This window comes from Camarhynchus parvulus, chromosome 4 (assembly GCF_901933205.1).
Source record: "Camarhynchus parvulus chromosome 4, STF_HiC, whole genome shotgun sequence".
Classification (NCBI taxonomy): domain Eukaryota; kingdom Metazoa; phylum Chordata; class Aves; order Passeriformes; family Thraupidae; genus Camarhynchus; species Camarhynchus parvulus.
Window position 1 is genome coordinate 64495143 of NC_044574.1, and position 129728 is coordinate 64624870.

At 42.0% G+C, this 129728-nt stretch overlaps 5 protein-coding genes across 7 annotated transcripts; 1 reads left to right on the forward strand and 4 right to left on the reverse strand.

The window, feature by feature from the left end:
• Positions 1 to 8384: 8384 nt before the first annotated feature.
• ANXA5 (annexin A5) lies at positions 8385 to 28324 on the reverse strand. Its single transcript, XM_030948273.1, has 13 exons — positions 28151 to 28324; positions 28024 to 28066; positions 21383 to 21467; positions 20267 to 20361; positions 19780 to 19893; positions 17123 to 17213; positions 16104 to 16183; positions 15623 to 15679; positions 13101 to 13194; positions 12634 to 12729; positions 12126 to 12184; positions 9979 to 10101; positions 8385 to 8917 (listed from the first exon to the last, which is right to left on the reverse strand). Exons 2-13 carry the CDS (start codon positions 28030 to 28032, stop codon positions 8855 to 8857), a joined length of 966 nt encoding a protein of 321 aa, XP_030804133.1. The 5' UTR covers positions 28033 to 28066; positions 28151 to 28324; the 3' UTR covers positions 8385 to 8854.
• A 22088-nt stretch (positions 28325 to 50412) lies between these two features.
• Positions 50413 to 55209, forward strand: EXOSC9 (exosome component 9). 2 transcript variants are annotated; one of them, XM_030947852.1, is made up of 12 exons: positions 50413 to 50515; positions 50665 to 50759; positions 51354 to 51473; positions 51560 to 51662; positions 52065 to 52202; positions 52323 to 52405; positions 52564 to 52696; positions 53158 to 53246; positions 53414 to 53560; positions 53868 to 54058; positions 54358 to 54436; positions 54953 to 55209. In XM_030947852.1, the coding sequence occupies exons 1-12, from the start codon at positions 50450 to 50452 to the stop codon at positions 55032 to 55034; spliced, it is 1326 nt and encodes a 441-aa protein (XP_030803712.1). In that variant the 5' UTR covers positions 50413 to 50449; the 3' UTR covers positions 55035 to 55209. The 2 variants fall into 2 exon arrangements, with proteins under 2 accessions (XP_030803712.1, XP_030803713.1); XM_030947853.1 differs by having other exon boundaries at positions 53877 to 54058; positions 54953 to 55203.
• Positions 55210 to 57274: 2065 nt separating this feature from the next.
• Positions 57275 to 62953, reverse strand: CCNA2 (cyclin A2). Its single transcript, XM_030947854.1, has 8 exons — positions 62731 to 62953; positions 62406 to 62640; positions 61464 to 61579; positions 60908 to 61131; positions 60179 to 60383; positions 59291 to 59404; positions 58880 to 59013; positions 57275 to 58473 (listed from the first exon to the last, which is right to left on the reverse strand). Exons 1-8 carry the CDS (start codon positions 62869 to 62871, stop codon positions 58422 to 58424), a joined length of 1221 nt encoding a protein of 406 aa, XP_030803714.1. The 5' UTR covers positions 62872 to 62953; the 3' UTR covers positions 57275 to 58421.
• An 893-nt stretch (positions 62954 to 63846) lies between these two features.
• On the reverse strand, positions 63847 to 80114 carry BBS7 (Bardet-Biedl syndrome 7). 2 transcript variants are annotated; one of them, XM_030947415.1, is made up of 19 exons: positions 79999 to 80114; positions 79773 to 79838; positions 78494 to 78556; positions 77457 to 77632; positions 76739 to 76916; positions 75992 to 76064; positions 74954 to 75070; positions 74018 to 74148; positions 73359 to 73443; positions 71868 to 71970; positions 71103 to 71295; positions 70069 to 70143; positions 68936 to 69001; positions 67893 to 68032; positions 66765 to 66929; positions 66579 to 66688; positions 66368 to 66471; positions 64814 to 64937; positions 63847 to 64506 (listed from the first exon to the last, which is right to left on the reverse strand). In XM_030947415.1, exons 1-19 carry the CDS (start codon positions 80032 to 80034, stop codon positions 64373 to 64375), a joined length of 2139 nt encoding a protein of 712 aa, XP_030803275.1. In that variant the 5' UTR covers positions 80035 to 80114; the 3' UTR covers positions 63847 to 64372. The 2 variants fall into 2 exon arrangements, with proteins under 2 accessions (XP_030803275.1, XP_030803274.1); XM_030947414.1 differs by having other exon boundaries at positions 76730 to 76916.
• Positions 80115 to 80570: 456 nt separating this feature from the next.
• Positions 80571 to 113577, reverse strand: TRPC3 (transient receptor potential cation channel subfamily C member 3). Its single transcript, XM_030947620.1, has 12 exons — positions 112996 to 113577; positions 104260 to 105031; positions 96115 to 96300; positions 91457 to 91621; positions 89188 to 89404; positions 87898 to 88131; positions 86537 to 86801; positions 85832 to 86027; positions 84546 to 84755; positions 83956 to 84039; positions 83384 to 83459; positions 80571 to 81128 (listed from the first exon to the last, which is right to left on the reverse strand). Exons 1-12 carry the CDS (start codon positions 113217 to 113219, stop codon positions 80986 to 80988), a joined length of 2772 nt encoding a protein of 923 aa, XP_030803480.1. The 5' UTR covers positions 113220 to 113577; the 3' UTR covers positions 80571 to 80985.
• Between the last annotated feature and the right edge of the window lie 16151 nt (positions 113578 to 129728).

Here is a 129728-nt window from a genome sequence, read left to right on the forward strand (position 1 = left end):
TTTTATAGACAAAACCCCATAATCTTGCAAGAAATTTTAGGGGAAAGAAGAATGCAGCTAAGCACATTCACAAGTCTTTTTATGGACAACGGCCAATTTTGAATTTGCAGAAAAGGTTTAGACTTTACCAGAGAAGCAAAGAACAAAACTTCTGACCAGCAAAGCAGCAAGGTCACTTCTTTTCCAACTTGCCTCTTGGACCTCTGCTGTGAAAGCCTGTTACACCTGTACTCAGAGAATGCTAAGATTACAGCTCCCACAGAAAAAACATCCAGACCTGTCCAAATGGAAAAAAATGTGACAATAACAGACAGACTGTAGAAGTTGTCAATCCATTGAAAATGCACTCAGCCATGGAGTCCTCAGAGCCCCTCTGGCAGAGCTCTAACCAAAGGTCAAACTTTAATCCCATTTCTTTAATGCATGTTGCAGCCTGACTGCTATTTCCAACATGGGACCCTGTAAAAAGCACCTTAAAGCCCAAACTGCATCCACATCTTCCAATAGAGCTCTTGTGTGCTTCAACCCACAAGGACAAGACACTGTAAGAACAGGTTTTGTAAAAGCTTCTGCACTGTTGCAATCAACACATGCAGGCTTCTCAATAATTTTGGGTAACTGATACAAACTCATGCACCCCCTTCCTGGGTCACTGGCCCAAGACACTCAGGCAGGAGCCCCTTCCTGCCTCTTGCTTGCCAGGGCCACAGGACTGCCAGGGAAGTATCAGCCACTGTATTGGAATGGAATCTTTGGAAAGATTGGTTTCCCACCACCCACCAGGAACAGAGATGACCTTCAGAACATCTACCAAGAGATATCAGGGCAGTCCCAGTCTGCAGATCCTTGTTGCTGAAACAGATCTGTTGAAGAGATCATGTCATACAGCAAAGCCCACTGCTCCAGGGAGCAGGTTCTGTACAGCAGCACAAAATTTTATTGAGCAGAACACTGCAGCTGGAGGGCAATCACTGTCAGAAGCAACAGGGGACTTTCAGTCCAGTAGAGAAAGATTGGGCTCTACAACGTAATCATGCCTCTGTCCTTTCTAACCACTAACTATTTCAGACTGAAAACAAACTGTATGTTCAAAACTGTGGCTATAAAGTGAAAGAAATCAGACTTCAATGTGGTCAAGTATCAATTTGACGGTATTACACCAATCTGCTTCAATGACAGCTTTAAGTGTTGCCAATACCATGAAAGATACCCTAAAGCAAATCCAGCCAATGCTGAAATAAGACATTTTTGTCTACACAAGTCTCACATCTATGAGTTTCATGTTCTCATTTTAAAAATAACAAGTCCCTTGCCTCAGGATGCTTGGAAAGCTTTGTGCTATTGACTATTCGACCTTTCCCTTGCTGTTACTGGGGAGGCTGAGTTGACCAGCTTGAGGAAGGGACTTCAAAACCCAACTGTTAATTGTCAGGCCTTCAAAAGTAAATTTGTCCTGAGCAAGCAGTGTGTGCAGAAAGAAGGGAATGCAGCTGGAATGGGACAGCAGCAGTTTCTAGCATGTGTGGACAAACATAAGTGGCTGTTCCCACTGGCAGTTATTAACAGAACTTAGTCTGTTCATTTATAGATGGGGTGGTTGCTACAAGGCCAGGTTCAGTGTCCTGCACTGAGAGCTGTGGGAACCCTAAAATATAAAACAAGAAGAAAGAGACAGACCTGCTTCTGTTGGTGTCAGATCCTTGCTGTCCATCAGTCTGGCATTGCTGCAGGCATACACAACCTGGAGAGCAGTGAGGTGGGATACCTCTCCTCCTCCACTGTTTCCGAGACTAGGAAATGGCCGAAGTCTGCTTAAAACAAAACTCCTTGGGCACACAGCCTCACAAACCACTGCAAATATTTACCAGAAAGTTCTTGTTCACCTCCACACACAACACATATCCTGTGCAAATGAATAAAATTAGAGGGAATTAGGGAGGGACAGATGCATGTCCAAAGCTTTCTTTAATTTGCATTGACTTTTGTTTTGTTTTTCCAAAATGTTTAGGTGAGTCTTCAACCAAAGCAGGTTGAAAAACACTGCCTCATCTTCTCTCCCTAAGGCAGGACCAGCCACATCTACAACGCTCCTGACAGACTGTTCTCCACTGAAAAGTTTCAGCTCATCTTGCCTGAGGTCAAACTCGTCAAGGTCAGTCCCAAGAGGCCATTAATTAACAACCTCCTGATTAAATTGGCATTTTCTTGTGTAGAGAAAGTCTTACAAGAAGAGTTAGCAGTTTTAACCTGTGACTCAGCAGGCAGCCATGGGGAAGACAAACAACCCTGCTAGCCAGGGAGGTAAGGAGGGGAAATAAACTAGCACCCAGGCAGGGGATGGGCAATTTAATCCAGTGACTGGCTGCCAGCAGTGACAGTCACGAATCCATCACCAACAGGGCTCCCAGCTGCCTCCCAGGAAAAGCAGCAGGGAACAGGGGAGCTACACTCTGCATCTGGTTTAAAACTTACCCATGGACCTCTACATGAACTTGTCTTGTTAGCTTCTAAGAGCAATTTATAGCCATGGTGTCCTCAGTGCCACGTAACAGCGAGTTCTGCAACTTAATCATGACACAACACTTCTCTCATTTTGTTTCTAAACTTCCTACCTGGCAATATTGCTGGGGTCCCCGGTGTCACAGACATCTCTTTATGAAAAGCCTTTTCTTTAGGATTTTTCTTTTTAAGAAGCTGAGGCCTCAGAAACAGAATGTAAACAATAGTTATCTGCTGCTGTGAAATGCAACAGCTCATCCGTGATTGGTCTCCTGTAGGTGTTTAGATGTGGTGACCAGTCACGGCAGAGCTGGCTCCCGCTCTCTGCCGGAGCCAGCTGCCTTTGTTATTCATTCTTTTCTACTCTTAGCTTAGCCTTCTGATGAAACCTTTCCTTCTATTTCTTTTTAGTATAGTTATAATGTAATATATATATATCATAAAATAATAAATCAAGCCTTCTGAACATGGAGTCAACATTCTCATCTCTTCCCTCACCCAAGAACCCTTGTGACCACTGTCACACCCTGGTTCTTCTAGTCTGAGGACAGTAAATAATGACTCCTCTTCTCCTAGTCACTCATCAGTTTGCAGTCTTCTCTCATCCTTCCTTCCCACCAGTCCTTTTCAGACTCTAGGCAATGTATACAGTGTATAGGTCACCATACCATCAAGGCTCTACCTGCACGTGGACTGAAGCAAAGTGTGACAAGTGATCTTTTGTTTAAATTCAGTGCTCACTCAAGCCATGCCTGCTTGGATCTTCATCTGCAACACAAGAGCCTGGTAAGACAGATGAAACAAAGAAGGAGGCTCTAAACCAATACCCATGACGATACATCAGTGTGAAGTGAAGGTGACACAGTAGGTGCTGAGCCAAGGCAAAACACAACATAAACAGGTTAAATAATTAGGCAATCATTTTGACTGGCTTTTGTTTCCTCTAGCCAGGGGATGCCTTTGACAGATCACAGTGTATTTTTACTCAATGTAAATGGCATTAAGAGGTGATTGCTCTGTTATGCCCTGAAGGTTAACAGATGCTTTATACCCAGCTGCATGGGAGAACCACTGTGTATGCTCCTCATGAAGCAGCAAGTCAGATTACCTGCAGATGACGGCCTCTATAAAATGTTTTAACATGTGAGCATAAAGCAGAAAGGAAAAGGGGAGGGGGTATAGGGGGAAAAACCCCAGCCTCATTCTTCCCTTCCCAGGTTGTGTGAACCATGCCTGTACCATTGCTAAGGGAAATTTTGGCTGTGTCCATTAAGGAACAACCTCACAGACCATTTCAAGTGAGGTCCACATGTAGGACTGCCCATGCTGCAAGCAGAGCAGTGGATATGATCAAGTTCAAGCAGTGACAAAACACTGCCTTACTAAATTTATTTGTTAGGAGCAGTGGCTGGCCATGGTGTAAAATCAGTTCTCTTGCTAAGCTGCCACTGCTCAAAGTCCTCAAAAAGGAATGGGTCTTCTTTTTTCTTATTTTATCACTGATATTCACTTCGTGGTGCCAGCACAGTCAGAATCTATAAACTCAATTTCCTCCAGTTATCCTTACCACCAGAAGATTGTTTTCTGAAAGTAAACATAAAATGGCAGAAGGGTGAGCAGAGATAAATAGGTAAAGTAGTTAATGAAGCTATAGAGGCATCCACAGAGTAACTTCTCTGATTTAATATTTCTGCATACAAAAACAAAGCAATCAGTGTGAAAGCACAGAACGTGTGATGAATACTTGGCAACTGATACAGAGCAAGACTTCTAATGACATTTTCACTGGATTTCAGAGATACTACCTTGCCTCATTATATGCAATCTGTAGCCTTCTCCTATTAAAGGAGGCTTTGAGAACAGGTAGGGTAAGAGAAAAGCACATGTACTGCCAAGCGTGTGGAAATAATCACCCACACAATTTGGCTTTTCTCTCTATTTCCTTTCTTGTAGTTCCCTCAATGTCATGACACATTTCATAGACGTGGGTAAGAATGACAAGACTTGGACCTTTTGTTATACAATTCTGCTACCTGTTGAAATAAAGGCTAGAATTAGCCAAAAAGTTAAAGCTATCAGATTATTCTGCAGATGAAATTCTATTCACATGTGCTCTAGGATCCAGGAAGATTTATGATCCCATTTCCTACAGATACCAGTGTATGAATACTTTGGCCATTTTGTCTTGTGGTAGCAGACCAGATTAGTTTGTGTCTTAAAACATGCTTCCCTTCTCCTGCTCCAAGAGTTTTTCATGACATCCTACAAATGCCACCTCTGTTATGACAACTGTTTGAAAGTAAAAACAAAAGACCCAAAAACCCAAAACATCATCTTTCCTATCCTTTCCACCCCACAAGTTTTTCCTGCTAATTACACTGTTACTTCCTCAAATATCAGATCCTGCACAGCCTTCCAATTTCTTTGCAGAATGCAGGGCACTTATGCTGGTGCTTGAATGATATGAAATAACACCCTAGGCTTACTAACACCCAGCAGTAATTCAGGTAGTGCAGGTTAGAAATCCCTGTGAATCAAATAATACTGCACAGGAAAATGTGTTCACTAAATTCCCAATTGTAAATGTGTGAGTTGAACAAAAACATTTTCTCATTTCCCATAATTGGGGAGTTAGAGTGGATATTGTCTATGCTCAGACTGTAGCAGGCAAATGCTTAACATAAATAATGTCATGTGTATAAACACAGCTTCTATTTCCAATGAAGTATTTTGTTCACTGCTCTCTCATTTCATAGTGGACACAAGATTACATTAAAAGATTCTGAAAACGTTACAAAAAATTTAATTTTCTGACTCATGCTTTACGTAAAGGAAACCAGATAAAGCAACCTGAAAAAGGCACAAAAAGCAAAACAAAAAAAAAAAAAAAAAAAAAAAAACCACCAAAAAAAATCAGTAAGCCACTGAAGAGAGAATGAGAGAATTTGAGCACCACTACAGCCTGAATGAGATTAGCCGGAACAACAGCACCATCCCCTGCCCACACGGCAAATGGCACAGGCCTGGGGAAAATGACACTCCTGTCCCATTTGGGAAATAGGAATTCAACTCACTCCACCAACACCCACAGCAACTGGAGCTGTGACCAGAGGCACTAAGAGCTGAAACAAGGCTTTCCACTTAACTCTGTTTGCTGATTATAGCAACACTTCTTGAAGGCACAGCTAGAAAAAACCTTGTGTGGTTCATGTGCAGCCACTCCATGGGGTTTCAGTGTTTCTGCAGATGCTTTGCTGGGACAGGAACAAAATAAGCACATGCCAAAAGCTTTGCTAAGACAAAGAGGTGAAACCTTTTCATTTCCATGTCAGAAGTGCCATGTCAGGATGAATTACAGACAGTGGGCAGGTGAATTTCCTACCAAGTGCTGTTTAGGCATATTCCATGTACCTACTCCAGGTAAAACATCAAGTGGCATTTCCAGAGGACACCAGAAATACCCCAAACACCACCAAAGCTATGACCCACCACTCCTCATTGTAATGACTCACCAGTTCTCTGACTTCCAGATGAATTCTACACTAAATCAAAAAGAAGAGTTTTTGCTCAGGCTTTTCATGCATAACATTGCCTTGTTCATAAATTACTGCTTTCAGCACATATTTGAGAAACTGGATGCCCACAGCAATTCCAGCTGTCAGGGAGCTGAAGTAGGATAAAGAAACAATATGAATAGCACTTATGAACCTAAACCAAGCAAAATCATAACTTGATTATGCAAGAATAAGAAAACTGAGGGAAAAGAAATCAAGTAAAGAATCTCATAAGCGCCTTTCCCCCCCCTACACTGTTCAATAATGCAAAGACAAACATATTGTGATGAAAGCAAATAAAGAATATCATACTTCTGACAGTAAAATTGGAGCCCCTTAACACTATCCTGTGGGGGGAAGAGAAACAAAGCAGGAAGGGACAGTAGGTCTTCAGGGAAAACCAACAATATTGTACTTACTGAAGTTTGACTTTGCAAAGCGATTGATAGGATTTCTCAACACTTCTGAATTGTGGCAAAATGAACACAACACAAATTTTCATGACTCAAAATGAGAAGATGGAGAGAAAAAGGCAAACACACCAATGATCAACTATTGCCACAGAGAAAGTAATGAATTCATTGGCAGCTGTAATTGAACGCTCTCTCAGGAATGCACTGTACTGAAGATCCCAAATCTTGTATTCCTAGAGGGATGCTACACAGTAAGTACTACAAATATTACAATTCAATTAACTTCTTTATGTGTTAATTAGACTTCTTAGAGTAAGAAATGTTCTCAGACTTCGTTTTCTCTGTTTAATTTCTTCAAAAGGGAAATTCAAATGCTTTTGTCCACTTGCATCTTAAAACTTTCTGCAGATGACTGATACCATACTGACCCCTAACAACTCCAGGTCAGAGTCACTACTTAAAAATTCTGCCTGTAATTTACCCCATTCCATTTATATCATAAGCATCAGGTTTTTGACAAGGGTCAGACTCTGCCGGAATAGCTTCACATGTGAACCAAAAATCTACCAAAGAACTGAAAACAGATCATGAAGATCAGATGGTGCTTTCCTAAGAATTCTAAAGAAATTGAAGGAAGCTGAAAAATTACATATAGTCTAATCTCTAAAGGAGTAGAAAGCAGTGCCTTAAAGATTTTTGTACATGATTTTGCCTCGGGAAATTTTAATTCATTAAATAAAAGGACAAAAACCATAACTACCAAAAACCCCCAAAACCTCCTGCTATCCATCCCAAGGTATTTCCAGGCCAGTGGTCATGTCAAGCTGGCAGTGTGTGCAGCTGGCTATGTCACTCCAGGATAAGGAGCTGTCAATTAACAATCCTTGCTAACACATTTGTAAAGGTTCCACAAAAAGCAAAACTGAGAAACACTGACAATTCATTTCAGCAAAAAGAAAGTAAACAACATCTGAACATATCAATATATCTGAAGATAATTTTTTCTTCTGCATATTTTACACTGAAAACAAAGCACTTAGTAGCAAGAGATCATGACAGTACTAATTCAGAATTACAATGCAGAAAATTTAAACTTTACATTTATTCAACATTAAGGTTTTAAAGTTCTTAATAACCTGTAAAGACTCAGTTTCAGAAGAATTATTAAAAAGTGCAGTTTCTGCAGCTGGTGTGACTGATTGATAAGCCAAGTTTAGTGCCATGGTGTTCAGACCTTATCAAGGCATGAAAGAGAAGCCTCTTTATTCTCCTTCACACACATCAATTTGATTTTCAGATCCAGTCATAAATGGTGAACCAAAGCAGAGAATTCAAGGCAGCCCACAAAACGGGCTGGTGCTTCTCTCACCCTGCACTCTGCTCCCTGATAACCTGAGGGGAGGGATGCTGCAGCCATCCTCCTTTCTCACAAGACCCCTGCCATCTCTGCCCAGTGCAGAACCTTGTTATGCCAAACTGATAAATCAGAAGTACAAACTCCTCTGTCAAAGTAATAATTGACAAAGAGCTTTCTTATCTGAAGAACAGATCCCATCTCTTCCTCACCTGCTTCCATCCCAGACATCTTTGACCAGTCCTAGAGTGCAGCACATCTGCTCTGCATTGGCCCTGCACAGCAAATCTCCTTCCTTTTCCGCCCCAGCTTTAGAGGAGAAGAAAAACACAAAGCAGCACAAATGCCCAAGCAAGGACAAATATTTTGGTTTTCCAACTGTACTGAACAATGGCATCACCACAGCACCCATATCCTAGGCTAGACATGAGGATGGAGAGCTGCAAAGATACCACAAAACATCAATAATGGGAGGAAATATATACCAAAAGTCTGAGGCAGTGAAATCATATCAAAGGGAAAATGTATCAAAGACTTTAGATTAAAAACCACATACAACTGTGATGAGAGGGGAAAAATTTATTGGTCCTTTAGATTTCCAATGATTGCTTGTAATATGTTCAGCAAATTCATTCCAATATTACATACAAAGGATTTCCTTGCTTGCCATGTTAGAATTAGCTTAACACTCAATGGACATGTAAGGAATAAAAAGCAAAAAGGATCATCTTGAATTTATTGTGAAATACATGATTAATTTTCCTATTTCAGCAAAACACCTGTAAAGAACTGGGTTCTGTGCTCAGCACCCACCTTCCACAAAGGTGACTCTCACAGATCACAGAAGGCACTTGAAATTCCTGGAAGTTGGGACATGGGGAAGAGAAGGGATAGCAATGCGCTCCTTTTTACTAAGTGCAATCCTAGTATAAATTCAAGCAGCCACAAAGCATTTAGATACAAAACCTCAGGCAGACATGCTAATGAAGGGCTGCAAAGCTGGAGGACAAGGAGAGCTGTGCGTCCCCCACCCGTCAGTCGTCGTCTCCGCCGCAGAGGAGCAGCAGCGCTTTCCTGTAGTCCCCAGACGTGTCTTTCTGTCAAGGCAGCACAGCAGCACCATGAGTCACCAGAGCAGCTGCCAAGTAGGGCCCCAGCCTGTGATACACTCATCCCACCCACAGGAAATCTACAGGGATGACTCTCTGCTCAGGAACGACGCACGGAAATGCTCTGCCTCTTACATGACATGAGAGCTATATTTACACAGACAGGCTGCCAGAGACAAAAAAGTCTCCAAAAGCTTTACTAGAAAACAGAGCTGCCTGTTGCACATTTGACACATTTGTCTGCAGGGGAAAGTCCAAAGGAGAAGCCCAAAGCAGCACCAAAAGTAACACATGGGCAAAGTGCACCTGCCACTGCCTAGAAAGGCACCAGCTCTGCTCCCTGTAATCAATGAGAACATCTGATATGAAATCCGTATGGGCCTGGTAGGCAGTGCCAAAAAACCTCCACCCAGGCTAGTTAAGGGAGCATAATGTCAGGAATGACAACAGAAAAATCATAAAAAAGCAGGACTTTCAGTATAAAACAAGAGGAGAAAAATAAAAGTCTTTTGGCTTAACTTTGCAGCAACAGCTGGCTCTGGTTTTCTTGCTGGCTCCTTCCCTTCCTGTTCCTTCCCATCCACTCAAAGGAAATTATGACTCAGAGTGGTTCCACAGTGAAACCCTTTTGACTTGGAAATGTTGCCAAGGGTTCCACATCACAACCCAAGATGTAAACTTCAACCTCACGGTAATTCAGACTCCCAACCCAAGAGTTTTCTCTGGAGCCAGCACCCCCTCTGAAGCACTGCACAATAAGGAACTCAGACAAGAACAAGGAAATTATGCAGTAGCTAAATATGGTGTATGAGTAATTGCAATTTCAGAAAACCACATCATCTGCCCTAGTGAACACTGGAAGGAAACGTTTTTCCATAGAAAGTGTCCACTTCTTCAACAATGCCATGTCAAAACTGCAGAGGAACTCAATCTCAGAGTCCAGGTCACCCAGCTCTACCCACACCCATCCTGTGCCAAGAAAAAGCACAGTGCAAACAGTGACATCTCTATCACCCCTGCATTCCCTGAGAACAGAACAGTAATTTTACCTGAATCATCTGATACAAGGACTTTGCAAAATTCTTTCTGAATTCTTGTCTAATATCCAGCAGATCAACTTCACTTCTTGAAACCATGACTCTGATCAGGGTGTCATCATCAGTGCCAGCCCCCTAAAGGGAAAAGACCAAATAACTTTCAAATATGAGTCTGTTCTGGACAGATGCTGCAACAAAGCATGAAATACAAACAAGTATTGTACAACATGAAAGCAACAAGTGGCATCTCAAACCACTCCTGCATTATGGTTCAGCTCCAAAACAGAGAATATTTGGGACAGCATCATAAGACATTCACACTGAAATGTGGGGAACAGAGAAGCTCTGATCCCTGGACCTCTATCAAGTGCCAGATGCTCAGGCCTCTTATTTCATGTTTCATCTCAGGCTTCAGCTGTGAATACCCACATAAACGTAAAAGAACCCAGTTCCAAGCTCACGCAGTAGTACAGCTGCTCACCACAACCAGAACCACGTGTAAATCCCCCTGCAGTGCACCCTGAGGCTGCAGAACTGCACTCGCTTCTGGAACTGGGCACTCAGTCCCAGTGGTGACCAGGACAAAGCAACATCATACAGCAGGACAAAGGCAGAGCAACTCATCCCACCAACTCTCCAGCTGCTCATTATGGGGGCACAGCTTCACAAACCTTTTCCAACCACACAAACATGCCCCACTCTCTTTGTCATGCTCAGTGCTTGAAACATTTCACCTTCCTGTGCAGACCAAGGCCCTGACCCTCTGCTCAGACAAGGCAGACTCCACACAAGCTGAAGCCGTACAAACTTTGATGTGCTGACCTGCGGATGCACTTCAAGGAAGGACTTGGCAGAGCCCCCACGGTCATCTTCAGCCTAACGTCCAGGGCCACTCAGTCCTTCTGGGTGCAATATTCCTGGATTACACCTAAAAATGCCCTGAAGCTGCTCAAAAGTTATGCCATGAGTCCGGTGGTTTCTGAGGAATAAAAGCCAAGCTCTGCCTTACCTAATCATGAAAGCCAGCTCTGCCCAGTGCAGAACCTTGTTATGCCAAACTGATAAATTAGAAGTAAAAACTCCTCTGTCAAAGTAATAATTGACAAAAAGCTTTCTTATCTGAAATGTTGAATGATTTTTTATTTCTATTCAAAAAAAAAAACTCGGGGGATCTCACCAGCACACATTAGTCAGGCTCCACACAACAGAAGTGTATAAGAATCTAAAGCCTACAGGAAAATTGCAGTCTTTAAAAAATAAAAATAATTAAGAGCCAAGTAATCCTCCTCAGACAGCTCATCCTACGGATGCAATACTTTCTATTTTTCACCTGAACCTAATTCTACATTGGTACCCACAGAAGCAGGAAAGGACTTTAAAAAATTAAGCTATCATTTTGTGTCTCATCACTAACTCTCAAGCTCTCACCGCATCTTCTGACAAATCTACTTCAGGGCTCTCTAGCAGGGGCAAGGGAGGAATTCCTCATGGAAGCTGATAACTTGCCTGGAAACAATAGAGTACCTGCCTCTGGTTTAATTAATATTACCCATTGGGAGGTAAAAATTACAGCTTTCCCTGCTTATCTCCTCCCATCCAAGAGAAGGTGAAGACAAGAGAAACATGGATGCACTGCTAATGCAATTCCCACATGTGATCTTTTGCAGCTGTTTAAGTCTTTCCTTCTCTCTGCTGAGTTTCTTTTGCTTCTCCAAATAGGATGGATAGTAACCAAAATGTGTTCCAAAGCTACCCAATGCCCTAAAGTCTGTAAACACTCGCATCCAAATCAAAGAGTACTAATTTGCACAATCTACAATTCTTTCCTTCCTCAGTACATCCACCACCTAAAGACACTGGCATTTAATCAGCTGGGAAGTGCCCAGTGGATATTGCCAGACGTTTTCCAGTGTAGCAACAGCAAACCAAAAAACAGCTGATGAGACTAAAAGGTCTGTGGTCTGAGAAATCCATAATGAACTCCAAGGAAACCATGAATTATTTGTATCTTCTCCCAGCCCGGCACTCCCTGAACCTTCTGCAGATAGTTAGTGATACTGTCAGCATTAACAGTGGCAGAAGAAATTAAGAACAAGCTAAAGGGAGAGGAATTGTAGCTGGAGGAGATGGAAAGTAACCTAGGGAAAACATTTACATACCTTCATGGAATAATACAGGGTCTCAGCAAAATAGGCAGGCACACTTCGGATGCATTTCACTGGATAAGACAAATGATTTAATTATTGACTGCTATTAAATACAGGGCAATCTCTGATTGCCAAGACAAGGTGTTTGTCACTGGGTTACTCTCTCCAGTAGTGTCACCTGGTCTCTCCCTCTGTAACAACTCTTTGGGTTCTGAGATTTAGGACAAACATTTATTTCTGGTAACAGAGAGACTTTACTGGTCAAACTCTCCAACACTGTCCTAGATAAGCTGCCAGGAATGCAGGTGAAGGCAGAGCTGTGTCTCAGCTCTGGCAGAGGTGCACATGACCAAAGAGAATGCAGTTCACCACCTCTTCTCCAGACATAAAAATAGATCCCAGGTGATTATGTTCCTAAAGGAACCCTGTTTTCCCACCAGCCTCTGTGACACCTGCAATTTCAGGAGGCCTGGGAGTAAGCAAAGGCAGCCTAGGGCTAGACAGGCTAGGACTCAATTACCCACTGCCAGGAGCAGCTTCTCCAGATCACCAGAGGTCTCCCGGTCAATGGTCTCCTCAATCTGGAAGCCGGAAATGGTCATGTACTTGTCAAACACTGCAAAACAAAGTGTGCTCAGTCAGGGAACAGCCAACATTCCTGCCCGTGCCCCCCAGCTCAGGACAATGCCACCTGTGTGTGAATCTACAGTTCAGGTGCTATTGGCCGCTCACTGTCTTGTTCTGAGCACCAATTTCCCATCAGATGCCCCCTGTACAACCCCTCCCTGCACCTGGAAGGAACAGCTCCACGCATTATTCCCAAAGGCCTAAACACATTGGTAAAAGACTTCTGGATGGGCAAGGAGCAGGGAAAAAGGTATTGTCCCTCTATTATCAGCTCAAAGTAAGCACCTCAATATGGGCTGAGCTTTTCCAGGCTGGATTTCAGGTAGAGGCTCTCAGCCCATCATTAACCACACTACCTACCCCTCCTCAAGTGGGAAACGCTGCGGGTTCCCAAGATAGTGATGAACTTTTCTTCATCTGTTCCCCACTTCAGCTCCCCAGCTCTGAACAAAACCTGTTACGAATTCAAGAGATCAAAGCATCAGCATTTGTTTTGTGTCCACACCTCCTGTTGAAAAGCTCTATTTGGCTCACTCTGAGGAGCATTAAATTTACTAACAAGCCATAGCTGGAAGGAAAATAATGAAATGAAATTGCCAAGTACTGAATTAATCTTAGAAAGAAATGAAAAAAACAAATTGACTGTGAAGGCATTTCCATGAGTAATGCAGCTTCAGGCCCTGAAACTGACTCTGCATAGTCCTCTTCACAAGGACTGAAGTTTGCTGAAACTGTGATAACACAGCAGATAAAATCTATTCACAGTACTGCCTTTTCTGCCCTTTTTTCCCTTCCCTTTTTCAAACAGAGTAGCAAAAATTTGTTACATGATTGGCTTCAACAGCAAAACCACACCAACTTGGCCCAGGAGGAAGTTTTCCAAGAAGGAGGGGAAGATGGATCTAGAACTTTAAGAGGATTCTCCAGCTGATAAATTCTTAGCTGTTTGAAACCAGATTTTAGTCATGGTTTTAGCACACTCGTGGCTTTTCAGGCAAGTCTGTATTTGATGCAGACAAAGACCTGGGTGCATTTTCAGCACCAGGAAAGTAAAGAACTTGAAAAATTTGGAATGAGCAAGAGCCAGGAGAAAACAAGAAAGGAAAAGAAATTTGGAAAATGAAACAAGTTCTTTTCCCCGACAGTTGGAAAACTTTGCCTTTTTCCAAACTCTGTGCTAAGCACTCTAAGGAGAAAGTATACATTGTAGTATATGTGATCTTTTTAATATTAATGGTACAGAATGAAAAAAAGATGGAGAGGAAAAAGCTCTCAAGGCACTCACTGCCAGGATATTTATTACAAATAACATATGCTAAGCCCTCCAAATGAATACCAGCCCTCTCCATCCAGTAGCAAATGAGAAGTCCCAGTACAGCATTTAGAAAAATACCAGCAAAAGATTGATTTAGAGATACTACAATTTGCAAATAGAACTTTATGCCAGCTTTAAGTTTGTACCTGCCTTGCCACTGGGCAATACACAAAATGTACCTCAACTGTATAGCTCTAAAGAAGTGATGTTCACAAAAGCTTTTCCAAAAAGACAGACTTTCTCCTTCAGGCATTCTCAGAAAAGTCTCACAATTGCTTTGAATTAACATTTAGTTATCATAAACAAAAAATTTAAACATCACCACTGAGCAAAAAGTTAGCCTTTTAATGTATCAAGTCCCTTCCAGAATATATGACTGATGAAAAACATTGGGAAGCCAAAAATACTCCTACATTTGCACAGTCATGTACCTCAGTTCTGACCATCTGTATCTGGCAATAGCAATTAGAAAATGACTGAATCTGTTCCAGCTGTGTTGGGTGGTGAATGGAAAAGTCCATTGACTCAAGGTCCCAGCCCAAGTTAAATGTATGCAGCAAACCACAGAGACTGTTTGGAAAACCAGGACCTTCTCAAGAGCTGGGTTTTAGTGCCTCCTAAATTTAGCTGCTCATTTAAACCCAATTTAAGGGGCCAAAGGCTCTATCTGCCTACCAGGGCCAGTGCTTCATATGTTTCCTCAATTACATAGGCCCAGCTAAAAGCAAGACTGAAAATTTCATGGAACAGTCTAGTTCACGATTCAAACGTTTGCCCCTCTAATTTTCCAGCTATAATTGTCTCAGGAAATTAACTCTGACAGCAGAACAACAATGCTTTCTGCATTTAAGTGACAAAGGATAGGCCCATACCAGTAAAATATATTTTGCCAATCTGTCTCTCCATCTTGCCGTGCTTTCAGGAGAATGTTTTATTGATCTAATATTCTGTGTTTACTGTGTCACCTTGAAACAATCTCTGTATTTCTTTCATCTCAACAATTTATGAGAGGAATATGTCTCATGCAGAGTTGTCTGAAATAACTGAGAAGAAACATGTCTTGAATGAGTTGTAATCAAATTGCTGAAATATTGACCATCACTCCAACAAAGCAAATGGCACCAGCTAGAGACAGGCAAGGATATGGATTAACTGCTGGCATTCCTTTCCATCCAGAGCACAGGGGTAGGGAGCAGTCATGGACAGGGATTCAATTCAGAGAGAAGTCCAAGTCAGATATGAAGGAATGAACTGTTAACATCTGAGTTTTCCAGCAGTGGGTCCCTCAGCATCACCAAGCCTCAGCCTCTCTTCCAATTATCTACTCACTGTTTTATTCAGGCCTCTCATTAAGTAATAAGCAAAACTGAAGTGTGAAAGTGCAAAAAATTTTGATCCTAGTATTTCAGGTTTTGACACTACTTTTGTCCAGAACATACAAAAGCACATGAAAACATATAAGAAAAACATAGAGAACCTTAACTATCACTTTCACATTTGAATTCCAGCTGTTTGCCATCTCTGTGAGATAACTCAAAATACCCCAAGCCCTACGTCAGTCACCCACCTGAGCATCCTGCTCAACAAGAGCCTCATCAACTCCAACATCAGGATCTCTGTTCCCCTAAACAGAAATTCAGAAGTTGTTAAACTGAAGAATTAGCAGATAAGTCAAAAAGCATTTACCTGTTACATTGAGCCTGTAAGTTACTGTGACAAGTCACACCCTAATGCATCTTCTCCAAAACCACCTTGATTTTCCCTTTTGCTTGCAAGTGTCTGTATGAAATAAGGGTCCTCTTCCCCTTTTGCCTTCCAAACCCCATGCAGCAGCACCTGCTACACCCATGGGCATCACAGAAGTGTTTTGCTTCAGTGATATGGAAATGACTCAGAAGAGAGCCCAAGGCTGACCCTGCACATCAGAGCAAGTGCCTGAGTTCCAGAGCCAGTCCTGCCTAGCCCAGGCCCATCCAGAACCCAGCTTAGCAAGCAGCAAGTGCTAAGTGCACCCAGCAGTGAAAGCCAGCCCACAACAGGACACCAACCTGCAGCAGCACCACCAGCAACCTCTGGAAATGGCCTGAGGTTTCCCCTGTGATCTTATCCTCCAGGTCAGCCTCATACTCTGCAAAAGAGCAACATCCACTCACCACCTTGCAGGCTCCCTGGCTGTTCTCAGGGGAGAGCAAGGAAAGGCAAAAAGTCCACTTGACTCACAATTTGTAAAATCATCTATCAGAAACATCTTTAACATTCAGGACATTCTGCTTTCACTTACATAACACTACTCCAAAAATGGAAAATAGAGCACCTCACACCTCATGTCAGAAACAGATTACTCACAATATTTTCAAGTACAAGGTGACATGCATGGATTCAGCTCCTTAAGGAGCTAAAGAGGATACAGACATGGAGTCATGCCAAATCATGGCAGTCTCACTGTACAAAAATCATAAGCCCAGAAAAGTTTGCCACTAATAAATTTTGCCCCTAGAGACTGTGTTTGGGCTCAAAATTTGTTAAAACATGAAAATTTCTTGTGTGGAAGCAATCTGCACAGAGCTATAAGGAATCTGTTGAATTAAACATTGCCCTGAAAAACAAGCCCACAATCACAGGGTAAAAGCATCTACTCCTGTGGACAGCCAAAGGCTACACCTGCTTTAGCATAAGTGCACTTGAACACAACATAGAGCAAAAGGCAAAAAAAAAAAACAACCTACACTTCGGGTTTTTATGTGTTCAGTTTTCTTGTTTCCAATTACTGAAAATTACCTTACAGTTCAAGGGATGAAAATAATGGGTGGAGGAAATAAATGCTTTTGAAAGAATTCTAACTATAAAGCACAAAGCACCACAACCTGCAGTCATAACCCTGAAATAAACTATTTCAATTTACAATTCAAATTCTAGTTCCTTTCAATACGAAATTTTGCAACAGAGCAGAAAGAATTCCCTCGTATTGGACACATCCATCAGTTCAGAGATAGACCTTATTTGAAAGATGATCTAAAATCATATTAAAGGAACTGAACAGAGACCCTTATTTTATACAGAAAATTACCTTGCTGATAAACCTGTTTAATATTCTGCACTTCTGCAGGTGTTCTGGAGGCAAGAATTTCAGTCAACACTTTCTCATTGGTTCCTGCTCCCTGCAGGGGTACAAGTATGAGTCAGTTGATGGAATAACAAAAGGAAAACAAGAAATCCCTTTGACAATCAAAACCAAGCATAAACTTGTATATTTGGATCAAATAAACAAAAATATTTCTTCTTTCTGATATACTGTGGGTGTTTTGAAGGTAATTTCTCCCAGTTTTGTCTTGATTGTTTTCCAAACCAACCCAACAATCTATAAAACCCCAGCGCTGCAGGACTCAGAAGGGCCCTTCCACACCCAAGCACAGCCAGGTGTGCCTCATGTCACAGCTGAAACAGCCACAATAGAGCGTCACCATAGAGTATCAGAAGGCTTCAGCCCACACAGAGTAACACCACACCACTCCAGAAGGCTGCAAGCATCTGTCCTTCTTGTTCTTCAGCCCAACTTTTTATCCCCCCCATGTTGATGCACTGCACCTGTGTGCCCTCTGTTCCCTTTGGTAGTTGGGCAGTGCCCCTGGGCACTCCATGGCTCATTGCTGTCAATGCTGCTCACAGCTGCAGCCCCACTCCCAATCACCACAAACTCTGTGCCTACACCTCAGTTCCTTGTTATTACAATCAATGACATCAAGAGAAGTGAATGGAGTAAGTTTGCATCTTAGCTGTAATTCATACAGTGTCTGTCACCTGCCAGGACACAGATAAGCACAGAGCCACCCTGCACAGATCTGCAGCCTGCTGTGAACTGTACTGTTAAACAAACCCCTTCTTCCACTGCAAACACTTTACAACAGAATTGCTAACCCAGATAGTTCCAGCAATTCTGCAGTTCTTAATGACAGCAGAAACAACAGCCACTCTTTCATTTTTACAAGGATAGAACTTACAGAAGCCAGGCCAATATCTTGTTTCCACAAGTCTAATCCTTTGTTTGCAAGAACAATCCACTGCTCTTTACACATACAAAGGAGTCATTTCACAAAAGCAACACTGAAATGCAATACTGACCATTTTTTGCTTTAACATGTTATTTACAACCTTTCCTGTAAGGAAAACACTGAATACTAAACACATACAAACATATGCAACTGCACACAAAGCTATCCAGAATACAAACCTGCCAGGTTTCAGGCAATCATTTCCAAAATGCAGATTGTTTCATGAACATGCCTACTCAACAAGGGAGGCAGGCACAGTTAAACTCACTCAATCCAAGCAGCAGCAGTGAAAACAGTGAAAATGGATGGGACAGCCTTCAGCACAGAGCTAGTGCTCTTAGCTGAGTTACCTTGCAGTGAAGTCCCTGCCATCACACCTGCTTTACTGCTACCCCCCTTGGCTGAGCTGCAGCCAGTACTGACATCCTTTCCTGTGCAAACACATGCCCTAGAATTCCATGGTCCTGGGTTTAATCTTTTTAAGTGACAAGAACAAAACCACTCCTGTTTCACTATCTCTACTTTCCCTCCTACACCCATCTGTTCTGTCATTTCCCTGTCAGTCTTTGACTCCTAAATCAATAAGAGGAGCTTGGGGATACAATTTTTCATTAATCAACAAGGCCTTTATCAGTTTCTCTGTCAGGTACCACCATCCCTTCCCCCAGTGTACATAAAGGCATTACAGAAAACCTCCAGGAATGAAGTTTCTGTTGCCTGAGGGACTATTTGCTGGGACACAGGTGCATGAGCATTTGCTTGCACAGTTGACTAAAGCCTACATATTAACCAGCTGCTCATCCAGGATCTTGGGAGTTTGCATGGAAATGTCATTCCACAAAGCACTACCTCACACTAGAGTCAAGTTCAGTGTCCTCTATTTTGATCAATACTGTAAATAGTCCAGGGACATCCAATTCCTGAAATTCCACAGATGTGACAGAGACAGAAAAAAAAAAGCACACAGAAGAGACATTGAAATTTCTACACATCCACATGATAAATTGTTTGTTTACCTGGCCTGCCCAGAAAGGCACTAAATGCAATCACTAAAGAGAAAATTTAGGGGGGTACACTGACAGGCTCATCAGTTATTCCCTCTGTGTTACTGAAGGCAGTTTTTTAGAGGTCATTCAATACTACAGACAATACCTGCTCATAATTTTGGTGGACACCAGTTTACACAAGCTCATCAATTTTGGACTTGCACTGCAATCCATCAGGGGTAACACACTCTGTAGCTTAAATAGCAGTCAAGAAGAAACAAAGAGCACCATATTTCTGTTAAATGTTCTGGACTAATTTTCGTACAGCTGCATAGTTATAAAACCTCAGCTGCTCACATCAGAAAAATCCAGAGCCCTCTGAACTTCAGCACTGCACTTGAACAGCAAAAAGATTATCAAAGCAACTGCACATGTACTCATTGTTTTTAAACCAGAAGGAACAACTCTTATGCTGTGTAGATTTCTAAACTGCCTCTGAGTTATTAGGATGAAAAAAACACCTAGGCAAAACCATGGCACTCACATCAGTCAGCATAACTTGGCTAATTATTTTTTTAAGCCTACTTCTATTAGCACTCCCTTTAGCAACCAAAGTTCATTCAAAAAAAAAAATATCGACCAAAAGCACCAATCATTTCATGTAACACAGGAATTCTCTCTCCTCTTACCTTGATGGCATGCTTCAGCGCATGAGCATCAAAAATATATGCTGGTCTCATCAGAGAGACCATCAAGGTTTCAAACTTGCCAGTAAGTTCTGATTTCAGGTCATCCACAAGATCCTAGGGCAGAACAAACAGTGCTGTGATGAACAAGGACTAAGCATTTTAAAAGGATGCACATGAGTCTGCAAGCTGAAAGGCTCTGGGGACAGCAAAAAAGACAAGAGAGGGGCACCTCTCTTTTTCTTATAATTGGTACCTCAGCTGAAGCAAATAAGGCAGGAGAAAAGGATGAACAGGCATTTGGAAAACCTGAAACACACTGTCTTTCTTTTTAGGATGAGGCAGGGTGGAGGACAGAGGGAGGCAAAAGCAAAAGTAGATATTCTTGCAAGGAATGTTTTACAAGGAATGTGGTGAATACGCCTCATATTTTAAAGTAATCATTGTTAACCAGAACCAGCTCATTTCCAGAGGTATTTCTTCTTCTTACCCTGCCAAATAAGGTTTTAAAGGCAGAAGCTATTTCTTGACGCTGAGCATTGTTTCTGGTGGTGAGGATCGTCAGCACAGTTTCTTCATCAGTCCCTGAAGGTAGAAAGAACAACAAGCTACAAACACACTGAAAAACCAACTGCAGTGGCACAAACTCAAAAGGCAGTGAAAGATGCTTGGACAACAAAAGCCTACTGGCCAACAGCAGAATCATTCAAATAACAAATGTCACCGTACCCCAAGCTGAGCCATCAAGTTTGGTGCAAAAACATGACTGGAGGACTAAACATGTTGTTTGTTCTCCATCAGTGCTCCGATCCAGACTCTGCTCCAAGCACCAGCTATAACATTTAGTCAGTCAGTGCTCCACAGAAAGGTCTTGCCTTTGGGCTCACCAACAAACTGCCAACTTGCAGCAAAACTCAGTCCAGCAAACCCAAACACCTCAGAGGGCAGCAGTGTGGAGCTATTATCCATTCTATACACAAAGCTTGCAAGATAGGCCCTCCCAGCCCTACTGAGTTTGCCTGTAGGCTGAGGTGTATCACATATCCCTCCTGCCCCTCCTTCTGCTTCCTTCCACTTCAGAGAAAGCAGCAAATCAGGGTTTGTTCTCCCAGGAAATTTTGGGGCAGAAAGCTCCAGTGCGGGTTTACAGACCACTTCTTAGTCTGCATTCACGCTGTGTGCTCGCATTCCTTGCCCCAGTAACTGCACTGTGCTCACACAATTCCAGGGCCAGGAGTCTGCTGTGGATTTTCCATGCAGAGCTCCTACCATGCAGCTGTAATTCTCCACAGCTGTCCTTGTAAAGCCAGAGCTACTGCTCTGTAAAACTTCAGTGTACCCAGTAGCATGTGGAACATCCATTTCTTAATGGGGAATGTGCAAACCCCTTCCCTTTTCCCTCATGCTAACCCAAAAATAAACATCCTTGAGAGCTGCGCAGTCACAACCAGGACACGCCCAGACCAGTGCAGTCCTGGGGCTGTCATTCCATGGCCTGTAAACACATGTCCTACCCTCATCTGCTGAGACAAAAAAATAGATCAGAAAGGAGGTTTGCAAAGGAGGAAGAGCCTTTTCTTTCTTGTAAAATAAAAATTATCCTTACCCAATCCCTTCATGGCCTTACGAAGGGCTTCTGCATCAGCTCTGGCATCAAAAGGAGCAAAGGCTGTCACGGTGCCTCTCGTGTACTGGAGGGGAAAAAGGGGTCGGGGGAGAGGGAAAAAGCCATGAAATGGAATTTTGCATCTTTCAGTTCATACATGAGCTCCGGTTAAATCTGAATTCACAATCCAAAAGCTGATTGTCTTTTTCTTGCAATTGTCTGGCTAAAGAGCAGTCTGGGGGTGTTTGAACACTGGTCACTCCAGAGGCACTACTATGGCTTCCCTTAGCAGTGCAGCTAAATTTGGGTATATTTACATACCAATTCTGCAAACTACTGCTATCTCCAATACTGGAACCTGAGTGCTGGGAACCGAATAAGGATTTATCATTTGCTAAAGCAATTTTAAAAATTAATGCCACAAATCATGTATGCTAGGCAAATGGCACAAAGACACATATGGAAATAAGAACTTCTCAAGGAAAACCCTATTGTAACTCTCAAGCCAATTTTTTCTACCACCCTGCAACCCACTGAATTCTACAATGGCTTTCAATATTTCATCATGGTGCTTTTGACATGAGCAATTTCTTAAAAAGTGATTCAGCTACATTAGTTTACAGCAAAACAAAAAGACCATTTCTCATCATAGTGCTTTTGACATAAGCAACTTCTTAAAAAGTGATTCAGCTACATTAGTTTATAACTAAAAAAAACCAGTTCAAACATAAGGGTAAGAGATCAGTTTGTCCAAACACAAAAACAATTCCACTAGGTCTCCATGGAACATGGCTCTTGAGGGAATTTCTCTTTGGATTAAACACCAAAGGACATTCATCATCTCTGTGGAAAAGTTTTGCCTTTATTTAAAGAGGATAGCTCAAGAACCTACATATGTTTAGCACAATAGTTAATTAACTATGGAAGTGGCCAAAAGGGGAAACAGCTGAGTTTGGGGAACAGGAAGGCGTTTCCAACAGCTGAAGAGGGGAAATTTCCTGTAAGCACTGGCATAAAAACACAGCAATCAGAACAGGCAGGGCATTTTTCCACTCCCAAGAAAGAGCAGAATAGCAAGTGCCAAGACACCTACTGAGATTGGCACCGGATTACTCCAGAGGCAGCACAGCCATCTGGCCTTCCCTGGAGTTAGGAATTTCAGCCACTCAGGTCTCCAGTCAATGCACTCATCAGAGACAGGTCAGCCAGAAGGGCAGGGAGAAAAGAGCAGTAACCAGAAACTGCCCCAGGGCTCCCTCCTGCTCCTGCCAGCAGAGACTCCCCAGGCTCCCAGTGCAGCAGCAGCAGCCAGGAGTCAGGTTCACGTCTCACACTCTGACAGATCAGAACAAAAGCGTCACAGTGCTAAATGGCAACAACAAATTTCTTTGTGGGACACGGTTTCCAATAGCCAGGAGAGCTCAGAGGTGTGACAATCCCACTGGAACACTCTGCTTGTCCCATTATAAGCCATTTTTTCAGGTAGTACTTTCAATGTATTTATCATCTTCCTAGCTAATTCCAAAGACTACCATGAAAACAATCTCAAGGATTTAGGACTCACTTTTATGCACTGAGTTTAATTTGGTAAAATAGATAAAGACTGAAAAGTCTTTCCTTCCTCCTCCCTTACTACCACTCCAGCCAGAGTGGTATTTTATTTTTGTTCCATATCATCTCAACATAATGAATATTACACAAGTACTGCATTTCTCCTTTGGAAATGACCAATGTCAACAAATCTCAGAGGAAGCAGATATTGATCTTTTGCTTATCTTGTTATAAAAAAGTGGAATTCCCCTCCACAATTCTTAAAGTCTTGTGACAACAGCCCAACCTTCCTATGTGGCTGTTATAGACAAAGTATGTGTGAACACTAAATGCCAGATGAAATCTCTCTGCACAGCCCTTCTCATTTTTGTTAACCGACAGGAATCCTTCAAAACTCTTTTCCAAAGCACTGCACAGAAAGCCTGAACATGCACTAAGCTTGATGACCAGTTCCTGAAAATCTCCTGGTGCAGCTGAAACCTAAAAGACTTTTCCTGATGCCTGAGCACTGTTTGCATTCCAGGCATTCCCCTGTGGCACACAGCACTCAGTGGATTTTGGCTCCCCACCTGCTCCAACCACCCTCCACCAGAACCTGAGTCACACCTGCCTTGAGGAGCCACATGCAGGCAGATGTGACACTGCCAACAGTTGGCCCAGTACTAGGAAAGGGTGAAGCTATCCCTAACTTCACATAGGAGCCCAACTCAACCTAGTGCTTTCCAGAGCACTGCAGCGTGGCCTGACAACTGGGGTACAGCAGAGATTACTCAGGCACGCTGTGTTCAACAACCACAACCCATCTAAAACACTCCACTACTCACAAGTGCCCTTTTAGTTACTCCAGTTCAGATTTCTCATTTGTGAAATCAATGGACAAGAGCAGAAAGCTGTGCAGCAGCGATTCAGTCCATGGAGGGAAGAGCTGTGTCCCCCTCCCCAAACAGGGCACATTTTGGCCACATAGAGAGGGCAGCACCTCTTCTGAACCACCACTACAGCCTGACCCAAACTTGCTGTCACAGCAAATCTGAAAAGGAGCTATGAACCAGACAAACTTCATTATTTATTTACTTCTATGAAAAGATATCTTTAGTATCACTAGAAACATTCCTTGTTGTTTAAGTAAGCAGATACACAGTAACACTACAGCCTCATAGGTCCTTTTTTCTTTGGATAGCAAGCTCCCCACCCAGTAGCACCCAAAGCACATGAATGAAAAAGACAAACAGTCTTTGATATAAATCCTTTTGTAATCTGGAGTTATCCTTTACTCAATCACCACACCTTACACCAGGCAGTAAAATAAAAAGATAAGCACAACACAAAAAACCTCAACACAAAATGTATCACAAGATTATAACACCCCAAACCTACACACATTCTTTTCTGTCTACACTCCCCAATACAGTGATTGTTGTTAAGGAGTCATGTGCACTGCAAGTAGAATTTGTGATTACACACTAGAAATAAACAGCAGCTTTCATTTTCTCCAGACACTTTCCAATGAGACCAATGAAGCTCCTAGAAACACAAAATTAGCATGAAAAGGCAGAGGGGAAAAAAATTAAAAGACTACAAAGCAGCAGATAATACTGCTTTAAAATTTATGCCCCTCCAAATGAGGAAATTCACATTGTCTGGTATTTCTGTCTGATTCTATGCTAGCAAAGGTTTCCATGAGAGGATAAAACCTCAGGTGAAATGTTTCTAACCAGCACCTCGAAGAGAATGTCTCCCAAGAGACAATTTGGCATCACAAACTAATAGTGCCACATATCCTGGCAACAGTAACAAGAGCCACTTAACGAGGTTCCTTTTCATTTTCCTCACCAAGACACAAAATCTTTCCCACCCACAAGCCCCTGTGTTTAGCCACTGTTAAACGCAGAGCATTGATATCAGCAAACAACAGACCATACTTGAACTGACTGAGACTCATTCCCCACTACCATGGCTCTGTACCACCTACAGCACCTTCTTCTCAATCAGAGTTCCACAGATGAAGAGCCATCCTCTTTCTCTGCAGCAACAGAAGCAGTCTCTCAAACATCTGCTGCTGGAGAAGCTGGTATTTAGTGTAAAGAAGGTGCTGTGAGACTTGTTGTTTTTTTCTTTTTTTAAGCATCCATTTGTTTACAAGATGGCACAGGAAAACTGTGGAGTGGTAATACTGGAAATGGAGAATATTTAGCAGCAAAGAGAGAAGGTATGCTATTTCCAGCAGACTGAGGACAGCCCAGAAGGTCATGTGCTTGAAAAATGATAGACTGCTGTAAGACGGATGTCTTACACAAGACCCATCTTGCAGATAAACACAACACAGTGTTCACTGCTGACCTGAAAGCCTTCAGAGCCATTGAAGTCCACACAGAGATGCCAGTTCAAACTGTGGTCCAAAACCAACATGACACAAGAAATATGCCATTACTTCCTGACATTTTAAGGGCAGTACAGTGCAAATGGCATTGTGAGTGGATGGATACAGGCACAGAGCTTATGCAAATGTAAAACTAAAAAGACATGTCTGCAAAACACCTCTCCAAGTTTAACAGTGCTTCAGACTGTCTCCTTAAACAGGAGGAGTAAGCTCAGGTCAGCAGACTACTCACATCTGCCCCACTAAATTTAAACTCTTGAGAAAAAACAATTACACAATGTCTGTGGTGAACTCTGAGTCAGTACACCACAGAGATATCAAAGATAGGGAGGAGGGATGGAAAAAAAAAGGAAGAGAGGGGGTGGGAGAGAAGGAGAAGACCAAGCAGCAGCCAAGTAGGAACCAACAGCGAGAAATTTGAGAAACCCATCCCCAAGAGTAACCTCAACAGAGCCAGAGGGGCTGCTCAGAGCCCAGTTCTGAAAGCGTGTTTGTACTTGGGAATGTGAGACAGTCTTCTAGAGCACTGTGGAGCTGGCAATAGTATCCCTGTGCTCCGAGCCACACGTGCACATTGGCAGAACAGGAACTCCAGATATAGTGCAGAGCGGCCACACCTTCAGCAGCAGCAAGCGATCCTTTCCTGGCCGTTTAAAAACAGCCATACTAAATACTCTCAAAGTCTTATTCAGGAAAAAAAATAGGAGTAGAAGACCAAAACAGACCAGTCCACAGCACCTGCTGCTTTCTTTCCAGATTTCTGAGCCAGCAAGCACAGGGCAGCAGCTCAGCCTGTTCACTGAGGAGGAGGAGGAAATGGTGCCCTGTGCATTGCTGCAGTAACAAAGACCACTGCACACACAGCTGGGAGAGAAAGGGCAGCTTGTCAGGGCAGCAGTGCTCCCTTCAAAGAAAAGAGATAAACACAGGCAGACAGACACCAGCCTGTGCAGCACATGCTGTAGTTTTCCTACAAAATGAATGAACCTTTCTCTTCTGGACAGTGAACCAAGTTCCCCAGGCCTTTGGGTAAAGAAAAAAAAAAGGCCTCACAGAAGTGGGCAAGGACAGGTATTTCAGTGACCAAGACTTCAAATATAACTTACCTTCTTCAAAGGTTTTATTCTTCAGGGATGTACCTAGGCTAAACTGAACTCCAGTACACTGTGCTTGTGCAGCCTTTGTGAATGCTGCAGCTTTAGCTGTACACAAGGAGTTTCTGTCAATTGACAGTCAGCATTTCATAGGCATTTTCACTCTTACCTCCATTTCATAATGCAACATATAGAACAGGCAGCTGTCATGAGAAGTAGAGCTTCTTCAACTTGGCTTTTTTATTTTCATAAAATGAGTTACAGGCTACAATGCTTTAACACTCCCAGTCTTTTGTGACTGCACAGGCAAAGAATACTGCTTACGTGGAAAGCAGCCCTCTGAATGTGGAAACTGGAGAACAAGGCCTCCCTAATAAAAGCCCTCATTGTTCCAATCTACCAACATTCACCACAGATAAAAAGCCATCCCCCAAGTGTCACCTTAGGCAGTAGAAAATTTACTACCTGAAGCCAAGAGTAACTGGCTTGCACTAGTGAAGAATGAAATATTCCTGTTAAGAAGATGAATTAAAGTTTGTCTCTGTGGGACAGAATATTGTCAATTTCCATGCTTTTACTAAAAGGAAGTTACCCTTAAGCCTATAAGCAATGCTACACACACTGTAATAAAAGGCTTATTGTCCAAGCATATCCCTCCGGCCAGGTATCCTGCATTGGCATGGGTAAGGGCTCCTGTTCTCCTAACATGCATCCTACAATCCAGGCCTGATGTATGGAGAAAGAAAAACCCCTTCTTTGTCACTCAAAAGAAAACACCCCCAAAAAACCACAACTTAAAGAATTTAGAAAACCACTATTAAAAACTTTCTTTGAAAGAAGTTCTCTTTCTTTCTTTTATAACTAAATCCAGACATAATATAAGTAAATATTCACAAGGGTATTAAAACTAGTAATCACTCCACTCATTAAGTGCAATTATTCCGACCTTTGTGAAAGCCCTAACAGACCTTGATTGCTTTCACTTTCCACAGCAGTACAAACCCCATAAAGCCATTACAAACCCCTACAAATAAGCCATTAAACTCCTATTTTACTTTTCAGAGTGTATGCATTTGGTGCAATTATAGAAACAAACGCTGGAGTCCACCCCATTTTCCACACCTTCATCCAGGCTCAAACCACAGCAGCCAAAAGACTGCAAAAGAAAGTCCCCCCCCAAAATGAAGAACTGCACAATAGCTCCAAGGCTCCCAGAAAAACTCATGTTAGCTGTGGGATAACTGGGAATACAAATACCGAGCCCCCACTAGGCACTACCACAGTGATATTTTTTTCCTTCTTCCTTTCAGTGGAAGGAGCCTCCACCCATGTACAGTATAAACACAGGGTACCGAAAACTTGGCCAAATTAGTGGAAACTGGTGGAGAAAAAAAAGAAAGAAAAGAAAAAAGTTGTGCCTGACGTGTCCCTCACATGATCCCCGTTCCCCTCCCGTCCGCGTCCGCCCGGGCTTGTGGATGGGCTGGTTTAGGGGAGTCCGAAAAGAAATCGGTGAGGAGTGAAAGTAAGGAGAGGGATAATACGAGGATGTCCCCGGGAGCGGCCGGGCACGGGCTGTCAAGGCCGTGTCCTCCCGGAGCCGCCGCCTTCCTCACCTTCGCCATCTCTGGGATCCTCCGGCTGGGGCCGAGTCCGAGTCTGCAAAGAGAGATGCGACAGTGAGGGACAGCGAGGAGGAGAAAGCGACAGCGCCCGCCCGCCTCGGCTGCCCGCGCCCCTCACCTCGCGCCGCGCCGCCCTGAGCCACCGGGAGCACCGAGCGAGGCAGGAGCGAAGAGGGAGGAGGTCCCGTTGCGGCCCCGCAGCTCTTGCCTCACCCGGGGGCCGGGCCAGCCCCACCCGGGGCGGGCAGCGAGCCTCGGCCGCCTCCCGGCGCTGCTGGCAGGCCGGGCACCGCCGGCCACGTCCCGGCTTTCCCCTCCCTCCCTGCCGTGCCCTGGGAAGGGTGGCATGAGTGCTTTGTTTCTTAGCGATCGTGAACCTTTTAAAAGAAAAATTACATCTGCCGATAGACAGCCTCCAAAAGGTGCTCAAGCACCCTCCGGATGCAGTATGTATAAAATCGGTTCCCATGCATCTGAAGGGGATCCTGTCCCAGCACTAAAGGGCAAGTCTGAACTGAATTCGGTAAAAAGCAGACACTCCATCAGCTGACCTAGCCTGGCTTCCAAGCAAGCCAGGTTAGCACAACAAGCACAGTGTTGAACAGAATGTTAAGGCTGTAGTTCAGAAATCGCAAGGATTTCAGGTGTTGACAATTTTTTCCTTCATGTCTTCCAGCACGACCATTTCCCCAGCCCAGGAATAGGGAAGATACATCCAGTTTAGGAGGGCAAGGAGGATGCAGTCTGCAGGGCTACTGAAAGAGCTGCTCCATCTAAGCTGCAGACAGACTCACTGCCTCACCACACAGCCTCGAGTCAGAAGAAGGAAAAGTGACTGCAATGCAAATGGAATTCACTGTCTCTGCCAAAATAAAACATGAATATAATCCCGCTGCGTGAGCGTTTTAACATGTAACAGTCACTTCTGTCCGAAAGTAAGCTGCATTTACCTCACAAACAGGAAGAGAAACACAGATCATGATGTAAATTTAAATATTTTGTCCAGCATTTTTTGTTGCCCCAGGAGTGCACATACAGTTCAGCAAAAACATGGGATCCACCCATCTGGCTTCCTCTGCAGGACCAAGGAACAAACTGTTTGCTAAAATGCCCTGATTTACTTTTTAAACTGTGATTTCAATTGAATCCATTGAAGTGGCATTCCACACATGCCCCAAGATGCATGAAGGGAATTGAGAGCTGCTCAGAGCATGCATGTGGAAATTGGATTAGATGTAGAATCACAATATTAAAGAAAACATTGTAGATTGTTTTAAAAAAGGGCAGTTGATACTCAAATTGGTTGCTTTTTATTTAAGCACAACCTTGTTAGACATCCACCCCTTTCTGCAAAATTAAGTCTTTTTCTCCTTACACATCATACCCAGAGGAGACGCAGGCCACACTGGATCATGCTTACAGCTGTACCATCCATAGTGTGCAGACATACAGAAATGCAGTGGGAAATAAATCCACTCTGTTTAACACACTCCAAAATTCTGTCCATCAGAATGAGGCACATGAACACTGCAGTAAAGGCTCCTTGAGTGCCACATGGAAGTCAAACCTCATTAGTGAATCAGATGTGATAAAGAAAAAATTATTGGGTGAGGCAGAAATTTGAAAAAAGCTGTATCAGTATCACGTGAACAACTAATGAGACTGTAGGAACTAATAAATCTGTAATCATCATTACTGTGAAATATGTTAATAGAATCTCTACTACAGTAAATACCACACGAAGGTCAGTAAGTTACTTTCCTTGACACAAAAATATCTACTAAACTTCACAAATAAAACAGATCCTCGCATAACTTGGAAAAATGTGTCTGTTTGTCTGACAAATTAGTTAGCAGTTAGCATGGGACCACCTGGAATGCATCTGCTCTATCTCTCTCTCCTTGCTGCAGCAAGCCCATCCCAGCTACCAGTGCCACAATCCAAGGTTTGAATCCTTGGCTCCCTGAAATGCTGGGCATAGTTTAATGCAGGCACAGTGACACACAATTCCTGCTGTCCTAAAAAATCTGTTCCAAGTGTGTCATGTGTATAATAGCACATTAAGAGGCAAGGGTGGGAGAGCTTGGCTTTTTACCTTTCAATTTAGGAGAATGGATTTTTCTGGATTATAGGATTTTTGTATGCTATGCCTCATTTGGTATACTTACTACTTTACAGCAACTCTCAGACTTGAAGAAATGATCCAACATACGTACTGAATTCCATTTTGCCCTTTAATCTTTGTGTTGGGGGCTGTGGATTTGAAATCAAATTAACACATGCCTTTTATTCTGCAGTAAAGGTCTCTGTGTACACTTTGCTTCTCATTTCCAGTGGCAGAAGTCTATTCCATTCAAAAGCAAAATATTCCATTCAAAATCTATTCCAATCAAAATCAAAATACCATCAACCAGCTCACTATTCTGTTCTTTGTGAACAAACATGAGGTAACATTCAGTCAATGGGAGGCTCCCATTGGATTTCTAATCAGTGAATAACAAGGAAAAGAATCTTGGGAGTGAGAACACAGAATATTTTTCTGCTCTGGAAAGGGTCTGTAATGCATGATCCAAGATGAATTGCAATGGTAGGAAAAGGTTAAAGAGAAAAGATGGATCTTCTTGCCAACGGACACTGGAAGTAAAACTCACTCCAGTCAATCTAAAATGTTATCAATGTGTGTTTAAGCAAGGGAATATTTACATAACTTCATTAAGCAAAGAGGCCTAGGGGAGCGGGGGGAAATGTTAGAGTAAAACCATGGGAAAGATTCACCAGGCCATTTGGAAAGAGCTGATGTTTGAAAAGAAAATAAATCTGATTATCACAGAATTCCAGCCTTCGCATCAATTTGAACACAAAAGGAAAAGGTAGGAATAGGTCTATGAGCAAATCCAGGATGAACCTGAGGACATGAACATGTGCCTGGAGAGAAATGCACTGACTGCATTTCAGCAGAAACAATTCAAGTTAGGCTAAAACAGTTGGAGATGGTGACTCACAAGCACAAGCTGCAGGACCTTCATGGCCACCCTGGGCAGGTATTTCACCTGACAGCAGCTCTAACAGTCAATAGTGCCCACCTACAAGTCACAAAGAAGCCTTCTAGATACAGTATAACTCTTGTTCTCATTTTTTAAAATTAAGACAAATTTTCACAGAAGTTAAAAAACCACATGAGGTCATAGCAGTCTTTTCACCTTCCAAGCCACTCCCCGCTCTTTGCATCTGCAATCACCAGTAAAATCATACCAGGATGTAACAGTCTGCTTCCCAGGGCTGCTGCTGGCACAGTGCACTTCCAATTCTTCCTTAACACAGAGCTGCAAACACCTGGAACAAAAACCAGCAGTAAAATATCAAAAAAAGAGTGGCATTGCCTTAATGGTATATTTAGCTCTGGCACACATTGAGACTTTGCAAGCAGGGCCCTGTCAGCTCCCAGTCTATTTCAAGGCACAAGACTTGTCCACAGAGAGTGGCATCCTGGGGTCGTAGCTGCACAGGAAGGCGAGAGGGCATGCAGGATTCATCAGATATGTGAAATAATTAATTTGATATGGGGTTTCTAATAAGGGGCTTGAAAATGTTTTCAGAGTCTAGTTGCAGCGCTAAAACACATCTGTGTGTTTTTCTGGAAACAATGGAAAAATCCAGGGGGAAGAAAAGTTAGCACAAATGCAGTTCATTTCAGAAGCACAGCCCCTTGAAGTTGTTTTAAGCAGTTTGTAAACAATAAATAAATAGGAAGATGGATGGTTTGCTGTATCAAGGCAGTCTCCCAGCAGGTCCTCATCTCATGCCCAAAAGCATTGTGCCTCATTTTGCTACCAATGCTATTCCTGAGCTGCTATGTGACCCTACATAACTACCTTTAAATGCATCACAGAAGAGAATAAAGGAGCAAGGCCCTCCTTAAGGCAGAGTTTGCTCTGCTACGTATCCAGAAGCTGCTAAAAATGGAAAGGTCTTTCAATTTATCAAAAACAGTTGGAGCACACGAATCACATTAAAGCACTTCTCACACAGGATAGAAAGGCCAAGGCCTGTTATTGTCCTAGTTAAAATATTTCCTCCTAAAAATGAAGTCCCATTGCAAAATATTTTAAAAGCCTATTGTAGAGGAACTGAAGGGCAATAGGCTTACCAAGGGAGATTTCAGGCTTTGGAAACTCCACGAAGCAAACCATTTCCTTATGGAATTATAAATGAAGATCAACCCTTAATGCTTTTCCACACTTTAATGTCTCTATGGAAGTGAAAGAGTCCAAAATCCTTGATGAACCACTGTCAGAAGGAAAGGTGAGGCTGGGAAAAAATAGGGCAGTTTCAAGTTCATTATTTGATTAAGACTGACAGAGAGGAATCTGTTTTGTTCCAGACTTGGTGCCAGAGGATAGAAATTTCCTAATGCCCCCTTTTCCCTGAGCTCCTACTCGAGGACAGCTCAGCACAAATGGAGAGAGCTTTGTGCTGCACTCCAGCACCTCATGCGTGGAAGGTGTGAGGCAAACACTAAGCAGTAACACCATTAAAATAAGGGACAAGAGGAGAGTTTTACTGGTTTACAGGCAGGGGAAAAAACTTCAAAGTTTAACACTGACAGAAAGTTTATAAAATTCACTCCTTGCTGCATGTGCTGGCATCAGGGGGCTGCTGAAGGACAGGCTAAGAGTACAAAGTACAAGATTTTCTTGTTTTTTAAAGCACTTTGAGAGTTGCTTTGGAGACTAAATGTTTTTATATTCCAGCAAAGAAAACTTCCTGTAAGTGATTCATTACTTCTAATCCATGAGCCATTACAGAGCAGCACTCTGACAGATTCCTGATTTCTCTGGGGACACCAGTACAATGTGAAGAGGTTAATGGGAGGTACAGGCATTCAAACCAATTACAGCAGCAGGCAGCTGAATTTCTCTTACTGGAAAACAATGTTATTTTCATTTACTCAGAGGAGGTGCACGTTTCTTTGAAATTGTCTTTAGAGTAAGACACATCACAAGGTTGCCATCAATACAATAATCTCAATTCAAGCAAAGACATATCACTTCAGCCAGATTCTAGTCCTTGATGCTACTCTTGGTTACTAGGACAGCTCTACAGCACTGTACTAAGGCATTGATTTCCAGGCTAATTCTTCCTGAGGAACACAGTTTACATCCCTCATCACTCGTGATAAGGATTCCTCCTCTGGGGAAAGGAGGGAGAAAAGGAGCCAAGTGCTCAGGATGTATTCCTGCATTTCCAGTTGTTCCAAGCTACAGCTTATCACGAGCAGATCACTTGGGCTTTGTGCTCTACACTTCCACACAGAAATGGTGTATGAGGACACAACTCATCTATAATAGCAAACACTTGTCTTGTCCCCCATGCAGGAACTTTGGGATAGCACTAAGTAACCATCCAGAGCAACCAATTCAAGTTCAGAAAGGTATTTCCCTTAACAATTAAGGCCATTAGTTCTACTTAGGAGAGAGGAGCTGAGAGAAAAATAATTGAGTTCTGTTAGCGTAATGGAAATTCAAAAAATCTGAGGCACAAAAATAAAAACCACCCATGAGTGGTTGTTTCCCTCTCTGTGGAGAAGAGAAATAAGTTTAGCTGAAATGAACTGGCCTAAAGTCACTAAACAAGTGTGGGGTTTGCATTTACTGTTCCCTAAAACACTTCTAAGTGAGGTCTTGTAACGAGACCTCTTTCTCACCAGGGGGACTCCCATTAGAAGCAACACAAGAGTCCTGGGATACAGGAACAGCATTATCTTCATTTTCAAATGGAGAATAAAGGCAAGCTGAGGCTCAGTGGTGTCCCCAAGGTCACTGCTGGGGACTGATAACTGAGCCCAGGTTTCAAGTCACAAGCTACTGACTTTGCTCTGCTTTGTTCTTTCTCTCTCTACTTGCCAAAGGCCCTCAGTGTCACTGAGAACTGCCTCTTTGATTTACCTATTGACTCATGAAGAAGAAAAGAATCCATAAATTATTCTGAAGGTGCCAGGATAAGAAGCACCCTCCCACCTCCATGTGGCTGTTCTCACCTGACACAGCAAAAGCCTTGGCTCCCATAAGGAAGAGCAGAAGTAGGCCCACAGATTTCTGCTTTGATTATGAGAGGAAGTAAGCCTGGAGACAAAACCAAAGCCTACATCAACTTCTTTTCTTTTCAGCCTTTCATTAAGTTTCTAAAACATGCTGATCTCAACCTTCCAAGTGGCTCTTCACCAAAACCCTAACAGTCTGATTTCATTTCAAACTGCGTGGAGCCCACATCAAACCCAAATAACCCAACAGTTTTATCAGGAGGCATTTGTGTCCCACAGAGCTTTAATGATTTGTTTGGAACTTAATTTCATTCTGTCTATAACTTTCCATATAATCCTCAACACTTTGTCTTTAGTACTCAAAAACACAAGAAATATTTTTAGCACTTAGCTCAAGACTTCTAAAGCCACTTTCCTGGTTTCTACAATACATTTTGATACCTGAACTAAGACAAACCTGCCTAAATTGCCAGCACATAAGTAAAGTGCATTTTAGTTGTTCAATGCCAACACACACCCAGACACAAACACTCTAGAGTAAAATGCTCCGTTGCTTAATTTTTAAACTTTAAAAGGCAAGTAGGCCACTCAAAGGTTTATGCATGAACAACGCCATTTAAACATGGAGCTTTGGGCATAACCATGGATAGGACAAAATTCCATAAACCTTCTCCTCCTCACTGTCATACACAATCAAACAGAAACACAATATTCTGAGTTGGAAGGGAGCCACCAAGATCAAGGCTGAAGGCCTGTCACTGTATAAACCCCAACCTTCACCTCAGGAAAAATATTAAAAGACAATTTAAAATAGCATTTCTTAGCATTCTACTAATCCCACCCTGATAATTGCCAGGCACAATTCCTCCATGGATTACTGATCCTACTGTTAAAAATAGGACACTATCAGTAGTTTCAATTTCTCACCTCCATTATATTTTTAAAGAGTTGGGTGTATGACAGAATATTTTACTCTCCCTAAACTAGCTGTTTGCCTGGGAATAAACTACAAGTTTAGGAGAAATGTCCGCAGTATAATTCCTCTAAAAAACCTCAGTGACTCTGCAACTCCTTTTTTGGTGGAGTTTTTGCTATTTTAATTTTATTTTAATTCATATTTTCAAGGTTGAAACAATTAATATAGCACACCAACAATTCCCAGTGTCAATGACAGCAGAGCTGTAGGTAAACCAGAGCCAGGTTAAGGTCCAGAAACACAGGAACAAATAACATCCTGATGCAAACTGCAGCTCTGTTTACTGAAAGGTGTTCCCCCTCCCATCCCCAGCAATAACTTTCCAATAATAGTCATTATTCAGGTATTCACAAAGGAAAACTTGGTTGTCTTGATTCTATTGATAGCATTTCTAATGCTAATTTTTTTCAGATTAAAGGATGAACTCAAAGTCAGGGGCTGCAAGTCTTTTCAAGATCCACTCAGGCTCCTATGAAACCTCAAGCCTCCTTTTCCAGAAGTGACATGGTTAAAACAGTAATTATTCTTAATAAAAGTGCCTTGATGCAAATCTCTACTCAAGAATTAGTAGAAAGCACTAAACCCTAAACTATAGATTGGAATTGGTTTTGATGTGTTCATGTAACTCCTGCCACATATCCTGACCCCTCACCAGACCAAGAACCAGAGTGATTTTTCGGCATTCAGATGCTACAGGATAATCCCATTTGCAAGGGGAACCACAGATGCCTGATGTTAAATGTCATTCCCTGCCTTCTCCTCTGTCCTGAGCTCCTCATTTTGTTGTATCTATTTTCAGTCAGTGGTTTGGCTGACTTCTCATGAGCTGCCTGCAACACCACCTGCTTGACCACACCCCAGGTAACCAAAACCCTAAAAAGGAAATTGCTATTCCATTCCAGGTCTGGAGGCCATTGATCAAAAAAGGAAATGCCCAGATCCAAGAGTGGAGTTAAGAAGGAAAGAGATGTCATAACTGAGGCAGTCAAACCATTTTCCCAGAATGAGAAGAGAGAAGTATCCAGACCTTGTTATCCCCTGGTATGGGTGAAACTGAGGTTAGGCAACGTGAAAGTTTTGTCACACAAATTTTCCAACACAGCAAATCTCGTTCCTCTCTAACTGCACAGCTCCTAACTCTGGACTGGTAAGAGGGAAGAAAAGGGGAGAAATTCCTGCCCTGATCCCTCCAACACCTCTAAAGCCCTTAGGCACAACAGTGCAGGACTTGCAGAATTAGGCAGTGAGCTGCAGGGAAAGGTGGTGCAATCCCATCTGTGCCATGGCACCTGGCAAACCAGCACATTGCAACTTTGCATCCAAACTAGCAAGCAGGAGCAGATGCATTTTATTCTTTTAATGGCTAACCTATCTCCTTCCGGGTGTGCTATTATTTGCTGAAGACAGCTGTGGACATAAATTTCCTTTTTGCCTTCAGCCAAAATAAATAAATATTTATGGCTAATTAGGACTTGCCTCTCAGGGTTGGGAGGTGCACCTGACTGAACAGGAGGCGATAGGTCCTAGGAACAGGGAGCAGCTGCTGTGCCTCTAACCAGAGGGAGAAACCAGGAAACACCAACTTCTCAGCAACCCCAGCCTCCATCCGCACCAGGATCTATATTCCAGTGTAGTAGGGATACATACAATTGCTTTAAGCAGCTTAATACCAACTGACCACAAGTTACTCTCCTGAACACAGTGGCAGAGGAGGATGGATGCCTGCTTATTGTCAGGCTCCCTGTTTCAGTCACTGTAGGAACTTCATTTAAATCACCCTAAACCACGCTCAGTAGCAAGTTTTTCAAAAATAGGCATGGTAATAGTCAAAGGGGAAGGGAAGACATGAATAACGCAAACGCTGACTCGCTGAAATCCCTCCCTATATATCCCATAGTCCCAGGGATTTTGAAGGAGGGCTGAACCTCACAGAAAGCGCGCCATCTCGTGGCACTCCTCGGGAACGCGGCACTAGCGGGGAAAAGAGGAAGGGTTTTTTTACCCACACAGCCTAATATTTGATCCCAGAATATTTCTGCTTACTAAGCATTCCCAGCTGCTCTAGGCAGGTCCCCCACCAGCTCTGCTTTCGGTAGTATCAAACTGAGCAGGTTTCTGTAAGCCAAATTTTCCATAGGAATAGATAATCTCATGCCAAGAGTTTGTCTTTAACACAGGAAAATTCTGCTGACCTCAAAATGAATCCAATACAGATATTGTAAGATCAATAGGGGAAAAAATAAAACACCCTGGTTTGGGTTTTTAAATTTTTTTGTCATCAAGCCTTATTAAGACTTTGCATTTAATTTGGGGTTATATGTTACGCATTGAGGAAATGGTTAATGCCCAAAAGACTGCAAACTAACCCAACAGTTGTGATGAACAAAAGAGAAAACAGTAAACCCCCTTGATTAGTCAGCTTACTTCAGTGGAGACTGCAACCAAAATCATCACGATTCACAAAAGCATTTCGTGCCTTCCTCTGTACTAGAACTGAATAGCATTTCAGCACTTTCCAGTGTTCAAATAATTCCCCTCAAAGGAAAACTGAAAGGGGAAAGATTTTACAACAGTGAGATATCTCTGCAGTCAAGGCAGACTTTGGCCAAGCAAACAATTTTTTTTAAAATTTGATATTCATAAATGACATCAAGCAAAGAGCTTTCAAATAGTAAATGAGAAATCCAGCCGTGTCTTGACTATGCTCAAAGGACCAGACTAAAGTGGAGGAACAAGATTAAAAAAACCTTCACTTTTTAATTTCATTTCTGTTTAAATAAATATTGCACAGTTCCATGACTATGCATTTCCTTTAAAAGTTAAATTATTTCTACAGAAACTCCCAGGTGATACTTGGTTTCTCAGAGCTGCAGGCTAAGACAAGCAGACAAAGGAGTTTGTTACAGGTCACACAGCTCTGCCCTGTCACAAGCATTTGCTGATTCTTGAGGTCTTTTATTCCTAAAGTGTTATCAAACGTTTGTGTTTTCCATGGAACCTGTTGTTACTTACAGAACTGGTGGCAGAAACAAGAGGTTGAAAAAGAAATTCGTTTGGGGGCTTAGGGCCACATGTAAAGGCCACCAAGCTGCTATCACAGGGTGGAAGGGACCTTTGTGGGGTCATTAAATAAGTTTCCTCACTGCACTCCCAGTAACCAGCCACCCACAGGGCAAAACAAGCTATTTTTCCTAAAGCAGGTTCACCTGCCTTCCATACCACAGCAGGACCAGGGGGAAAGCGCTCTTTTCCCTGAGCTGAAGGGCAAATTGCAAGCTTTCTTAGCTGGGATTATAACACACTCTCTAGCAGTCTTCTGGCTTTCTGACCTGCATTAAAGTGGCAGGTAACAGTGCACGTAGGAGCAGCTCTGAATCCATTTGTATTCAGCTCCAGGAACCGAAACATTTGGCTTCAGCCACCAAGGGCCTTGAGGCAGGTGGGTCACTGCCCACACTCAGGTTTTGAGAGGCAAACTCAGGTGATCCCCACCAGAGGCTTGCACTGTATCCCTGCTCAGAACCCTTCATGCTTCTGTTTCCCCACCTGAGGAATTAGGGTAACCAGCAGCCAGGAGAGGATGAGCAGTGCACACACAGGCCAGGGGCACACATTTCCCTCCCAGTTTTTTTGAGCCATGGATAAGGTGATTGAATTCAGGCAGGTTTGAATGAGGTATGTGAACACAGGGCTGGGGCAGAGCAGCAATGAGCCTCTTTTCCTCCATGCTTACTCTTTGCACAACAACATATTGTGGACCTCTAATTCCTCTGCTAAACATCCATCATTTTCTGACAGCTGATGAATCTCCAGGAGTTTATATGTGAATCAGGGCAACAGACATAGACAAGTCCATTAAAGTAGACTTCACTAAAGCAGAATTATAAAATGTATAGACTTCTACTTCAACCAAACTGTGTAATTTAACAAAGAAATTGTTTACATAACTTCAATTACTGGCACTCTTAACAAAATTATTTCATCAGGGGCTTATGAAAAGACCAAGAAGATATACTGTCTAATTTCCATAACTTTAAAGTAAAGGAGGGCACATCAACCCAACACATGGTACCCCTCTGTCTAGGAAAAGGGTGCTAAGCTGTGTTCACAGGACGGACAGAAAAACCTCTATGCAGACACCAAAACTGCTATGGAACTGCTGGGGAGATTTGGCAAAGCAGGAGAGGCCTCATCATCACCTGCTTTGTAAGACCTCACTGTTTTCCTGGGAACTGGTTGGCTGAAGAAGACAAAAAAGCCTCGCATACACATTTTCCTTCATCCTCTAAGGAGGGCCACGCCCTGCTCTTTCCTACACAATAACTCAAGCACAGTGAAATACATAAACATGTCACCTACTGTTCCTGGATCTCCTCTGCCCTGGGCCCCTCCATCCTCACCGGTTTCTCTTGACAGACAGACAGACAGACAGACACCCACCAAGCTGCTCCAGAAGGCACCACTATTGCCCAGGCAGCAGCCAAGACCTGGGACAGCACTTCCCAGCCCTCCTCTCTCTCCAGAAGACCCAACAGGTGCCTGTCCCAGTGCTTTTAACCTCTCTGTGTCCACCCTCAGCTGCAAGTAATCCAGCCTGATTCCCCCCCCATTGGCCACACCTGTGTTTTGTTCTGCTCCTCCTCCACCTCTCGCCAATCCTCACTCCCCCATGGTTTCCACCTCCTGCCAATCCTCACTCCCCCATGGCTCCCTGGGCCATCGGAATCTCCCAGGGCTCACACACGCAGCCCTAGGCTGTCCCAAGGAGTCAGCGACACTGTCATGACCTGAAGTTCCCAGAGTTTTTGGGAGGCTTTTCTCATTTTCAGGACGGGAATATCAAGGTTTCATGCCACGTCTGATGTTACCTGGCGTTCACGTTGTGTAGAAAGGACTGGTTTGAATACATCAATCAACCCAAAGGAAGAGAAAAGAACGGAGGGAAAGTATACACCAGTGATCCTTTCTCCAAGCAGAGCAGTTAAACTTGTCTGCAGCTATCAATCAAAGCTCCAGCAAAACCTGTTCTACCAAAGACAGGTGATCTTTTGCGAAAGACCAGATTCCTCTGAAAACTTCATTACCATGCGTGAAGACAGAGAGTTGCCTCTTGACAGGCTCCTTAATGCGGCATAAATTTTAATAAGCCAGCACACAGCACGTCCCAGGTGTTAAATAGGTGTGAGCGTGCCCTGGTGAGCGCAGCAGACTCACAGTGAACTGAGCTTTTAAAGATATTAAATCTCGAAAAAGCAGAAGAGCCATTTGCTAACACAGAGATTAAGTAAAGCCTTGTGCACAAAGGCTAGAATGAAAATTAATTTGTTTTTCTCTATCAACTGCTTTCTTCAGCAAGCAGAGACTTGTCTCTTAACCATTTTTGCAGAGTGCCACTTCTGTCAACACAGATCCATAAAAAGTACAAAATTAAATTTAAAAAAACCCCACCCATAAAGACAGAAATAATAAACTAAGCAGACTGAGGATGTGCATTTTATCCCTAATTATTAAAAAAATTATCCAGGAATAATGCCATTGCTATTGACAAGCTCTGTTCTGAAGATGCTCATTTTTTTTGAATCAAAAATAGGATATGCCTTTTCAGAGAGAAGTCACCTGAAGCACATGCTGCTGAGTTTCACTGAAAGCCACACTGAAAACATGTAACATTTGGATTTGTCAGGCTTTCCATAAATTTCCTCCAATAATTATATAGATTTCTCACAGAACTGATTAACATTTCCATTTTTGTAACTACATGAAACAATATATTCCCCATTCTCTAAAACTTGCAGTCATTACTAGGTGGTAAAATATCAAAGTAACAGTAGTAACAGTAGTAATAGTAGTAGTAGTAGTAGTAGTAGTAGTAGTAGTAGTAGTAGTAGTAGTAATAATAATAATAATAATAATAATAATAATAATAATAATAATAATAATAATAATTTCTTTTGTAAGTCCAAATAAGATGGACCATCACATTCTGTATTGAAAGTTTTGTCAGCTCAGATGTGCCCATACACCTGAACAGAAAACCTGCTTTGGCTGAAGTCCCCCCAAGGCACTTCAAAACAGATCTTAAATGACTGTCAGAATTCTGACAGCCCTTCACAGAGGTGGATTTTCAAAGTGGAATTTGAGAGATGTAACAACGTTTGAAGGGAAGCAACACAGTAGAGAGTTTCTCAGGGATGCCAAAAAAGTAAAGATACTGAGGAGGTCTTGCACAGCTGTGGCTGTGAGTGGAGCTATGCCACTACCTGTCACTGTGAAAATACACCAGATTAATCATCAGAAAAAGAAACAGATTGCTGTGTTTGCTTTAGAGTATTTGTAAATACCCAAATCAGGACATTTCTGGCATAATTCTTCAGGCCTCACTGGGAACTGTTCTGGTCCAATGAACCTTTGTGTCTTTTAATCTACAGATGAGAAAAGAGGTGACAACATAGTGCCTCTTCATAAGAGCACAGCATTATTCCGCCTAGTGACAGGCTAATTTTCAAGGGGCAAACATCGAGCTTGGTGTGTCTTCCCTGGGAGATGATTTCCTGAGTTAACACACCTTGTTGTCAAGTACTTTCTCCTCCCTGTAGTGTTAGTACTCCCCATCTGTACTCTCTTGTGCCCTGTTACAGATCCTGTTAAATAAATTATCTTCTTCCTCAGAGTTTGTATCTTTCAAATACTTGCAGATGATTTGGTTACCCTATAGCTGCCAGCCAACAAAAGCATACATGTTTAACTCTTTCCTTATGGATTCCCCAAGGGCTTTTCACGGCTCTTATCTGACCTCCCTCTGGTGTTGCCAGCAATGGCCCAGTAATGAGGTGTCCCAATACCTCGGTGCTGAAAGAAGGGAAACCTTGCCCCCTCCCAGGACAGGATACCTGTGCCTGTGCACTTCAGCAACACGCAGGGCTCAGGAGTCATTTCCTACTAACGATTCAATCCTGTGTTTCTCTCACCCTGCAGCTTGTTTACATCTTCCCTCGATGATTCATCGGGCTAATCTTTTAGAGCCTTTGGCTTACTTCTGCCTCTCATCCCTGATTGAACAAATGGGTGCACACCTTCTGTTGAGAGGTTGGACACTGGGAATTTAGAAACTTCCTAGAAGATCTCTGCATCTTTGCACAAGGGGCAGCCTGCCCTCCTTCCTGAGCAAAAGGATCAATCAAAGATTGGCAGCATCAATCTTTGGGAAAACAAATCACCTATAACACCAGCACTGAAGAGCTGTATAACCATCCACCTTCCACCAGCAGAGGGGAAAGTGCTGCCTCCACAGCTGTGCCCTAAAACACACATCAAGAAATGGAAAATCGTTTGAATGGAGCAGATGTTTGATGCCACTTGGGTGTGTGATGCCAAACAACTCCCCTGCTTGTCCTTCCAATTTACGCTGCAGATGACAGCACTGGAACATGGAGCTTACTTAAAAGGAGCACTCATCTTGTGAATTTGAGGTATTTATTGCTGCACTGCAGGTATATGTGAAATGACAACATTTGAGATGCAGTACTAGTACCAAAACAAGACAAAGCAAATAGATTATAATCCTCTGACCTGCAGATGTTTCACTGCATAGCCCCCATAAACTTTTCTCCTGCACTGTTGGTGTAAAATGCTTATATGTCAGAAAAATCATGTACTACTTTTCATTTTCCAGAGAAAGGTAACTGTGCCCTGTCAGTCATGCTTGTAAAGAGTCATTACAAAAATCAGATTCTCTCTGCTCCATGCAATACAATAAGTATGAAGGGCTTCTGCAACACAAGTTATTAGAAGTGCCCCAACGTTTTAAAACCATTGCCAAGGTTTTAAACACTTCACTTATCTGTGAAGTCACATTCTGAAGGTAATCTCCTGGTGCTCATGCAGAATATGTGTTGCAGTTTTATGGCTACTCATATTAATTGAGTAAAACCATTAGTCACCTTCTTTCTAATCACTGATGGGAGGCCAAAATCATTCCCACCATTTTCACAGAGGAAAAACAAGAAAACCATAGAGATATGAGGCTGATGAGTCACTGGCAAGGAAACTTACACTGGATTGTTCTCTCATCATTTTCCCATAACTGAAAAACCAGCCAAGAGTGGAGAAGGGCAGCTGGGGCACCAGGCACTAGGAGGGGCTACAGACAGCAAATCCTCATGGCCCAAGGAGCGTGAGGCAGCATGGCATCAGCTCCAGGACTAGTACCCCAAACAGAGTGTCCTATGTCTTGCAAAGCCCCTGCCAAGCAGGACTGCACGTTGGGACAGTCTGCGTAAGAGATGATGGATCTGTAATGATGCAAGTAAAAGATCTGTTCTAAATCCCAGAGTGTGCAACAGTTTAAAAAGCTTGAAATAAAAAGCCATAGTGAGCCAGCTGGAAGAAGGGCCAGAGCAATGCCAACACCCTCTGGAGGAGGGCCTCTCCAACTTGATTGTAACTACCACTGCACCATTAGCAGACTTCCCCCATGCCAAGTCACTCAGCAGTGAGCAGGAGAAGAGAGCTCAGATCACTGCAGCAAGGGCTGGAGAGATGGAATATCCTATGTTCCCTCCAACAGCGTCCTCGTGCTCGCAGCATGCTGCCTTGTAACAGAGCATGCACAGCAGGAGTGAAGCAGGCAGATCGTGCACTGAGAGGCACTTGTTGAATTAGCAGCAACCTGCCCCGTAAAAATACACCCCACAGCAATGCTGGAGACCTGGCTGCCTGCAGCCACACCGCCCCAACAGCTGCCATCTAAATGTGGCTTAAAGAAGAACCCCTAAACCCCACACTTCTAAACAAGAACATCAGCTCTATAGCACTAAAATAATTTCTTTTTGCCAAGCTCACTGCACAGCTGATAGCACCTATTCTTAGCTTCTCCACAGGTCCTTCCTGTAGGGACAAACCGGTGTCTGTCCATCTTTTGCCATGGTGCAGAGACTCACCAGAGTGAGCACAGGTCAGTACTCATGTTCGCTTAAGCTCACGCTCTGAAAGACACCCTGGTTCCAGAGTGATATGAAAAAACCATGCTGTGAAAGGTCTGCAGCCAAAGGTCTGCACAAATTTCCTAAAGGCCCAGCAGCCGAGTTTCTTCACTGTCGGTGCCACCCCTGATGCCCTGCACAGGATGGGGGCAGACAGCAGGAGGTGGCTGCTCAGCCACAGGACATCGACACCAGCCCCAGGTATTACCTGGGGAACAGCAGCTGCTGTGCTGGGGCCAGAGTGGTCCCTGAGGGACATCAGAGATGGGGTAGGGTCAGCCATGGGGTGTTGTCAGGTCTGCTCCCACTCTACAGAGTAAAGCTTGGCATTTTAGCTATATGATGGAATAGCTCCTGTGGAGTAAAAGGAGGAAAACTGAATTAGATGTGGTTGAAGCTGGGGGCGGGGGGGGGCAGAAGTTTTTTCAAAAGGTGCCTCCCGCACTGGAAAATGCTACATTAAAAATTCTCTAATTGTGTCAAATTAGGATCTCTGTATGCCAAAGGAAAGCCAACATAACCTCCTCCGCAAAGAGAGCCTGAGGGGAGTTTTATAATACTTTCTTAGAGAGTAAAAGCTGCAGGGTGGGCGCACCTTCAGATTTCCCCTGAATTTTACATGGCAAACGTAGCTACTCTAGAGAGAGCGCGGGCTCAGAGGGCGGTCGAGGACAGGGGATGCTGCATCGGCGGAGCAGCACTCAGTCCGTGCCTTCCCGGGGGACGCGGAGAGGCGGAGGCGGCCCCGGGGGCGGCCCCCAACCCTCCCTGCGTGTCGCGGACTCACCTGGGGGCGGCCCGAGGCGGCGGCGGCGGGCGGCTCCCAGCTCCCGGCTCCCGGCGCTCAGCCCAGGGTTGCCGGGGTGGCGGGAGGCGGCGCGGGGCTGCTCCCGCCGAGCCCCGCAGCTGCCGGAGGAGCAGGCACAGCAGGAGCAGCAGCAGCAGCAGCAGCAGCAAGAACAGCGCCAGGTAGAGGAGCAGGTTGAGCTCCCACTCCATGCCGCCCGCGGCGCGGCTCGGCTCGGCTCCCCGCGGACCGCTCGGTGCCGGTGCCGGTGCCGGCGGCCGAGCCTCCTCCCCTGCGGCAGGAGAGGGGCACCGGGCGGAGGGGCCGCGGAGCCCGTCCTGCCTTCACCCCCCGCCTCTGCGGCCCCTCCCGCCGGGGCAGCCCCGGCGGCAAGGGGGCACCGGGACAGGGGCGGTGGGCGCAGGGGGCACCGCGGCTGCACCGCGCTGGCGCTCTGAGCCTGGCGCGTGTTGTCCCTGCTCCTGGGGCACAGGTCCCCTGTCACACAAACGATGCTCCGAGGCCACCTGTCACCGGCAGGAGAAGCTCCTGGGGTGGCTCACTTCCAGTCGGAGCCTCCCGTCCAGACTGAAATGCCCACATGTGCACCCATCCTCGCTGCCTCCCCAGCCCGTGTCACCGTACACCGGCACAGGCCAAACAGCTCCGAACGCCAGCGGCACCAGAAAATGTCTCTCCCCTTGAAGACATTTGAGAACCCTGCCCGTGGCTTGAAGCAAAAACACGAGTTTTGGCCACTTGACTCAGATTTTGGTGAACGATACAATTGTGATGGACCCACCATGAGTTCTGCTTTTCATGGTTCCATCTGTCCACCTCCCTGCATGATTTGTCTTGGCTCAAGTCATATTCCCAAAGCTTCCAAGGATTTATAAGCCAGGGAAGTGAAATTTCAGAGGGAACATTAGCATGGCTGCATATACTGCAAATTTTGTGAGGGCCTGAGGAAGTGTATTGTTTTCTGAAGAAATATGTATTAAAAAAAAGCTCATAAATTCTACTTCACCAAGCCTCCCAAATTCTTAAAATAAGTATAGCATCACGCCAAGTCTGAGCTAAGGAGATAAATATGTATTGAGTGTTTATGATTTTACACCAAATCTTCTATTCTTGTTGGACCTGTGAATAATATTTCACAATAGAGCTCAATATAAAAATTTGAAGCAATTTGGGAAAATGATAATTGACTTTTTCTTGAAGTAACAAAACATCATTCTGACAACTTCATCCATACCGTAGAAAACATTACCTGGTGGAAAAAGGCAAGACCAGCATCCATCATTCTCTAGTGCTCATCCTGGCCCTCTGTGATCTCTGACACAACAACTGGACACTTTCCCATTTTGCTTGTATTACTGTGAGGAATTCAACTACTCACAACAGTTTTCCTGTAAGCATTTCTGGGTAGGGAATGAAGAATTGGGATCTTTGGAAAATATGGAGAGATTGACATATGTGGCACAAGAGAATACTTCATGTGAGACAGCCTGCTCTTGTGCATGAGACCCTGGTGAGTGGCTGTTCTACACAACAGGAGGCACTTCTCAACCACACTTCTATCTTTTAACAACACCTGCATTCTAAGATACAACTGTAAATGTGAAATTTCTTTTAAAATCAGCCAAATCAACAAAAAGATGCATCCTCTGTTTTAAAAGGAGCATTTTAGTATCAAGATTTTAAGAGAGGCTGTCCATGCAGAACAACAAAACCACTTGATTGAGAAAGATTATGACTTCCAGCATTTCAAGGCAGTCAAAATTAATTTCTGGTCTGTAACAGATACTTGGAAGCTGAATAAGCCAGAGAAATAATTGAAAAAAAAAAAGCCATTTTGATTTAATGGTTTAACTTGATTATCTGATTATCCCCAATGTTATTAAATGTGCTGTCATCTCTTAGGGATCAGATGGAACTCATAAGCTTGTCAGTACTCTGGATTTCCTCTGTATTGTAGGACTATCATTATGTGGTACCAGGAAACATTTTCTGACACCTTTCCAACAGGAAAGAAAACCCAAACTAGATTCCAAATAGATATTCACTTAATTTTCACACTCCTGAGCTCTTGCATCAAGCCAGACTTTAACCGACCTCTCAAGTAATATTTAAGATTAGGATATGAGAAAGTGCTTCTTTTCAGGCAACAATTTTGTTCTATTTTTGCCTGTTCCCTGTTCCCCATGAAATGAAATTACAGTTTCTACTTTAACACAGACACCTATTGGTTCTTAAGAGAATTTGAAGATGCTTCAAAAAGGTTTGAAAATTTTAAACCACACTAAAATCTGAACTCAGACATTTGTTTTGTATATTCAGAGCCTTCAACTCAAGCTGTAACAATTCTGGCTTAGCATGACACTTAACTCAGCAACTGGTTTCACTTGAATCCATAGAAATCATGGAAACAGTTTGCCTGGAGACAGGGAAATTGCAGGCTGTGGAGACAAAAAAAGGAGAGGTGTAACTTCTTTTCCTCTGACTTTGTTGCTTGCCTGGCATCTAGCCTTGGAAACACTTCCCACTTTCCCCAAGGGATTGCTGAGGGCTGGGAACCAGAGTTCATTCAATGCAGCACTGCCTACAGGATCAGAATTTCTGGCAGGACCCTTTGGAGCAAAAAAATTATTTCATGAGAGCAGTAAACCCCAAGAGGTGATGTGAAGGTTAAAGTACAGGTGGAAACAGCAAGAATATTTTGGGGTTTACCCTGAAATCTAGCCTATGGAAGATGATCAAGCAAGAGACATCCAGCAAGCAGATGAAGATATTATTACAAATTTGCCTTAAGCTGGTGTTTGGATGATTTTCTGGCAGTTCTAGATCCCTTTCTTTTTTTTTGGTGGTTTTTTTTTGTGTGTGTGTTTTTTGTTTTGTTTTGCTTTTTGGGTTTGGGGGTTTTTTGTTTGTTTGTCTGTTTGTTTGGGTTTTTTTGGGTTTTTTGTGTGGTTTTTTGGTTGGTTGGTTGGTTTCTGTTTTGTTTTGTTTTTTAAATAAAAATTATTTGAGCATATATACCAGGCAACTTCTTTGCTCAATTTTAGCCTTGGAAGCTGTGACACATTCCCTCTAATACGTAAGGGACAAAGGTGCTTATCTGTGCTTCAGATAAAGAGCTTGTTTGAGTGCTTCCCTGGATCCTGGCCAGAATATCCCATTCCTCGTCTGAGCAGGAGGTACTGCTCATGCCTCACTTCTGCCAGCAGCACTGCTTGCAAGGACTGCCCATCCTCCCACCCCCCCCCCCCCGGCCCGCAACTGTTCATCATAAAAACAAATTATAAATTACATTAGAATATCTAGGCAGAGCCTTTCTTCCCAAATAACCTTATCAGCTGGAATAATGCATACATCATGTCATGCATGGATGTGTAAATGAGCAGGACTGGCAGCCAAGCAGCAAAGGCACATTGCCGTTAAGGCTGCCATGGAAAGAGACGGTCAATTTCATATTTATTTTGATTAGGCCATAAAAATTGCTGGCAGCTTGCTGTCAAGAAGCAAAGATTCTGATGCAGTTGGGTTTTCTTCTCCAGTCCTCAAATGAGATTTTCCCTCCAGGCTAGGTTCAGTAAGATAATCCAATTCAAGCATTTCAGCCCACAGAGCATTCAGCTCAAAGGAAGAAACGCTTCCATGTGGGCACAGTAGATCATCAGGATCTTCTTTCTAAAAATTCCTGCTTTAGCCTAAGTACCTGTGATTTATTTGCTTATTTATTCACTCTGCAGAGTGCGACACTCACCGCTGCTGAACACCCAGAGTATTTCCATTATTTCATTACCACTGTAGCCCTGCCCTTCACTGTTCAGAAACACAGAAATTTCTCAGCTTCTATTTCATTAACCATTTATACTGACCTTATTTTCTGTTTACCCTCCTCCTACAGATTTCCAATGCTGTGATTTTACACCTCCTTAATTTGTCCATTAAATCCTTCACTCTTCTTAGCACATGTGCAAGCACCAAAGCTGTAAAGCAGCCTCTGTGTGAAGAAGACAGGCATGGATTAAAGGGGACACAGCTGATTTCCAGCCCCAATACACGACTTATTTCCCCTGGAATTATTTTCAGCTCCCCCTGAAGATCACCATCATCAGCACCTTCTCTGTTTTGAAATGGGTGATTTGCCACCAGCCTGATGGATCGAGGCACCTAACAGTTCACTGAGAGAGCAGGAACAGGAATTTTTCTGACTCCACTTCAAGCAGAAATCTCAACATATGCAGAAATTAACATCTTTTTGTAATTGACGAGGAGTAACATCGTTTGGACGACTCCCACAAACAATAAAAACCCTTCTGAATTTACTCTTAGGAAACTTGAAGAGTAACAGAATTTAACCCCAAGCCTTCACTAATGAATATTGTCACCAAATTCACACAACGAAAAAGTAAAATCAGACAGAATTTCCACATAAAGATTGCCAGTAAAACTCCAAGGGCTATTTGCTTATTTTTGTCCTTGGAGAAGGAATGTCTTTCTATAATGTCATTGATATTGTCTTACACTTAATATTTGGGACAATATTTATCCTAAACTGAAAGTACAAAACCAGCATGGGAAAATCAGGCAGCACTTGTCCTCACCAACACAAACTTGTGAGTTTCAGAAACACAACTTACATTTAAGTTTGTACTAGAACTGTAGTGTGTTAACAGGGTTTGAAAAGAGGCGTAACTGAGATATTTCAACACTTTTGTGTGTAAAACGCCAATGTCTGCGGTTTAATGTTGGTGGGAAGATAATAGGTATTCTCGTTTTAGCTCAAACTAAGCATAAAAGCCACTTGTAAAGGCCTTTTTACTTACGGGCAACATTTCAGAACAGCAGGGAGGGATGTTCCTCTGGCAGCCTGGATGTCTGGGCTGCATTTTTGCCTGCAGCACTGACCGCCGTGTTCCCGACACCGGCCCGGCTGTTTCCCGAGGGCTGCAGGGCATCCGCACCTTGCGGGCTGGGCACCACAATGGTGTTAACCACTCCGAATGTCTGGCATGCATGTTTTGCGTTTTTTTTTTTTTTCTAAATTCCAGATGTTTTTCCCGACGACCGGCACTCCGGCGTCAGCTCACGCTGCCTCTGTCTCTCATGTGCCGCCTCACGGCTGAGGCACGCACCCTGTACTGCTGCGGCTTCTCCTCGGGTGCTGTATGCAATTTTAGGCACCAAAATGGAAACAATATGGAAAAGACATGGAGCTGTTGGAGAGCAGGAGGATGCTGAGGGGCCTGGAGGAGAAGCCGTGTGAGGGGCGGCTGAGGGCACTTGGTCCGTCCAGCTGGCAGAGACTGAGGGGAGACCTCGGCATCCTCGGGACGGGGAGCGGAGGGGCAGATGCCGATTTTTGCACCCTGATGACCAGGGACAGGACTAGAGGAAACAGCATGAAGCCGGGTCGGGGCAGGTTTAGCTTGGAGAGCAGGGAAAGTTTTTCCAAGCAGAGCACGATCGCGCCCCGCTGCGGGATTCTCAGGGCCGTGCCCTCCCCGAGGGACGCGCGCAGGGGCAGGAGCGCGGCGCGTGCGGGCTGGGCACGCGCGGCGCGCGGCGATGACGCGCGCGCTCCCCTTCCTTTCCCCCCCCAACCCCGTCACCCTCACGGCGCGGCCATGAAGGCGACGCCGCTCTCCAACTGCGAGCGGCGCTTCCTGCTGCGCGCCATCCAGGAGAAGAAGGTGCGGCGCCGGCACCCCCCTCGCTGCCCCTTTCCCCATCCCTTCCCCGCTGCTCGGCTGTCCCCGGGATCCGCCCCCGCGCGGTGCCGTCGCATGCCGGGCACGGCGCGCTGACCTCTCCATGTGTGTGTGTCCGTGTATTCCCGCAGCGCCTGGACGGGCGGCAATGCTACGACTACCGGAACATCCGCGTCTCCTTCGGCGCCGACCGCGGCTGCTGCATCGTGGAGCTGGGCAGGACCAGGTGGGCGCGGGGGCTCGGCCCCGGCTTAGATAGAGCCTGTGGTTCCCAGAGAGCCCAGTAAACAGATTTTAACCTTTCAATGTTGTAGTATTTGAAGGGTAGGAGCAAAGAGGAGAAGATGGAAATTAAGTAAGTGGGAAAGGGATGGTGTTTCCGTGATGATTGTAGTTACAGCTAATTTATAAAATGCAAAATTGTTCCCGTTTCCCTATATCTCGCATTTTGCATTCTTCCCCAAACCAAACGACCCTTTTTTGCCTGTGTAAAAATGAAATATAAGCACTTGATGCATATGAATATGCACAATATGAATTATTGTATTATGAATATATGCACAATATTTCATTACATTTTCTCATGTGTTCGAGTCAATTTTTAGTCTTAAAAGACAGGAGTATGTTCTAGTTCTTAACATTTGGTTCTTTCAGTTGTTGACTAAAGTTTAAATATGTATGACAGGCATTGAACAAGAAACTGTCAGGAGTGAGAATTACAAACTAAAACCCTAACCACGTGCTTTTTTCCCAAGTATGTGTTTTGTTTCTAGATTTTCCCCGGTACACTCTGTGACTTGGTGCTTTATTTGCTTGGCAGGGTTCTTGCCCAGGTCTCGTGCGAACTCGTTCCCCCTAAGCCCAGTCGGCCCACGGAAGGTGTGCTCTTCTTTAACCTGGAGCTCTCACCCATGGCTGCACCTGGGCTGGAGCCTGGCAGGTAATGAATGTCTTAAGAGGACTAAACAGGGATGGCATAAAAGCCACTGTAATCGTGCTGAGTTTGGGTTAATTTTGTTCCAACAGGCAATCCGAGTTACTGGTGTCACTGAACAGACTGCTGGAGCGATGCCTCAGAGATTCCAAGTGCATTGAGACTGAATCTCTCTGCGTTGTTGCTGGTGAAAAGGTAGGAAAACTTCATTTCTGGTCGGTTTAAACTAAAAGATACGTGTAGTCCAATTTTAAGTTGGTCTCTGTCTTGTGTTGGATAGTAGAAGTACTGATTTTAGGTTAATGTAAAGATCCTCTTGTCTGATTTGAGAGGTATTTTTACTTTGCCTGTCTGCATAGGCTTTCTGAAGTAGCTGAGACCCAACAGAATGATGTTTAAATTGTGCTGAAGTGCTGCATACTTTGTCATAATTAAATCTGGGTATCTTCAAATATACCAAGATCTTTCATCTTCTTAATCAAAGACCTAAGGAAAATATACTGGTTCTTTTTCTGGTTCAAAAAAATGAACTAGTTTAAAAAAAACCCAAACTTCTGTAGAATCCAGCAGTTTGGGTTTTTTTTGTATTTTTGTCAGGTTTGGCAAATTCGGCTGGACATGCACCTGTTAAACCATGATGGCAACATCACTGATGCTGCCAGCATAGCAGGGATTGTAGCTCTGTGCCATTTTCGCAGGCCAGATGTGTCTGTGCAAGGAGAGGAAGTAACTGTGGTAAGTTCTTTTTGTTTATTGGGTTGTTTTTTTTTTTTTTAATTTCCTGAAATTTCTTTGTCACTTTAAAATCAAACAAGTTTCATAAATAACTGTGTTCTGGGCCAATTCCTTTCAAAGTACACTCCTGAGGAACGTGATCCTGTCCCCTTGAGTATCCACCACATGCCCATTTGTGTCAGTTTTGCCTTCTTCCATCAAGGGTAAGATTTTGAGGTCTTATGTACCCATATAAGGGGTATAAACTTTGTATACCCATAGTTATTAATATGCAAACCAGCTCCTTTGTTTAATTGTGTTTAAGGGTAGTAAGATACCTTGAATTCCTACTGTTGCCTCATATTTCAAACCTTGATTCTAGGACCTATTTGTTGGTGGATCCAACTGAACGTGAGGAGCGGGTGATGGATGGGCTCCTGGTAATTGCCATGAATAAACACCATGAAATTTGTACCATCCAGTCCAGTGGAGTGGTCATGCTGCTGCCAGATCAGGTAAACCTTTGCTCTGATGGGTCTTTCTGTGGTGTACAGACTGCTTCCTGTGCTGCAGTCTTGATGTGGAAATATCCATGACATTTGGAAGCTGAGAAGTCAATTAACTGTCTGATTTTATTGGAAAAGATGATGTATTTTTTGTCTTAGTGGAAGAACGTAGTACTGTGTACCATGCTGCAGAAGGGATGTAGAAAATGTATAGTTTTTGGTCAGATATGCATCTTTTTATTTTCCCTGAGATTTGGCTGAAAAAAAGCCCTGCAAATTATTCCCAGTTGCACTCTGAAGCTGTTAACTTTTTGCATAAGTCTCAGTCAGTCCAGTCCCTCATGCTGAGGTGCCATATTGTGTTTGTAATTCCTGTGATTTAAATGTCTGTGATGCTTATGATGCTCTGTAGTTTCAGTTAAAAACCTCTTGATTTCCTGGTTGTAAGCTGCTTTTTGTATGTGTAACAGATTCTGAGGTGCAGTAAAATAACAGCTGTTAAGGTCGCAGAAATAACAGAACTGATTCAGAAAGCCTTGGAAAATGACCAGAAAGCCAGGTGAGTGTTTTGGGAAGGGCTGGAAATGGGGATTTTCAGATTGTGGTTTCAGCAGCAAATTGTCTTCACTTGTATTTGCTTTGAATAGCAAGCATTTGTATATTTGAACTTGAAAAGAGAAGCAGTTTTTGGTTATCCTGAAATAATGTCTGTTGCTGAATGACCAGGAAAGAAGGCGGGAAGTTCGGCTTTGCAGAATCCATCCCCAACCAAAGGATCACTACCTTCAAAATGGAGAGTGCTGCTGTGGACACCAACGACGTGGAAGAACAGGCTGGAGAAATCATTGCTAAAGCTGACCCTCCCTCAGAAGTGTATCTTTTCCAGGGTATTACCCAGGGGAAAACCAGGCTAAACACACATCTAAGATTCCTCATAGCTTAGGTAGCCATATAACCTTGAGAGGAAACATCATCCTCATCATCATCATCCTGGTCTTGGTTCAGTCTGATTTTAATTCCTTGCCTAAAGTGCAAAGCTGAGGTCAGAGCTGTGATTATTATTACAGTGACTGGAGAAGTGGCGCTCTGACCTCCCCTTTAGGGCTGTTCTCCCCAGCTTTGCTCTCAGAATATAAAGAAATTTACCAGCCAACACCAAGGTTTTTCTTAACTCCTGCAGTTTTGCCAGTCCAGTAGTGCACACTCCTGGCACAGCCCAAATTGGGGAAGGAATAGAGAGCTCCTGGGGAGACCTTGAAGAATCTGAGAAGGAAGAAGCAGCAGAAGAGGAAGGTGAAAGTGAGGCAGCTGCTTTTGAATGTGAGAAGGTGGAGACTGAGGATACAAGTACACTGAAGGAAACTAAGAGTGGTAAGTATTTGTTTTCTTAATATCAGATCTTATTATATCACTTTATTAACAGTTCATAATTAAAATGTGAAAGGTCTGTAGGAAGAAAGAACCATTGTAGCCACTTTACACATTTGCTAATTCCACTTGACCCAGTCAGTTATTTTCAAAACTTGATTTCTGTAGTATGGGGAGGGCTCCAAATGAATCAGTAGCCCCTCTGGATGTTTTTTTAAAAATGCTGTGGTTATTATTTACAGGAGTTGTTTGTACAAAACTGACCAGCAGTCTGGGGTTTGTGGGGTTTGTGTGTTTTTTAGATGAACCCATTGTTCTGTCTGACAGCGAGGAGGAAGAAGTTGTCATTCTGGAACCACAGGAACTACCAAGGAAAACAAGGTAACCAGCAAGTGGAATTAGGAGGGGGAAAGAGTTTGTAGGAAGTATTACCAGGAAGGACAGAATTTTGGCAAGGCCAAGAAAGGTTTCAATGGATAAAAGGGAATACAGATATAGCTGAGAGCAAGGAAGTTTAAATCTAGGCTAAATCTCTTTTGTCCTGGGAGGCCAGAGTCTGGCTGGCCTGCAGCTGTCTGAGATGGTTTTGGCTATTTGACTCATTTTAGTCCTTCCAGAGGGAGTGAGCACATACAAGTGGATCTCAGTCAGAGGCTCCTTAGAGCTGCTGCAGACATTCTATGTGCTGCACTAGAGCTGATGTTGAGTTTTACCTCCAAGAAGTGAGATTTGCTGCTGTATCCATGGAAACCCTTGTTGTTAGTGCACTTTCAAAAGATTAACTTACACCTTGGCCCCAGGCGTGGTGGGGAGTTGCCAAGTTATGGATAATCAGCCTGTGTTATTTTGAAAAACTATTCAGTATGTTTCTCTGATACAACTGTTGTTTGCTGACAGAACACAGACCAGCATCAAACAAGAAAATCCAAGTAAGAAAGCATTTAACAAAAGGAGAAGAAAGAAGAGAACTTCTCGTTAAAGCCATCATCCCTCCTGCAGGAAGGATGTATAATATGGATTTTAGTGTATTATTACTGAGCTTATTTTTGTAGATAATTTTATTTCCTCCCCTCCCAATATCTGGTTTTGCTTTTATGTATATGTTAAACCATTGTACACAGATTTAAATAAAAAAATGGTGCCTGTAACTGAAATCCTAGGTTTGGCATCCAGCTGCAGCAAAAACTCCCCTAGTTCAGCTTTCTTCACAGGGGAAAATCAATGTGCTGTGATTAAAACCTTCTTGCCCCCACTACTGCAAATCTTACCTTGTACTCAGACCACTTCGTATGAAAATCAGCAGAAATGCATGGACTTAAGAAACTAGCACAGAACTTCAGCAGTGGAGTTTCTTTAAAAGTTTAATTAAATATTACATGCAACAGACAGGAATGCTTCTTGAACTATAGGCGAAGAGTTATGCTCTCAGTTTAGGATCAGGCAAAACAAAGAGACAAGGAGGATTGCAAAATACCTGATCTGGGCACATTGTTTGCAAACAAGTGACCCTGGAAACATACACATATTTACAGAGTGAAGCAGGGCTATTTTACAGGTGACCTCAGCATTACATGAGCTGTGAACAGGAGAAAAGTTACTGTTGCAGACTTTACATTCCCCAAATCAGGTTAAGAAATTAATGTAAAAAAAAACCCCAAACCATATGTATATAACATTGCTCCCAGCCAGGCAAAGCTTGAATCAAGTTGTGCTCTTTCAGGAAGGGACCAACACACAAAACTTCTTTTCTCCAGGCGCTAAACCAGTGCATTTTCTTAGTGTCAGCTCTTCCAACCCAAAGTCACTGTCCTGAGTACAAAAATGGGTGAAGATGCAGTTCCTTCTTAGTTCTGTAGTACCACAAGACTGTAAACTTCTTCAGAAAAAAGAACAGTATTTTTTGCACTGCTGTTTCTCCCTTCTTCACACATAGCATCCCTATATTCCTTAGAGCCTTGAGTTGGAATGGATAAGTTAACCTGGATAGGCTTAACAGTAGTACAGTACAACCTGGGATATTTTGTTCAAGGCTTAGAAGCAAAAGCTGGAATTGTCCCATATTAACTTTGGAAAATGAGAAGGTGGGAAAAGATAGCACTTAATAGCAGAAGCAAGAGCTGCCCTGAGGAAGGAGGAACATTATCATGCTGGGCAGAGATGCCAGCCCCTGACTGGAGATTTTTTGTTAGGCTGCAGAGGAAGTCGGGTTGATAATGGTGAAGATAAAGCTCAGGGAGCATGGAAGAATTTTCCTCCATGCTACGGGAACAAATTCCATTGAAACTTGAGCACAGCTCTTTGATCAAGCACTAAATTAATACTAAAACCCACTCAAGTCTTTTCACCTAAAGTACTGCTACTTGCTCCTTTTCTGGAGAAAATACTTCATAAGCCTCCTTTAAATTACCCCTCCAATGTTGATATTTCTCAGTGGTCTTGGAATACACCACAGAATGGAAGGGGAAGGCAGAACCCAGTTTCCCAGGAAGAGCATTGTGGCCTGGAACCTTCAAGTAATTGCTACCAGTCAGCGTTGCCAGTTGCCTTTCCAAGGTCACAAACAGTGAAAAACACATTCCTCCCTATGCAAACTCCCTCTCCTGCAAGGTTAAAGTGTTTCCAACCCCAAGCACCAGACATGATACACTGCATAGGCTGTCCCAAATTCATTTTAGCATTTCAGTAGCAGCCCAGTGAAATTAATCCAAACAAAGGCTGTTGGCCAATGAAATGTGGTTCTTCATTAAGCATTAGAACATGCATAAAAGTCCAAGTGCATCCTAAGAAGATCAGATTGGCCATAAAGGCCACTCCTGCTGCTTATTTCGACCAGAATTTTGATCATCATTGGTTTTGTAGTTGAGGTGGTTCAGGGAAGGCTCAGTCAGGAGCACAAGGGTGGGGACAGAGTAGTAACTTTGTAGCTGCTGAGATGACACAAGGAGTTGTTCTCATTAACCACAGCTGCTCAGCCTGACAGATGACAATTTGAAAAAAGTTAGTTCAAATAGCCCACGCCCAAACAGCTGTTGGACATCTGTGAGGAGGAGTTTATACTGCTGGGTGCCCAGATAACCAGAGACAGCAGCGACTCCAAATTGAAGAGGCACAGGTTTCACAGGGCAGCCCTTGCCAAAATGCTTTAGAAATGAATGCCAGTTTAAGATGACAACACTACCCCTCAGTGATTTTAAGCTATTGGCAAGACCACTAACATCAGATACAAAAACTGTTTATTAGCCAACCTGGAAATGGCTCAATTCAGCCCACTTCCGTGCACTCGCTGCTTTACATGCCAACAGCAGCAGTACAGGGCAGCATCACTCCATTTACACAGGCTGAAGGTAAACATCCACTTGATCTAATGCTGATTGAATGCCAGTTTGCTTATGTAACAGTTCCAGAACTAAGGAAAAGCATGGCACGTTTTTGCTGTGTGCCAGAGAGGAGCTCCTCCCAAGCGTGAGGGGTGTACGGAATTCCTGCTGCTCTGCACACAGCCCATCCATGTCAGAAGACATTCCTTGCTCTTGAGGCCACAGAGCAGCAGTTCACCCACTGCAGTTTAACCCCTCCACCACCCCTAAAGAGGTACAAGGCAAGCAGACTGAGGACTAATTTTCTCAGTAGGCATCAATGGACTTTTGGGACAGCCAACACATCAGTGGGAACTCCATGGGTTTAGATTAGTATCAGTTTTACACTTGGATCAGAAGATACTGACAGCAAAACCATTTTCTGCGTAGTGGAAGCATGAGGTATGAACTGGTGCAGAGGTTTTAACTGTGCAGTCCCTGCAGCAGAGCATTCAGCCTTTCCCCTGATGAAGATCTGGCACTACATTATACAGCAACTGGGGCACATCCTAAAGAGCCTCATGAATCGGTTCCAGCAAGGAGCTCTCCTGGTGGCCAGAGAGTTTCTTCCAGTTTTGTAGCCATTAAGGCAATGTTTTGGATCTATGCTAAATCTCAGTTTAAACTAGACAGAATAAAAATGCTACTGATACTCTGTGGAGACCAAATCTTTCTTAGTCAGAAGGAGAAAAAGCCCTACTATAATAATGCACTGCTAGTATTAACATTTAGTCTATAATTAGATAAGCAGTCTCAGACTTCACGTGGCCTGCATGGTTAATTCTGTGCCCGAAGAGAACATTTTGATAAAAACACAGCTAAAACTCTTAACAAGATTGCATGTACAAAAGATTTACATTAAAACCACATGAAACTAAACTTCATAATTGAAGTCATCAAAGCCTGTATTCATATTCTGAGTGATCATATCTAGAATCCTGAATCATGTTTAAAACTGTACATCATTTCCTGGTAATATACATCTCTTAAAAAGATCAGTCTCTTGATTACTACAATAAGTTTAGTGTGTCTGGTGGGTCAATGAGCGATACTCCATGGTACCTAGAGAGGGAACAAAAGAGGCACGATGTCATCTTGCTCAAGAGCTCTTTGCCACAAAGAGCAGCATAACTGCAGCAAAGCACATTTCCTACAAGGCAGGCAGGAAACATTCTGGGGCTTGTTGGCTGCCATGCCCCACACACAGATTTTTAGGAGCATTAGGTATCACCAACTGTAGCAATGTCAAGAAAATTCCTCCAGTTTCTACCTGACAATTCAGGCAGCAACAGAAAGTATTGCCCGACAAACCACCATGTAAAAACCCCAGGGAGTTTTGTCACCCTCTCACTGAAGAGATGAATTGAATCTGCCTGAAGACTCAAAAGATATATATCCCACACCCACACCCTGCCAGGCAGTTACATGCTTGGACAAATCAGACATTAACACCTCCACAGATACTCACTTGGTACTCTTGTACTTTTCCCTTATGGACTGTTGTGTGTGCTGGGCTGCTTTGAGGTAGGTGTTGTGTAGGTCTATGAGGCAAGGCTTGATGTCTTCAAGGGTGTAGCCAGTTACTTTGCACAGGGATTCAGGCTGAGGGGAAAAAAGAAAGGCTGAGGGACATTTGAATGTTGCTGTTCACTTATGCTGACCACCAGTGGTGGAGTTTTTAGCTTTCTGTTGAACTATATTTACCTCACCCATCCCATTTTTCAAATGCCACAGGGAGCAATCCTTAATCAAGAATTAAGAGCCCAGGAGCACAGAGGGGCTGCAATTCCTGGAGCCCAGGCCCAGCACTCAGAACTGTGTACAAATACACTGAGCATACACAGAGGCCTGTGAAGGCTCACGCTGGAATGCTACGTACCCAGCTTTGTCCAGTGAGTGTGTAATCTGCCAGATGAAACGCTGCAGCAGCAATAACTGATGGCAAGTATTTCAGGTAAGGATCAGCATCAATTAGACTCAGCTCTCCCAGGTACTGCAAGAGAAATGAAAAAGGGAATCATGTCCTTCCAAAAGTTAACAGTTGCTCTAGAACCCTAACTTGAGCTTCCAATCCTGCCATCAGCTGGAAGGACACCTTTTATCAGTTTCCACTTACTTTCTCTTTAAGCATCTCCTGCTAGCTACTGCCAAACAGCATTCCTAATACATGCTTTCCCAGCACATTTTATATTTACAAACATACAAGAACTAGAGGGAAGAGTGTAGTCAGGTCTGACCTTCGCACAGTGAGACAAAGGCTTGTGTTTAGGACCTCTGGTACCTACCACAGAGCTAGGATTTACTATAACTTCAGCTGAAAGGTTATCTGTGCTCTTCTCTAGAAATCAGTCTCTGGATTTAGAGCTTGCTGCTGGTTGAGGAGAAAACCAAACCAAAAGCCCTTTTTTGCCAAAGTGTGTTAGTGGTCTTGCCAAAGCGTGTGGGTAGGTGTGGCAGCAGTAAATAAGAGAGAGGGAAACATCTATCTAGCAGTGCAACAAGCCCCAGTTTCAAGTTCATTAATCTCTGCCTGCTCTGAATAAGGGTGCATGCTTGAGCCAGGCCAAGTGCCAGCCTCTGATAAGAATTGGAGTATCCCAAACAGAAAGTGGCAATAGGAGTGTTAGTTCCCAGCAGTGGGGCACCACTTCTGGAGGAGCACAATTCATAGGGTGTACATAAGTTATACATATATACATACATGTGCAATAAGTATCTGCAATAAAACTCTCTAATTACATGAGCTGAGCTAGGAATTCCTACTTACCATTGACAGGCTCTCCACTTTAGCATCTGTCTGCTGGTGTAGGAAGTACTGGGTGAGGAACTGGTTGATTGTTGGAGCCGCCAAGTCAAATGACAAAACCTTCAGAATTAAGTGCTCCATCCTTAGGACCTGTTTCTTGGTGTAGGTGTCATCTGTGATGTAGACAAACTCGGCTACTTCAGGAGGGTAGATCTCTTCAAACTTTCTGCCAGGAGAAACATTTATAAGTAAATAATTGAGTACTAGAAAACCACCAGCATTCAATGAAATGCTCATTTAAATTCTGGCTTGGCAAGGAGCTGAGCACTGGTGCCAAACAAGTTTGCTGCAGTTAGTTCAGTAGCTCTTAAATCACCAGGATTTGAAATTAGAGAGTTACAACAGCGTGATAATTCAGGACTAAGGAATTTAGTACTTGCAGTCACTGAAACTCCAGAATAACCCACTAAATTAGCAACTGGGGCAAGCACAACTTGCTTTTCACATGCCTTAAGCATATTCCCTCAAATATTGTTTTAGATGCCAGCTGCTGCACCTGGAAATAACGGATTCTCACTTTAGGGGCAAACTTCAAAGATAACTGCCAAGCTTTCAGGTGGATAACTCTTGATTTTTATCCTACTGTGAAGCCTTCCCAAGTCAGTCCTGCTCTAGGCAACAGAACAGCCACAAGACTTTCATCTGTATGAAACCAGCAGGTGGAACTTGAAATGAAGCAATTTCACTTACGATGCGAGCAGCATAGCTGCAGTACCCACAAGCTGAAGTTTTCCTCTCAAAACAGACATGGAAGAAAGAAACCTATCAATGTAATTTACAGCTAAGTGCAGGGTTTCATTCTGTAATTTGTATTCTTCTCCAACTTCCACCAGCCAGTCCACGAGAATAGCCCGCATGTTGTTTGTGATATCAGGTTGCTTCTTCATGTAACCTATTTTGGGCTTGCACTTCACCTGTAGGTTTAGATGACAGATAGAGTTGAGGCTGGACCATGTGCTGGTAGGGAAGCAACTGTTTAAACTCCACTTATCACAAGTTTAACAAATCAGAAGTAAACACTGGTGAGTTTAGGATCAGTAAGTTCTATTTCTGTAATCTCACTTTCCAGCTTGTGTGTGGCACAATAAACTTTATCACAGTAAACCAGTCCCGTGCTCTTATTTCTCCCTTTCTAGCAAGCTCTAATTTAGTCACTGTCTTGGTAACTCATGTTCAGATACATTTCTCCACCCCAAACTCTTCCCCCGTGGGCTGTATGCAAATAAGAAAAGGGACAGCAGCTCACCTCCATTTCCCTCAGGTATGAATGGATTTCACTGATATAGTCTGGCACATTATTAACGTTTGGTGCTTTCTCTTCTGTTTCTGAGGTTATTGAAATATCCATAATACTTGGAGAATCTAAGCAGAGGATAACAGGCATGTTAAAATGGGCACCATCACATCATTTCCTCACAGCACAGGGAACCTTGTGCAGGCTCACTCAGCTGGACTGGGAGTTGGGGAGGCTCTACAGAAGTGACATGTTGGGGCAACAGGGAAGTTTTCCCTTCCCCTTTCTCCTCTTCCCGCTAAGAATAAAGAGATGGAAAACTCTCTTGCAATTATGTAGTGCTCAGTGCACCCTGTGTTACCTTGTAACATAGATGTGGATCCTGCAAGGTTAGATTGTGGTTTAAAACAGGGCAGGGGCGACAGAGCTTTTTGTAGCCTGCCGAAGTGGATCACAGAAAAACCAGCCCCCAGATATTCAGACATGTGCTACAGAAGATGGATCTGGCAGTTCCCATTTTTCACATACTGGCAAGAGCTCAAAACACTTGCACCACTAACTGGCAGAAAAACCTTTTACGTCTTGAGATCTGCCTGGGTAAAGTCCCCTTCTAACTCTGTAATGGTAGCAAAGGGCGAGGCTTTATGGGTTGATCTTTTCTGTAATACGGCTTCTCCCATGAGGTACTGATAGTTAAAGTTATAAATTAAAAAACGGCCTAAACCAGCAGGGGATAAGAGCACATCGGCTCAGCTGCATGGAAGAGCTGTTGCACCCTGGTAGCAGGCTCAAAGGAACCAAACCAGCCCGCGTCCCAGGCCACAGCCCTGCAGCTGGCTCTGGGAGCCCTTCCCAGGGCGAGCTCCTCCTCGTTCCCCGGGGGCAGGCAGGGCCCTGAGGGGGAGCAGGTGGGTCGCGGCCTGCACGGCGCCCCGGGGCCGGGCTCTCACGTACCAAAGCTCAGCTCCATGGCGTTGCCCAGGGGAGCCAGGGGCCGCCGCTCGCCCAGGGCACACACGGCCGCACGCAGCCCCAGCGCCGCCTCCTCCTTCTGCCCCGCCGGGACGCCCCGCTGCCGCCGCGGCTCCCGCTCCCCATCGGGCTCGTCCACATGGATGGAGAAGGGCTGGTGTTGGTGCTGCTGCAGCCCCGCCGCCGCTCCATGGCCCTCGCAGCCGCCCCGCGCCGCCTGTGGGGAGAGCGGCCGTCAGCGCCGGGCCCTGACAGCTCCCGCCGCTGCCCCTTCCACACCGCCCCACTCCCGCCGCTCCCCCCTCACCTGCAGCGGGATCCCGGCGCGCTGCTGCGCCCCCCGCAGCAGCCCCAGCGCCACGCGGGTGCCGGCGGCGGGCGGCGGCGCCGCGGCTTTGCCGGCCGCCGGCGGGGGCACGTTCTCCTGGTTCTCCTGCTCCGCCAGCATGGCCGCAGCAGGAGCCGGGGGCAGCGCGGCGGAGGGGACGGCGGGGCCGGAGCGGCGGGGCCGGGGACGGGCGCGCCTGGAGCCGCCCGCGCCGTTCAAGTAGCCCGCGACTCTTGAACCGCCCAATGGGCGAGCGAGGCGTCACGGCCGCGCCGGATGGGGCGGGCAGAGGGACGGACAGACAGACACGAGCGGACGCGGAGGGCGGGGAGCGCACGGGGAGGGAGCGCGGCTGCCGGGGACGGCAGGCCCCGCGCCCGCCCAAGGGAGAGACAGAAGAGCCTCGGGCGTTCCCGCCGGGAAACGTGTGTGGGAAGCGAGCTGCAGCTGGGCTCCTGAACGGGGCCCGGGAGATGGGGGGGGGTTTGGCCGGGTTAGAGGGAGACCTCATCGCTCTCTCCAGCTCTCTCAAATGAGGGGGAAATGAGGTGCCCGCAGCGAGGGGACAGGAAACGGCCTCAGGATGAGACCATACTCATCTTTCGATTATCAAAGAATCGCAGACCACAAAGGTACTTGTGTTCCAACCATCCTGCTCTGGGCAGGGACACCTTTCCTTAGATCAGGCTGCTCATCCAACCTGGCCTTGAACACTTCCAGGGATGGGGTATCCATAGGTGCCCCAGGCAATCTGTGCCAGAGCCTCCCCATCCTCAAATGAGACAATTAGGAAAAAAATTATCACTGTTACGGGGAGTCACCATCCCTGAAGGTGTTTAAGAGGTGTCAGCATATGGGGTTGGGGGATGTGGTTTAGGGGTTACAGTGCTAATGACAAGTTAATGGTTGGACTTGATGATCTCAAAGGCGTCTTCGACCCTTGGTGATTCTGTGTCACTTCAATGGAGTTGATCTTTTTTACTTGCAAACAGATCTCTGTCTCCACTGGCTGCTTCATCTCTTCTAATTTTAAATAAAACCAAGTGAGAAAGTAGGTGGAGTTTTGAAATGAAGCACAGGGAGGCTGGAGAAGCACTGAGGAAGTTTAATGCCATCCATTCCTAAACAAATGTGGCTTTAAATGGAGCTGTCATCAGTCAAAATTCAGAGTTCTTCCCCCCTCTGTACACACCAGCTACATCAAGTCTGGTGAGATTCTCACGCCACATTCTCAACACAACAAGAAAAACTAAGTTCAGTACTGCTTAAATACACAGATTTCTTCCAAATCCATCCAAGTTTCTGGAAACCAGTTTCTTCATCCATTCTTGCAGCTGGGGAACAGGCTACTCCAGGTTGTCTTAAACAGCAGTGAAAACATTTTTGCCAAAAGGATATTTGGTATTTACATCTGCTCTTGAGCTCTTAACACTGTACATAAAACCTCTGCATACAGCTAACATACACAACAGTTGATATGAAGTTTCCTACTGTATCCAATATGGTAATAAATATGAATAAAACCTAAGATCTGACAGTACAACAAAAGAGTAAAAGTGTTTTTGACTGGATACCGAAATGCCTTGGTTAAACCCAGAAAAATTACTCTGCTTTTTCCTTGTCAGGCAGCATCAAAAAAAGCAATCAATCCATCTTGATCACAGCCATCCAGAACTTCCAGAAGTAGAGGAACTTTGGTTTTCACATTGGTGCCTTTAAATTTAAATTTATCTATGAAGAGATCTGTGATCATACCTGTAAAGGTAAAATTCCAGGAATTATTTTCAGTAGGAGGTATCTCTACTTTTAACTCATTATTATGTACCAAATATTCCAGTTGTTAGAAGAGTTTTTAAAGTTCACATTTTAAACAATGGTTTAATTGTAAACAAATCCAAGCCACTTAACTTTTATACATTCTTAAGTGTCATCCTGAATTTGAACACAATCTTTAACCATGTCCATAAAGACAAGAATCATCTAAATATAAGCAGCTATGTATTTTTCAGCCATGTCTCTGGATGATAAGCCCCATTTAAATAAAGCTGAATTGTCAACAAACCATAAAGTCTCTCAAGATGTGCAGGTTGTCTCTTGTACTCCTCCAGCAGCTGATCTGCCTCTTCCAAAATGCTGCGGTATTTTGGGAGCAGGAAGTCCACGTTACCTTCATGAACTTGTAATTCCTCAAAGACAGTTTAAAATGGTAAGAGCTAACAGCAGGTAAGTATCATAAGAGCACTAAGTCAGAAGAAATGAAGCTCAGGTATGTCAGAAGGAAGTACTTCAAAGGGAAGACAATCCCCTTCTAAACTAGCAAGTGTTATGGTCAGAGTGCCTCATTTTCTAGTCTCCTAATGAAATGCCTGATGGCACTTCATAGACTGGAGTCTCAAAATCCTGCGTATTTCAGCTTCCAGCTCTGAGCCAGAACAGAATCACACCATGCAGACTCAAGCCTTGACCATACCTTCATTTTTAGAATAAGTGAATTCCTAAAATTTGTAGCACTCAGTGAAGTCTGAAGGTATACGTAAACTCTGAAAGTATCACTCAATTTCTGACAGCAAAAAGTTTTGAATGCCTCTTCTAAAAAGCCTCAGTCTATCAGCAGACCAATTTGGGATGGTTGATAGTACAGATCTTTTTATCCTCCAGAGAAAGGCACTTCTCTTCTAGACAAGAGGTAATGATGTTGTGCACTGAGAGTCTGCTGGGATAACAGCTTTCAATCATTAGATTGTTATACTGCCTGTCAATAAGCTACCAACCAAAAAATGAGTGATAAAAAATTTGTCGAAGATTTGCTGTCTAAAACAAGCAAGATGCACAACACCATTATTATTGCACAAAGACAATGTGCATTAAGAATTCTCCATTGTTTAAATCCCTGATTTGCCAAAAAATATTGTTTAAATCCCAAACCAAGCCCAAGTAAAACCCTTTCAGTGATAATAAAGATTCACACTGTTCTCACTGGTAGCCAGATTTCTGCTATCTGAAGAGCTCTGACAAGTATCTGAGTCCCCCAAAAGGACAGAAGAGAACTGGCTGAATATTTTCACCTCCCCTCCCTTTAAATAATAAATACCAACTCGATGATAGTGAGCTTTTGACAGGACAATCCTGGTTGTTGGGAAAAAAGTCTAAGAACTGAGATGAGCTGCCTAACTGGTATCTCCCAAAGGCTACTGAGGAAGGTATTAAGCAAAAGATTCAAAAGCAGATGATTTAGAAATTATGAGACACTGGGATGAAGTTCCAAAGCAAAGAAGTTGCATCTGGCCTGGGTGACCTAAAAAACTATAAATGCTAATGGGAAAAGAGACAGAAGGAGCTGGAAACTAACAGCAGGCTAGCACAGAACATTAGATGATAAAGCTGGCTGCCCTCCTACCATCCAATTTAAGCATCTACAATAAACCCACATGTTATTCACTAGTTATATAGCAAAAAAGAGAATTTTCATTGAAGAAATTTCTCTCCTAGACACTTCAAATACATGCTTTAATTTAATTTAAGACCCCACATGACACACACCTGACTTGAGCCATGGTTTAGTATCTGACAGCATAACCCCCCATAAAGATCAAACCCCAGGAGTTCAGATACTTACTCTCAAAGCATCTATTAAGTGCACCTTCTTGGCCAGCAGCTGCTGATACTCTAATTTAGGGTGGATCAACTTTAATGTGTGCCTCACAGATTCTTCATTTACATCTAGCAGGGAGTAAAAAAGAACCCCAACAGGCAAATGAGTACTACATATTCCATTTATGGGAATAACACACCAACTGAAGGACAACAAAATAGAGAAGAATTTTTACCATATGATATGTTGAGATTAATCTTCCTTTTAGTAGCCTCTTTGGACAGCACATCTTTGAGGATGGATATTGTAGAGATGTTGTCAGATTTAAAATATCCCTCACCTTTTCTATAAAAGAAGAACAGTTTAAAATATATAAACTTGAACACACATGCATGCATTAGGTTTAGTAATTCTATTTTACCTGTAGGTACTTTCAAGCTGTGTTCCCAGGAAAGTGTTCTGAAAATAAAAGGTGATGTACTCTCCAGCAGGAGTCTTTTCAGGCACCTCAGGCAAGCAAAACACAACCCAGGAGTGAATTTCAGCAAAACTGAACTGGCCTTTGAGCATCAGTGTATTCATGGGCCTGTGACATTGTCAAATTAAAAGAGAAAAAGGACAGTTAATAGTTAAGAAGGAGGGACACTGTTCATATAAAAAAAGTTCAGTTCCATGTGGTGGTTTCCTTTTAATCAGCACCCTAGAAAATCAGGTCTCTCCCTAAGTACAGATACATATTGCAGATTACAGCTGTTTTTCTATACTTCAAAATGCAAAGCCACATGCACATTCAAGTTTTACCTCCCACTAGGCACGTCAGATCTAGGAAAAAAAAAACAAGTTGAAGTTTTTGATGTCCCACTGCAGGTTGTTAAACCTGAAATTTAGGACAAAGGTAAATAACTGACAAGAGCAAGTATGACTAAGACAGAGCCTCAAGAGCCTCCCATGCTGTAAACCCCAGATGTAGCATTTTTATCAAGAACAAGGCATAGTGGAGCTCATTTGCACACTGAAGCCTTTGGTAGCCTCCCTTCAGTTCTTCACTTTTGGTTTGAACAAGCAGAACCTTGGAGGCAATACGAGATGTTACTAAGGTGGGCAAAAATCCATCCAAAATTGTGTAAAATACAAAACTCCTATAACAGAGAGATAAAGGTAAAAAAGTCTTGGATCAGTTTTGGGGCCAAGTTAGCTGTGAGAAAAAAAATGAGAGGAAAAGGGTGGAGCAGAGAATGAGGCTGAAACTGAAAAGACACAGTTACCTACAGAGGAAAGCTTCCATTCTACCACACCCTCAGCTCTACTAACACATGGGGCTGAACTGTAACCCAGGGCAGTAAAATGAAAAATAGCCCCAAAACAAGAGTGGCAAGGAACCCATTCAATCCATTATTTCTATTAGGAAATCCATGAAATGGAACTACAGGCTCAAAAGTGTAGGTTAGGGCTTAGAAATTCCATACTTAAGTTTACTGAGCAAATGTTTCAGCTGCCTTGTGTCATTTTTTCCAAGGGAAAAAAGGTATTGATTTTCCTTTGCACATACCTGTCCTGGTCAATAGAATGAGTTCTCTGGTGAAGTGAGAGTGGTTTAATTTGATATTGAAGAACTTGACAGGTTTTTGGTTGGATTCTTGGAGTTACATACGCTTGAAGTGTCCCGTACTGTCCTTCAATCGAGCGAACCTGCAGAGAGGAAAGAACCCACAGAGAATAAGGAAAGGGAAGAGATAATTTTACCACTGTTTGGAAATTTAGTGAATATTCTAAGTATGTTAAAGAAAGCCCCTAGTATTTCAGGAATATTTATAGTACTATATTTACTTGATAGTGCCACTATAAATAAAGCAGATGAGTTTAAAACTAAATGGAACATAGTCCAGTGAAGTGCTGCTGTATTAGATAAATATTAATAAAGTAACACCCTCTAACTCATTTTCTGATCAGTTAAAATAAAAAGCCTCAAAAATTATGAGATTTACGTAAACATGTATCAGATTAGAAGGCTGCAGTAAAAAAGAGAAAACCTCATGCCTGTGGGCATGCTGAGGATTTTCCTAATCAGGATTTCCTTCACTATTTCCTGTGGTGGTTGCCATAAAATGTATGAATTTGGTGGATCCTTAAAAATAAATTCCAAAACACCCACGTGCCTTTAAGTATAATAAGCATGGGATGATAGGATTTGCTTCCTCTCCAAAATACAAATTGAGCCTCTATTCTCTTGTTAGTTCCCAATGTAACTTCCTTCAAACACTTCAGAGAATAAACAGTGCCAGAGCTTTCTTTCCCACACCTCCCTCAGCTTTAAGTTCCACACATTGCCTTCAGAATCCTGTGTTTTCCCAATCTGTGGTGTCCCCACTGCTTTCATCTTAGGGACACTCAAAAAGATCCCAGGCTCTCCTCTGACATATTTTTAGAAGCCCTTAGAAATCCTAAAGACAAATAAAAAGGAACACAAGCCCCAGGTTAGAAGGTCTCAGGAAAAAAACAGCAGTAGAAATTGAACTGATCAGCATGGAGAACTCTTCATTCCAAAGCAGGATTAACCATTGATTTTATGGAACATATTTTTGAGCATTTTACCTTAAGTTCAAGTCTTGTAGTATTTGCTTGGCATCTGTAAGTTGCAAGAAGAAAGTTGCTATTTGGCTGAAACAAGGAAAAAAAAAACTAAACAGGAAAATAATACAAAATATGTCTGTAGATTCACAAAATTTCTACTGGTCTTTAACTGTAGCTATGTTACAGTGAAGTTTTTGCTATGCATGCACAGCTATTTACAAGTGTTGAATACAAAAAAGCAATCCTTGGTTCCCCTGAATGTTCCAATTAGTTTTAATTGTGGTAGAGTTAAAAAAATAAAATCTCTCTGTAAGGAAAAGTCAACCAAAGCCTCTTACACTCTTTAATATCTCTACAAAGATTACACAGATACCTACTTTTCATCTGAAAAATGCATGTCAGCCCACCCCACTCATCTGCAAAATTAATTCAACATTCAAAAGCTAAAGCAGGATCAGTAAGAAAATACACCCCAAAAAGCACTAAGTTAATCATCACAAATGGCACAAAACCTAAAATAAAAAGCTGATTTCTGGGAGCTCCAGGGCAGAACAATGATGTGCAAATTCAGTTCTTAAAACTAAAATAAAAGACTGTTAGAAGGGAGAAGACTTTACAGAAGATTTTAATAAATCCTAAGGTGGTTTCAGGATTTTCTCCCCGGCCTCAGTGTCAATAGTAATTCTGTAACTATTTAAGTCTGTAGTTATTACATATAAAAAAACGCATGCAAACATTTGACTCCCCACACAGCAGAACTGTCACATTCTAAAGATAATTTTTAGGAATTAACTAAGAAATGTAACACTCTTCACCTAAATTACTTGGAAGTAAATGTACCTGAGTCTATGAAATCCAGAGAAGAGAGCAATACTGAATGTCTCTCTCACAATCCTTCCCAGGAACAAAAAAAAACAAAAACAGAGAGCAGATATTTTTGCATATTTAGGTTTGCCTTACATCAGGACCTGCCTTTAGCTCCTAATTCTGCACTCTCTCTAAAGAAGCTGTGCTCTCCACAATTACCAGATGAGCAGTTAACTGAATGTATTTTAAATCAGAGATATATACATCCAAGTTCTATTTTTGCTACACAATATTAAGAGTTTCCATCATGCCATCTCTCCAGACATCCCCTCTTCAGTTTCACTCACCTCAGAATCACAGCTGCTAAAACTAACAACGGCAGAATTTTTATCCACATCCAGCAAGTCCAGTGGGACATCACTCTGCAGAACACAGGAGGAAGGAAAAAGCAAGAGCTTACATTGCTGAGTAGCTCCAATTGCATTTATCCTCTGACTGTCATCAAGCTTTGTAAGGAGAGAGAGGCAAGGAGATTGCTTCATCTCAGAGGCAAAAGCCTAACAGACATGCAGCTTACTAGTTAATCCTGGACTAGCATGATGATCTTGCTCTTATTCCCTGAACTCCTGGGGGGCTGGTTTACTACAACCTCAGTGTAAAATCTGTAACTGTCTTTCAGACATGAAAGGTTGATTAAACAATTTCTTTATGTCTCATTTAGCTATGGAAACATCTGATACTGTGACAAATTAGCTGTAGCTTAGCACTGCTCTGTAACATCCTTAATAAAAACAGGATTTTTATTAAGAAGTGAAAAATAAATTCCTACAATACTTCTTTCTCGTTTGTTATAGAAAAATCACCTCATAAATTCCTCCTTGTCACATTTTTCTCCTCATGCACTTCCCAAAATAGGTAATTCAGTACTGCTACTCTTTTTGACTACCAAAGATGGCATTAATCTCAGCTGATACAGTAGGAGGAATAATTAATTAAGGTGGCTGTAATGAGCAGGACTATTTCTCCCCAGCTGCACACAAATTAGACACTGTTCCACACTGGAAGTGAACAGGTGGCCCATAACATTCTGAAATTAATTTTCCACTACAGAGGGCACTTAACTGGCAAGTGAGGATGTGCATCCCATTTAACTGGTGTTTAAATTAGGACATGCAAAAGCAAACACAAAGTTACAAAGAAATCTTCTGTTACAGCAGCCACTTTGGTCTATTTTGGTAATGTAAAGCTGCTCTGCTCAATATGAATTTGTTGTATTTGCTCCCTAACAAGCATGTCCTTAAGATGCTGTAACTTGGCTTTCTGAACTAGGAGTGTTTTATTTATGCATCAAGAAATCCACCAAGAACAAAGCCCCACTGACCTGCACCAGGACATTATCTATGGCTGTCTGCACCTCCAAGATGAGGCTGTAGCTGGCATCATCCTTGTTCAGTGTGAACTTGTCGTTGACACTGAAGGGAGGCACTGAGGAAACTGCAGTGCTGGAGTGAGAGGACTGCTGGTATTTCTCCCGTTCCTGAAGTACTTTTATCTGCAATTGTTCCAACTCATTCCTAAAAAAGGGAAACCACTCATAATGTCTTCAAAAAAGGCAACTATAGAGCTACACGAGAAATTAAATAGTTTAAACTTGCAAGGCAATCATGTTTATCTCCTGGTCTCAATTTTTCAGCCAGAAGTGACTGATGGCTCCCCTTAGATGTACTTAGGAAAGATAAAATATAAACTCTATAACATGGACATGTGGATTTTACATGTTCCTTGCCAAAAGAGGTTTCTGAGACACAGGAAAGGACAAACTTTTTCCTTCAAGAGTACAATGCATTTTGAATAATATGGTAGTGACTTCTTTCCTGCCATCATTTAGAAGCTATAGAGCAGCAAGGAAGAAAGGAATTTTATCTTGCTGATACTGAGGCAGAAAGCATTAAGACATCATCATGTGAAGGCAAGATAGAAAAAGACTGTGAAATGAGGCTGCTATTCATTTCTACTTTGAAAAGGTTGGATTCTACTTCTAGATATATTAGTGATAAAGAAAATCCAGTAAGATAGGAAGAAGAGATGACATTTCAGCTTTTAACATTTCCTTTCTTCCATTTAAATTTCTTTCTAGGACAATTACCTTAAGGATGAAATCTTGTTCTGCATTTCTTGACTTAATTTAAGTTCTTCACCTGATCCACCTTCTCTATGGACAGGTTCTGTAGTCAGTCCTGTCAGCCAGCCTAAACCAATATATGAAGTTTATATTCCTTATAAACTAAAAAGAAAATTCTACACTCAGCTATTTTACGTGTGGAGTGATGTTTGTTCCACACACTGGGCTAGAGAGACTTGAGCCCAATTTAATCCTTTTTTGTAGGATTAATCCTAGACACTGAGCACCATTTTTATGGGTTTCATGCTTAAATTAGACAACATCATTTTTTTTTTCATTAAGTACTTTGAGCAATAAATTCCTCTTTAACAGTTTTTAGCTGAGCAGTTGGATTTTTTCTCACAAAACCTTGAATTACTGGCAGTACTAAAACAAAAGTTGTGCAATGTGATTATAGCAAACTGAATGTTGCTCAGTGGGCTTAGAGGTTGGATGCTGCTGCTTGAAAAAGGTTCTACTTTTGCTTACTAAGTTACATTTATTTCTAAAGGCAAATACTAATTGATTATATTCTGATACCTCAGGCATGATATGCAGAGATGAATGGGTGCTTACAGCTCTGGCTCTCTGGCAAAATCAGGCTAGTGCACATCCTACCAGAATTCACCTTTAAAAGCCCACAGGGGAACATGGCTTTCACTTTTTTCCTTCCTTCTATGATCCAGGATCTTTACAACATTCCCACTAAAAGAAGCCACAAAGGACTTAGGGTGCAACAGTACCAAGTACTGCCAATCATACCAAAACAATTCATGTGAGGTCAGGTGCAAGGGTCTTTTGATCACTCAAAAATGTTTAAAAGAGGTACTTGGAACACCATTATTTCTCAGTAACTGACTGAGGATTGTATCTTGCCAAATGACATGATTTTCATTACAAGTTTCAATAGGTTAACTTTTAGCACTAAAGGGATAGAATTAGCAATATTTTAGCTCCCAGCAGCTGACATATGCAGCATGTTTATCATGGCCTATGTCACACACAGGCCAATAGCTCAAGGCCCACAGAGGAGCTGCTGGGATGCCTCACACAGGGGAGCTTTATTTCCTACTAAAATCAAAATCAACCCCATTTAAAGCACTGTGAAGCTGAAAAGAAATGAAATTACATAAAAGATAGAAAAATAAAATAAAAACATGCTTCTGTATCAACATTTTTCATATATATTAAAAATCATAAATAATTCCTTCAGACATATTCATTAATTCATCACATTAAGGCAGCAGTTTACACCAAAATATAGTCAGTCCATGCGTTACACAAGATGAATATATTAAGATATAAAATCCCCACAGTTTAAGTGTAGGAAAAGTTTTTAAAGTGTTAATATTAAATCAGAAGAAATCTTTTCAACACAAAATTTTAAGAGATGTGAGTTGCACTAACAATATAACCTGCTCCATTTTATCACCTCACCACACATGGCATTTATTGTGTCAATGATACAAAGCTTACCTGAGTATGTTGCTGCTAAAATTTCATCATAGCCATCTTTTCCCACACAGCCACCCTGGATTGCTGAAATGCTCTCTGACAAAGCCTTCAAATAAACACATTCAAGCAGAGGGAAATATCACTGCACTCATTTCAGAAGCTTTTAGAAGATTCTACTCCACATAGCAAACATATTGACAAGTTGAATGCATAACGCTGATAGTAATTTTCCAGCAGAAATTAGCAATCTGACTGAATTGAAATGATCCCTCTGGATCCAATTACTATTTTAAACAATTGATAACCAAAGTAATTATGCTCAGTGAAGCCCTGGCAGCTTCCATTTATTAACCTGTAAATCACAGACTATACACAAGACTCTTGGGTTTTTCACTCAGAGAGCAACTCTGGATTAGGTTTCACCCAGCAGTCAACTAAGCCAAAACTTAAACACACTCTACATTATTTTGATTTCTGCTCAAATCACAACTTCATTTTCTGATTCTTACATGTTACCATACTGATTTCAAGGTCATATTGTCAATGTTACAAACCTCTTAAATTAAAACCAAACCACACATTTTAGCAGTAACAATCCTCTAAGTTTTGAAAGACAGATTTTAACTTTTAATTAATGGTTTGGTTTTTTTTCCAGCACAGTATGAAGAATGAGGGCTTACATAATCATGTCGAAGGACAGGATCATCAGCACTCTCAAAGTTATAAATCTCTATCATTCCATCATCTCGTCCAACAAGTAGTTCCTTAACTCCATCTCCCAGAATGTCAAAACTATCAATGCACAGAATACCTAATGAAGAAAACAAAGGCATTTGCTTCATCTTTATTAGTTTCTGATACAATAATACACAGGCCACACTCAGTTACACAGAAAGAGAGTCCTGGCCAGCTTTTAATGAGATTTCTGGTTGAGTCCTCAAAGCTGAAGTCCCTCCCCTCTGCTTCAGACTCAAGGTTATCTTTTTTGGCTCCATATTTCACAGAAAGACTAAGGATATACTAAGAAGCATTTTAAGAAAATAATGTGGTGATAACTATTATAATGAAATAAAAATGTATTTATACATTCCACTCCTGATCTTGTCCTTTACAAAGCAGTAGGGGCTAACAGATGTTCCAGAAGCAGCACACCAAGGCTAAAACTGGGAAAGTTTTGATCAGTTATTGTGGAGACACATTCCACCTTCAGACAAAACCCTTTATTATGACTCTTTAGAGACCTTAAAACCACTGAACATCTGGTAAGTTTGGGAGGTGTATTTGCCAAATATACATGCACTTAGAAAAATTACAAACATCTCAATCAATTGTATTTGAATCAACACTGTTTTACAAACACCACTTTAAAAATAGTGTAAAAATAAAAGTTTGCTAGAATACTGGAAATGATATGAACACAAAATCCAAAGCAAGACAATCCGAATCAAATTATTTGTCAGGAAATCAGAAGAATAAAGAGACCTTAGTCATATTAATATCACATAATCACAGTATATCTCCAGAGTTATCTATCAATTTCCTGATTACCCTACCCTTAACAAAGCCTCAGGTATGCTGGAAAGCTAAAGAGTGAGAAATTGAGACACATCACATACCTCCTCTCTTCTTTTCATTTCCAATTTCCCACCTTGGTATTGCCCTGGTACCAGTCATCTGGGTGACACCCAATTTCCCATCAGAAGTCCCATACACAATTTCTTCCCCAGAATCACCTGAACACAGAAACTGAATTTAGAATTGATAAAATCAGGCACACCAACTTCAAAATGTTGTGTGGTTACACTCTGCAGCCCATGGGAAAAGAAAACACTGAATTAGGGATGTGCAATGGAACTGTCACCTTCAAACCTGAAAACAAATCCATGAAAACTGCACCCATCCTGGTCATTTCCTTGTGTTGTCACTATTCTGTGCTTGGCTGCACCCCTGCACTTGAGTTCTGCCTAAAAACCAGTCAGAATTTACTACTATATATTTCAGCAAAGTTAGGCTGAAGTATAAAGGCCATTCAATGGACTTTACAGAAGAAAAACAGAGAAATCCTTTAACAACACACACCAGCAGTGAATGTTGTGCCAAAAATTCAGCAATTAAGAACTACTGCTCCAAACCAGCTCTGGATGTCTGTCACACAATCTAACTGAAACTAAATTAAGCACCAGATTAACACTCTAAAGAGATTTCTATGAGGTTAGAGCAGATTAGCAGGAAGGATGATCAAAACTATTTTAAGTTTGAACCTTCCAGACTCAGTTTATGTTAGCTCCACTCAATATTCTCATCCATCCATGTATTCCAGTTATGGAAATCCATGTGGAAGGGAAACACAAACCCCAAATCTGAACATGGCCCCAAAAGTCCAGTTTGTTTTTACACAGTGAGACTCCTCAGACCTCACTAGTGTTGTAAGACGCCTTCAATTAAATGTGAATATAATTTAGAACTGTCTATAACAGTCATATCTCTATGTTTATTTATATGTAAAAAAATTACCTTGCATAGTCACTTTTCTGCTGCATTTTTAACATCAGCTTAAAAATCAAGATAAAATAACTAACAAAGACAAGCTACAAAATCTTAAAAATACAGTAAAGTAGTATTATTAATTATGTGTATATTCAAAGTCTTGTTACCCCCATTTCCATTGCTCAGAGCAAGAACAGTAGGTGGTCCAGGAAGTTCTACTTCATACAGCAAATTAGACCCCTGAAGACAAAGAAAACAATCTTCAATTAATTAGTTAAAAAAATCCCCCAAAACAAGAAAAAAGGAACAATTCCAAAACACCAGCAACATACCAAACCAATGTCCCACAACGACAAAATTATTATGGATCATACTAAAAGGTAAGATTCAGTTATTCAAACTCCTATGAGAAAACCATTTCTAAGCCTAAAACAGGGTGAAGTCTGTAGAAATAAAACATTGGACTCTTGAAATGTTATTATCATTAAAAATTATCCAGGAAGTCATCTGGCAATTTAATTTGTTAAACAGCTTAGTATCACTCAAGACTTGTCACAACAGTAACTGATGAGAGCAAGAATTCCCAAAGGGATAAAGACTTCACGAAATTAAATGTGTATATGAGCACTTTTAGTTACAAGGGACCAATTTGTCATCAACTTCCACCTATGAATTCCAAAGCCTGTTCATAGTGGTTTCATTAATCCTCATTGTTTACAAGCTTATGATGAAGATTGTCCTTTAAAAAACCAGCGGAAAGGGAATGCACCAGCAGCAACACTCCCAAGTAAGGCACAATACACTGATCCTTATGATGTTTAAGCCATGCTAATATCTATTCCCTTAATAATTAGTCTAATTCCATAGTATCCATACATAAAACATTAAGAAGGAGACATTTGAACCTGTAACACCCTGAGCACTCTGTCCTGGCATGCAAGCACTGGTGTGATGCAGTTCACTTTGTCTACAGGAAGGCAGAGAACATCATTGATTTTATCTCCTGAGAGGAAGTAGTGCTGGTCCTTGCAGTCACAGTAATGGTTATAGATGTAGCTTGCACAGAGGAAGAGATCTGCTCCTGAAATGTGCCTGAGGAGAAGAAAACAATTCCTGTAGCATCTTGCTGCAGCAAGGGTCCTTTATGCTTTTATGCCTTACTGTGCTCGCAGCTCCAAGGTATTATGGGGCCCTGCAAGCTGTTCCAGCTTTTTGAGTTCCTCATAAATACTAAAACCATGTGGTTTCTACAGCTCTCACATTTCTACTCTGTCTTCAGGTAAATCACTAAGAATATCTTTATAGAAATTTGATTATTATATTTTTTTATGCTCATTTGTCTATGGCAGCATCTTACAACACCATCCCAAAGAGATTTTGCTCCAGGAGCTCTGTGGACAGGACACACTGTGCCAATAATCCCAGCTCTGCTCACACAGAGTGTGAGCCTCCAGACCACTCCCAATTCCCCCCACACTTCCAAGATATTCCAAATTCCTCCTACAGGTCACAGCACAAGCTGAAGCTGGACTGACACTTAATGTCACCTACACAATATGCTTAAAATTATTGCATAAAATCATAAACTAACAATCTGCTACAGCTCTCAAAAATGCAAAGTATCATACATACATAGCTTGGATGCTTTCAGTAAGGTTAGTTTCAAAGGAAAGAAACTGCTTCCCTCTTTTTGTGAAACCTCTAACTTCAGATCCTATAGCCACAAAAATTTTCTCTTGTGGTGTATTAAGAGCTCCTCCCAGCTCCAGCCTGGAGATCTTTTGTCCTGGTAGTGTCTTGAACACTGGCTGCCAACAGAAAAACAATTTTCATCAATCACAAGATCATATTCCTGGTAATCTTTTAACACAAAGGATAAGAAATTTACTTTCCAATTTCTGGCAAAACTAAGATGCAATGGGTTGTACACAGACAAAAATAATCTCTATATTTGTCTCAGAATCACAGAGTAACCAAGCATTTTATGAGTAAATAAATACAAAAAAAGCTTTAAAACATAATAAATTATGACTTCATTATTTCACTGTTATTAATTCATCCATAGTAAAAATTCAGCACTGCTGTCAGCTGTTTTATTTGTGGTTTGTTTTTTATTTTAAAGAACAACACACACACTCTCCCTCCCTCTCACATGTTACATTCTTATTCCAGAAGTCTACATTGATTTATTTGTATTGCTATAGAACACTTATGAGCTAACCATCAACTACTGCTATAGAATACTTATAAGCTAACCATCAACTTTCTGGAGAAGAAAACCCATGAAACAAAATAATTTTTTATTGTCCTGGGCACAAAAAGCAATTAGCTTGTCCAAATCTCTAAGGTGATTTAATTAATCTCTGCAGATTTTTGTCCTGTTGCAATAACTGTGTATGTGCCCAGGCTTAAGCCCAACTTAACTGAAGTGCAAAATATGTGGAAATTACTTTTTTTCCACATTACTTTTTGACTATAAGTGTGGAGAATCCTGTGCTTGACCAGGCTTGAGATCAGCATGCCCTCACCAAGCCAGGCATCAGTCCACAGCTCTACCTAGACACCTTCCACTGACACCTTATTTGCCACATGAATAAATAACTGTCTTTCAAAGTTCACTGGGAAGAACATCCCAAAACCAAAATTTTAAATGGAACATCTCCACTTACCACAGCTTCGCCCTTTTTTATGCCAAAGCACGTAACGACCCCATCCTGATCTCCAACAACCACCTTCAAAAGTATAATCCATTGTTATTTTTTGTTACGCACACAACTGTGGTTTTACATAATACCGTTCCTGTATTCATAGAATCACAGAATGGTTTGGGTTGGAAGGGACCTTAAAGATCCCTTGCTGTGGACAGAGACACCTTCCACTATCCCAGGTTGCTCAAGTCCCATCCAACCTGACCTTGAACTCTTCCAGGGATGGGGCAGCCACAGTTTCTCTGGGTAACCTGTGCCAGAACCTCACCACACTCACAAGGAACGATTTTTCCCTAATATTTAATCTAAATCTACTCTCTTATCAGTTTGAAGCCATTCACCCTTGTCTGGTCACTACATGCTGTTGTAAATAGTCCCTCTATTATAAAATTAACTGTATTTTCATATATTTAGGGACTCAAAATTCTAGACTATTTAATTACATACTTTAAAGTATACTTTAAAGATCTATATAAAATGCTAGAAATATGATGTTGAACAGCAGTTCAAGTACAGGCATTTACAATCCTTTTCCTGCTTCTACTTGTAAACATCAGCAACCTTGAGGAGAAGACGTATTTGGGAGAAGTTGTGTTTCACACTAAGACTTTATTACTGAGGGAAAAAAATGCAGCTATTTATGTTGAGTTTCCCTAACAAGGTTTCCTTATTAAATTAAGAAATATTTAAAAATAAACATTTTATAGAATCATCAAGGTTAGAAAAGACCTTTAAGATCATCAAGTTCAACCATCAAGCTGTCATTATTACTGTAACCCCTAAACCATGGCACCCACTCAGTGCCAGATCCACACACCTCTTAAACATCTCAAGGAATGGTGACTCCACCAGCTCCCTGGACAGCCTATTCCAGTGCTTGACCATCCTAACAGTAATGTTATTACTTCAGGTAATATATCAGGTATAACAGCAATGTTATTACCTCTCAGCTTCAGGCCATTTCCTCTAGTAAAACTAAAATAGAGAAACATGGAAGAACTCCCTTGTGATTTCAGCAATGTTGCGAACTACAGAAATTCCTTCCCGGCTCTAAAGTTTTCCAACCACAAATTTAGGGTTTTTTTCTATTTTTCTCCAAAAAAAGGTTTTCCAAACCCCCAAAACGGGGTTGGCACAGTCTTTCCCTATGACGTCCTATATCTAATGAAACTCTGGAGATGATTAACGCCAGGATGAGGCAGAGAACAGGAGAGGCAGCGAAGCTCCAGGCGCTCGGTACCTTCTGCGTGGCCTTTTTCCCGGAGGCGGGCAGCAGCCTCATCGTCTTCTGCGCCGTGACTCCCACCTGTGGATACAAGAGACGCTGCAGAGAGGGCCCCGGAGCGCCGGGACGCGCCTCGGGCCGCTCGCAGGCCCCGCCGCACGGCGGCCTCTCGGCCCCGGGCGGGCCGTGCCGCTTCGCTCGCCCCCGTGCCGGGGCACTGCCGGGGGGATGCCGTGCCCACCTGCAGGTAATCCACGCGTGCCAGGCTCGGCTCCATCGCTCCGCGGGACGCGCGTCCCTCCCGCGGGCACGGCGCGCCCGCCGCCCGTCACCGCGGCAACCTCCGCGCGGGGCCCGCCTCCCATTGGCTGGGCGGGCGGACGGGGGCGGGGACTCAGCCAGACGGACGGTGCGATTGGCTGGAAGGCGCCGGGGCGGGGCGAGGGGCGGGCAGAGCCAGGAGCGCCCCGGGGCGGCTCCCGCGGGAACGGCCCCGAGGGGGATCCCGGGCTCGGTGCCGAACCGTGCGGGAGGAAGGGTTTGTTTAACAACGAAGCCAAAAACACCTGCCCTGCACGGGGTCTGAGTTTAAAAAACATAAATCCTTACTCTCCTTAGGGTAAATACACTGAATTAAGGAAGGGTCGGCGCGGGTACGTGAATACACAGACATGTTAAACAGCGTTGCTGCCATCACATTCCCACTTACCTGGTTCTCGGCAATTCCTTGTGGTCATAACCATGAGTTCTGGGCTTACACGCGTTACTAGCACCACTAATAAACAACAAAGATTTCAAGTAATTCTCCACTCATCTCTAGTTGGTTTATTGCAGTATGAAAAATCCTATTTTGTACCTGGACACTGCAAGGAACAGAGTATTACGCTGTATCTGTTAATTTTTTGTCTTGCAAATTTAGTGCAAAGAATTCTCCATATGTAATCATAAACCTGTTAAAATATCAGCAATCGATACCATGATACCTTTTTAATGCATAAATGCAAAAAAAATTGTTATGATAGTTCTTGCTTTTAGACAGTTAAAATGAAGAGAGCAATCTTTTTGTGGTGAGTTAATAAAAGTTCCTAAGACTAAATTCCAGAGAAGCTGTACATAAAGTTATTTAGTGCTAAAAATCTACAATACATTTTTTTCAAGTATAAGATACTGAAATATTATTGCCAATAAATAGTTGTGCTGTAGTCGAAGCCACGGTTCCTTTGTTGAATCATTCACATCTCAGCATATTGGGATTTAGTTTCTCACTGAGTTTATGTATTAAAATTGCCAACTCTTCTGTTGCTTGGGACTTATCCTCCAACAGTTCATAGCGAAGACTGGAGATGTCCTGTTTGATTTCCTTTAATTCACCTGCATTAATAACAGAAAGAAACACTAATTAGCAAAGTTTGACATTCAGTGAATCTGTTAAGTCACAGCAGTGCCTATTTCACATTATCATCCCAAAATGTTCATGAGAGCAGGTACAGGATGGATCAGGAGGATTACCTTGTCTTCATTCTCAGTGAGATGTGCCTCCAGCCCTAAATAGCACCAAAGGAATCTGAACAGTCCATTGGGGTCTCACATTGTTCTCCACATGTATACACAACACCAAAGATTCCCAAAGGGCTGTACAAAGGTTAATGAATTAATCACACCAACACTGCTGCACAGCTGGTAAATATTAGTATCCCCTTTTCAGAGAGAAAAGGAAAAGAGGTTTTTTGTCTGAAGGGGTGTGCCAAAATCACAAGGAAAAGTGTGGCAGAGCTGGCAGTAAAACTCACAGCTTCTGAGTCTCTCTCCTCTTCCTTACCAACATCCTTGGAATTAGAAAAAGTCAATCAATTTAACATGATGTTATAATTTGACACAAATACAAAAAAAAACCATTTAAACAAGGACAGCTGTCAAAGCCAGGCTTGTAATAATCAGCAGCATGTGTTCCTTTGTAGGATATTCAGTTCAAGAGCAAAAGCTTTTAAAAACGTTCAAATCTATCCTTCCAGCAAGTGGGAGGGATGTGAATTCCTACACAGCACCTGCCTCGGGAAATGATTTGTCATGTACGAAATAACAGAGTATGAAGAGACACCTAAATTCTCTAGTGATGCAGAACAGGGAAAATCTCTAGACTTTTGTTAAAGGAGTTCTAGTACAGAAATGCCAATGTTTTCTGTTTAGGGTGCAGCAGACTTCAAGAATTCTGTCTTCAGAGGCTGGGTCTGTGCTTTGGGTACCACTGTGATGCTCAGGACACAGAGCACTTGGCTGTACAGCTGAAGAGTGAAACTCAAGAACTCAAGGGTTACATGCCCTCTACAAAACCTAGTGCCAAAGCCAGAACCATGATGTCAGTAAAACCCTGATTCTTCTGCACTGTCTTTCTAATTTAAACACATCTCTGCCAACACCAAAGTGGCATCAGGGACCTGGAAAGGGCTGGCACTGCTGGTGACAGAACAGTTTTTTCATCAGTCACTAGGTAGATGATTTCCTACATCACAGAGCAGGAACAGGAGGAAAGCAGTGGGAATTCAGGAGAGCAGCACACTGAGAGGATTCACTTTTAGGAGCCTTTCTGCTTTTGTCACTGACAATCACAGCTCTGTACAGCCACACAGGATGGGGAAGCGTCAGGATAACAGTCTGTGCACAATGCTGCCTTTTGAAGGCACTGAGGGGGATTTAATTTAATCTTTTTTTGCTCCCTGCTTCTTGCTGAAGAGAGTTATAGGTAAGCAGAGAGCAACTAAGGAGCAAAACAGAAGCTTTGCTGCCTTTGCTGAGAGCTGAGCAGCCCTTTCAGGCCCCTCACATAACACATGCACACAGCTGCCTGATGCTGCCATGCCAGTAAAACATGTTCTGCCCCTAGGCTGTCCATCACTGCATCACTCTACTGCTTCATAACATTCTAGCTAGAGTTTTTGTTTGGAGATATGCCCAGAGCACAGGAGTTTCCTTGTTTGACTGCAGGCCTGTGTTTCATTCCTGGAAGGTTGGAGAGAGGAGGACAACCTTTGCCATAATCTCATCCCAGTGGTGAGTTAGGGTGTGCAACTGGAGCAAGCACCTCTCACATCTGCCAGGGAGCTCAGACCCACTGTTCCTCAAAAGGTCTCCCACTAAAATAGAGGTTACATTTGTCATTTTTTATCACCATGCAGCTGAATGTAGAGCTTTGTTTAATGATGGGCAGCTTCACAGATGATTATTCCTCAGAGCTTTATGAAGGGAGGACAAATAGTTCATGGTGTAAAGTGGTAAATTGTGTGTAATTGTTGAATGAAACAGAGAGGAAGATCCTGCAGCTTTGATTAGGACTCTGGAAGTGTGAATACAGTTAATGGCTCCTTCACAGATTTCCTCTGTGCATTGTCTGTGCTCTCATTTTCTATCTGTAAAACAGGAGCCATAATATCTCTCAGTTCTACTTCTTTAGTCCTACTTTTCCTTTTTTTTGATGACATGGGCATACTTTCCATTACCAAGTGAGCTTCAGTGCATGTGAAATAGAAACAATCCCTCTTTTCACTCAAAACCCCCATGCATCAGTGCAATACTGGTTCCTAATAGAACGTGACAAAAACTGCCTCTGAATATTGCAGTCTCTTTCTTACCTTCATTGACTTCATCATTTTCTTTGTCCACTTGTGCTTTCAGAACATAACGTTTTATCAGTCTCTTCATTATTTGCTGCCAGATTAAAACAGTTATATAATCAGCTGAGATTATATAATTAAACATTGTTCATTTTTCTTTCTTAGCTCTCTCTGTCACATCAGCCTAAGAGAAAGAATGAGCAGCCCCAGATGAAGTACTTGCCTCAAATGGGCTTTTCTGGGGGCATGCTGAGAAAGGAAGGGAACAGCCAACCTAGTCAGCTTTCACATCCCTTACCCAAAAACCCATTTCAGATATTCCTTCACCGGTTTCAGATGTTTGCTCCTCACATTTTCCCAAGGGGGACATCAAAGACCAATTTTATGTACTGCATGAGCTAGTTTTGAAATGCTGCAAATAATGGGCTTGGACAATAACTATCTTTTCTTTTCAAGAAGCATCCTAGAGTTTAATTTCTACAGGAGGTTTTCTTTCTCTGGTGAAGGTAAACTGTACTTGAAACACAAAATTCTGCAAGAACCTTCTCACAGTTCTATTACTCAGGACAATGGTCACTGTATGTACTTACCTGATAGCGTGTTGGCTGATTGAGAATGCTGTTAAAACTGTGGGATTCAAAAACTCTGGAATTTGACTGAGTGAAAAGGTTTAACTAGGAAGAAATAAGACAAAATTAAAACAAATTATGGAATTCAAAGTTAGGATTCAGCTCCATTATTATTTTTTTAAGACATGTTGTTCCATCTTTTACTATATCAGAGTATTATTTTTTAAAAAATGAGATTGCCTTGAATTATATGTTGGTTTTGTTTTTTTAATGCTGATAATTTTGGCCATCCTGTTCTGAGGAAATAGGCTTAAAGTATCTTTAATCAATATTCAAGTAACTCCCTGTAGGAATTATTTGCATCTTTGAATACTCATCAATTTTTCTTTTAATTGTGTTTCCCCAGATTTGGTTGTTCTAATAAAATTTAAGTCTATTTCTTGTTTTATGCAGTATGTTTAGGCAGTCTGAAATAGAGATTTATTGCTATAAATTATTAATTACTCTAGTATCATCAGAAGCATGGATTATAGGCTAAAACAAAAAAGAAAAGAAGACTGCTGGAACAGACACACAATTCTTCCCTGCAATGAAAAGATCTCAGAACCTACCCTTGATTTGGAGTTCCCCATTCCCATTTCAATGTCCTTCTGTAGCCGTCTCCTCCTGCACTTGGAAAAGTTAATGATCCTCATGATGAAATAGAAAAAAGATTTGGGGCTTGGTACAAGACTGAAGGGTGGAGGTAATGTTTTTCCATCATCAAAATATGACAGCCAAAGTTTAGAACGAGCAAACTTCCACTCTACGTCACTGTCATCCTGTGTTAGGAAATAAAACAGATGATGCTCTTGGTTTTTATGAAATGCAAACGTTCTTTCAAATGAAGCTGCTTTGAAAGATCTTTCTGGATTGAGATAAAACATTATACTCTTGGTAATAAGCCTTCCAGCAGTTCTACAGAAATGCAACCACTTTACTTAGTCTATTTTAACCAAATTTCAGTTGTCTCTTTATGCAAAATTTCATTGAGAATACTTAGTTCAAGCACATGAAGCATTTAAGCAAGCATCATTTTTGCATCAAGTGAAAGCCAACATATAAACTCCCTGCTATTTAAAGTGGAGCTTTCAGGGGTTTTTCAAGCCTTGTTTTTCTTATTAAAGTGGTCACATGGGCTTGGTACTTGCACAAGTGTTGAAGTATTAGACTCAAGGCAAAACATGGCTTAAAATGGTAGTGCTCACAGCTTTTCACGTAATCGGACAAGTAACTCTGATTTATAATGGAGTACAGAAAATGCAAACTTTGTGGTCCTGAAGAAATTGTGTTAAATACTGAAAAACCTATTTTGTCCTCATACATTCTTACTGAAGTATTCCAAGGCTGGATTATAACTAGTTTTCTCTGCTGAATTGCCTAACATTTCCCAGAACTCATTGAAAAGACTGGGAATGACATATCCATTTGTACACTATGTCTTAGATAATCATTCTTCCTGTTTGTGAGGGCCTGCATCTGTGTGAGTGTAGTACTCTTTGAACTCATGGTCTGGAAAGCTGGCACTATAAATACACTTTTACTTTCATTTCAGCAACCTGAGATTTCTTTTTGAAATCCAAGTATCTTCAACACTCTACATTTTCTGATTTGTTTTTTAACTGCAGTTGGATGCCAAGTATAATGTGTACACAACATGAGATAAACTTGTTTAGATCCTGTGAGGTTCTGCAGCTTGGCTGAGTTGTTAGATAAAGTCAGCCCTCTTTTATACATATGGTGATATCTTTTCCTGTGGTAACCTCTTTGTACGTTTTGCATACCACTGAAATAATTCCTATTAATTCTATCCTTTTTACAGCATAACAGAAGAGAACAACTTGAGAAGAGAACCCACCTCAATTTCTTGATATGAACTGTTGATCATAGCAATCAGCATGTTGAGCAGAACCACTACCATTGTGACATTGTATATGCCATAAAGAACATAACCAATGTTCTCAATGAACTTGTGATCGTATTTGAGGACAACAGAGGTTACTTCAGACAAGCCAAATATCGACCAAAATAAGGTCTTGAAACTTTCTTCCACTCTGTAGGGAAAAAAGAGGAAGGCATTATTAGTAATTACACAAAGAAATATAAAAGTTGTGTTTACAGTGACTGATAAACAACCTCAATTAATTTGTCTGTGAATCAGAGCACTGATCAAAACAACAAACATGCAAGGAAGGATTTTCCACAGCACTTTCCATGTGTCCTCTGTGCTCCACCTATCCATCACAGCTAATAGAGCTGTAACAATACATGCAGAACAACAGGAACTAGAAAGGTATTTTATATCAAGTAATATTTTCTTCCAATTGGTTGCCCACAAGTCTATGTGACTGAAATATATACAGGTGAAATTATTTCAGGCTGAAATGAAAGCTTCCATTATACAAACAGGGAACAATTGGTCTTTTGTGTTCTGCTTTCTGAGGTCTTCAGTTTTATTTTAATGCTAACAGAGAGCACACAATGGCTCACAGACTTTGCTATCTTAATGAAAAACCTGAAAGTTTTGATTGGCTTTTTACTTACAATAAAACCTCATACTTACGTTGTAAAGGCTGGGTTCAGTTTAGCTCCAAGGTAGTAGGAGTACAGTATGAACATCCCAATCATAAATGCAAGAAATACCATAATAAAAAGGACCATAAACTTGAAGATGTCCTTAACAGTCCTTCCAAGGGAGATCTGCAAGGGCCCAAAACTCTCATTTGCAGGCAGGATGTAGGCGATCCGAGAAAAGCTGAGAACAACAGCAATTGCATAAAGGCCTTCAGATATTATCTGAGGATCAGATGGGAGCCATTTATCTCTAGCTGGAAGATATGAAATACAGGGGTTACTAATTTATCACAATCTTGAGGAATAAACCTTGATAGGATTTTTTCATTAACACATCTGAATTTAGTTGAGACAAATATTTGGAGAGTCTAATAGTTGCTGCTCTATTCCTTTTTCATTTAAGTCACAAATTAAGAATATGAGCTACATTACCTTCTGTTAGAAGTGACTTGAAGAAACATGACATTTTCTTCTGCAGTTTGCATTTTAACCTGAACTAGACAATAACTAATTTTTACTGCATTTTTAAACTTGTCTGTATTAGCTATCTTAACAAGCACTATGCTAAAGCTGGGAAATTTATTCCTATTTGGTGTTTTATTGATGGGCAGATAAGTGCTGCCTGATGAACAATTTCATTTATTAGTCACACCAGGCCTTGTCTTTTTGCAGGATATAACCTAGCTCCCACAGTGACCATAAAGATTTTTGCCAATTACCTCAAAAGAAATAGGATTGTGGGTTTTACACACAATGCGCACAGAAACAATTGAGTTATACAGAAATTCATAAATTACTATGTGAATTCATGCACCATCTCAGCAGAGCAACACTGAATTAAAATGTGTTTCATATCAAAATACCCTGTGTTTCTAAATATGTATTTACATATGCAGAATGGTTATATTCAGCTATTATATTCAGTATACAATATTCAGACTGGTTATACTGCAATTAAGGTAAGGAACAAAACCACGTCTGCTGTTACAATATATTGAAGCCCATCCTAAAATACACTGTCAGCAGCATTTTCTTGTGTTGTAAATACAGATGAATCACACCTTTATTGACAATTTCTGCACTGCAATAAGTATTTTGTAGTTTTATTCCATTTAAACAGAGGAAATGCTGATAGATGTTTATGAACATGAATAACTCTCAAACAACTGAACCAAAAAAAAAGAGAAAGGAAGCACATCAACATTTCATCTGTTGTGCAATTAGCCAAGAATAAAATATAACTTCCAAATGTTTTAAATCAAGGGGGTCAAATTTAGCTCTAGGGTAAAGAGAGGCTTCTAAATGCATCCTTCAAGCTTTTTCTATGTTTGGCAGAAAAACTAAGCTCACCATAAGTAAAATATTCAATTTCTGGAGGAAGTGTGACCTCGGAGAGGTCGTTCTCCTCAATGTAGTTGTCCACATACTGTTGTGCTTTTGTGGCCTGAAGGAATGCCAGGAGCCTGGCTGTGAAAGCAGCAATAAAAATAGACAGCATCCCAAAATCCAGAACATTCCATAACTGCAAGATGTATTCCCTGGGTCCTTCCAGCCATAGCTCTTTGCATTCTGACCACATCATACCTGCAACAAGAAATGAAAAAGCACAGCAACGTTTGCCAAACTGTTGTCATTTAAATTCCCTGAATTCTCCCATTTCATGGAAGTGGATGATACCAGTGGAGCAGGGATTCACTTATTTGCAGTATCACAGCCTCATCACTAAGGTTATTCTCTCTTGGTTTCAACAGGGTTGATCAAATAGCAAAGTATTAATTGAGATTAATTAATGGAAACGTAGTTCAGACATCACCCCACAGAGGGTAGAGTAGAACCTTGACTTTGCATTGAAAGTATTGTGGCCAAACAACAAAACCTTTGTCATTCCAAAGGAGAAAAAATAAAGTGTGGGGAAAAAACGTCCTCTTACTCTCTTAACATTGACATTCCTAAGCCACTTCTGAATCAGAGGGTTTAATTTTTCCACAAGAACACAACTACCCAACAACACAGATGACCAAATAGAAGAGACACAATTACACTACTGTTTTTCCACTTTACAGAATAAGATTCTTTTCAGCATAGAAAGTGGAATTTGGCTATGTGTAACTTGGTTTTCTCACTTAAATTTCTTCTCAGAAATTAATTTGTGTGGATTTAATCCAGATCACAGCCTCACCATAACCATGAGATGCAGCTGCTGTGAATCAAAACTTTTTCTTGATTCAAAGAGGTTTCTTAGGGAAAATAAAAACCCAACAAAAAGCAAAATCACAACCCCACAAACTTCATCTTGTTTCCCTGGCTGTGTAATTCAAAGGGGCTGCTGCTGCCATCCCAACTACACTCGGAGCAGCCACACATTGGACTGGAAAATCCCAGTCCTTGCCTTCTTTCAAATAAAGAGAATAAGCTGGAACTCCCAAAAGGCAGCATACAAGGCATACTCACCTCCCTACCCTGACACACTTTAGGATGAAATTATTCAAAATCTGTTCTAATGCCCTCTTACCTGCCCTAAGGGTTTATTAGTTGCTGCACACAGCAGCTGGATCAAAGCTTTGGGACCTGGGCTTCTCTCCTCCCTTTCAGAACTTCTATTTACAGGAAAACAGGAAGATGAAGGGGCAATATACCTACCAAGAACCCACACCATGATCAGCATTTCTGTCCAGGTGAACTGGGTGGTCTTCACCCTAAAGATCTGCTTGGGGTAATCAGTGACAGTGACATTGGGCAGCGTGGTTATGCCCTCAAATCTGTCTGAAGCATTGAACACCAGCAGGCCTAGGAAAATAATGAAGGATGCTGCATGTGCCACAAATTTCATAAATGGGCTTCGAAGAATTCTTCCAAGCTGCAAAGGCAGAATGAAAGCAGTCACTCAGTTTTCTCAAAGAAACACCAGGCATTGCAGAAGCATAAATGGGCACTCAGAGTTCAGGACAGCCAGAAACCTCATTCTTAAAGGATATTCTTCCAAGAGCACTCAGCTGTGGTGCTTTGCCATTTCAGACAAAAGGCTCCCACAGGGAGCCTCACAGAGTATGTTGTTCTGTTAGTGAGTGCTCATGATATTCCACAAGCTCTAGATGGCAATGTTTGAGGGGAAACACTCCAAGAAACTGCAAATGTACCGTGGCCGTGACCAGGAAGAGTTTGTAAAGCAAGCCCAGGGAAAGATAAATTATTCAAATCTCCAACTCCAGCAAAACATTTTTCCTAACAACAAGAATGTATTATTAACTTCTCTAGAACTACAGCTATAGGAAGAATTAGTTGTTTTCTTGTGTCTGGCTACTATAATTCATTCACAGAACACATGTTCAGAGCTCTAAGTGCCAAAATAAGTACCTGTGTCTATCAAAACTAACAACTGTTGCACAAAATGGACTAAGGAAGATAGGATCAGAAATATTAGTGGTTTTATAAATAAATTCAGCAGGTTTAATTCACATCTGCACCTAGTAAAAGAACAAAACAGCAGCAGTAGGGGAAGTTTGTCTGCACCAGAAGAGGGGACCAGCATCTTACAGAAGACCACATGAGCTTTCTTATTTCAAGGAATTGTTTTCCTTGAAATTTGGGTCAGCTACTATGAACTAAGCAAACCAGCACACATTAAACTGCACTTACTACCTGGGCAAACAATCTCAGGTTCCCTTCCTGCTCCTGACCTTTAGAAGGCATTTTGTAATTGCAATATCCAACCACTGACCTGAATGTATAGCATGTTATTTGACATGAGCACTGAGGAAAAACATCAGATGTTTCTGCTACTGGGAATTAGAGCTCAAGGACAAATGTCACTTTTCCATATTAGACACCAGCTAAAAATACATTAAGATGTTCCTATTATATGGAGCTGTGAGAAATATATTTACTAAAGATATTAATAGAAAGTGACATTTCAGAGAATAATGAGAGTAACAATTACACTATTTTCATAAAGGTTTATCTTCAAAGTAAATAAATATTTAACCTAGAGAAAAGATCAGGTTTTCTTCAAATATGTAGATGAGAAAAATCTTATCCTTTTTGAGATGAACTAAAAGAATGAAATATAAAAGAAACTCACATTTCTTTGCTTTACACTTGCTAGGGAAATAAAATTGAAAGACCACATTCAGCACAGGAGTAAATCTACTTAAAATTTTTAAAAATTTTAATGCAACAGAGAAATCTTCCTGCATCTGATATACCAAAGATCTATGAATACACCTGATTTGCAAACAAATCATGTGTTACAGACCGTCAGGATTTCAAAGAAACTGCTGTTGCTTCCCTTGTGAGATCAGCAGGAAAGGTGGGAGCACCCTTACATGTTCACATATTTTTTATAAGGTAAGAGTTTACAGCTATGCTCTTTTACAAATACACCCCACTACACGGTCAGAATGATGCATTTAATTTAATTTCTGCTCTATGGTTCAGCTGGCAAACAGACCTCCTAGGGCTGGGATAACAAATATTTTACTTAAGATTAAGTTCTGCATCAGTAAAGTCAACAGATGTTCTGCTAATGGTTTATATGGGAACAGCATGAGACATTAGGATGCCACCAGAGGAGACTTAAGAATCTGAGTGGTGACTCTCAAAAAATCCATGTTACTAACATAATAAGTTACACAGCAGATACGGTGAGGTGAGCATAACCTAGGGAAATTTAAAAAAGGAAAAAAGCTCTCAGAGAAGGTTATTTTATATTCATACTTCATCACTGTGGTCCCCTCTTTACAGTGCAAGTAACAAAAACCCCCTTAGCATCTTTTGGCACAAGGTTAGGGATTGCTAAAAATATCATTAATTAGTTAAAATTTGGAAGCAGCAGAAGTTGCATGTTGACTGCCAGGAAAGGAAAAGCAGCTCTGAGAACAGCACAAGACACATAATTTATAAAATTCAGTACCCTGCTACATGGTGCAATCCAATAACCAATGGCTAGAAAGGGAAGGCCCAGTGCCACAACCAGCACCACCAGACACTTGATAGCTATGGTCTGCTCCCGTAATCCTGAGAGGTTTTCATACCAGATTGTCAGGAGCTGTTGCTGACAGTTTGGATGGGCCACAAACTGCAAAGAAAAGGAAAAAGAAAGAAAAACCAAGACATGCTGTCATTAATAAGAAGAGTTACATAACTGTCACACGCACAATTGCAATCACCTAAGGTCTGAATTAACACCAGATATTTAAAAACTGTGGCTTTTTTCTCATTCCCTTTAAAACAAAGGTTAATAAATAAAGAAGAAACTGCCACATCACAAGAGCACGTGGGACACCAGTTAAGCACAAGGGTGAGCAGCCTGGTTTTCACAGCAGTTTGAAGAAACCTAGTAATACACTTACCAATAACTAGTGAATGAGAATAAAGAAGGCTAGGTGTTTCACAAAAAAGGGTTTGAAAATAAATCTGATAACTGATAATTTGTGTTGGATTAAGAGTGAGATTTCATGTCAGTTGGTTATACTCTGGAAAAAAGAATGAAAATACTGTAAACCTTGGATACCCATTTTATTATCCCTTGTACTCTGCAGAGATCATTATGTACTACATACACTGTTGTTTGCCAGGTCTTGCTTGCAAAACTCTATTAATATTCCAAATCTCATTAAAAAGTGCATAGAGTAGTACAACAGGACAGACTTCTTAAAGAAAATCAAATTAAATCATTGGCAATGAAAACAGGGAGCCTTAAACCTCTCAAGAAGAGCAATCTGAAACTGCTGCATGAACTTTAAAAAGGAAGGCAATCTTCATACTTTAATCTACTTTGCTGTAAAATTAAAGTCCCTAAGCATTTTGCTATGTGATGCATTAAGCAGTTACTTCACATATTAATGCAGTTTGTACATAAAGCGGAGTGGCCAAGAGAAATAAATAAAGAGATTGTAAAAAAGTTCTTTGAGAAATTAATGTCGACTCCAACTGCTTCTGTTCTTTTTATTAGGCTGTCACCTTTGAAGCTTATGCACCATAAAAACTGCCAGGCTGGCCCATTTGAGAAGAAGAGATTGGGTTTTTGTGTGTTTGTGCATTCTGACATATGCCCCCAGCCTCTTCTTTTGCTAAGATAAATTTCATTGTCAACTCAGGACATCAAAGGGACAAATCCCACAGCAGATTAACTGTGGACAAAGGCAGGAAAGTAAATAATTATTTCAAATTACAAAGACATTTTAAAAATTAGGCTTAAAACTGTAGGGAAGAGGAGGGAAGAAACACCCACATCATTCCTTCTGTTACCACAGGGAATGGGAAGAAACACTAAAGGAGCTTTAAGGAAGTTTACCCAGGGCTGGGAATCAGCCCATGGGCCCTGTGGCACCTCATCCAGAGTTCTGTGCTGGTTTATTCTCCTGATCTACCAACATTTTGATCTGACACTAAGAGGAGATTGCTATCATTTCCAAAAAAAAAAAAAAAAACCCAAAAAAACGGACGACTTAGTGAATAAGATGCCAAGAGTTATGGGCAAGATCTTCTCTGGCAGTGAGTCTAAAGGCTCTTGAGAGGATCTTAGTGACTTATTTAACTGCTGGCAACTGCACAATGTGCACCACTTCCAAGCCCTCAGAGCGAGTTGTGTCACTTCTCATCCATAAAAGCTCTGAAATTCCTCCCTCCTCTCTCAGTCTTGACTGAAATACTTCAACTTATGATTATGTTTGTTTTATTTTCAGCAACTTTAAACTATGCCCACCCCTGTTGTGTGTGTGTCTGTGTTACCTGTATTTGCCTGCAGCTTCATCTCCTCCAAGGACAGCAGGTTCACATCACATTTTACCTACTGCTCACAGCATCCTAGAACCTTGTTCTTCCTGCATTTCTCCTCTCACTCTATTTTCCACGCAGTTTCTCACTTTTCATTACATATCTTGAGCTTATTATCACATGTATCTAATACTTTCAGCTCCAAGCAGAACCTCAGTGAACAAAAATGATGTGTGAGAACAGTATATGGTCACTAAAAGAAAAAATATCCCAATTTTAATGTAGCTGCTTTTCCAAGCATAATTGACAGTAACACTTCTGATGTTTTCAGTTTCATGACCATGAACCAAGTCATCACTATGTAAATATTTTTCTGAATGACTCAGAGTGATTATGTTATTTATTTCTGTCATCATAATGGCTGGGTTTAGATGGAGCAAGAACAAATCCTGGCACACTCTGATACACTAACACACAAAATACAAAGAGAATTTTGCATCTTCTTTCTTATCTATCAGTTGAACACTTCAGGGTTTGAAAATTAACTCCTGTGATTTTATTCCAGTTCTTATTGATTTCACTTGGAAATTCCATCCTGATTTTTGTCTCAGCAAGAACTGCAGATTAGTTGGGGCAGTATTAGCTCTTCTCTGGAATTTTGTTGGCAATCTAAAGACAGAGTTGAGACACAAAACTAAAAGCACTACTACAGCAGTAATGCAGCATACAGAGCAAGATTAATTTGTTTTCTTTTTTTTTATTTTCTTCTCTTAATTCCCTTAGTCCATCCCTATTGGGGCTGCAGTTTCAGTCTGAACCTTAGCTTCAAAATCTCATCATGTTTAAAAGATGGGCTCCACTTTGGGGCAATACCCAGGGCATTAAGTGCAAGAGTTTCATTACTAATAGAATTAAAAACTCCCTTCCCCTAGGAGTGAGGTTCTGAGCACATTTGCTACTTGTCATATGTTTTTTCCTGCCTCTCCTCCCTCTGGACAGGGCATAGGCTCATTACCTATTTCATGGACCTGCTGCTCTGTTTGGCTGCACTGCTAGCAACAGGGAACAGACCTTGATGGACCTAACCTGGAAGCACAGCTAGAAACACAGAAAGCAAAGGAAACCCACCACATCCTTGTCTGCTCCCTATGGTGAGAGGGTTAAAGTAGTCCCATGTGGAGTTCCCACATCTGAATCTGTCCCAGTCAGGATATCACTAGAATCCATCACAGCTCTGACAGAACAAATCCCAGCATGAAAGGACCACCCTGGCAGAGACATTTCCATCCTTGCCATGCCCCCTGTAATGGCCACTTACAGGGAGCTGCACATGTATGAATATGGTAACAACTCTGTACTGTCTATTTCCTCCCAACAATATCATTCCTCTTGTAGCTTCTGAACTGTGTTTGTCATGAACTGCAGCCAGCACTCTGAGCTACTCTCTTGCAAGAGAAGAGAACAAGTTTTTATCTTTTTTTTTTTTTTGGTATTATTTAGATGTCTGCTATTCTTAACAGATCAGTGTGGCCCTTTGCTCAGCAGTGAATTTCATCAGTGACAACAAACTCACAAAAGAAAACCACAGCCTTCAGTGTGAAAGCTGAGAAAGGAGCATCAACAAAGTTTTGGTACACATTACACTGCAATAGCATAAAGAAGTATATATTTAGACACTAAAGTATGCTTATGCACTTTGATTTTTTTTCTCCCCCCAGTTCCAGTCTTTTAAACTAATTTAATGCTTGTATATATTTACCTTGATTTTTGGCAATTAATATGCATTTATCTGCTGTAGACCAATCCTTTACTGGAAATGATGATTTGCTGCTTGGGATATGTGTTTACAGTTTTTATTATCAATCTTTTGGGGCCATCATAAACACCAGCAGTCCCCAGTTGCTCTGGCAGGGTCCTTACAATTTGTTTTATATGGCAGATTGGCTCAAGAGGTGGCCACAGAACACAGGGTTATTTATTCTGAGAGACACAAGGCTTCTTGTGGAGATGATGAAACTATAATGGCTGTAAGGAATGGAAGTGATGCTAATCACACAAATAGGTAGCTGTAAATAATACATAGGCCCTGCTGTACTTCCTGCCTCCTCTCACAACAGGACACAGTATTAACTATTTTCTGTGCTAGCCTAACGTGGGATCTTGAGGAGAACAACATAGCAATACAATAAAAACTACAATGAAAGGATATGTATTTATGTTAAATATGTGATGCATAGCTCCATTTTTCAACGCATAAAATTCATTCACAAAACACAAACTACTTTGAAAGAGGCATCTACTGAAAACACTTACCAAAACACCAATAAACACAGGTACAAAGGTGAAGAACTGAAATGAACTGACCAAGCAGCCACAGACATATTCCATGCATTTCCAGGGCTGAGTTTTAAAATATTTTTAAAGGAACAAGCATGGTAAATCACATGGAATTTCTCACAACAACACACAGTTGCAGATGAGTTACTTATGGGTTGAAACTAACACAGACTTCTCTATGGAGTAGGTATTATTGCATTGACTGACAGAAGACACAGCCTGAGTGTCACTGAGTGAAAATCTGGCTCTACTGAAACACCTTTTGAGTTAATCAGGAGAAGGATCTGACCAACTGTGCAAAGCCTGGCTAGCACACCTCATTTATGTCATTGCAATCTCCTGCCACTTCTCAGCAGTGGGAAGTAGATTAAACTCAACTCCTTCATTACAGTCCCCTTTTGCCCTGTGAGAGCCTTGATTACTCACCCCACGTCTCAGTTGTGCATCTGACCACCTGCAGGGGGAGGAGGTGGCAATGCCCTGCTGCCACAGTGCCTGAGAGCTGTGAGGAGTTACCTTTTTGACTTCGTACTTAATGGCCAGCTTGACGCGGCTCAGGGACGCTCGGTGCCTCTGCGCCTCCAGCGGCTCCGCGTTCAGGTCCCCGTTCAGAATGGCCTCCACCTCCTCCGAGTCCCGGCACAGGTCCAGGACACCAACCACGAAGTCCTTGCACTGCATCGACAGCTTGCGGTAGTCGTTCTGGAACAGGAGGGGGACAGAACATGGCCTGTCACAAATGTGCTTAAGAGTCAGTGGTGAGGAGAAAAGGACCTGTACAACTTGATAAAAATGAAGTGTTTGATTTTTACCATGTCACGTTTGGAGTGTATCAGATGTTACACAATTTTCATACAGCAGAATTGTGGGAACTAGAACATGGCTGTCCATAACAGCCAATACCCTTGCCAGGGGGCCCAAAACACCTGTGGTTTTGATTATGACCCGTGGAGCAAATTACCAACATTATATGAAGATCACCAAGCCACAACAGTTTAGGTAGATTGGTAGTGAAGTTATCATGGAGTGGAAAAGTAGATTTTGGGGTTTCTAGAATGGGGATTCAGGAGGCAAGATGGAGGGATCTGGGTGTGTCCAGTCTTTCTCCTTCTTCTTCTTCTTGGACTCCATCTCCTGCTGTGATGGTGGCACTTGCAGATTGGCTTAGAGTAGAAGCTCACTGTCTAACACAGGTGATAGGTATTGGGAAGCAATTGTAAACATTGTACATAGTTTTAGTATAAACACATAACTCCGCCATGGGGGCAGGCAGTGTGCCTGGAACTGTCCTGCTGGCTGGACCTGGGCAGGGCAGGAGAAAAATTTTTTATAGATAAGGAACAATAAACAACCTTGAGACCAAGAACTGAAGAGCCCTGACTCCTCCTTCAAGCACTCGGGCTGGGAAAAGAGACTTTTAACATTCTCGGGGTCACAGCGACCACCAAAAGATCCCAAGACAGAATCATTCATTCTCTGACACAAGGTGAACACCTAACAGCAGCTGTTTAACAGAGAATGGGAGCATGTACCATTATATAAACATAACCTGGATGGGCAACAAGGGGCAGCTGAAACCATAACACTTTCAGAAACAAAGCAGGACCAGGACTATTAAAAAAGAAACCTCATTCCTGCAAAAACTTTGCTGACAACTAATGAAGTAATTGCCTCTGAGGGTACAAATACCTTTTAGCTCTTTCTACACTGCTAAAGTGGCCAATTGCTCATTACTCTTGATGTACACCAGGTGCATTTCCTCCTTTTTCCTTTCCTACCTTCCCTTGGAATGTCTCCCACCCAACAACTGGCACAGTGGGTTACAGAGTAACTGCAGGACAAGCTTGGACACCAACATTGTGGGCAAAATGCCCCAAATTTCTTGTAAAAGTCTCTGGAAAGAACAGGAGAATTCATCTTCATACCTGTTCAGTCTTTCCAAGGACTATCATATCAACATCAAATATTTGCTTCTCTCTAATCTTCCTCCTCTGACAAAACATTTGTGGCTGCATTTCAGAATTTTTAGTTAACTCAGTAAAACATTCATGTCTGAAATTTTGCTCGTACTTTTGTTTGCGCTTGTAAATGTCTCCCACCACCTCTGTGACCTTATCTATGAAGTCTTGATCTCTACTTCAGCACAAACCCTGGTCTTCATTTTTGTGTCCATGTCCTCTCAGACAGACTTCTAGAAATTCCATATCTGAGATGGGGCCTCTGATTTCCTCACATGAGGCTACAGCTGGAGGAGGAAACTTGACTGAGTCTGCCAATTTTACCCTCAGTGCCCAACTAGAAACAGCACAACCACCTTTTTCAATTACTCCATAGCATTTCTTCAGGTTTTTTTTCCTCCACCAGGCCACTGAGACACTCATTTGAGCCCTCTGCCTCTCCATTTTTTGTGTTTTACTGTTCATTTCCAGATATTACCTTTTCAAAATCACTTTTTGAGGGTGTAGATTTTCCCTTAGAGGTGCCTGTCTTCTCAAAAATGTTTCCTTACTCCTTCTGCCCTGATAGTTTTCTCACTTAAACTTTTTCTTTCCTGAAACCCTCACTTCTTCCTCCTTTCCTAAGTAATTTTACCTCCTCCAAAACTACCTACTGGTAGTTTTGCTAAATTTTCAACTTAGCATCTATACAATGAGGCAGAGAAACTAATGTGCTTTCAGTAGCTTCAAATTATTTTGGGAAATGATGGGAAAAGAGGCTGCATAGGGTAAGTGCAAGAATCAGCCATCAATCCCATAGGTCAGATTCAGATATGAATCAAAATGAAACACTACTGGAGGAAAAACAAATACTCCTAGAAGTCGTGTTATTACACAAGACTAACATCCCTGATACAGACTTGGAAACAACCAGTCCTAATCATAGACCTTAAACAGGATCCTGTTATTTCCTTTGGTCATAGAGGACAAATTAATTCAGTTGTCAGTGAGGCAACAGGATGTAAGGTTATTTTAGATTTGTTTTTGGCAACCAAGGGGAACAGGACAGAAGAGCCAACTGTAAAAATAATACTGGGATGTGTGATTACATTCAGTGAAGGGATAAGCAAGCTAATGTATGACCAAGATTTAGGACTTAGAAAAAGGCAAAATGTTGCCTTATATATCAAGAGTTCTATTATCATTATAGGGCAAGGAATCCATATCACCAGAGCTTCACACCTCCTCGATGTTTCTCACAGGCAGCTCCTCTCATCACTGACTGTTCCTGGTCCTTGCAGCAGCCATCTGACTCCAGATCCCACCAATCCACTCTTTTATACCACTGCTCTTATTGGCTACAGGTGTGGCCTGTTAACATCAGGCCTGCTCCTCATCTTTAGTAATTGGTTCAGCTGCAACTCGTTGGGGGATGTGATTACATTCTGTACCACCTTCATTTACCCATACTGCATCCCCCTACAGCAAAGTCTCATAAGAAAAGCTAATCAAGGGAGTGAAATATACTTGCCTGCATGGAGGTCTGAATGCAGATAGAGCTTTTACATGAGATGTGATTAGATCTCACACACTACAAAGATAAAAACCCTGCAAAAGAAGACTCCAGGATGGTGGCTAGAAAATAGCAGCAGTCAAAAAAAAAAAAAAAGGAAAACAACAAAGAGTAACAATCTTTCATGACAGCCTAGTCAAGAAAGAGCTTCATCATAGAGGCCAAAACTCTGAGTACAAACTGCTAGAATACAGGTTTTGTATTATTCAAGTGCTTTATGACATAACAGAATGCAAATTTTGTCCTTGTATGAATAAACATGTGCTGTCCAGTTGCAGGGAGAGGCTGCAATTACTAAGTGTTTTCTCATTATTTTGCTAATTGTGAAGAAATAGAAGAAATAGTGGATTTCTAATAGTTAGGAAATAACAAGAGTTATTTCCACGCTTTGCATGTTTCCCTACCACGAGAGTTACCCAGATTTCTTCTAATAGCAGTAGAACAACAGTAGAAACATGAATGACATGTTTCTTCATTGGTAGATACACCACTTGCTTATAAAAATTATGCTTATTGCTAGATAAGATTAACAATATAATGGATGAGGTTTAATTCTGTCAAATTTAAGGAATAAATACAGCCTACATTATTCACAAATGCTGTTATGAGAACTGCAAACCAGTACGTGCATTCTTAATATCCCACTCTGGCTTTGAATCTTTTAGCAGGAAAACTTGTCAGATTTCCCTCTCCAGGTCTTTATTTACCTATGTATTAGCAAATCAAATTTATCCCAGTCTATCTGATTGCTTTACAGAATTAAACAGACAAACAGTACCTGATTTTCAAACAACCTTCTACCTCTAGGGTGTTGTGTGACTATCAGAAATTTTAATCTATGGTCCCAGTCATCCAAATCACCTCTGCTCACTCCTGAGAACATACAAATTAAGTCATCAGATCAACACTAACAGTTGCACAAACATCTTTGTAACATCAAAAAATATCGGCCTGCACCCTGTGTTTCCAGGTTCCCAGGTGACTCTGGGACATTCAGGCCAACTGACAACGACTGGAATTGCAAAGCTGTGCCTCACAAGCAGTTTCAGAGGACTCTGACACACATCAAAAGCTGGATCTCAGCCTGCCCAAATTTGTGTGTTCTGTTCTCACTCATAACATCAAGAACTGCCCTGTGAATTCATCTGGAGTCTCGACAAAGAAGGTATCAGTCCGTGTGCAAAGAACAAAGTGCATGAACAGAAAACCTTCAGCTGATTCCACTCAAGATTTGTAACCACTGCAAAGGAAATTTATACTGAGCCATCACATGCAGTCAAACAAAATGTAGGGATCTGTGTTCTGGTACACTCCTGCAAGCACCAAAGCTCACGAGCAATGCACAACTGATTCACAGCCATTACACTGAATCACAAATGTATGTTATTACCTGGTAAAGAGCCACTTTGAAATCACATACAGGGTGAGTTTGCACATGTAACTGTATACGCAAAGAAAACACATAATTGCACTAATGGTTATGGATCTGGGCCCTGTCCTTTCAAAAGCTGAGCCTAAACCTAGATCAAGCTTGCACACTCTTTGTTAGTTCAGCTGAGACAACACTATGTAAATTCACTTGGAACACTGACAGATTCTGCTTTTAGATGCACGTCCACATCTTCCCTTGGTTCAGTAGGAGCTTTTAGCAAAACTGGGAACAGGGATTTATCCTATAGAAAGCAGGACTACAACCTTTTTGATCCTTGCCAGAGCAATTTCAGCTGGGAGAACTGAGCTTGCTTACACAGGACAGTATTTAGTTGAAAGCTGGTATAAAGAGATAACCACAGGATTTTTTAGCTACCTTGTCCTCTCTCCTCTTATGGTGACCCCAAAGGAAAGTTCCATCAGCTGTTCTGACTGCCAGAAATCCTCCCTTCCCTGGGCAGTAACAGCTTTAAAGTTCTCAGGGAGGAGGGTGAATATCAATTAACTTCAGTAAACCAACCCCAACACTCCCCAAGCCAAGCTGCAGTGGCCATGGTCTGCTAAAAATAGGAGAACAGGAAAACATTAAAATCGGGAATATTTGTACTGCAAAGTACTTTGTGGTGCTACTGGAAAGGAAAAGATAATTCTCCAACTATGGTAATAGTCACTTTTTTACATTAAGACAAGAAAAAGTTCCAGTTTTTACAATTTGGTCCCATTCCTGACTGAGATCAAACTGAAATTCCTGATGTCCTCTGAAATCCTGCAGATGAATCCCTGGAATTAGGAGACCAGGGGGACTAGGAACACCAAGTAAAGTCAGAGAAATACTGTACTCCCTGTCATGGCCATGAGATAATTGAATAGAGGAATACATGGGAAGAAGACAAGTGGATGCAAAGATCAAAGAGGAGTAAAGCAGTCAAGAAGAAATAAATATAATAGATGAAGAGCGAAAGGACAAACAGCAGGTTGAAACAAGGATTTCACAATTGGAAGTAAGGAAGCTTGGAGATGAAAGAGTAGAATGAAATGGACTTCAGGGCTCCAGTTTCTTCCTCTGTTTTTATTAATTTTCAGTACTTTTTTTTTGGCTAGGTGTCTTGCATCCTCAAGAAAAATCAGGGCTCTGTGGTTTATTTGAATCCTTTCTCCTAAAAGGGAAATAAAACAAAACCTAAAAATCAATGTGATGAATCAGGTGTTTTTGACGAACTGACTGTCATGAAAGAATGTCCTAAGTCACCTTCCCATATTTCTAATTCACTTGTGCAAACACTGGTTTGTGCATTAGAATTTCTTACTGTAAATGATAAGCAAGAGAAGCAGACTGGACTTTGCATATGCAAGGGATGTTAGGTTCAATTTAACAAGGATTCACCAGGAAACTTGGCCCTCAGGTGTTTTTAAACAGGTTCGACCTATGCTCTTTCTCTGTGGGAAAACCACCCAGAACAGAATTTTCTGTAGGAGTGCTCTGCATCCTGGGAGCGAAGCACACAGAGGAAACATCGTGGGCCTTAATATTCCATAGATACTGAGAATAAATTATGATTTTAACAGATTTATCCATTCTTTTTTTGTGAGAGAGATGAAGTATTTTGCCCATTTTTCTCCACCCTGAAACAGTTCTGCTCAGTGCTGTGCTACAGACTCAATTTGAGTGGAATACTGGAGAATTTCCAGTGATGATCCTAGAGGAGAGTGCAGCAGAAGTCTGCAGGAATGCAAATGCTGGATTAGACGCCTTCTCCTCTGGGATATGACAAAGCACACAAGTCATCAGCCAAACACCTTCAGGTGACAGATCTGTAGGGAAGAAAGCACTGAAAAAGAGAGTTACAGATGGGAGGAACTCCAGGGAAGCACTCAGCTCTCCCATCAGGCTTGATAGAAACAGAAGGGAAAAAAAGAGATGTGACGTCAATGAGGAGAGTAATTACTTCACTGGAATGTTTTGACGTTGATGAGAAGCTGGAATTTCCATGCCAGCAAGGAGTCTGGAACAATTTTTACTGTAGGTGCCAAAACTGAATCATCTGATACACCTGGCAAGGTTAGTAGCCATGAAAGTGCTATCCAAAAATACTGAAATCTGTGAAAACACTGGATTTCTTGGGGTTTTAGGCATGCCAAAATAGCAGGGAATTACCATTTTAAAAACTGAAATAATTTTTTCAACCTCTGGTTTGAAATAAAAGCTCAATCAAAAATCTTCACCTTTTCTCCTCCAAAATTTCAAGCTACTTGTTTTTCTGATGAAATTTGTATGCATGGTATTAGTACCTGTGAGATGGGAGTCTCTCATGAATTTCTTTCCACTGTAACTTTTCTATGCAATTCTAATCACTTACATCCTTGCCTAACAAAAACACAAAGCAGCTTGCCCTAATTTAGCTTTTGGTGGCAGGGTACTTTTTCACCCAAGGAAAAAGAAAAATCTGACATTTTTCCCTGGATAAATACATTGAGGAAGTAATCCATTAATTTGCCAGATTACACAACACACAGCATGGTATGAGAGAGTTGCTTCAGCAAAGAAAGGGGAGGAAGGGTTAAAGCTGAATTTTACATTTCATGAGTGTGTGTTATAATACATTAATCCTTCTCACCACAGAAAATTTATTTTTTAAATTCTATTTTAACTCACTCAGCTGAATATGGATCTATCCTTTCTCAGGAATTTTTTTCCTCTTCTGTTAAATTTCACTTGGTTAATTTCTGCTTGTCTTTCTCCGGGTTGTTGTATATTCCTTCTGAGTACTCCACAGGATAAGCAGTGTTTGCTGCTGCTTGGGGAGGTTAATGCATCTTTTGTCTCTCTCAGATCATTTCTGAAGATATTAAACAAGCAAGTGGTACCCAACACTGGCCTTGCAGAACCCAAATAAAGTTGCTGCTACACCAAGAGACAATGCTGTGAATATCTCTACCCACTGAGAGCAATCTGTCATTCCCCAAGCCAAGCTTTTCTCATTACAAGCAGTCTACTGGGGATTGATTTTTGGTGGGGTTTGGCTGCAGGGGGAGAATGGCGAACAAGAGGAAAGGTCTTTTTCAAGGTATTCAACTGAACAGAAAAATCATTAAAAAAAAGCACTGGGCAACAGTTAACTAAGTCATTAATTGAAATATAAAAAGAAGTGGGGGCACTGACATACAAAACCAGATACAGCTGAAAACCAGGTAAGAGGACGAACATCTGTAAGCAGTCTAACAGCTGGTTTTGAACATGTGACATTCCTAAAAGGTGCATCCAAAAAAAAAAACTACTTTGGGTATTTTTAACAATTTGGAGACATCAGTCAAAATCAGTACAAGAAGAGGGAATAAGGTCAGTGCTGCAGTGCCCCCAAAACAAGCAAAATGTTTCTGCTTTTTGCACTTCTATTACTCAGCATTTGTACCTAAGAACAATCCTTGTGCGCTGCAGCAACCAGAATTGTTTTCTGTCTGCTTCAAGTTTATCAGAACACACACTTTTTCCAGTTTCCAATTTTACCAAATTTCTCCAAACACAGTAGGTGCAAAAGCAATTTCATTCCATTAAAAATTCCTTCTAAAGGCTTACGTATCAAGAATAAAAGAGACAATAAGATGAGAGTATTTGTAATTGAAAAAGTAAAAGCACAGGGAATCATTTCAGCATCTAAGGACAACATGAAGTTGCAGCAACTTGAAAACAATAACAAAGACAGAGAAACACAAAAACGTTACCTTGAATTCTTTTTCAATGTTGGCCAACTTGGCAAGTTCATTGCTGAGTTCGAGAGCAGTGAGCACTGGATCTTCGCTGGAGAGGGACAGATAAGCCGGACTGGCCAGTCCTTTGTACGCATTTATTCTTGACCTAGAATGACTGAAAGAATCATGTTTTTGCTTCTCTGTACAGTCATTACATTTGCAGAAATAATCATGAGGTCTTTCTATCCTCGCTCCTTTCATCAACAGCATGTGCACGACTTCGTATTTTTGGCAGTGGGCGGCTAAAATGATGGGAGTGATGTCTGGAGAAAAGCGGGTACCGTCTTCGTCATAGGAATAAAAATCATCATCCTGGAGCTCCTGCTCACAAGGGCTCAGAGTCAGTCGCTTGTTTACCGAAAACCCAGGATGATTCAAAATTGCTTCCACTATCCTAATGTAACCCTTGCTGATTGCGAGCAGCAGGGCATCTCCAATCCGTGCCAAGTTCTCTTTTTTTAACAGAAGTTCTGTCACTTCCAAATGTTCATTCCCCACAGCAAGCTGCAAGGCGTTTTGGCCCATGTAGTCAACGCAGTTGACATTCAGTGTCTTTGACTCCTCGAGCATTTTGCGCACCACGGGGATGTTGCCGTACTCGGCAGCATCCAGGAATCGCTCCTCCTCGGCCGTCAGGCTCGTGCCCCTGTTGTTGAACATGAAGGCCGGGCCCCGGATGGCCTGTCGCCTTCCCTTCTCCCTCATCATGGTCATCCGCCTCAGGGATGGGCTCTCTTCGATGTACCTAAGGAGAAAACAAGCAAGAGGTAACAAATTTTCACTCTGGTGGTAATTTGTAACTTCCAATCCTGCGGCTGCAAAAGCTTATTTTGTGCCTTGTCCTTTGCCCATTTCCTGACAAGCAGTATCCTGAATTGGGATTGCTCTTGCTTGTCTGCAATCTAAAGGCACTCACAGGCTCAATGCCTCGGGCCACTGCTGTTCTCTTAGCATGGTCAAGATTTATTAACATTTTTTTCATTTTTTTAAGACATTGCTCCTCTTCAGAAATCCCTCCCATATATAAAATGAAAACTCATCTACTGCTTTCAGTAGTAATTAATATTATCCATCACAGGCATTCAAGATGATGGTATAAGTAAGGCAATACTTAAGCTTACCATGTTGTAGATCACATAAAAGTGAGGTGAAAACACATTTTCTTCAGGATTTCTTGCCAAGCAACACATGATGAAGCCTGATCACAGCTTCTCGTGTTACTACTAGAAACGTTAAACCTGGAAGCTTCTACTCACAAGTCACTTTGGTCAAATTACAGATTTTTGGACAACAATACTACATACACATTCAGCAGACTTCCTACAAGTAAACTGCTCACAGGCTCCAAGCACCAGGAGTCATCCAGTACAGACTGGGATCAGCTCTCACTCCAGTGGGACTCCTGCAATGCTGTGGATTGTGTTGGGCCTGTTTCTACATCACCCATTTCAGGAGCTGAGAGGGTCTGTGTCTACATTCTTGTACCATAATAAAAAAAAAAAAAAGGAAAGTCAAAGAGTTAATGAATCAAAATTGGGATAACTGCTGCACTAGAAAGAGGAAACATGGGTGTAGGAAAGTGAAATGTTTTGAAGGAAAATGAGAACCAGGGAACCTGTGAACTCTCCACAGAAACCAGTTGCAAAAGAAGAAAGAGGGAGGAAAGAGAAGGGTAACAGGTGAAAAGAATGGGTGAGCAAGCTAATTTGGCAAACACAGAAACTGGAATTATGAACCAGTGAATGTACTCAGAGAACAGGCAGATTGGATGCTGAGATGGATCTAGCAAAGCAAGGAAACAAGAGAGGGGTAGGGAGGTTCAGAGCAGTGAGACTGGATAGAAATTGCAAAGAGAAGGGACCTTGGATAGAAATTGCAAAGAGGAAGGACCTAGGATGAGAGGCTGAGGAGCAGACACTGCCTAGCTGGAGAAAACAGCAGCAGGAGACAACTACCTGGCAAGGTCAGCAATCTCCCTTGCCTTTTCTAGTCCAGCTCAACAGTGAGGAAGGCAGCCTGCAGCTGCTATCAGTTAATGCAGTAGCTCAAGAGACAGAGATCACTTTGGATGATTTCATGGGCATGGAGACACCAAGTGCTGCTGATAAACAGTATGACAATGGAGGGTGTGCTTTGAATACATACAATGCTCTATATATATATATACACACAACACATAAAGAAATCTTTCAAGTTCCAAATTTGTTTCTTAGGTCCTATGTGCCTCTGTTCCTCATCTTTAGAAAAAAAAGAACACTTGGCTCCCATCTTACAGGAGCATTGTGAAAATTAATTTTTTTTCACTTTGCTGAAAAACTCAGACACAGGAGTAAAAGGCCAGACAGAAAAACTGCAAAGGAAATTAATCCTTCTACCCTCAGTGCATTAGAAGAGATGTGAGTCCATGTAATGAATGCCAAGGGCAAACCAAAATATTAAATGACCCTTTTTAAGCAAACCCTGTCAGTCTGCAAAAAAGACAGAACCAAGGGAAAAATGCCACACACACCTTTGGGCACACAAGGGCTCTGCATTAAAGTGGACACAGTGGCATCTGCATGGCAGCTTTGGAAGGTAAACATCCAAACTGATGCAGGTTCAAATCCACAGAGAAACAGCCTCCTAAGTGCTACTGGGGGTTGATTTTTGTGGGTGTGGTCTCTCAACAAGGAGCTCTGTTGACACTGCACAAAATAGGCCCGTTGCCATCTCTGGATGCAGCACTGCTGGCCCAGGAGTTCTCATTGGGCAGAACTAATTGCATTCAGGTTGTAAGGATAGGCCTGTCCTTCCAGCTATCTACATCAAAATGTACGATCTTAATCACTTGATCACAGCCACAAACATCCTAAAACCCAGTCCAAGCCCTGAGCATTTCAGTGAACACAAACTCAGTTGCAGCTCAGTTGCACATCAAGCAAAGAGACTGTGAAACTCATTAGCAAGGGCAGGTCTCTCCTGGGATGGAGCATTTGATCTTTTTACCTTGTTATCTGTGGCTGGCATTTCTGGACTACCTGAAATAGCCTGAGTGGCACCTCAGAATAAGCAATGCTAACTGCTATTTAAATTTTGAAAGATGTGGCAAAACTGTTCAGGCAAACATGACATGATCCATTCTTTCTTTTTTTTTTCCACTTCCATACCATTTTCTTTAAATCTATAAAAAAGACTGTATAACAGAGAGGATTTGTAACTCTGTTAAACACAGAATTGATTTAATGTCTTAAACCTCAGGCATATTTCCCACTTAGGAGTACTCAGAAATAAAGACTTGAGCCCAGAGTGCACATTGTGAACAGCCACAGTTCACTGCTATCTTATTCCCCAGCAAAATCAGAAGTAAAATCAGACACATTGTCTTCTCATAGTTTCTTTTTAAACAAGATCTTATCATCTTTTTTCTGTTACACTTCCACTTATCCTCCACATCCAAAATCACACAGATACAGAAATGTAGTGTTTAATGTTATGAAGAAAAAAAATTATAGCTATTAAAAATGTAACAAAGACAAAACAAATTGACTCATGCTGACTTCTTGCTTTAAGAAGACACTAAGCTGCCACTTTGAATCTCATTTATCTTCTATGAAATACACAATACATTTCTTCTTATATATTCAGTTTAATTTTTCAGCATAATTTGAAATATGGCATTTATTTTCATTTTATCTACCTTCCTTTCAAACCCCACTATCTGAGTGATCACTGAGGTGATTCATCTGACTTCTGCAGAGACACACACATCCTTTCAAAAGTGTCCTCTCAAGAGTGGCTTCCTAGGAAGGAACATATCTTTAACTATAAACCTTGTGACAGAAATTATGTATCTGAAGTGACTGCAATACCTTCTCAAAATAAAAATGGATGATGCTTGGTATTTTAATGACTAAAATATTGTCAAGACATCCCAAAAAAAACTGAAAGCAAAAAATCATGTGCAGTACCACAGGGCCACGAGGCTGCCGTGTTCATCCACACTTCTCCCCTCTTTTTTTCCACTTTTCCCTCAGCAAATTCAAGGACCTTGAAGCCAACATAGCTCTGGTCAGAGTAATGCATGCAACAATCATGTACAAGGTCTCCTATTCCATTTTCTGCTTTCCTTTTCTTACATCTAATCTTTTAGCTACCCCAAATTATGAATAAAATAGTTAGAATTTTAGTTTTAAGTGTTTGACCATTTTCAGCATATTTTATATGTATTATTTGCCGTCTGAAATAATCAAACCAGCAAAATCTCAAGTTGCATATCTCAATATCATTAGACTGGCTTAAAAATATGATTAAAATAGAATTCAGTGTGCTTTAATTACTTGTGTTCTATTTGCAAAGCCTTTAAAGTTCAAATACTCAGCCTTGGCTCTGTAAGGTACTGACAACCTACATTTAAAAAAGAGGGAAGGAGAGATGGGAATCATGATGCTCCTCTTCCCAATTGTTCCAAATATTTGAAAGAACACATTCACAAAAACAAGATATCTGTAGAATGCACGGCAATAAAACCACAAAAGAACCAAGTAAGAAAAATGCCCAATTATCCTGTATTAATTAGTCAGTAGGGATAAAAAAGGATGGAATTGGAGATCAGTCATGTTAACTGAATGAAGCACACCTGTCCCACCACATCTGGACACATTTCACTTGGCCCTGAGCTGCAGCATTAAGCAGCAGTTTTGAGGAACTCAAACTTCACTGGAAAGAAGGACGAACGTCAGGAACTGTGCAGCAATCTTCAGGATCAGTCATTCCTCAGCTCTGCTTTGCAGCAAAACTCCCACACGAGTGAGGCCAAGGCTGCTCAAGGAGCACATCACCTTTCTAGACCTTTACCTAATGATAAGCATCACAAGCTCTCAGACACAGCAATGTAGTGTGCACTCTGAACAATTAATTGGTTCATTACAGACCTGGTAAATAAGACATACAAAAACCTCTCCTACATTATAATATGTTTATGCTTACCTCAAGTATTTTCATTCAAAATGTAGGACCTTCATATGGGAAATAAAAAAATATTTTAAAAAAGATTTTCCATTGAACAATCAATGCCCACTTGTCTCCTGTTTTACTATGACCTTACGTTGCATCATATCGTTGCCTGGTCAGTTATTCCTACAAGGAATGTACAAAGCAAGACATTTGAGCAGCACAGCAACTGCAAAGGGCTGGAAAAAAGCACAACAATCTCTCTGCTTCTGTCATGGGCTGTTTCAACTACAGATTTCTACTCTGTTACTCTACCTGTCCCTTTTCATGTTCAATCTAGAACTGCAGCAGAAAAGAAATGTGGGATGGAGAGCTGACCTGAGAATTCCTTTTTCCTTATCCCACTCATTATCTACAGCAATCCAAAAGATTTATAGTCTTGTTTCTAAGTCTACTTTTTAACACTGCACACTGCATAAGCAATTTTAAAGAAAAGGAGAGTAGCTGGAAAAACACAGATTTTATCCTGGGTCTTCCCAGACCCATAGAGCAATTTGTGCTGAAGAACAGGCTGCTACTCTCCCTGAACTATCACATGCAATAAAAGATGGCATCAACAATTTACAAGCAGTTTACCCCCCTGCTAAACTACAGTACATGAGTGATCCTGATTCCGTTCTAGCCCTGAAAAGGAAATGCAGCCCAGTGGTAACAGGCAGATCTGATAAGCACATAATGCCAACAGCTCTTAAAAGAAACAACACCGGAGTCAGCTGTGCAGGAGATGCAGATCGTGCCTCTTGTTCTGCCAGAAGTCACCTCTGAGGTCCCAGTTTTAAAATTAAAGACCCATAATTGCCTTACAAAAGTGCTCAGACACACACACAAGAGCAGTTGTAGCCAATGTCTCCTGAGATTTCTCAAAGTAAACCATCTCAAGTATTTTATTTGCTACTGCAACAGAAAAAACCAGCACTTCCATGGGAGGAAGCAGCTCCTGGCTCTGAGCAGGACCACAAGCAGTGCTGCAGGGGCGATCCCCCATCCTCACTGCTCTCCCAAAGGAAGGCTTTCCCACCTCTCCAATCTCTGCTTCCCATGTTTCAGAATGGGCCACTAGTAAATTTGTTTCTTCACCACTAAAACCAGCATCTCCTTCATGCATGCTGGCTCATGTTCCAAAAAATTTGGGAGTCCCTGCACCAAGTCCAAGCTACATTAAATGAGAGCTTCCTTTTCCTTTCTGTGAGCTACTGCCTGGGCTTTCCAGAAGAGAGAGGCTAATTCAGCTGAACAGCAGAACATAAATCAGGCCAGCTGCAAGATCTGACTGAGGTCTATACTCTCCCACTGGTCTGAAATGATATAATCCATCATCCAAAATGCCCTCATGTCATCTCACAGAAGTGCTGGCTCCAAACTGGAAAGATTTAGTCCAAAAAAATGGAAAAAAAATACAGTGAAATATCAGGAGGAGGTATACATGCACTTAGGGGATGGAACAAACTCCTGCCCCACAAAACTATGCAGAGCTTTTTCTGACCATTACCCTTCAATAACTCCTCAAAGGAAAATACCAACCATCTGAATTCCTGTGGGAAAAAAGGACCATATATTGATGGCAGGAGGGCATCTATGCACACACAGAACAAGGCAAACATCTCACCAGGAAAGAGCCAAGTTAACAGGGCTGTACCAACAATGAATTGTAAAGCTCCTTTGAAACTTAGTCCATTCTTTGTGTTCTGTCTCTCCAGCCAGAAAACTACACTGTGATTTTCAGAGAGACTCTGGAAGTCAGGTATCTGATGCCTACTACATTTAATTTACAGGTCTTGTCCACCTTTTTCCCACTGGGGCATAGAGTACCCTGTGAAACAAGTATTACCTGCAGTCTGCAATCTTAGTGGGAATCCGAGGTTAATTACTTTTTTCCAGCAATATTTGGCACAGGAGGGAGCCAGCTGTACACTGACAGGCACTTTGCACAGGCTGCTGCTTTCAGAGATTTCAAAACCCAGCAATGTCTGCCTTCATGGGCAAACTACTTCACATCTTCCTGCCTCCTTCCCTTACACCTTGTGCTGAGTATTTACACAAATCCTTCCAGCCAAGGATTCTCCCTGTGTGCCTGCTAAAGCCTGACATGTATCAATCTGAGCACATCAGGAGCAAGCTGATGCTCATCTTTATCTCATTAACATGCACAATGATTTTAGGCACTAGCACCAAACACAGAATGTTACTCCAGGAGAAAAATCCCACTGCTACACCAAGGATGACCACAGTGACATAATGGGGAAAATCTAGCTCTGTGTCTTTTGCCTCCATGCCCCAACAGTTCAATACACTCTTACTACATTACCCCATGTCAATTCTTTTGTCAGTCCATTGGGCTCACAGATTCCCAGGATATCAAGAACTATCTACCAGAAACAATTCCATGAGACATAGCTCACTCCAGGCTCAAACACCTACAGCTGTGTAAACTGCACTCCAGTTTGATCCCCCCCGTGGTGTAGTACCCATTTCTTCAACACACGAGTATGCCAACCTCTCTAGAAGGACACTTGGGACCCAGAAGTTGAGGACTCATAGCTTACAATTCATCTGAGCCAGCTTCAACTGTCTAAAAATAATGTGCCCAAGTCTCTTTTTATGGCAGATAAAGACAGGCACCTCCAAGAAAGAAGATAAATTGCTATGCTGCTTTTCCCACTGCTATTTCTGCTCTCATTCCATCATCTACATGGGAGTCTAGACAAGTAACTCAAGCACAACTAACTTTCTGACAGCTGAAGACATGTGAAAGACCAATTCACTCCAAGTGCAAATTGCTGGGCACAGGGTATTTGTGAAGAATTTCTGCACAGGGATGGTAAACCCCACCATTATTTGTGGTTATCCCATTCTAAACACTACCCTAATTATTTCTGTATTTCACAGTTTTCTCTGGGGTGATTTTAATTAAGGCTTCTACAGATGCTGAATATCTTATCTTAAAACTCAGTGTTTGCTATCTGGTAATTAATATATTTAATTAAGAACTAAATGTTGTCACAAAAACATAAAATAATCGAGCAATCCTCTGAGGTTAAGTCTACCTAAACTGCAGCACGTTATAAAAATTAGTGAAGTATTCATGGACAACCTACATTTTGCAAGTCAGGGAAAAGAAAGTTAACATCCCTACTAGTAACATTGAATGCATTTATTTTGCAGTAAGTCTATGTGCATGGGTAGCATCATATCTATATAGAAATAGACAGATGTCTATGATTGTGCCTTTGAAAATAAACTGATATTTTGGAAAAGCACATCCAAGCAGGATAAGGCGTATCTCCAGAACTAACGCTTTTCTGCACACGTGTCCTAGATTTCTGCGGAGAAGTCAGTTTTATCTCAGCATAGCTTTTAAAAATACATAAGAATAAAGGGACAACATTAACAACGGGTTCTCTAAACCTTAGCCGAGCCAACAATTGGTCAATTTCCCGCCAGCTGCACTTGCATCCAGGGGGAAAACAAGGAAGGGATGGACTCTTCTCTGCCCCGGCACACACCTGTGCCCGCCTGACACCGAGGAAGCAGAGCCGAGGGCCGGGGAGGGGGCCGAGGGCAGGCCGGGGCCGGCCGGTGCCCTCGGGGCGCTGGGAGCCGAGCGGCCGCTCCCGGGGCCGGCCGGGACGGGGCCGCACCCCCTGGCCCAAAACTGGCCGGGAGCCGCATCCCTGCTCCGGGGAAGCTGCCCCTCCGAACACCCACCCGGGCCCCACTTACATGGTGCTGGCAAAAGGGGGGGGCGGGTAGTATCCGTAGGGCTCCCGGAGGGTTTTGACAGCTCTTTGCGGCGGCGGAGGGGGCTCCGGCCCCCCATTGACGCCTCTCCAGCCGCGGCGCCGGCGCTGCTGCTCCTCTTCCTCTGCCCCTTCCTCCTCCTCCTCCTGCTGCGGGGGGAAGGTCACTCTCCCCTGCTCCTTGCTCTTCCTGCTCTTGCTCGACATGGTCAGGGTCCCCTTAGGCGGCGGCGAGCGCCGCTGCTCCCGCTCCCAGCCGGCCTCGTCCGGCAGCGTGTGCGGTGGGGAAGGAAGCAGGAGGAGAAGGAAGGAGACACAAGCCCTGCTCGGCGGGGGACAGAACACCTGGAGAGGACAAACCCCTCACCACAAACCCACGGCCACCCCGCCGCCCGTCGGCAAGCCGGCGCGATGCGCAGCCCGGCAGCGGGAGCCGGGAACTGCCGGCGAGGCAAGCAAGAGACAGGGCTCCCAGCAGCGGCGGCGGCTCTGCCCCCCTCCTCCTCCTCTTCTGCCTGTCATCATCCCTCGCTAGGACGGCATCATCACGGAGGCAGCAGGGCCACGGAGAGCGCACCCGCCTCCCGCAGCGAGGGCTGGGGAGAGGAGGAGACGTGCCCGTCCTACCTCCGCCCCTCAAGGCCCGGAGCGGGGGGGCGTGAGGGGGCGGTGCGCTGCCACAGGAGCGCTACAAATGCCCCTCAGCCGCCCGCCGCTGCTACCGGCTTGGGGTGAATCCTGTTCCCGCTAGACTGAGCGTGAGGGGAAGCCCCCGGGAGGTGCCCGCCGAGCCGGGCGTGAGGGGAAGCCCCCGGGAGGTGCCCGCGGGGCCGGGCGTGAGGGGAGAACCCTCGGGAGGTGCCCGCGGGGCCGGGCGTGAGGGGAGAACCCTCGGGAGGTGCCCGCGGGGCCGGGCGTGAGGGGAGACCACCGGGGGCGCGCGGGGCCGGGCGTGAGGGGAAGCCCCCGGGAGGTGCCCGCGGGGCCGGGCGTGAGGGGAAGCCCCCGGGAGGTGCCCGCCAAGCCGGCGCCAAGTCCTGAGGGAGCCCGGAGCCGTGAGGTGGGGGTCTGTCGGCAGCAAGGTAATTCTGGCCAAAACGGCTCAAAAGCGGCCAACAGCCCCGCCAAAGCTGCACGAAGCTTGGCAGGTACTTGGAGAAATATCCAGCCCCCCATTGGAAACAGGTGAAGTTGAAATTTGCAGGTAAAACAAGAGGCACTTTTGACTGACTTACCGAGTGAGCCGAGGTTCCCCGAAGTGTTCCAGATGTCTCTGCCTTAGGCTTGACTATTTTATTTCTGTGTGGTGCCAAGCTGAAAAACAGTGGGAGGATGCTGAGACGCCCGTGGCATATAATCAGAACAAATTATGCTCTATAGAGCCCAGTCACAAAGATTCCTGCTGTAGAGTCATATTATCTCCTCCATTACTAGGAGATTTTTTTTTTTTGGTATGTTATTTCACAGGGAAAATTATTTTGTGAGGGCAACCCCTTTACAATCAAGGCAGAGCCTGTGTGCTTTTTTAACACAGAACATACAGAATGGTAGGTACCTATAGAGTGCATGTATTAATTTATATATAATAAAGCTTTTACTTTGTCTGCATCCAGCTGAGATGCCTTTTTTCTCTTGCTTTAAACTTTTTTGAGCTGTATGGGTATAAATTTCCATGAAACTACATTCTAAATCTGCATTCAGGTGCTGCTGAAGTTGGAGTTTATTTAAGCTTTCCTATTACTTCAGAGAAAGTGAACTTTTTATCCACATATCACCACTAGGATGAAATTCTCATTTGTGAGCATCATGAAGCAGTCTTAGTGTAAAATACTTATTAACTCACACTGTTTTCAGTGCCGTCCCTGGTTTTGCCTTTGTTGTTTTCTGTTTGTACAAAGTTTGTTCTTGTGAAGCACAGGAAAAGCCAACCAAGAGTTTCACAGAGATAATTTTCTCGGCTGTGGCTGTGAAGGAAGAAGAAGGCTTTATTTTCATCAGTTTAATTAAGTTGTGTCTTGAACTGTTTAGGGAAGTGGTTTTTTATGTCGTTCATCACATGCAGAAGCCCTTTGACCTTCAGTGGAATTAAGTGCGTAACAGAGCAAATTTTGCTCTCTAAGAAACGAATATATTGTGTAGCTACTGTAACTCTGAAGTGCTTGGGGTTATTAATTTCAGACAGTCTAGGTATCTAACCTAATTATACATCTGTATCAGTGTTATACATTTTAAAGCATGGCCATGCAGCAATCTGTCTGCAGCAAACCTTGTTTTCTTGCAGGGATCCTTTGACTCAAAAAATGGTACTGCCCATATTGTGTTCTTTTTATAAGAAAATTCCTCTGTTATTGCAGGGGGGCTACAGGAATGGACTTTCAACTGCCTTGAGTATTTCCCTTGAGAACAAAACATAAAGGTACAGCTGAAAGTCAATGAGAAATGCTCTTCCTCGCAAATGTATGCCCCGAGCAAGGATTTCACATATCAAGGTATGTTTGGTTTTTGTTTTGTTTTTTTTTTTTCCCAGAAGTAGATAGAAAATTGTTTTAATATTAGTTCTTAATTTTAAGGAAGTTTTATTCTTGCTTTGTCCATTGCATCTCCCATGACTAACTTGAATTGTGTTCTGTGGGCTGTGTTTTTTCATAATTTGAGTATTGTCTAATAGAGGTTGGTTTGCTGTTCCTATAGTGAAAGGTAATGTCCACTCTTTTATTATCCAGGTATTATCACTGATAATACCCTGGAATTCATCCTTGGAGGGATAACTTGGAAGTCATCTTTGCAGAAACCTTCATGATACATCTCTCCATTTCAAGGGGTAAGATGATAACTCACTGAGTTGTCTTAGTACTGAAGGACAAGGGTAATGTAAAAAGAATTTATCAAATCCTTTTTTCTTTCTCCCCATACTGTCACAGAGCCACCAAGCTGAAATACATGGTTCCTAAGATGTGTTTGGATTAAGTGTAATATTCCCCTTTGTTTCTTCCATGAGATCCAGCCTAAAACCAGCCAGCATGGCAACAAGAGAATCCACTGCAAATCTCCAATGTACTTTGTATGGTTACAGTGTTAGAAATAATGCATATTTCTAAATGGAATGTGTAGGGTAATTACCTTGGTCACAGTGCAGGGGTTTATAGGAAATTTACCACAGTTTGAAGTGTCAGGCTGTTACCATTGGAACAGGGATGTGCAAATCCTGTTATGATTAAACTTCAGCCATCACTGCCAGTAAGAATTTAATAATTGTTGCTGTGCCTTGGTGGTATGGTTGAGGCTCTGAAGTGCTGAATTCAGACAAATAAAATGCACGAAGCTGCACTTCTGAAACAGCAGAACAAGTAAGAAATCTAAGAGTACCAAAATTGTACCTACAAAATCCTGGTCAGGGCTGAATGTCCCAGAGAACTGATTTTTCTTCATGGCTCATGTTTTTGAAAACATTTATCATTTCATTAATGCCAGTGTTCTGAATATTTATTCTTAAAAATATTTCATGTTATCAGAGTATCAAATAGATGTCAACATAGCCAAGTTGATGGAAGTGAGGGAGAAAATATGAATAAATTTGAAGTTTCAGGCAAAGCAAGGCAGGCAAGCTTGTGCTGGCTGTAGATTCAGTTAGGCAAAGACTTTACAGTCAAAGCCTGCCAATCCAGTACATTTTGTGAATGCTGTGTTGAATTTACAGGGTTTGGAAGTGATGCCATTTTAATCTTGAAAAATGCTTCCTGGAAGTTGCTTAGGCAGGAGTGAAGTAATGAAAGGAATACTACCCTGAGGACAGAGCAGGAGCAGAAAAGCCACAAAGAGTTACAGCTAACAGGGAAAGAGAACAGGTGTGGTATTTTATTACTACAGGTGCTAGATTATTCATCATTTTCTTTTAGAACATGGGTTTAATGCCATAACTATTTCATATTTGATTTGGAATTGCAGTCAAAATACAATCCCTTGCTCTTTTCACCAGACTGACTTGGTCAAGCCAGGGTAGAATTGGAGTGGATCAGGACTTTGTTTATATGGGTAGATTACTCTCTGGCAGAATTTTTGTGTCATCCTCAAAATTATATACAATTATATACAATATAATATATACAATTCAGATCTCAAAATTTCCCTTGGCAGTGTTCTTCAGCTGGAAGGGAATGATCAAGAAATAGCTTTTCTAAATTGAAGCAAAGTGTCTCCAAAGAACGCTCAGCAACACCTTTCCTTGAAATATTGTCAGTAACATGAGTTCTGTATTTCTATCTCCCATTCTTTTTCAGCTTCTTTAAACTAAATTAATGAAGTAAACACCTGAAATATGAAAACAGATAGCACAGCTAGAATTTATTATAATAAAATAGCAGGAAATATATTCAGGTTCTTAGACTAAACAACCATAGCAATAAGACCTTGCAGGTCTATGAGGTGCCTAAATCAGCAGATAATCACTTAAGTAAGATTGGGAAAAGTGATGAGGAACAAGATCATTTAGGGAATTATGCCCTGGGGTTATCCCTTACCAGAACTTCTCTGACAGGTACATTGACACTGTTAATTTGAAAGTAAATCTAATGTGTTTGTTGAAAATTGTATTGTAGACACCAAGATCTCCTTGTTGAAACCAAGTGATTTAGAGTTAAGAACCAGCAACATGAAAGAAACTTCTAGTAACAGTTTCCCTCGTGGAACAACTTGTATGTTACATGCCAAATTATTATTTTTCTGCTTTATTAAAAAAAAAGGAAGAGTAACTTCCCTCAAGAGACAAAACTGATTTTTATTTTGCTTGAAGTGACAGGTGAAAAGAAGCAAAAAGACACTCATGGTAATGCTAGAAATAGAATCCAGGTCGTGCAGTACATTGAACCCTTCTCTAACGTGTGTGTACTACTTTTACAAAAATTGGGAAGTTGGTGGGAATAGCAACAGTGTAATGAAAGCAAAATTGGCCTTCTTTGCCTCATACTGGGAATTTGCCTACTTGCCAAGAACCCAGTGTTTTCAAGGACATTTAGCTCCTACATCAAGGACTTCTATGAAAGTCTAAACAGGTTCAATCAGCGTGAAGGGAAAAGAAGGAGCGATGTTATGTCACTGATCTGTAAGCAGATCTTAGCCTCAGAACTAATATTATGGTTTAAGGCTTTTTACATGAGATGAAAAGACACATTGCTGAGACTTGAGCCTGTAATTTCAGGCACCCTGTGCAGCCATTCAGGCCCATGTGAAGTGAGTGGGTATAAAATGCTGTCAAATCACCTACTGCAAACCAGGCCCTCAGAGCTGTGCATTGCAATGGTATTATGTGGTCTACTTTATAATGATAGAAGGCTACTGAAGTGCCAGTGGTACCATGAGATAGACACTGGCTACATTTTCAAAGAGAAAATGGACAAATACTCTTTTTTTAAGAAAGTTTTTGGCATTAAGTGGCAACTATGTGTACATTTACATATTTGCACCTATTAGTTCTTTTTTTCCTAAGTCAAGCCAGGTATGTCTTTAGACAAATCCAATCCACTTTTGAACAAATCCACAGGATCCTGAGCCTGTGCCAATTAAGTTTCATTCTTCTCTTTTCAGTCCTACTAGTAGAAATTGGAAGTTAGCAAACTTGCAACTTGGAAAGCGACTGCAGAATCCATTTCCCTTATCTCTGCATTGCCCTGGGGACTGAATGTAGCTTATAACTTCTATAAACTTTACTTTCTTGAAGATTTCCTTATCGTTTATATATAAAGGCTGGATTTTTTCCTAGATTGGTTTCCCTGTCCCTGTGTCAGCCAATACTCCTTGAAAATGTAAACATGAACCTTAGCCTACAGCTGAGTGCTGGGAACCACATGATAAGTAGATTTATTGTCACCAGCCAACATCTTTAACAAATCATTTTTCTTTTTGACAGTGATGCAAATATGGGTGGGTGAGTGCAATGTGCCCTCCTGTCACCTTGCTGGTTGATAACAGAAGTTACTGCAGGGATATTTCCAGGGTTTCAACTAATGAGGCTGAGGGTTGCAATGGATGTGTGGAGTGCAGAGTAGCTCTTATTTTAGCAAGTTATCAATGATTTCCATCCTGTGCAAGTAATTAAGCCTGAGTATTTTTGGACACAGTTTGATCTTTCTCTGATTGGGGGATTTGAGTCACTGTGGGGATCAGAACAGGGGAAGCAGGACATAGTAAAAATAATAGCAAGAGGCAGAAAGGTCAAGTGATGAATTCAAACAGTTCACAGTGATTTTTAAACCCAGAAACAAGTGGCTTTTTCACACTGCTTTTTGTTGTAATGCATTTTAATCTGTAGACACATTCTCACTTGTGAGTCCTTAACAGAAAGAACTTCAAGCAGCAGCTCACCGGTATGAAAGACAGATCTGAGTGAGAAGCGTGGCTCCCTGAGGAGAGAAAACCCTTCATCCAGGTTTGCACTGTTCTAAGCCCCCTTGTCCAGGATGTCTGGCAGTTCTGACTGAAAGATTGCCTGATTCTGTCATAGTTCAGAGCCGACTTTCCTTAAATCTCATCATTGGGTAAATACCATCTGGTCCTGACTACTTGCCGTGCCTCAGAGCATTAAACTCTTCTGGTTGGAAGAGGAATAAATACCACAGTGTGCAGTGTGGATTGAAAATGTAATCTCTGCTTCTGTGGGTTGCTGTGGAATAGGTGATAACATTCCAGCAGAGGTTGTCTCTGTTTGAGTGACAGCAACTCAGGGGGTCATCCCAAAACCCTGCTTTCCATCCTGTGTCAGAGGGATGGACAGCTATGAGGGGGAGGAGATCAAAGGAAGAGCCTGCTAAGCACTGTAGCTGTGCTGTGAGTGGGAGCACATCCTCCTGTGCAGCTCCAGAGTCTTTTGGGGCCAAGAGAAAAAAAGCCTCATTATCTGGTACAGCAAAAATCATGTTTCCAGCTCTACCAAATAATTCTTACCCTTGAAATGCTGTTCAGTGCTGAGTGAAGGGCTGAGCACTCTGAGTGTCATCATTCCCAGGGGAGCAGGAGATGATATTGGCAACTGGTGGGTTAGTCTTAAGCCTCCAGGTAATGAACTTCTTATAAAGAGGCCACAGCTCACCTCTGAACTAAGAAGCAGAGACATTCATTAGGAGTTAATCAGAATTGATATCAGAGGCATGGTGAAGCCTGAAGTCTGATTAAAGCAGCCACAGGTGCCAACACCCTCCTTTTCCATAGCATAGAACATGTTTAACTCATGGCAAGTTGAGGTGTTCTATAAGGTTGGGGATCCTGTTATGAAATAAAAAAAAATCCTATATATACTTCTGTCACAGTTGTCCTGCCTTGTATGTGAGAAAAGCCACTGTTCATAAAAAGGAGTGAGGAAATGCCAACATTTCTAGCAACTGAGAGGTGCTTAATAACAAAAAGAAGAAAACCTCAAGCAAACAGGATATTTGGAAAAATACTTTTCCTGTTACACTGCTGGTAACTGCAACTGACAGAGAAGATGAGAAAGTGTGGGGAAAGGGAGATATGACATTATTATCAATTATTTCCTGCAGGCAATTTAGAATATATTGAAGATACAAAATCTTTTGCCATGAAAAGTAGAATACCTCTTCTCTTGTCAATAACAGGTAATGTCCCACTGAATTAATATGTGTTTTGGGAAGGAAGAAGTTTGTAGAGGTAAAAATAAGGAAAAAGAACCTCAGCACTTCTGTCTTTCACTGGTCCCTGTGGTACCCCAACATGTGTGACCGGGTGCTGACACAGAGGTATGGACATCACATTTCCCACTTCAGTTTCCAAATTAAGCAAAGCAAAAAAAACTTTAGGGATCTTGTCTGGTTTTTTGGTTTGGTTTTTTTTTAATATATTTTTTGCTTTGGTTTGTTTGTTCATTTTGGGTGCTTTTTGTTTTTGTGGGGTTTTTTGGGTTTTTTTGGGTTTTTTTTTGTGAGTTCAGATCGATTCCATCAATCCCATTGCAACCACATTCAGTGAAGTTTGAGATTCATATTTGGCTTTCAGTAGGAACAGTAACCCATGAAAAGCTGGGAGAAATTTTCCTAGGGTTTCAGAGCAGAGCCAAGTCCTACTGGACTGGTACCTCAGACAAATTAAGGAGAAAAGGTAAAACTCAGGAGACCCTCACATGTTGCATTAATTTTTCAAACATCCCTGTCCTGGTTTTTAAGAGTAAACTGCAACTACAGCTCCCATTAAAACTTAGAGGATGAGAGCTGAGCTGCTTATTCAGCAGAAGAGCTTCAGTAGAAGGCAAAGTATTTTGTGATGACATGACAGACAGACACAAGGAAGTGTCTTTCATGCAGAAAGCATTTATATGCCTATAATAGAGGTATTTCCATTTTCTTCAGTATTTTTCATTACATTACCAGAGCTGCTGTGTGGAAACTGGCTGTAACAATGAGGGCTTTGTCTAGGAATCCCACCCCTTAAGCTTCCAGGTTCAGCTAACAGGGATTTCTTACCAATAGAGACCTCAAAGGAAAATAATCTGAATAACCAGAGGTATAGTAAGCCCTGAAAAATTGAAATTCTAAGCATCAACATTAGTCCATAAGGGAAAAGTGATACAAACTGTTTCCTTATCAGATGGAAAAGCTGTTGACAGAAATATGTGCCTGGCAAGTCAGATTTTGGAAAATTGGGAATCTGCACATTGTGGACTTTGATGTGGGCATAGAATTCATTTGAAGAGATCCAATGGTTATTCAAGGCCTTGTTAAAATCAGATGAGTAAATATACATTAAGCATTCATCCTGTGTGTAAAACCAGTATGTTGAAAGACTTACAGAAGCATTTTAAAAATTTGCATTGTGGCCAAAATTGGGTTCTCAAATGAATAAAATCTGTTTTACACATGTAATCAACAAAAAATAACTAAACTGCAGTATTACATTAAAAAAAGAAAACTTCAAGAACCTCACACACTTGAACTCTCTAGCATCTACATTTGCATTGTAAAAAGGGGAGTGTGAAAATTATTGTGAACATGAGCAAAGTTCTGGAAAAGGCCAAGAATGATACACTGGCTTGTCCCCAAACCAGTGAGGTACATAGGAAATTATTGAAATATTTGGAGGAGGAGGCAAGAGCTTGTTTCAGCCGTCTTGAGAGGTGATATCACCACAGAAAGGAGATAGATAGTGAGAGGGAAGGAAGCATGAGTATATCAGTATTTTTGCCCTTTTCTCCCTGTGACATTCCCACAATTAACACAACACAGCTCATTAGATCCTGAAAGGACTGCTAGACACTATCCTGAGCAGTGTCTCCCTGCAGCCCTATTAGATTAGGTATGCTGAGCAAATTAAATAATCAGCATCCAGTTCTGTGGAAACCACAAATAAAATCCAGATAAAAGGCACAAGGATGCCCTTGACTTGCAGGAACTGAGAGCTCCCTGTCACATACTGAGATGTTAAACCTGACTGTACATCCCATGAAGAAAAACAAGCAGGAAGTTTTGTGTTCCAAGGCACACAAAGCTTGCTTGTTCCCAGGTAAGTTCCCGACTTATATTCCTTTACTTTGCCCATCTTTCCTCTTTTCCTCTGCTGCTATCCCCATGCAATGCAGCAATAATTATCAGTAGTTCTTACTGAAGCATCTGGACCTATTTCAGCAGCAACAGAATATGATTCAAATTCTATGGAGCACTCCTACAAGGCTCTGATCAGTGCATCCTGTTTGTAGCTGTTTAATAGAAATATCCTCTAATGTCTATTTAAAATCAGAAGTGATTTTTTAATACTGGCCCAGAATTGTGGAGATTTGTGAATACTATTGATTTATTCAGCTGCTGAATTGAAATAGAAATGGGAGAGGTAATGAGAATGAATGTGAGCAGCATTGTGCACAAAAACAATTGACAGTTCAAGAGAAACAGACCCAACCAGAGCATAAACACAGCCTTAAATGTTATTAAAATATTAAACCGGTACATTGGGTCATTCATGCCATTTGATTACTTTAACATTTGCAACCACATGGGACAAGGACTCGACATGAAGGATGGAGTGGCTTTTGCACAATGGACTATTCAAACTGAAAAATTGGCTGAGTGCATGACAGACAATTTGCCTTCCTTTGAAGCATCTTGCATTTGCCAGGCAGAGGGGACAGTATTGGACTTGATGGATCATGGGCATAATGGAGCATGGCAGATCCTATATTTCTATTAAAACTGACTGGCAGAGGACATTGTTCCAGACACAAATTTGGGATTGAAAGTAAATGTATATATCCTTTTAAGCCTTGCCTATATAAAAAAATTACAATCTGCGTGATTTTTGTTAAAACTCATTATTTTATGTAGCTTGATTTTTTTGGTGCATCACTCTAATTTACATATTTATTTATGAGACACGTGATTTAATATTATTATTCATTATATTACTATATTATAATAATGTAAGCTGTTAAAATTTCTGTGGCTGAGAAGTATGGTGGTCTTGTGACAGAAGTAATTCTAGGTAAAATGAAGGGAATAGTCTAGGGAAACAGATATAATTCTCAGTGATGGCTGTCTTTATAACCTTTCAGCCAGTGTAATGCAACAAACCTACCTAGCCCACAGCCATAAAACCTCTTATCAGAATTAAGCCAGAATTAAGAAATAAAAAAATCCCATTTAAACCTTTTTACAGGCAAAGGCAGGGCTGGAGTGGATAAGTATCTCAGAATGACATAATCTTCCACTCTGTCCTATTTGTGGCAGGACCACACCCTTAGAAAAAGGGCAAGGCAGGGCATCTGCTGCCTGGGCACCCATTAGTGCTACAAAATGCTCTCCCTAAATCTAAAGGGACTTGTCTTGAAAGTAATTAGGTGTTTTACCTGCTTCTGTCTTGTCCTTTGTTAGAAAGCTACTCTAGAATCTTTCATCTTTGTCCAAGTAAATAATTTTCCATGACTGAACACCATTGTTGTTGTCTAGGGACTGCATGCAGCAACACAGTGGATTTGTGCATGCCATTTTTTCAAGCTAGATAACTATTGCAGTATTAAAGGCAAAGAGCCTTTAAAATCCATCTCCCTCCAATTTACATGCTAATTATTAAATTGCCTCAGAGCTCAGGTGAACGTCCTGCAGTGAGCCATAGCAGGAGCAGAGAAGATTATCACACTGTATAACTTCTAAATTAAGTAATGGATTAAGAGCCTTCCTATGTCCCTTATGTATCAGTGGAGAAAAGGAGCAGCTCTTCCAAACAATCACTCTAAATGCCTGCATTAGGGAGTGTAACAAGGGAATCTAACTGGCTTTCCAGTTTAGCCACCTACAATTGGTCCCTGAGGTCAGGTGGTGCATTATGGTCAGAAAGGGAAAGCTCTGAAAGGGGTTGATTTACCACCTTTCTCTAAGGTTTTCTGTATTATCACAGGCACATTAGAGGCATGGTAAGAACTTTGAGACAACAGCTCTGCCAGAATCCACTGCTGGAAGTGAGGGTTTAAATGCCAAAGGAGTAACTGCAAGATTTTGATTCCTATCAGACTTGCACACTTCCTCAGGAAAAACACAGGTAGAGGACATCAGGGAGAAGGTGAAAAGGTGCCAAGTACAAAAGCCACCTTGGATTTCTATTCAAAGCTTGCAGTGTTCACCTTCCTCCTTCCTGATAATCCCAACTCATCCAGGGAGCTTCACTTGTCGGAGTAATGTGAACACGACAAGTGGGCACTGCTAAGCAGGGCCCGTGGGCAAAGTGCAGACAGGAGACCTGAGTCCACCTGAATTTTGTGCTTCTAAAAAGTGTTTTCATTTTAGACCTTTCACGTTGTGCAAGCACTCACCTGGGAATGCTCGTGTTGCCATATGAACAGATGTTTAATGCTTACAGAGTGCTTCATTTTTTTTTCCAAAGAGCTTAAAGAACATAAATAATTGCTGTGATGTAGCCACTACTCAAAATGTTAAGTTCATAACAAGTTTAGGGCGAGATGATCTGCCTGTACCTTAGAAAAGGTTTGAAAGTGCTTTCAAAAGCAGTCATAGCTGGCAGCTGTAAAGAGATGATGATAATTTCTTCCCTTTACAGAAGCCAGAGAAGACACTGAAAAGGCACAGGCTGTCACAAATAACCATTTCCCTGTCACAGGACAGGCAGGATTTTGTGAGAGCTGGAAAATGATGAGCCAAGTAGTAGTTTTTCATACTGATGACAGCTTGGGCACAAACTGAAGTAATCTCTGAGAACCCTGAAACTGAGGTAGCAAAGAAAATAGTGGATAATAAACCAAGACAGTTACATGACGAGGTTTCTTCTCAAGTTTCCAGGGTTGATGATTCCTGCTGCTTTCTGAACATGTTTCTTTGGAGCATGGAGGTAAACAGGTACGTCCCTCGATGCTGCAGATGCCTGCAAATGCCTCCTGGCTTCCAAAACACGGTAAAACCTAAGTTTTACTACATCTTTCAGCTTGAAGGGATTTATGAGAAGCTTGCCCTCATCTGCAGTTCTGTGCAGCCAGGGAATATGAGGTCTCAAGGGCTTTCCTTTTTATTAGAACAAACCCATTAGTTTTATGAGCTTTTAAGTAAAGCATTGGCAAAAAGCGAAAAATAGTAGCTGATATAAAAGATGCATACCTCTATCGGTGCATGAGAAATTAAATAATTTTCATTAATTTTCAGGGATAAAAAAGGATTTTGACATACATCTAAAATCAGGCCAGGCTGGGGATACGGCAAATAAAACATTCTGTGCGAGAGCTGCTCTTAACCAACAAAAATGTTCATTTCTCATTCACTAAGTCACAGCTCAGGCAAATATATTTGGGTCATTGCCCAGCTCCTTTGCTCTGAATTTGGATTGGCCATCTTGCTGCTGTATTAGCAGTCACTGTGCTCTACTCCAGAGAATGCTTCTGGGAATACATTTTTGTGTTGTGATTGCAGTAACAGTAAATACAACTGGTCTTTCAGATTATGAGATACTGAACATGTACAGGTCACTCCATTTAGCCCGGCTGCTTTTTGAGTGCATTTCCTCTCTTGCCTTTTGAGACAGCAAGGTCAATAGGTTGGCCAAATGTGATGAGAGTCTCTTACTCGGGTTGTGGAGAATGTGTTTTCATATACATCCATTACTAGTGTACAGAACAACTTATAAATTATGCATCAAGCTTTCTTACCTACAAAACCATTAAGGCAAATAATATGGCAGGGGTTGATTAGGGGATACCACATTTAAATGAAAATCTGCTTTGCTACAATAGAGATCTATGAAATCACAGGTATGTAGGACTGTGTAAAATCCCAGCCATAAATTTGGTTCTCTGGGATCAAGTGTAGTAGCTCACACAGATATTTGTATAGCCTGTTCTTACATATGCCCAGGAATGCAGATTCCACAAATTCTGTAAATTACCTCCACATTGCTAAAATGCAGTTGGAAAGTTAGAATTTTAAACATTATTTTTCCCTTGCCATGAAAAAGTAGATTTAATTTACAAAATGGCAAGTCTGTAATTTGTTCTCTTGGTGCACTCAGGGCCCTGAAAATGCTAAATAAGCTCTTGCTAACTTATTTCCCTACACTTCTTCTTATTATTTTAATTTTTAATTTCATTGTGCAATGTGTAGATCAAAAATAGATTTTTTGACTGAAACCATTCTAACCTAATTTGACCTATTCTGAGTGCAACCATGGCACCTTATTACAGAGACCTCACAATGGGAGTGCTTTATCCACTTATTTCCATAGACTGGTATATAAATAATTATTTTCACATTGGATGGACTATTATATTTCTATTTTCCATGTAGAATGGTGGTAGAGCTTTGACATGTAGAAAAATGTATTTTGCAGACAATCATGGAATAGCTTGGTTTGGAAGGGACCTTAAAATCACCTCGTTCCAACCCCCTGCCATAGGCAGGAACAGCTTCCAGCAGACCAGGTTGCTCCAAGCCCTGTCCAGCCTGGCCTTGAACCCTTCCAGGGATAGGACATCCATTTATAAGCCTTCTTTTTTTCTCCTCAGTTACCCCTTGGCTGCTGCTCATAAATAAGGGAAGTATCAGGCTGCTTCAGTATCTTTAGACAGATAAAACAGAGAGGTTGTGTTCTTAAGAATAATAAAATAATTTCTGTTGCCATTAATAACAAGTAAATAATGTTGAATTGATAAAAATAGAAGAACTAGCCTACTCAAGCATTATTTTTAAGGGATCATAGTTCTAGCAGCATGGTATTGGACTGCTTTGTTTTTGTATATGGATTTATCAACATTTCTGGAGGTAATATCACTGTTTTAGCAAGGAAAATATTGTATGTTTTCACTGGCAGGCATGCAACATTTTTTCACTAAAGCAAGGACCACATCAGCAGGCATGGGGTTGAATGTACAAACTAAATTAATAGGATAACTTCACCATCTGATAAAGCCTGCAAGTCCTCATCTCCTGACCACCCAGCTGAGAGAGATGCAAAATACTTGGCCAGACAGAACGTGTGCACAGCCTTTATAGGAAGACATCAAAGAAATTTTTATGAAAACAGCATTTCTGGTGTGGAAGAGGAGCCTGCCTGCTGCTCCTGCTCTACCTGCCCATGAAGGGGTGGACTGAGCCTGCTTCCATAACAATCACTGAGCATTTTCAGAATTAGGGTATCCTCTTCTCCCCTTTTCTGAGAAAGATGACTGCTGGGGAATTGCAGCTTTGCCTCATTCTTTCTCCCTGTTCTGCCACAAGTCTTGGTGACAGGCTGGAATAATGTCAGTTGTCCTGATAATAAGAAATGCTGATTTCCTCACCACTGTGAAGTAAAACAATAAGTTGCTTTATGATAATATTTGCCTCAAACCACACTTAGACAAAGCTCTGAATTCCCCCTGAGAGGCTAAACTGAGCTCCATGGGTTATTTATAGATCCTCTGCTGGCTGGTGATAATGATCCTCCTCAGGCTTAAGTCACAGGCAGAATAATCCCCTGAATTGGAGACCTTTTATTAATTGTTCCTGTAATTTTGCTTTGTGGGAGGAGAGCTACGTCCTACCTGCATGCTTGGATGCTATTAACAAAACACCTCCAAGAGCATATTGTACTGTTCCAAAGGAGCCTTACCTCAGAGAACAGGGACCTGCAGTACCTTGGCTCAGCTTCCCAAGAAATTGCACAAACTTTATCCTGAGGAGGGTAAAATTCTCAGGCTTTATCCTGAGAATTTGTTTCCTCCAAACCACCATGGCTGAGGCATCCTTCACATGCCCACAGCAGCAAGAGCCAAGAGCACTCATCCCAAACAACACAACCATGCAGCTGTGTTGTCCAAGGTATTCGACCCTGTAGATGCTAAAATAAAATTTTTTCCTCCTTTTTTTTTTTCCCTTTAATTTTTAATTAATTTGGAATGTAGCAAGCCCTAATCAGATAACACAAATGATTGCTCATTATTCAGAAAGAAACAGACAGAGAACAAATGCTCCCTCTTCTTTAATGTGCCTTTGGGAATGAAGAAGCAAGAAAAGTGGAAAATTGAAATTGGAGCAGAGAGCCTTAGAGCTTCTGTAAGGGAGGAATAATGTAGCTTTTGCTACACAGTTCTTCTGACCTCCTTCACTCAAGCCTCTTCCACGATGTCCTCACTAATGGTGCAGGTCCTGCAGAGGTACTTGGGGACAGAAGGTGTTAATGAAACAATTCTCTGCTTTTATTAATTTCCCATGTGTAAGTTTGGGGGGGAAAATAATATTCGTTATGCTGGTGTATGGAAAGAGAATGCATTCTTTGGGGTTTGTCATCATGTTTAGCAAGGTGCTGTTTTCATGTGAATCTCACTCTGGCACTTGAAAAATCATTGGCATTACAGATTTCCTACCAGCAATTCCACTGAAGAGTGCAATGAGAAAGGAAATGGCAGATTATTTCCCCTCACTTTCCATGCTTCCAAAAGAGTTACAGGTGAGAAGTAATATTATAAAGAAGTCAATAAAGACAAGTTTTACACTGCCCCACAAATTAAGAAGGGTTAAAACTTTGTTAGAGGGTCAGGTCCTACACTAAAGGAAAAATAATTGTATAATCAGACAGTTCATTGGTGACACAATGGAGCATTACTTGCACCACCAATAGCTGCTAGAATGCAGCTCCATTCTGGAAAATGTTTTAAATTAATTTCTAATAGACCATGCCTGCTATACAAGAGCAGGCAACAAGTTCTCATGATTTTCCTTCAACCTCTTACTGAGGGACCTGAGGAGAAGTCTCTTTGGGAAAACACTTTAAAGTTGCTTTTAAAATTAGAGTGTTGTACTACCAGATAAAAAAAAAGTCGAAAGTGCTGCAGATCTGCTAATAGGAAGAGTACCTACAGAAATGTCTTTGTAGTCTCCATAAAAGTTGAAAATATACATATATCTAATGTTGAGGAACTGGTGTCTGTTAATCTGCTTCAGTATTTCAAGCTATGGGAACCCAGAAAGAATGAATTGCCCAAATCAGGGTTATGTTTAATATGTGGATTAACTCTCAGAAGGAGAAATGCAGACACTGCAGTGTTAGGAACTGCCCAGTGAATGGGAGGAATATTCAGAGTAATTCAGCAAGGAATACTGATAATGTCTGAGTAGGTGATCCTTCATGGGTATTTTCTATAAACCACACAGTTTTACAGCACTGCACAGACATGTGCAGCAGTTTAACCAGATGCTTATGCTTAGAAATGAATATTATAAAAGAGAATTTAAAATAATCTTTTTAATCAAA

Bases quoted from the DNA above. Each gene is read 5' to 3' on its own strand.
- ANXA5 (XM_030948273.1), bottom strand. The intron at 16,184-17,122 runs GTAATTTTCTGT...GCTCTTTTGCAG, and splicing joins TAAACAGGTTTATCAGCAAG to AGTATGAGGCTGACCTGGAG. The intron at 15,680-16,103 runs GTTGGTGTCCTG...ATTTCTGTTTAG, and splicing joins TGCTGGTGGTGCTGCTGCAG to GGGAACAGAGATCCTGATGT.
- EXOSC9 (XM_030947852.1), top strand. From the start codon at position 50,450: ATGAAGGCGACGCCGCTCTCCAACTGCGAGCGGCGCTTCCTGCTGCGC. The intron at 51,474-51,559 runs GTAATGAATGTC...TTGTTCCAACAG, and splicing joins CCTGGGCTGGAGCCTGGCAG to GCAATCCGAGTTACTGGTGT. The intron at 51,663-52,064 runs GTAGGAAAACTT...TATTTTTGTCAG, and splicing joins GCGTTGTTGCTGGTGAAAAG to GTTTGGCAAATTCGGCTGGA.
- CCNA2 (XM_030947854.1), bottom strand. From the start codon at position 62,871: ATGCTGGCGGAGCAGGAGAACCAGGAGAACGTGCCCCCGCCGGCGGCC. The intron at 61,580-62,405 runs GTACGTGAGAGC...TCCTCTGCTTAG, and splicing joins CGCCATGGAGCTGAGCTTTG to ATTCTCCAAGTATTATGGAT. The intron at 61,132-61,463 runs GTGAGCTGCTGT...CTAAACCTACAG, and splicing joins CATACCTGAGGGAAATGGAG to GTGAAGTGCAAGCCCAAAAT.
- BBS7 (XM_030947414.1), bottom strand. From the start codon at position 80,034: ATGGAGCCGAGCCTGGCACGCGTGGATTACCTGCAG. The intron at 71,296-71,867 runs GTAATTGTCCTA...TCCCTTTTTTAG, and splicing joins AACAAGATTTCATCCTTAAG to GAATGAGTTGGAACAATTGC. The intron at 70,144-71,102 runs GTCAGTGGGGCT...TGTGTTCTGCAG, and splicing joins TAGATAATGTCCTGGTGCAG to AGTGATGTCCCACTGGACTT.
- TRPC3 (XM_030947620.1), bottom strand. From the start codon at position 113,219: ATGTCGAGCAAGAGCAGGAAGAGCAAGGAGCAGGGGAGAGTGACCTTC. The intron at 96,301-104,259 runs GTAACGTTTTTG...CTCCTGTTCCAG, and splicing joins ACATTGAAAAAGAATTCAAG to AACGACTACCGCAAGCTGTC. The intron at 91,622-96,114 runs GTAACTCCTCAC...TTTTCTTTGCAG, and splicing joins TTAAGTACGAAGTCAAAAAG to TTTGTGGCCCATCCAAACTG.